General features: G+C 46.3%; 1 protein-coding gene across 1 annotated transcript; it reads left to right on the top strand.

Moving 5' to 3' along the window:
* Positions 1-39,332: 39,332 nt before the first annotated feature.
* Positions 39,333-127,382, top strand: LOC115078317 (vomeronasal type-2 receptor 26-like). The gene is made up of 5 exons (XM_029581193.1): positions 39,333-39,939; positions 63,709-64,521; positions 96,739-96,966; positions 105,322-105,448; positions 122,897-127,382. Exons 1-5 carry the CDS (start codon positions 39,634-39,636, stop codon positions 123,790-123,792), a joined length of 2,370 nt encoding a protein of 789 aa, XP_029437053.1. The 5' UTR covers positions 39,333-39,633; the 3' UTR covers positions 123,793-127,382.
* Positions 127,383-144,179: the final 16,797 nt, after the last annotated feature.

Genomic DNA, 144,179 nt, shown 5'->3' with positions numbered 1-144,179 from the left:
TTTTTAGCTGAGTAGACCATTAGCCAGCTGAAAATTTCCCAGATAAAAATGAGGCAGCATTGGAGAAGTCTGGGGATGGCTTACATTTCACCAGCTAGAGCTGATAGTCAGTGCTGTCCCAGATAAAGTCATCCAGGTAAGTCTGATCATGTCCTAGGGCTGTTCTAACATTAGATGCATCACTTTACTAGGGTAAGTTTGACTGTAGCCAGGTGAATTCAGCAGAATGCAGATGAAGCTATGTTCAACTTAATATCTGAGTAAAATTGGTCAGTTAACATTTCATGGATAAGAACCCTGCTCCCCAAAATCTTATTCTATGAATTCTTAGTGATTACAAGCAGCTGTTTGAGCTCTTTATTGTTTGCTTGTTTTGTTTTTTATTTATTTAAAATATTTTTATATTTTGTTTCTTCCATCAATGTGGATTTGAAAGGGCACATTCATAAAATCAACAAAAAATACATTAAAATGTATAACTTGTATATAAAACAGACACATACATTTGACAACAGAACATCATCAATATGAACATAATACACAATATAATTACTTAAGAGCCTCCTTAAAATATAGCGCCTTCGGTTGTTTCTTAAAATATTTTACATCCTTCTCCTACCTCATATGAACTACAACTCATTCCAAAAAACCGGGGCAACATGTCAGAATGTTCATATTTATTTTAATGTTTAATTTGATTTATATTCCGTTTTTTGGCATTGTACGATTACTCTACAACCAGTAGCTGCTTACTTAAGGAACTGTTGTTAGGCTTTTTCTGATGATGTCAACTGGCTTCTATCAATGCAGCTCATGTGCTACAATGCATGACTCCTCTGGATAGAGCAGCTGATGGGTAATCTGTTGCGATGCGGCTATGGTCGCAGCCATGAGCCGCCTCTTACCTCTGCCGCCGTTCCAACCAGGCCGCAGCCTGACTTCCTCATGGCCCAGAGGCCGCTATCTCACCGCTCCCATGGCCAGCCTGGAGACACCGATGCCACGGACCTCTGTGGCCCACCCGCCATCTTGCCGGCATGGCAGTAGTCATGCCGGGCTGTGTTTCGCAGCCTGAGAGCCGCCGACGCTGCCATCTACCTCCGCGACGTGGAGGCCGCATCCTCGAGGTTTCCTGTGGCATTGGAGCCGCTCCTGGAAGCTGCCTGCAGCTTGGACGCCGCTACTCCCTCGTCGGGCTGCCCTGAGGCCTGCTCTGTCTCCTCTCTGGCTCAGTGTACAGAGGCAGCATGGCCACTGTCCTGGGTCCTGCCCCTTCCTTCCTAAGGGATGGGCTCGTGGCTACTTGCTTGATTTAAAGGGCCAGCCAGGTGGGGCCCATCTGAACTCCTCCCAGGGAGTTGCCTGCTTCCTGCCCTATAAAAGGGCTTCTATGTCAGTCAGTCCTTGCTTCAGCAAGGAGCTAGTCCTCCTTGGCTAGTCCTCTTAAGGACTTCTTGTTTGCAGCTCCTGCCTTGCATCTTGACCTTCTTCCATGGATCTTCGTTCTTCCTGGTCTCTGTCCTGATGTTCCTTGCTTGATGTCCTGATGTCCCAAGTTCCACCATGTTCCTGCTCCTAATGCACCAGGAGGTTGGACCTGTGCCTCCGGAGATTTACTGCTTTTACTCCGAGTTTCCATACTCCAAGCTGTTATCTGGTTCCCTAATTTCGACTCCGGAGGATCTTAGTGGTTTCCTCTATCCTGCGCTATGAGACTGTCTGAGGCTGTCCCGATCTCCTCGTGGTCCGCGACCAGGCAGCCGGCTGTGTAGGGCGCGAAGGAGACAGTGTGGTTCGTGACCAGCCCCACGTGCTGTGTAGGGCACCTGAGGGTCTTGCTCATCCCTCTTGTTTCCTGTCTTCGACCCAAGCTCCACTCCATGTTCCAGCCTTCATTCAAAGCTCCAATGCTTACGAACTTCTTCCACCGTGACCTCTGTCCGGCCTACAGCATCTACTATACCCTGTGGCAGGTCCAAAAGGGTTTGGAATGGTCGGAGGACCACTCAGAGACCACCATTGCGTTGGAGGTCTCATGGGCATGCAGGTCGGCAGAGGGTTCGAGACTTGGACTGTCCTCACCACAAGGGCACACATTCTCCTGTCCCATCCTGGAGAGCTTTCAGTTGTGCCCCATCCCATCATCAGCACAACAGGCTTGCCAAGCCTTGAGTGTCCCGAGCTTGAGGCCGACACAAGCTCCAACATAATCACCAGTATTTTAATGTGTGATCTGTATTTCATTGTGTGACAATGTCGTTTTCGCAGTACTGGAGTAATATGCTCAAGACAGGAAAATTAGGGCCTACCTCCGATAATTTTCGTTCCTGTAGTACGAAGGATCAGTCCAGACTCCTGGGTTGTGCCTCCGCACCAGCAGATGGAGACAGAGCCAAACTTGTCAGGCTCCCCCTATATATACCAGGGTGCCACCCACAGCCTGTCAGTATAACGCAATGTCAAAGCAGAACTCTGACAACTAAACACTAACTAAACCCCACGGCATAGTAACCGGAGGAACCCCAGGCCCACAGTCCCCAACGAGAGACTAGCCCCGGAAAGAAAAAATAGCATATAGCTACTCAAATAAGAAAACCACGCAACCTTCGCATAACAGAACAAAACACAGCGGAATCTCCGAAACTGAGAAAACAGAGAGGGCGGGACTCTGGACTGATCCTTGGTACTACAGGAACGAAAATTATCGGAGGTAGGCCCTAATATTCCTTTCCCTGTACGTACCGGATCAGTCTAGACTCCTGGGATGTACCAGAGCTGATATTACTTGGGATGGGATCCGGAGAGGCCTGCTCTTAAAACACCTGCTCCGAAGTTGCCATCCCTTGAACTCCGAACATCCAAAATATAATGAAGTGCACAAGTATACCAGGATTCTAAGAAGCAGCCCAGTAGATCCCCTGTGTAGAGATCCGCATACACTATCCCAGGAAGCCGCCTGGGACCTCGTCGAACGGCCCCTGAGCCCTCGCGGAACCAATTTACCGCAAAGGGAATTATGCGGACCCTAAAATCTCCTTCACCCAGCAAGCCATGGTAGCCTTGGAGGCCCTATTACTCCTCCTTTGGCCCTGACAAACCAGAAAGAGGTGAGTAGAAATTCAATATCATTTGACACCCCCAACTACCACCGGAAAGATCCACGCACGTCCACCTTCCTCAGATCGCTTGCCAATGGCTCCGACCCCCGGAGATCCTGAAGGAAGGAAGTTCCACATCCCGGTGCAAGGAGAATACCACCTGTGGGAGAAATAAGGGAACCATGCGTAGCGTCCCCCCGCAGCGTCTCCCCGGCTTCCAGTATTCGCAAGAAAGCTCCCTGCAAAATAGGGCCTAAAAACCCCTGACACTCCTCTGGCAGACGCAACCGCCACCCAGACCACTATCTTCAACTTAAGGTCCTTAAAGGTTGCCTGTTTGAAATAGCGCGAAGGGAGGAGCACATAGGGCTTCGAGGACCACACTCCGATACCAGGAAGTACACTGAACCTTCAAGGTGTCCGCAACTGATCTGCCCCTCCGGGACCCGGGTCCAAACCGGACGTGCCGCTAAAATCTTTCTTCAATAAACTCCCGAACGCCACCGAGAACCACTATCTGACCCCTTAGGTAACCACAGGATAGCCACAGGATAGACCAAGTGCCAAACCATCCTGTAGAAGTCAAATAGCTGAAAACGGAAGCCCGAGTAACGGGGATTGACCGTTAAACGTACCATGAATCGAACTCCTTCTGTGATCTCAGCAAGGCGGCACCATCGCGTCAAAGTAGCCTTTGCCCCTTAGCCAACGCCTTTCAAAACCATGCCGCCTGCCCAAGCGATCTACCTGATCGAAACACATAGGATTCTGGTGGAGGAAATTTATTTATTTATTTATTTATTTAGAGTTTTTATATACCGGCAATCATGAAAACATATCTTGCTGGTTTACATAGAACGGGAGTGCATTAAATACATAAAAACTAGAACTGTGGTGACCGAAGGTACAGTTACATTTAACAGGGGTAGCCGAACTTCCTTAGCTGTTTTCAATTTACTGCAGTCTTCCAGAAGACACTTGTGATTTACAAGCTGAATTTTACGGTCTACACTCCTTTAGAAGTGGAGTGGCCAGTACTGCAGTGACATAAGGCCTTCCGTTTCATGCCAGTGCTTGGGCAGATGGGGTTCTGTGGTCTACGTTTCCTACATATAGCATGCGGATGGCACCCTGGGAAGTGCTTGCATTTAACCTGCGGTTACTTTTATTAGTCATCATAGGTGTACCTGAGAGGCCCAAGATGGTATAGTTCCTAGGTCACTCGTTCGTTTCCTGGACTGAAAACGCCATGCATAGGCAGAAACCCCTCAGTTGGTGGCAGTCCGACGCGCAACACTGGAAAGCACAATGGTTTGGCAAACCAGGCATGTGCTAGTCAGAGCTGGTTCCCTTCATATGGTGGCTGTTACCTGACCTTCTGGAGCCCGGTGATCATCCAACGACATTGGTAGATACCCCTCATGCTACATTCTGCTTAAGACTATAATCTGTGACCTAGCCCTCATTGCTTTGTGGCTATCATGGGTTACTTTGCTATGGTCGGAGATCATTCCCCATTTTAAGTTTGCACATAAGACAATTGTGGTCAAGGAGGGTAGCCACAGTTAACAGACAGATAGACAAGGCAGTTTCCCTACTGGTAGGTGGGGAGGCTCACATTCACTTTGACTGGGTGGTTGTCTCTTGTGCCAACCTGTATGAGGATGGGGTTAACCTGTCCAAATTTGGCATGAGATTGTTTCTATACTCGCTTTCAAAGCTTTATTAGCTATATACCTGTACTCATGTAATCTGGTTATATTCTAAAAAAATAAAAGAGGTGGAGGAGGTGGGAGGATTTTAGAATTGTGGCCGCGGTTGGGTTGAGGGTTGTGCCTTCCTTGCAGACACAGGCACTTGTGATCTGGTGAGCAAGGATTAACTTTAGCCAGTGTCTGAGCCTCTGAGGAGGAGGAACATGCTGCTGGGAAAGAAGTGGTTCCAAACAGACCACCTTTGCAAGACGTATGAGATGGAGCTACAACTTGGCATTCCACTTGCAAGACCTAGCAAGACAAGGCAGTCCTTGGAAATACTGCCCAGGGGCAGGATTGACCAGATCACTCAACATGGGGCCAATGATGGATCGGCAAGTGGTAGCTCAGGGCTCATGCCCCTGGTAGTGATTCTGTGGGACCGGGCGATGGTCTTGGCTTTGCTGCGGTTCATTATTGGCGGGGAGGGGAAGAAGGGAGGGTAAAGTGGTATATATGTTGAGGCTCCGCACCTTAGGTTTGTAGTTGTGTATAAAGTATAAAGTCAATAAAGCTGCAGCCATACTTTTCCAAATGTGAATCGAGATGTTTCCCCTTGTTGTAAACTGAGTGTATATGTCGGGGTTGAGGCTGGGGGGTTGGGGGGTATGGAAAGGTGACAGATGGGGGAGACAATGCTCCTGGTGCTCTGGTTAATGGGCAGCTGCTGCCCCAACTGGCTTTACCTGCATTGAGTGGGCTGGCACTGCTAGTAATGGGATGACTAGGGCCTTCTCACCATAGGTAGCATGTGCTGCCACATCACTCACCAGGTGGGTTGGAGGGCATCAAGAGTCTGGTGGCATGATTTATTTATTTAGTTAGTTGTTTGTTTGTTTGTTTTTCTATACCGATGTTCAACTAGTGTTATCACACCGGTTTACATAGTAACAAGGAATCCAGGAGCTCAGGCCTTGCTATGCAGCATGGATTAGAGGTGGTGGGGAGTGGAAGGAGAGGCTCAATGCAACATCATGTTTCCCCTACTGTCTCAGCATAGGTATGGCAACCACCATGAGGTAGCTGTGTTGCATGCTGCAAACTCTCAGCAGCATGTGTGGCTGCATTCTGATGTCGGTGCTGACAGGGATCTGAGGATTGGTCAGCTGGTGATGTCAGGGACAGGGACTGCAAGGGGTTTTAAATCTTGGTTGCAGCGATCTCCCTTTTGAAATCACTGCCACCAGCCGACTGTTCATGTCCTCCCCTCCCTGTCCAATTCAAACAGCCAGGGGTTATCCTTCTGTGTAGGTATCTGGTTTTATATTCATATTAGATAATGCCTGTATTAGATAGCATTGTCACAGCGAGTGTCTGAACCTCTGGGGAGGAGAAAATACTGCTGGGCCAGTGTTGGTTCCAAACAGACCACCTTTGCAAGGAGCATGAGTTGGCGCTACGGCTCGGCTTTCTCCTTGCAAGACCTTGCAAGACATGGCAAGCCTTGGATGCACTGCCAGGGGCAGGTTCAACATCACTCGATATGGGGCCAATGATGGATCACAAAGTGGTGGCTTGTGGCCCTTGTTGTAGGACCAGGCAATGGGCTTGGCCTGAAACTGGTCCATTATTGGAAGAGTAGAGTGTGGGTGGTAAGGCAGTACATATGTTGAGATTCAGCACCTGAGGTTCACAGCTGTGTTATTGTTAAGGTTAATAAAGCTGTGGCAATACATTTCCAAAGGTGAATCAAGGTGTTGTTCCTTCTTGTTGACTGTATATCTAGGGAGGAGCGGAGTAGGGGAGGAAGCAAGTGCCAGAGGTGTCAATGGTCCTGCTGTTCAGTTGTTATCCATGTGAAGTTTTGTTAACCACTTTAATTGTCTTTGGACAAATTATGCAGTATATAATTGTTTTTTAAATAAATACATACATATATACTTTATGCCTTGTGGGTTTCAATGCTTCTACATTCTGTATGATAGCCTGTACTATTTGTCTCTGTGCTTTATATCATAACCTACACTCTGTCTCGGGGGGCTTTGCTACATCCATGATGTTTGGTACAGCAAACGCATTACCTTTTGATGTTGCTGATGTGTTCAAGCTGTTTGGGCTACCCCACACTGTATGGCTTGGGGGGTTTTAATGCTTCCACACAGTTTTTTATAGTCCCCACTATTTGCCTTGGTGGGTTTGGATGCCTCTGTGCTGTTTTGAATACCACACATTCTACCTCTTGGGGGTTCTGATGCCTCCTTGGCATTTGCAATACCACAGACTCTATGCCTTCAGGGTTATGACATCTCTATGCTGTTTGCTATAACATGCACTGTACTTATTGCAGCTTTTGAAGTGTCCATGCTGTTTGTGATTGGTATCACTCTATGTCTTGAGAGTTGAGATACATCTATTCTTTTTCTATACCATACAATCTACCTCTTTTGGATGTCATTACTTCTGTGCATATTGTTGCATCTGTGCTGCTTGTGAGGTTATTTTGCCTCCATGTTATTTGGTATAAAACGTGCTCAGATTCTTGGTGGTTTTGATGGCTCCTTGCAGCTTGTGATACCCCACACTTTACACTTTGGGGGTAGAGATGCATCTGTGCTGTTTTTATACACACGCTCCACCTCTTCGGTGCTTTAACATGTCTGGCTATTTGTGATACCCCACACTAAATGCCTAGGATGTTATGTTGCTATATGGTCTTTAAACCTTACAGTGCTAACACTCCTCTATTCCCATATCACAATGCTTGAGATGAGCATAGAGGACATGTTAGCTCCATCAGGGTTGAAGACCACAGGGCCATTATAAGAGGGGGAGGTGAAGAATGGACAAGTATAGGTTTCAGCTTTAGAACTCTTGCTCTCTTTCCCCAGCAAATGAGGTATAAAGTGGCAGCAGCAGTGGAGGAGGAGTAAAAGGCCCTGTGGATCCTGCCTGCGGGAGTTGCACGAGTGTGTGAATGGGAGCCTGCTTGGGATGGGGATGTGTGTCTGTGTCTGTGTCTGTGTGTGTGGTAGAGAACCAAATAGGCAAAAACAAATGCTAAAGTGTTCCAAGAAAATTACATATACATGTTGACCTGAAGTAGCAATAATGTATATCTATATAAATAAAAATGTAAAATAGTTTGGACGTAATCGATAATCTCAGAAACTACTGCACCAATTGCTTTCAAATTTGGACACAACCTTGCTTTCACTTTCGGCAAGGCTCTTCTCTATCTAGATTACATAGATGTCACACGGTTACAGATAAAAACATGTTTTTACATGTGTGTGGGGAAAACAGCAACATCTGTTGGACAGACATGCAACACACGCTATCTACCTTGGGAAATGAAGCTGCTGTACTGCGCATGCGTGGGCGGGAGTGCACATCGGGCACAGCGGGACCAACATGGTGCTGGGAGGAGCAGCAGCGGCGGACCGGCGGCGATATCAGGTGTGGTGGTGTTGGCCGGCCGAACTTCGACACCTGGGAGGAGATGCGGCTGTGATCTGGTACAGCTCACGTGCACGACAGGGAGGCATCCTCGCTGACCTCGCGTCTTTGGGAGCGGGCCATTCAGAACCGCACAAGAGGGAGAGGGATTGGGGGAGAGGGATCAGCTGGGAGGGCATTGTGAGCGGGAGGGGATCAGAGTCAGGGAAGGAGATTCAGAGAGGGTGGGCTGTCACTGACGAAAGGGTAGGGAGTAGGCGGGGAGAGGTGACAGAGGAGAGAGAATGAAGGGGGCGGTGAGTGTCAGGGGAGAGACACAGAGGGGAGAGGTGAGTGTGAGGGATGAGAGTTGGAGTGGGGACAGGGGAGTGAAGGGGGGAGGTTAGTGACCAAAGGGGGAGGGGTGAGTGTGAGGGGAGAGAGTTGGAGTGGGGACAGGGGAGTGAAGGGGGGTGAGTGACCAAGGGGGAGGAGGATGTGTGACTGAGGTATATGAGCGAGGGGAAGGGTGAGGGGGGGAAAAGAACCTGACTCTGCCACTGCAACGCATGGCCAGGTACCACTAGTATTGTATATAGATGCTTTTTTTTTTACAAAACCATTTTTTTATTTGCATAAACATATGAAAACCAAATACAAAAATACCATACAACTACATGTGTAAGTTATACCTAATAAAAGGAGACTATCATAGCGTCTTATATACAATAAACATTTTATGTGATAGTGAAAAACTTACAAAATGTCAATAGCCACAATGTATCTTGCATCAACCAATACTTATATAATTGAAGGAGGGTATGCTGTGTTTAAGCCAGCATTCAGTCATATTTTTTGACATGTGAGTTCTTCATTACTCCGTTCATAATATAATAGCAAATCCTCTTGCCCTTTTTGTTTCGCCATGACTGCTTTCTTCAGGGGGAAGATCGTTGCTGCATCGAGGACCTTTATTGCTAAAAAGGCAATAAGACAATGTGTATACAACCAATATGATATTTTAATGTTATTTAAAAAACATTCTTTATGAATTTTAAAACAGGACTTACACTCCCTGACATCTTATGTGCTGCAATAGTCTAGTAAGAACAATTTGCAAAGAGATGTTGCTATAGAAGAAGCATCGTTCACATAGACAATCTCCAGGAAGTTGAAATAATCTACAACCAAGTTTTACAATTAGAGCTTAGAAAAGCTCAAATTAAGACACAGACTGTGTCATGGTTCATAATGCTAGACCATTAGAAACAATAACATAACAAAAGGTAAAAGCTATCTGAACGGAGCCTACCTCAGTCTTCCTGCCACTATTGTTTGCAGCAGTGGAAGATCATATGGGATGCCAGTAAAGGAATGCTGCCTGCACGAAAAGGGTGAAAGCACAGTGACATAGTATTGACGGCAGAAAAAGACCAAATGATCCATCTAGTCTGCCCAGCAAGTTTCCTATGATAGCAACTGCTGCTCTGTGCAGGTTACCCCCATGTTTCTGTTATGTTTCAGTTAAGGGTAGTAACTGCTGTTACTAGCAACAGTAACATGGAATAGACTTAGTTTTTGGGTACTTGCCAGGTTCTTGTGGCTTGGATTGGCCACTGTTGGAAACAGGATGCTGGGCTTGATGGACCCTTGGTCTGACCCAGTATGGCACGTTCTTATGTTCTTATGTTCTTAAAACAAGGCCTTGTGACCCATTTAAATACACCTGAGACGTTGTCAAGAAACTGCTGAGTCACTTACTAGTAGCTTAATGTAAACCATAAAAATAGAATGAGAGACAACAAGAGCTTCCACAATAAAAATCTATAAAAAGGCTTCCATTCAATAAATGCGTTAAGACCATCTGGAGCAGAGGTCTTCCTCTTAACAATAATTTCTTGCTTACGACGTTGCAGCTGCATAGATATAGTCCCACCTCTGGCAGAGTGTAAACATTGTATGCCAAAAAAGCTGAGTTCTCTTAGTGAATGGTTACATGCTAGCCAGTGTTTTACAATAGGATGGCTGGACCCAAACAGCATGGATTTACCAGGGGAAGGTCCTGTCAGAAAAATCTGATTGATTTTTTTTGATTGGGTGACTAAAGAATTCAATAGAGGAAGAGTGCTCGATGTGATCTACTTGGATTTCAGCAAAGCTTATGATACGGTCCCACATAGGAGGCTTGTGATTAAAATGAGAAGCTTGGGAGTGCGCGCCAAGGTGGTGGCGTGTCTTACAAACTGGTTGACCACTGTACTGCAATCCCTCATTTTTTTGAAAGTTGATTAATGTAATGCCCTTCTCCTAGGCCTACCCAAAACTACCATTCTACCACTACAAATGCTTCAGAATGCAGCAGCACGCATTCTCACCAACACCAGAAAATAGGAACATATTACTCCCATACTCAGAGATCTGCACTGGCTCCCCATTGCGCAGAGAATCATGTTCAAAATCTTATCTCTAATACACAAGACCCTACACAATGAAAACATGGCATGGTTCAATAATGAACTTTACTTCCACAAACACTCCAGATCCCCTAGAACACAACATGCAGCCACCCTACACACCCCCACACATAAAACCACCACTCTTGAGTCAACTAGGAAGCGTGCGATAACCATAGCCGGACCGAACTATTGGAACAATATGACACCGGAGTTACGGCAAGAAACATGCCCAATAAAATTTAAGCAAAAACTGAAAACATGGCTTTTCCTACAGGCTTATACTTAACCCTTACGCTCTCCTCTCTCCCTTACTCCTACAGCCTTGCCCACTAATGTACTTAAATGTACATCCCCTATTTCTTTCTCACCACACTTAACTTTTTGTTGGCAATTATTCATATTGATTGTATATCGATTGTATATAAGACTTCTATCCCATTTCTTTCTCTCATACCCAGCTTTTCTCTTTTCCAATTGTGTTTTATAAAATTCATTCTATTTATAGACTTATAAATTCAGTGAGATAACAATTTGCTTTGTACCACTATATTATTTTTCCCTTTCATTGTTCCACTGTTCTCTCCCCTCCCCCCCCAGTTAACAAGTTTATTGTAAAGCACTATTGCATATGTTTGTTAACAAGTTTATTGTAAAGTTTATTGTTTATTGTTTTTTGTAAAGCACTGTTGCACATGTTCGTTCTATTTGGCACAGCTGCAGTGTTTCTGTTAATTGTGAACCGATGTGAGGTTACTAAACAAATGTCGGTATATAAAAACTGCAAATAAAATAAATAAAAATAATAAGACAGCATGAAATGGTAAATGGTACCTACTCTGAAGACGAAGTGATGTTAAGTGGAGTGCTGCAAGGATTGGTCTTGGGACCGGTCCTGTCCAATATCTTTGTGAGCAACATTTCGGAAGGGATAGAAAGTAAACTTTGTCTATTTGCGGATGATACTAAGATCTGCAACAGAGTGGACATGCCGGACTGGAGTAGAGAGAATGAGATGTGATTTAAGGAAGCTTGAACAGTGGTCAAAGATATGCCAGCTGGGTTCAATGCCAAGAAGTGCAGAGTCCTGCATCTGCGGTGTGGTAATCCAAAAGAGCTGAATGTCTTTGGAGGTGAAGGGCTGTTGTGCACGGAGCAAGAGAGGGACTTTGATGTAATAGTGTCAAGTGATCTGAAGACCGTGAAGCAATATGAAAAGGCGATAGCTAAAGCCAGAAGAATGCTGAACTGCACAGAGAGAGGAATAACCATTAAGAAAAAGGAAGTGATAATCCCTTTTTACTGGTCCTTGGTGAGGCCTCACCTGGAGTACTGTGTTCAGTACTGGAGACTGTATCTCATAAAGGACAGAGACAGGATGGAGGCGTCCAGAGAAGGGCGAAAAAATAGTGGGGGGTCTCCATCACATGATTTATGAAGAGAGGTTGAAGCACCTAAATATGTATATCCTGGAAGAGAGGAGGTGCAGGGGGGGATATGATACTTTTTTTCCATTGAAATATGAAACTTTTTTCCATTGATAAGAAATCAGTAGATCTAGGAGTCACATAATGAAACTCCAGGGAGGATGATTCAGAACAAACATCAGGGAATATTTCTTCACAGAGAGGGTGGTGGATGCCTGGAATGCCCTTCCAGAGGAGGTGGTGAAGACAAAAATGGTGAAAGATTTCAAAGGGGCATGGGATAAGCACTGTGGATCCCTAAAGGCTAGAGGATGGAAGTGAGGAAAAGAATGCATGGGGGTAAGTTGCTGGTGTGGCGATTATTTATTTATTTATTTCAATCTATATGTTTCAGTCGGACACTGCAGGCGAGGTGGTGGACCCTTGGGCCGGCCTAGTTAGAGAGATGGGATAGGCCGGGAGGCAGAGCCACAGGTAGACAGTGTTCACCCGGGAACAAGGAACCCCCCAGGAGGAGCCCGTAGGGCACTGGGACCACGGGACTTGGCGAATAGACAGAGAGTCCAGAGGCAGGGGTGGCCTTAGGCCGGGACCAGAGTGAGCAGGAAAGACAGGAAGTCCAAAGTACTCTGGAAGCAGGGAACCGGCTGTAAAGGGCCGAGGGCCAGCTGAAGACAGGGCAGCGGGTGGCAGCGGAACTGTGGCAAATCAGAGCTGAAGCGGAGTTTGTAGCAAACCGGAGCTGAAGCAGGCTGTAGGCTGAAGCGGAGTCTGTAGCAAACCGGAGCTGAAGCAGGCTGTAGGCTGAAGCGGAGTCTGTAGCAAACCGGAGCTGAAGCAGGCTGTAGGCTGAAGCGGAGTCTGTAGCAAACCAGGGTCAGAGGCAGGCAGTGGGCTGAAGCGGAGTCGGAAGCAAACCAGGGTCAGAGGCAGGCAGCAGGCTGAAGCGGAGTCGGAAGCAAACCAAAGTCAGAAGCAGGAGACGTGGAATCACCAGGAACGCAACTAAGACCATCCATGCAGTTGTGAACCTCGTTGCAAGGCAATGAGAGAGAGTCTGGGCGCCGGTTATATCGGAACTTGGGCGTGGTGTCAGCAGCATGGGCGGGGCCAGGCTTCTGGGCGATGAGCGCTCAAGACGGGCGTCCGTGCGTGCGAGACGGAGGAGAAACAGGCACGTAATGGCAGCCGCTACGTGGAGTGAGAGAAGCCCCCGGGGTCCAACGCAGGCGAAACGCAGCGATTCCTGAAGCGGAGGTAGGCAGGGTTGAGCCCTGAGCGGAGGGAAGCGGTGGAGACCGCAACAGTAACCCCCCCCCCCCCTTTACGACCCCTCTTGAGAGGCCCGGGTTTCTCTGGGTGATCCTGATGGAACTGCTGCAACAAAGATTTGTCCAAAATGTTGCGGCTGGCCTCCCAAGTGTTGTCCTCATTAACGCAACCTTCCCAAGCGAGTAGGTACTCCCACCTACGATTGTGGAAGCGAACGTCCAGGACCTCGCGTACCTGGTAGGTGGGATCATTGTCGATGGAGTTTGATGAAGAATCTGGCGGTTTGCGGAGACAGCGGGAGAGGACTACGGGCTTAAGCAAGGACACGTGGAAGACATTGTGGATTCGAAGTGAGGATGGCAGTCTCAGCCGATACGAAACTATCCCCACTCTCTCAGCTACCTGGAATGGCCCACAAAATCTGGGCGCAAATTTTCGTGAGGGGAGGCGGAGACATATGTTCTTGGTGCTAAGCCAGACCCGGTCCCCTGGCTGGTAGGTAGGAGCTGGTCGTCGGTGGCGGTCGGTCGCCTGTTTGGCGGAAGAGGCTGAGCGGAGTAGCTTGTTCTGGGTTCATTGCCACAATGTCTGTAGCTGGCGTGCTGTCAATTGGGCGGCTGGTGAGGTGCTAGGGACAGTGTATAATTTTTTGGACTCAAAGCCAGGGCAATCAGAACACTTCGATTCAGAAAAAGATTTTAAAATATAATTTATTCAGCTGTTTATAAGAAAGTCCAAGACAAGTGTTCTGGGAGATGCAATATGACTGCCCTCTATTAGTAATAACTTGCATCTCATCTAATACAGGAAGAGAGCCTTCTTTTATAATTAAAACATACAGTATTGCCGAAACTTCCAGAAAGGTGTAACCGCCCACAAACACATGATGCTGTTGTCATGACAATCTATCCTGTATAGGAAATGCTTGTGAGGACCTCCCTCAACTAAGAATTCTTCTAACCCTGTTCCTCTTCCCACCATAAAAAAGTTCCTTTATCAATCATGACTTTGCTGGCTTTGTTCTTCTGTTCTTCTCTTGATATTCTTTGTTGTATAAACAGGTAACAAGTCTGGTGTTTGATTAGAAGCTCAGCATGAATTCCATTTCTTGGCACCAGGGTTTACTTGAAAACTGTAACCTCACAGGATCTTCTTTTCAACTGATTTCTGTTCGTTGAAAGAGGCATCTGCAAGACAAAAGCCTGCAGCCTGGACAGTATCTCTGTATTGTGGTGCAAATGTTGCCATTAAATAGGCCTCTTTCCTGTTGTTGCCAGCAAATCTGTCTCAGAGATTTTCTGCAAGTCATGCTCAGAAAAACACTCAAAGTTCATTCACCTTTGACAGGCTACAATACAGCAGAGGCATCTGGGAATTCTTGGTTGTCTGCTCGGCCTATTCTTCATTTCCCTCTATGGGACACCTTTAATGGACAGGTGTCACATCAACCAGTCTTCGATGCTAAGCCATGACAAAGGAACTTAAAATGTGTCCTAACCACTAACCTTGGTATTTATCAGATGTAGTGCATAGGTGTATGTCCCTCTAGATTCCTAATTAATATGAATGATACTCCCACAAGCATTCACTAGTTAATCAAACAATAACAGCAAAACTAATTTTCACTAGGTAGCTATTAGCTCTATAATGGAGCTATACAGATACCTGCATTATAAAAAGGACCTACTTCATAATAACATAATCACATATGTTATCTGTCAGAATCAAGTAAGTACATAATAGTGGTATAACATGTAAAGATATGTAAAGATAAGTACACAGAGAGACTAGTATGAAAATACTATGTTTCTCATATAATACTAGGTATACTGGGCAAATCTTTTCAATGAATACTGTTGTTGTGAACAACTACCCAGGATAATATTCATTAAAATGGCAAGCAGGGATTTAATCAATGCACCTTACCAGAAAAGTAAAAAAACCAATAGAATAGAAGAAACAAGAATCAATAGAAGAACTCATACAGTGTTGTGCATACATGTTATAAAGGTGTTGCAAAGCATAAGACATATTCTAGTCATATGCTGTAGTGATGGAAGATCAAATACAAAGGCATATGCATGATAGGCAAAGGCATAGCAAAAGTCTGAAACATCATACTAATTCTGTAGGGTATGTATAGTGCTATCCAGTATTAGGACAACAACCTGTAGCAGTGAAAGCACTCACTGTATGGACAGTCCTAATTCACTTATGACAGTCATATGTCCAAGAGATAATACATCTGTGTATGGCAAGTATTAATTATTAAGGTAGATGATGGCTAGTAATACTGCTTCGTCTTCAAATACTTCTAGGGGAAATGGGGCTAATACCCTTCTCAAATGATGGTAAGTCTAAATATATTGGGGATAATCATAAAAATAAATGAAAGCTGACTCTGTGAGAAAGTCTTTAACATATTATGTGAACTACTTTGCAGAATTGATAAACCATCAGTGTAAGACTTTACACAGGGAAGGAAGGAATGTCATATAAATAAAAGACAGAAATAAGGAAAATTATATCTTCCCCTTTGGAATCCTAAATAGAAACCAACTAGCTTATAAGTCACAGATAGAGTTTATAGTGAAAGGGCCAAGATAAGAAGAAAAGAACAATGAACAATTAATATGCCGAAAGATATAGTAATAGAATGTTACAAATCCCTATAGCAGATCTCCTCATGTGTAAAGTATGTATTTGTTTCAAGGAGAACAATCTCATAATAAATATCACAAGCTACACTAGTAAAAACTCTTTGTGAAAGAAAGTGAAACAGTCATTAGGTAAAATCTAGTAAATAGTGTCATAGGAAAAGATATTCAAAGAAGGGTTCAGCGAAACATTAGAATAAGAAATAGAATATGGAGATATTAAAGATCAGCAAAGGGATTACCCTAAATGCAAGCTGCAAAACAAAAGAATAGGAATAGCTTATAACTTAGGCTGGTGTGGAAGAGAAATATAAAGAGATCTCCCTCTTGAACCCTGAATTATCATATTTGAATCACAATGAAACACATCACCCTCTATGTGATCAAAGCAGCTTCCATAGATAAAGATAGAAAAACCTAGTACATATGCATTTAACTGATTCAGCATATAAGTATTATAAAGTCTACGACTGGAAAATACTACTTAACTTGGAACATACAAACTAATAAAAACAGCATCACTTCAAATAATATTATTAACTTGAACACCTAAGTGCTGACAGAGAATGAAAGAACCTAAATTCTGCATAAAGTCATTCCCACAAAACATAGAAAAAAGCAAAAATCAGGTATAAATTGTACGCCTTGCAGTCCATATAATATGTAAGAACGTCTGTGACCAAGAATAATTTCTGCATTCAGTGCGTATATAGTTCTTTTAGTAGGATTCAGTGATGATGTCAGGACAGAATCTCTTAGCTCCTTAGATTAGGTGCATGTATATGAAGTCAAACCTAAATAAAAGTGCAACAAATCCGATTAAGTAGTAAGAAAATACTTTTATGTCACGTACTCCCTATATTTAATTTGCCAAATAATCCCCACATTATTTCAAAACATCATGCAATGGTCCAGACCACAAACATAAATACTCAGACTTTACATTAAAACATATATGTCACAGCACTGACCACATAATGCATGCATTCATTCATTCCTCCTTGTACACATGTAACATAGAACAGACAACATGACAAACTTTTGAGCTCAAAAAGAAAAACGTATTTTAAAATATAAAAGAATTGGATCGATCCACAAAAGAAAACAAAAACTCAGGATTAAAAATAGAATAGATCTATTAAAAATGAAAAAGGAATCAAACTGGAATAAACTGCATTCTTCATCTCCCATAAAACAGAGACAGATGTGCTTTGTGCTTTGGTACCCTGGAAAGAAATCTAATATATAACAGTTAATATAATGATTAAAATGAAATTTAAAAATGACATTACAGGTTCCTTAAAAGTCAAACTGCTATTATACCTTAATTCAGCAAAAAGCAGTCATAAAGCTACTTTCCTTTCTATGATGGTCCACCTCTAGGAGGCGCTGTCCCTTGTGATAAGAGCTACTTCCTTTTACAAATCTAAAATCTTTTCTTTTTTTTTTTTTTTCTATGCTTGTAAACTCCTAACTCGCCTTCTAAAAGAGAAACTTAAAACAAACAACTTTGCACTTAATTAGAAGTCATTTATTTCCATCCCATATGCATATGTTCCACAAAGTTCTTACTACCAAATCCTGTAAATACCCTAAATAGAAATACGAATCATTTCCAAAAGTACAGACATATCAGCTAGGAGTCTGGAAGTCTGCAAAATAAAAGGATGGCACATACTAATATGCATTAAACATTTTTTCTTACTGGCACATAAATAGATAATAGGCATTGCTGCTTAACTCTCTGCTGTTCACCGTCTCACAATCTTACTCCTTTACATATCATCTAACCAGTCCACAATACAACGTCCAATACCTGAACTCCCATCAACACAGTGCCGTCCGTTTATTTCTGACCTGTGTTTAATTTAAAATAAATCATATCTTCACACAATTAAATGCAACTGACTTACATCTTTTCTCTACTTTTACCCAAAACATTCTAAATTTCCCACCTCACAACCTTCTGCATATGCATTCTGTCATTGTGACGCACAGTTAACATACTGCCATAGCACGTTACCTACCTACATCAACATAAAAGAATTCTCTTCCCTCTTTAACATTACATCATCTCTCATCCCTAATATTCACTTTCCCCATACTTTCAACACAAATTTCTGTTTTCACATTAAACAGATCAATTCATTAGTCCCTCTTCTATCCCCTTTGCACTTCGTCCTATAACATACTTAACCATATCAAACCTCTTACCTCAGCAGAATTGTACAATTCATTTTAAAAGTGACTCACTCCCAGGTTTTTTTTTTTTTTCTTTCTTCTCAAACACATTCCTAAGGGGGGGTTCACCTCCTCTCCCCCCAAACAACTGTTACACTCAATGAATCGGTTTGTTAAGTGATAAAAACACTTAAACAGATCATTTCATTAAAATGGAGTCGCTCTCTTGTGGTATTTCTATAGATTGTTTTCCTTTCTTTCTCTCTGCCTATACCCCTGACCAAAGAAAAAACGATACATCCCTCTTCAATGATAAATCAAATCTAATTATGAATGGCTTTAAATAAACACAGGTTCATGCTTTCGTTCTTACCAAATGAAATAAAACACACTGCACATAGTGCTAAAATCTCTTCACAATAAACTCTCGTTAATCACACAATTCTAAAAGCATCTCTGCATTAATGATGGGAAATAAATCCAAAAACTAAGAGAAACAGATAAGTAGAAGAAAAAATGTGTGAAGCTTGCTGGGCTGATTATTCTTCTTCTACGTTTACAGTAAACATAAGAATCCTTGTGGCCAGCCATGGCTACATCATTCAGCCCTGTACCTTGAGGGGGAGGGGGGAGAAGCCAAACACCATAAAACTGAAAAAAATTCATTTCTCTGGTTATGATACCCTAACAGCAATCAAGCATTAACTCCAAAGCAAACTTAAATATGAACTGATAAAAATAAATCTCATAAACTAAAATAAACTGGATGCATTTATGTACCTCTGGTCACAGTCAGCTGTAAACTATAATATCCAGCCATGCAGTTTCTAGTTTTAAAAGCACCGCATTTGTTTGTGTTTAACAACTAAACTTTGGTAAAAAATCCACTAACTAAAAACTCCTTATCATACTAATTATAACTTTCAACTTACCAATTGTAACTTATTCCCTCCTTCTCCTTCTGAATCTACACACTCACAACTGCTCTACTCAGCCGCTCCCCAGGTGTAAAGTGAAACTGCTGCCGAGCCTAAAAGCCATGCGGTCTGAGGACAAAAGACCCCAGACTAACTAGTGCTGGCTACCCCTCTCTTTTTCAACTGTTCAATCTGAAAATAGCATAACTTAGTTTAGATTTTAATCAAATCATCAACTCATGTCCTGTCTCCCTAACATACATTAAAAAACATTTTGCAAAAAGTATTCTGAACCCGATGCAACACACAATCTATATACACTGTACAACAAATAAAATAAAAACATTGATACTTACAGATTTTTCCTTTTTTTTTTTTTTTTTCTTGGTACATACGCACAAAATGGATCCTACTTCATTCCACATCTGCTCCGAACTCATAATATTTCGGGATAACCTCCAGTCTACCTGGGCAACTCAATCTTTGAATGACCAGCCAATGAACCATTCAAGAACCTAGTGCTAGTTTGTCCACCAAACATAACACTACAGCTTATTAATAATTAATAATTATAATAACAACAGCTATTAGAGTCCCATCTGGGGTGCCAAAATGTATAATTTTTTGGACTCAAAGCCAGGGCAATCAGAACACTTCGATTCAGAAAAAGATTTTAAAATATAATTTATTCAGCTGTTTATAAGAAAGTCCAAGACAAGTGTTCTGGGAGATGCAATATGACTGCCCTCTATTAGTAATAACTTGCATCTCATCTAATACAGGAAGAGAGCCTTCTTTTATAATTAAAACATACAGTATTGCCGAAACTTCCAGAAAGGTGTAACCGCCCACAAACACATGATGCTGTTGTCATGACAATCTATCCTGTATAGGAAATGCTTGTGAGGACCTCCCTCAACTAAGAATTCTTCTAACCCTGTTCCTCCTCCCACCATAAAAAAGTTCCTTTATCATTCATGACTTTGCTGGCTTTGTTCTTCTGTTCTTCTCTTGATATTCTTTGTTGTATAAACAGGTAACAAGTCTGGTGTTTGAATAGAAGCTCAGCATGAATTCCATTTCTTGGCACCAGGGTTTACTTGAAAACTGTAACCTCACAGGATCTTCTTTTCAACTGATTTCTGTTCGTTGAAAGAGGCATCTGCAAGACAAAAGCCTGCAGCCTGGACAGTATCTCTGTATTGTGGTGCAAATGTTGCCATTAAATAGGCCTCTTTCCTGTTGTTGCCAGCAAATCTGTCTCAGAGATTTTCTGCAAGTCATGCTCAGAAAAACACTCAAAGTTCATTCACCTTTGACAGGCTACAATACAGCAGAGGCATCTGGGAATTCTTGGTAGTCTGCTCGGCCTATTCTTCAACAGCGAGTGGCAGTGGAGGTCTCAGCTGTTTTCCGTAAACTAGCTGGAATGGTGATAGCCCGGTGGCTGCGTGTGCTTGATTGTTATAGGCAAACTCGGCCCAGGGCAGTAGCTCTGACCAGTTGTCTTGTCTTTCATTGGTGAAGGCTCGAAGGTAGGTTTTCAGGGTCCGATTCATCCTTTCAGACTGTCCGTTACTCTGTGGGTGGAAAGCTGTAGAGAAGCTGAGTTTTACCTTGAAGCTCTTGCAGAGAGCCCTCCAATAGCGTGCAACAAACTGGGGTCACCGGTCAGACACAATATCCTGTGGAAGGCCGTGTAGCCTAAAAATATGCTGGGCAAAGAGGAGAGCCAGCTCGGGCGCCGAAGGCAGCTTGGGCAGCGGGACTAGGTGCACCATTTTCGAGAAACGGTCGACGGTAACCCAGATAACCGTTTGACCGCGAGACATGGGTAAGTCCACCATGAAGTCTGTAGCGAGGTGGGTCCAGGGCTCTGTGGGAACTGGCAGCGGTTGTAAGAGACCACATGGGGCACCAGGACTGGGTTTTTGACGGGCGCAGGTGGGAAAGGAACTCACGTAGGTGCGTACATCTCGTCGGATGTTGGACCACCAGTAGAAACGGTTGATGAGTTCCAGGGTTCTCTCGTGCCCTGCATGTCCTCCAGTGAGGGAGTCATGAGCCCAGCTTAGTGTCTTTAAACGATCTCGTCGAGGAACCACAGTCCTATCTTGGGAGAGGACTATCAAAGCAGACAGGCGAACCTTACTAGGGTCGAGGATATACTGAGGAGGTTCTTGATCCTCCTCAGAAAAGGAAGTCCGGGAGAGAGCATCAGCTCGGAGATTCTTGGCCGCCGGTTGGTATTGTAAGATAAAATCAAAGCGGCTGAAAAACAAGGCCCAGCGGGCTTGGCGAGGGTTTAGTCATTGAGCCTGAGATAAGAATTCTAAGTTTTTGTGGTCCGTATACACGGTGGTCGTGTGTCGAGCCCCCTCGAGCCATTGCCTCCACTCTTGAAAAGCAAGCTTGATTGCTAGCAGCTCCTTATCATCAATGGATTAATTAATCTCGGCAGGGGAAAACTTCCTGGAGAAGTAGGAACAGGGGAGGAGCTGTCCAGAGTTGGAGTGTTGACTGAGGACTGCCCCGACGGCAATGCTGGAAGTGTTGACTTCTACAATAAATGGTCTGGTGGGATCTGGGTGACGGAGACAGCTGTCCGAGAGGAAAGCTTCTTTCAAGTCGGTAAAGGCTGCGACTGCAGTGTCAGGCCAATTCTTGGCGTCGGCTCCCTTGCGGGTCAGGGCCATAAGAGGAGCCACTCGGTGAGAGTACTGAGGAATAAAATGTCTGTAGAAGTTGGCAAAGCCTAGGAACCTCTGGAGAGCCTTGAGCCCCTTGGGTTGTGGCCACCTAGTTATGGCAGCAACTTTTTCAGGGTCCATTCGAAAGCCAGTGGAGGAGATGATGTATCCGAGGAAGGGCAGAGTCTCAGCCTCAAAAATGCATTTTTCGAGCTTGGCGTACAAGTGGTTATCTCAGAGGGCCTGCAGAACTTGTGCAACGTGGGGACGATGGGTCTCCAGATCCTTGGAGAAGATGAGCACGTCATCTAGGTAGACGATGACATGTGAGTGGAGCATGTCGCGTAGGACTTCATTCATGAGGTTCTGGAAGATGGCTGGGGCGTTGCAGAGACCAAGGGGCATTACTAGGTACTCGTAATGCCCGTCCCTGGTTTTAAAGGCCGTCTTCCACTCGTCTCCGGGGAGAATGCGAACCAGGTTATAGGCCCCCTCGGAGGTCTAGCTTGGTAAAGATGCGTGCTCCCTGAAGGCGGTCCAAGAGCTCAGGGATCAGAGGTAGCGGATGCCGATCTCGCTTGGTAATGGCATTCAAGCCACGATAGTCTATACATGGCCGGAGGGAGCCATCCTTCTTGGCCACAAAGAAGAAACCGGCTCCGGCAGGCGAGCGAGAAGAGCGGATAAAGCCCTTGGCTAGGTTCTCAGTCACATATTGGGACATGGCAGTGGTCTCTGGTAAAGACAAAGGATACACCCGGCCACGGGGAGGCGTGGTGCCTGACAGCAAGTCAATCGGGCAATCAAAAGGCCGGTGTTGAGGGAGTATCTCAGCCATCTCTTTGGAAAAAACGTCAGCAAAGCCCTGATATGGTTCGGGCAGCAGAAGCGAGGAGCAGAGGTACAAGGGTTTGGGTGGTCGAGGGAGATGTAAGCAATGTTCAAAACAAAAGGGACTCCATCGGACCAGCTGAAAGTTATCCCACTGTATTAGGGGCGAGTGTTGACGCAACCAGGGTAGTCCAAGAACCAAGGAATGCACAGCTCGTTCCAGGACTAGCAGTGAGATCTTATCCGAATGGAATAGTCCTGTTTGGAGAGTCAAGGGGGCCGTGGAGCAGGTGATGAGTCCAGGGAGTAGGGTGCCCTGGATTGAAGAAATCCGCAGAGGAGGAACCTTCTGTAGCGTGGGTAGAGATAGCTGATTCACCAGGTCGGCCACAATGAAATTCCCCTCGGCACCAGAATCGATGAAAGCACGGATCTGGAGTTCCCCACCGGGGTATTTCAGAGTTACTGGCAAGGTACATAGAGGAGCTGATCCTGTAGCGCCTAGGTGTAGCTCCTCGGTATAACCTAGGCATGGTCGTTTCCCGGACGTTCCGGGCAATTGGCGAGGAAGTGACCCTTGCCTCCGCAATAGAGACAAAGGCCTAGCGAGCGACATCTCCTCCTTTCCTCCGGGGTCAGTGGGGATCTACCCAATTGCATGGGTTCCCCACTGCTGACAGGAGCCGGGAGGACCTTAGGAGCCAGAGCTCTGGAGGCAGTGGATGTCTGTGGAAATGCCTTCCAATAGGCGCGGGTCTCTTTATCCCGCTGCTGAAGGCGGCGATCGACCCTGCCAGCGATATCAATCAAGTCATTTAGGTCTTCCGGGAGGTCCCGACCTGCTAACTCATCCTTGATTCGACTAGCAAGTCCCTCGAGGAAGATTCCCCTGAGGCAGTCATCTCGTCAGCCAACTTCCATGGCCAGCGTGCGAAAGTCTATGGTGTATTCGGCCACCGGGCGATTCCCTTGCCTGAGGTGCAAGAGTTCCGAGGCCGCTGTGGTCTGGCGTACAGGGTCATCGAAAGCGAGTCGAAAGTTAAGGACAAATTCCTATAGATTCTGTAGCAAGGGATCCTGACGCTCCCATGGGTGAAGCCCAGTCGAGGGCCTTACCATCCAGTAGAGAGAATATAAAGGCTACTTTAACAGCGTCTGAGGGGAAATGCGCAGGTAAGAGAGCAAAACGCACATAGCACTGATTTATAAAACCACGGCATGTCTTGATATGTCCGGCATACCGGGTAGGCGTGGGTAACTGAGTCACTGAAGCTGAACTGGGTGCCGGTGCCGGCGGAAGGACTAGAGGCGGTTCCGGAGGAGAGGCCTCCAGACGAGAGACCAGTTGTTCCACAGTAGCAGCGAGTGTGTCGATATAGTGCTGTTGCTGTTGTAGGCGCTGTGCCATCCCTGGAATAGCCTGCAGGCTTGGGGCCTCCGCCGAGTCCATGGCCTTGCAAACTGTTGCAGTCGGACACTGCAGGCGAGGTGGTGGACCCTTGGGCAGGCCTAGTTAGAGAGATGGGATAGGCCGGGAGGCGGAGCCACAGGTAGAGAGTGTTCACCCGGGAACCAGGAACCCCCCAGGAGGAGCCCGTAGGGCACTGGAACCACGGGACTAGGTGAATAGACAGAGAGTCCAGAGGCAGAGGTGGCCTTAGGCCAGGACCAGAGTGAGCAGGAAAGACAGGAAGTCCAAAGTACTCTGGAAGCAGGGAACCGGCTGTACAGGGCCGAGGGCCAGCTGAAGACAGGGCAGCGGGCGGCAGCGGAACTGTGGCAAACCGGAGCTGAAGCAGGCTGTAGGCTGAAGCGGAGTCTGTAGCAAACCGGAGCTGAAGCAGGCTGTAGGCTGAAGCGGAGTCTGTAGCAAACCGGAGCTGAAGCAGGCTGTAGGCTGAAGCGGAGTCTGTAGCAAACCGGAGCTGAAGCAGGCTGTAGGCTGAAGTGGAGTTTGTAGCAAACCAGGGTCAGAGGCAGGCAGCAAGCTGAAGCGGAGTCGGAAGCAAACCAGGGTCAGAGGCAGGCAGCAAGCTGAAGCGGAGTCGGAAGCAAACCAGGGTCAGAGGCAGGCAGCAGGCTGAAACGGAGTCGGAAGCAAACCAAAGTCAGAAGCAGGAAACGTGGAATCACCAGGAACGCAACTAAGACCAACTATGCAGTTGTGAACCTCATTGCAAGGCAATGAGAGAGAGTCTGGGCGCCGGTTATATCGGAACTTGGGCGTGACGTCAGCAGCACGGGCGGGGCCAGGCTTCCGGGCGATGAGCGCTCAAGACGGGCGTCCTCGCGCACGCGCGAGACGGAGGAGAAGCAGGCACGTAATGGCGGCCGCCACGTGGAGTGAGAGAAGCCCCCGAGGTCCAGTGCAGGCGAAACGCGGCGATTCCTGAAGCGGAAGTAGGCAGGGTTGAGCCCTGAGCGGAGGGAAGCGGTGGAGACCGCAACACTATATACCAGTATTAAAAGATATCATACTGGTTTACAATCTAAAACAATAAATTGCATTCTAAAACAATAAGATACATAAAAAATTAAAACAATAAAATATTCAAATCCAATATTAATTAATAAAAAAAATAAATAAACAGCATATGTGAGCATACTATCAACAGTGGTACTACCCTTAACCAATAAGTCTTCATATATTGATGAAACTCATTATTGCTCTCTGCTTTAACGGCAGGGGGAAAAGAAGAAAAGGGGAATTAGATTCAGGCAGCAACCAACAAGGACATTGAATTTTATGGTCTTGGCAAACAAATAAGCATGGGGGTAACTTGCTGATGCAGCTGTTACTACCCTTAACCACTGAGCCTGATACTTTGGAGGTAACTCCAACATTGCTCTCTGCTTCAACGGCAAGAGGTAATGGGGAATTGGACTCGGACAGCCACCAATAAGGGCCCTGACTTGGCTGGTTTGGGAAGCTAAGAATGGGGGTGACCTGTATGGCGCGGCAGATGCTACCATAAGCTTGCTGGACAGACTGGATGGACCATTTGGTCCTTTTCTGCCTTCATTTTCTTTGTTCTATGTTTCTAATAGGAGAATCAAGTTTCCTAGTCCGTATGCAGCTCTTGTGCTGCATACTCCGTGCCTTTCTGGCCGATTTTGTGTGGCCTGTGAACAATTTTAAACATGGGCATTGAATATCATTTATCACCGGAGTGGTGTTGCAGTCAAAATGCTGAGAAAGTCAAAATTGAATATTTAAAGTTGGATGTTGGGATGTTTGAATATGAAGAACACTTTCACAAACAATACACTTCTGGAAAGGAACAGTCCGACGGCTGAGTGGCTCAATAGTTTTGAATCCGTCATCACCAATCTCTCACGCAGGTTTGAGCCCCATGCACTTTTTATAAGTTTATTTAAATTTAAAAAAAGCTTTTTGTGAATAAAGCATCTATATATAATATATACATTAATGCTCCTACATGTGGATGTGTGTGCGTGTATGTATAAATATATATATATATATATACTAGCTGTACCCGGCCACGTGTTGCTGAGGCAGAGCCTGGTTAAGTGGAAAAGAAATAAAAGAGAAAGCGACGTTTCGAATATGTTTAATTTCACAATGCTTGTGGGTATACAATATTTTTAGTTGTTCCATTGTTTGTGCAGATATAGAGATTGTAAGGTTTGCCGACTCTTGAACACGCAACATATAATTGTCCATGTGAGAAGCAATTGGTTTCTAGATCTAAACCGCAGAGTTGTAAAGATTGCCCTTGAGCTTTGTTGATGGTTATTGCAAACGCCAATCGAATTGGGAATTGCAATCTCTTACATTGAAATGGCAGATCTGTTGGAATGATAGGGATGTGAGGAATGAGTACATCTTCACCTTTGAAAGGTTCTGTCAAGATTGTTGCTTCTATGACGTTGCTCATCAAATTTTTGACAGCAAATCGTGTGCCGTTAAAAGCGTTGGCTGGTTGATATTTCGTAACATGATAATTGGAACGCCGATTTTCAATTGTAGTATGTCAGGTGGCATGCCTGGGAGGTCGAGTGAATTAAAAAATTCTGTGGGATAATTAACTGCTTCATAAAGTTTGATCTTCAGCGAGGCATTATTTGGCTGAAGTAAAGCAGATGGCTGAAAGGTCTGTTAAATGACTGAGGTGAATGGGACCACAATGTCCCAAGAAAGAGTGAAATGCAAATGAAAGTAATGTAATTTTTCCTAGCTAAGACGCCCCAGACCATAAGATGCACCTAGGATGCAGAGTGTGAAAAGAAAAAAAATGAAAATAGTTGGTGGTAAATGTGGTCTGTCCCTGGGCATCTGTGCATGTTATGTAGTAAAATAGGGGAGTGGCTAACCAATTTTTTACTCCCCATGTTGTTTTGTGGTCTGGGGAGGGCTATTTCAGAGCCTTCCCCAGATCGTGCAACTTTTGTCTTTCTGTTTGTGTGTGAACCCCCCTCCCCCCAACCCCCCCCCCATCACAACCGTTCTCTGTAAATAACCACCCCACACCCTCCTGCCCCCCCCCAGCCCAGCAAAATAAAGGATTTGACCTCCCACCGGCGACATGTCAAGCAAGTACTCCAAATCCTCCGAGACAACCACCTGTATGCGAAGCTTGAGAAGTGCCTTTTTGAACAAGAGTCACTGCCGTTCCTGGGATATATTATCTCTGCAATGGGGTTCTACATGGACCCGAAAAAGGTATCTGCGATCAAGAAGTGGCCCTGGCCGGTGGGCCTAAAAGCATTGCAGCGCTTCTTAGGGTTCGCTAACTTCTACAGGCACTTCATACCTCAATACTCCCAACTGGTGGCCCCATTAACCGCGCTAAGAAGGGTGCAGACGCTCGAGCCTGGTCCACCGAGGCCTGTAGAGCGTTCGACAAACTAAAAGAGGCCTTCCTACTGGATACCTGCTTACGCCATCCGGACCCACAACAGCCCTTCTTTGTTGAAGTGGATGCCTCTAGCGTAGCCGTAGGGGGCGTCCTTTCTCAGAGCTCCAGTACTGGACATCTTCTACCATGCTCCTATTTTTCCAAGAAATTCACCCCAGCCGAAAGCAACTATGGAATAGGAGATAAGGAACTACTAGCGATCAAATTAGCCTTTGAGGAATGGAGGCAGTGGCTGGAGGGGGCCAAACATCCGATCACTGTCTATACCGATCACAAAAACTTGGAATTCCTCAGCCAGGCCAAACGCCTCAACCCCAGACAGTCTCGATGGGCCTTATTCTTCAGTCGATTCGACTTCTTACTCAAATACCATCCAGCATCGAAGAACGTGCGAGCGGATGCCTTGTCCCGCAATGCCATTCTGGAAGAAAGGGAGGACCCCCGCAATACATCATTGATCCAGCCAAAATCAGCCTAGCCAGCACCACAGTCTCCACGCAGGGGAGAGTGGTTGTTCCACGAAGAGACCAAAGAAGAGTTCTTGAGTGGGCTCATGACTCTCTCACAGGCGGCCACGCTGGCAGAGAAAGGACCCTTGACCTACTTAACCGATACTATTGGTGGCCCAAGGTGCGGCAAGATGTACAACTTTATGTAGACTCATGCCCAGTGTGTGCCAGGCAAAAGCCTATCAACGGTCAGCCATGGGGTCTCTTACAACCTCTGCCAATACCCACAGAACCGTGGACCCACATCGCCATGGACTTTGTGGTGGACCTACCACCCTCGGAGGGAAACACTGTAATCTGGGTCACCGTTGACCGTTTCTCTAAAATGGTCCACTTAGTACTTCTGCCCAAACTTCCGTCGGCCCCTGAGCTGGCCCTTCTGTTCACTCAACACATCTTTTGGGTTCACGGCCTCCCACAGAGCATAGTATCTGACCGGGGCCCGCAGTTCACAGCTCGATATTGGCGGGCTCTCTGCAGAAAGTTTGGGGTGCAGTTAAACCTGTCAACAGCCTTTCACCCACAGAGTAACGGACAGACCGAACGAATTAACCACTCCCTAAAGACCTTCCTCCATAGCTTCATCTCCGAGAGACGGGACAATTGAACAGCTCTCCTCCCACGGGTCGAATTTTCTTATAATAACCATACCCACTCGGTTACCGGACTATCGCCCTTCCAGATCGTTTTCGGCCATCACCTCAGGCCGCCTGTACAAGTTCCTGCCGCCGTTCCACCAGCGGCACAATCATCAGCTCTCCAACTCCACTGCCTCTGGAAGGCTATCCAGTGACAACTCTCAACAGCAGCTGATAAGGCTCGAAGAGTCACGGATCGACATCGACGCCCGGCACCAGTCTTCTTGCCTGGCACCAAGGTCTGGTTGAGCACCAAGAATCTCCATCTGCTCGCATCTTCTCGAAAGTTGGCACCCAGATACTGTGGCCCCTTCCAAGTGGCAGAACGGATATGCCTGGTGTCCTATAGACTCCGTCTCCCTTCCTCGTTACGCGTTCACAAAGTGTTTCACGTATCTCTTTTGAAGCCAGTGGTACTCTCTCGTTTCCATCACCCGACACCAGACCTCGCCTCATCCTCGATGGCCAAGGACATCACTTACCAAGTACGGGAGGTACTGGACATACGTTTCCACAAACGTCGTTGGGAATATCTCCTGGCTTGGGAGGGGTGCGGATCCGAAGAAGACAATTGGGAGCCCGCTCGAAATATTCTGGACAAATCCTTGCTGGCCCAATTCCACTGGGATAATCCCGGGAAACCTGGACCCCTAAGGAGGGGGCGTAAAAGGGGGGGTACTGTTGCGGTCGTGCTCCTCACGACCGGCCCCTTACCTGGCTCCGGTCCCGGGGGCCGGCACGGCTCCCAACCACCCCGCACCTGCTCCGGCCTAGTTCGCGGCGCTCCCACAAGGGAGACGCCGTCAGAAGCTGTCGGCCCCGCCCCTAGGACTCGCGCGCACGCGCGCAAAGGGAACCCTTTTAAAGGGCCTCTGGTGCGAAGAGCCGGGTCCACCCCCGGAGTGACGTCAGATGCCGAGGGGGATTTAACTTGGAGTCTGACTCCCTTTCAGTGCCTTGCAACACGGTCGCTCCTGGGAGTAAAGAGTTGCTGATCCTGCCAGCTTGTTCCTGTGTTCCAGATCCTGCCAGCCCGTTCCGGTAATCCTGATCCTGGTCCGTCTCATTGTCTTCGACTTCTGCTGCCTGCCCTGATCCTGGTCCGTGCCTTCGGTCATCGCTCGCTCCATAGCCGCTCACCTAAGTCCCAGGGGCCTGGGTCCCTACAGGCTCCTCCTGGGGGGACCACGGGCTTCCAGGGCAAAGCCACCTAAGTCCCAGCGGTCCGGGCCTCTACAGCTCCTCTGGAGGGGTCACGGACTTCCAGGGTGAAGATCTTGCTTCGGCTGCAGGAGTCTGCCTTCCGACCGTCTCTCATCGCCGGTCGGACAAAGGATCCACTTCCGGATCACAACACTGTGTGATGTAAATCTCTAAAGTAAACATCTGCTGGACGTGCACAGGATGTGCATGGAGGTAAAAGGTCAATCTTTGAGAAGCATAGGAACTTTCCAGAAGCCCTGGATCATCTTTGTGACAGAGGATGTTACTTCCTGAAGGGCATTCCCTGAGGGGTTTAATGATTATCAGAGATAATAAAAGGCCTTGACCTTCCTGGGTCAGGGGCTGCTTCAGATTTGCACTGAAAGAAATTGGTTGGAGCTGTGATCCTCTCCCAGGACTGACAGAAGGGAGCAGCAAGGAGAGAGACAAGGATTTTCTACTAAAATCCCTAGGAGGCTAAGAAGGGGAAGCAAGGCTGCAATATCACCCAGGATTCACAAGACGGACCCAGTGTCTGACCAGGACAGGAGCTCTTCTGGACCAGGAAGACAAACTGGGTCAGTGGGTCTTGTGCTGGGCTTGGAGGACTCTGAAGTTACCTCTGAAGGGTTTTTCCTTGAGCTGGAACAGGACATTCGAGTGAGTAACAATCCATCCACATCTAAGGACTGAAGGAAGCGAGGGGGCAGAGGTTACACAGAGGGATAAGAGGGGGGAAAGTAAGAGAGTTACAGGGGACCCTGTGTGCTACTAAGAGGCCATCTCTAAAGGTGGGAGTTGTGTAAAGAGGAGAAAAGATTTCCTGGACGGCGCCTTCTTTCCTGAGTTACATATCTGCCTGCTTCCACCCGACTGTCATTATGAACTCCCCTGAAGAAATGGAATTAAACTATATTTACCTTGTAGCACATTTAGAGACTGGAGAGTGACTTATTTACTTAGAGTATTCTCGGGCCGGCACTGGCCCTGCAGGGAGACCTGGCCCTAGCCCTCGATCCCTGGAGAACTGATCCCCTACCTCAAGGGTGTGAGTACCAAGCGCCCCGAGACTGGGAAGGTGACCCCCACGCAAGGGGAGGGGTTACAACAGCAAAACCTGTCAATATAATATAAAGTGACATTTTTATCTCAGCAGACTGAACTTGGTTCTTTCCCATGTAAAATCTATTATAAATACATAATTCTTCCCTGTGTGTGCGTGTATGTGCGCTCCTAGGGCACCCGATACCCTGGCACCACCATGGGATCTGGGGGAGGTGCTGAAGAGTCGGGCAGTGGGGGTGTCACTTTTTAGAGTTTGGATTGCTGGAGGGAGCTGGGGGGTTTTGGTGGGCCTGGGAGATGGACTGAATACATGGGGAGGGGGGCAGCACAGTCATTTTGCATACAGGGCAGCAAAAAAGCAAGCACCAGCCCCGACACAGGGCTGAATAGCAGCACTTCATTTAAGGTTTATTTTTATTTATATACCGTCATCTCAGCGGTAGCCTTCACGACGGTTTACATTACAATAAAAACATAATAAGAAAGTTACAATCGTATATTTCTCTCCAGCTCTGGGGTCTTTTGATTTATTCTGTCCCTACATGAGAAAAAAATGAATTCTCACCCCTCCCTATAGTTCGGAGATTGTGTGACGATGCCATTAATAAGCATTTGGGATGGAGCATGAAACCTTTGAATATCAGAACTGAGTTCTATGTACATTTGGAGAAGAAATGCAATGTGTTTATAGCAGCACTGAGTCTGTCCCTCCATCCATCAGTCTGTCTCTGTCTGTGTGCATCTATCAGGGCAGAAGCCTATGGATGGGCAGAGTCCAGGAGTTAGTGCTGAGTGCACGAGGGGAGAAAGTCCATTTGGCTGCTTTGGTTTGGAAGCAGGGCGAGTACATGTTGGGCTATTAAAGACCACGGAGGCAGAGGACAGTGAGAAAAATACATTTACCTACTTTGTGCTAAACTTACTGCGTGCACTTTCACAATTCTGTCTGATCATTTCACAAAGCACGTAAAGGCTCCATCCATTTCACTCACGTTTACAACCAATGGCTGTGATCCAGGTCAGATGTCACTCGACCAGGGCCAGATTTAAGTTGCCACTGTCTATAGGCAAAGGGTACAGGGGAGGGTTTTGTCTGCATCCACTGCCCACACTCGCCACGAAGGCAGAGTACAATTTATCCCCCTGTTCCCCCTGCTGAAATGATCCCCTCTTATGCATCCCTCCTCACTTTTATGTTGGGACTAGTGATCCGCAGTCCCTCCTGACCCACTGATGCTCTGTTTCTGAGATTCCAAGCCAGGGGTTCTGTATCTTTCAGTTGGGTATAGATTTCATATTATCTGACAGTGAGGGGTCATTTTTGGAAAGGTTTACATGGGGGCTGTGTGTGTGAAATCATGATATACCTGTGCATGCAGTCCCTGTGTGTTATCTGTGAATTTTCAGGTTACTTGTACTTCTTTGTGAATAAAAATGAGGGTGTTTGAGGGATTCTGGGTGGGGTTGGAAGTCCATGCACAAGTGAATATTTTGTCAGTGTTGAACGTGCAACTTCCCCGCATGTTGTTACCCCTGCTAGTCAAGTCACGGAGATGAAATCACACTTTTATTTTGACTGCAGTTTTTACATGGAAGGTCAGGGGACCTTGATGGGGGTCTCAGGGGGAAGTGAGGGAAGTCTGAGTGAATTGGAGGAGGTGTCAGTGAGCTGGTGATTAAAGAGTGTGCAGAAGTGAGTATTTTCATAAGTGGAGAGCACTTGTACATTATATAGTTCCTGCCTCTGCACATAAACAATGGGGTTATTGCATGCACAGGTTACAATTATTTCCTGTTTAAAATATATAGGGGCACTTTTATACAATAGGTACAGAAAGTATGTGGATTCCCTTAGTAAACCAATGTCCATGCTCAGACTCAGACGTGCATGCTTTCTGGGTGGAGATACGGGGTATTTGATAAACTCTACATTTCCCACCATACTATAAGAAAATTATTACTTACCTGCTAATTTTTGTTCCTGTAGTACCATGGATCAGTCCAGACAGTGGGTTATGTCCCCAATCCAGCAGATGGAGTCAGCACAAGCTTCGAGGGGGCGTCACCATATATACTACTACCCCCTCTGCAGGAGTTCAGTATCGAGTATATCAAAGCCCGAGTAGAAAACAAAACCCCCGTATTGGATCAAGTTTATATAAACCGGCAACAATAGGCCTTGTAACTTTAGTAACTAACTGCAAACGCCCTACAAACTTGTAGGGAGCTGCGGAAACAGCCTGCCAACTTGTAGGGAGCTGTGAAAAACAGTGAAAACTGAGAAGTCGTGAAAGACATATAACACTACAGTACCTTAGAGAAGAGCGGAGCAGGATGAGAACCCAAACGCGGTGGGCGTCTGGACTGATCCATGGTACTACAGGAACGAAAATTAGCAGGTAAGTAATAATTTTCTTTTCCTTGTACGTACCTGGATCAGTCCAGACAGTGGGATGTACCCAAGCTTCCCTACATCGGGTGGGGTCCTGCGAGGCCTGCTCGAAGAACCTGCTCGCCAAAGTGTCCAGAGACTGAAGAGGCGAGGTGCAGGCGATAGTGCCTCGAGAACGTGTGTAACGATTTCCAGGTGGCTGCTCTACAAATTTCTTGAGAGGAGACCGAGCGAGCCTCCGCCCAGGAGGCCGCCTGAGAACGTGTAGAATGCGCACAATGCCGGGTGGGGGAGTCCGTCCCGCCCCAATGTAGGAAGCAGCAATGCCAGCCTTCAGCCATCTGGCAATGGTCGTCTTCGAGGCCTGAGACCCCTCCTTAGGACCAGATCAAAGTACGAAGAGATGGTCAGAGGTCCGGAACTCATTTGTAGCCTCCAGATAGAGGCGCAGAGTGCGCTTGACATCCAAGAGTCGGAGAGACTTCGGCTCTGAGGAAGAGAAGGACGGCAATTCCACCGTCTGGTTCACATGGAATGCAGAAACCACCTTCGGAAGGAAGGAGGGAACGGTGCGAAGCGAAACTCCAGAGTCGGAGAAACGGAGATAAGGCTCTCTACACGACAGAGCTTGCAGCTCCGAAATGCGTCGAGCGGAACAGATGGCCACAAGAAATACAGTCTTGAGGGTGAGATCCTTTATCGTTGCACTGCGCAGTGGCTCGAACGGTGGTCCCGACAGGGAGCGAAGCACAAAGTTAAAACTCCAGGAGGGACAAGGGTCCCGTAACGGAGGCCGCATATGCTTGACACCCTTGAGGAAGCGAGCAATGTCCGGGTGCTGTAGAAGAGAGCCCCCCATCGCTCAGCAGCGAACCAAGGGCGGCCACCTGAACCTGTAGTGAATTATAGGCGAGCCCTTTTTCCACCCCCGCTTGTAGAAACTGAAGGATCTGAGGTACAGAAGCCTTTGTGGGTCTCGTGGCCTGGCTGGTACACCACAGCTCGAACACCTTCCAGACTCGAACATAGGCCGCCGACGTCGATGTCTTTCGTGCCCGCAACAGCGTTGATACTACCGCCTCCGGGTAGCCCCGGCGCCGGAAGTGGCGCCTCTCAAAAGCAAGGCCGCAAGACAGAAGAGTTCTGCCTGCTCGAAAAATACCGGGCCCTGATGTTGGAGCCGGGGGAGGTGCCCCAGCCTGATTGGCCCGTCGATCACCAGCTGTAGCAGATCCGCAAACCAGGGTCGCCTGGGCCATTCTGGGGTGACAAAAATCACTTTCCCCTGATGGCTTTCTATTCTGCGGAGCATCCTGCCCACCAGGGGCCATGGTGGGAAAGCGTAGAGTAGAAGATGTGGCGGCCACGGGAGGACCAGGGCATCCACTCCCTCCGTGCCGTGCTCTCTCCGGCGACTGAAGAAGCGTGGAGCCTTGGCGTTGAGAGCGGACGCCATCAGATCCAAGTGGGGGGCCCCCCACCGATGGACGAGAAGTTGCATCACTTCGTCAGAGAGAGACCACTCTCCGGGGTCCAGCAGTTGGCGACTGAGGAAGTCCGCCTGGACGTTGTCCACCCCGGCGATGTGCGAGGCCTCTAGCCGGACGAGATGACGCTCTGCCCATTGCATCAGCAGCGCCGCCTCGAGCGCGACCTGCGGGCTGCGCGTGCCTCCTTGTCGGTTGATGTAGGCTACGGTGGTAGCGTTGTCCGATAGGATTCTGACCTCCCGGTTCCGAAGAAGCGGCAGGAAATGTCATAGAGCTAGCCGGACCGCTCTGGTTTCCAGACGGTTGATTGACCACTTCGCCTCCACCGCGGACCACGTCCCCTGCATTGCGCTTCGATCGCAGACTGCACCCCAGCCTACTAGACTGGCATCGGTGGTCACCACCACCTAATTTGGCAAATCGAGGGACACGCCGCGGGCCAGGTTCGACGGATCCAACCACCAGTCCAGACTGTCCCTGGCATTCTGTGGGAGCGGGAGGATCATCTGGTAGTCCTGCGACACTGGTTTCCAATGGGAGAGGAGCGCCCACTGTAAGGGCCTGAGGTGCACGAACGCCCAAGGTACAAGGTCGATGGTGGAACCCATCACTCCCAGGAGTTGCAGGTAGTCCCAGGTGGTGGGCTCTGGTAACGCAGAGAACTGTCGTGTGTGATCCCGCAAGGATTGAGCCTTGTCCTGGTGCAGAAAAACTTTGCCCAGTCGGGTGTCAAAGGTCGCCCCCAAAAAGTCCAAGCGTTGCGAGGGCACGAGGGAGCTCTTGGAGAAGTTCACTACCCATCCCAGGGAATGTAGAAACCGTACTACTCGAGTCACCACTGAGCGTCCATGGTCGAATGACTTCGCCTGGATGAGCCAATCGTCCAGATAGGGATGAACCAGAATGCCCTCCCTCCGGAGAGCTGCAGCCACGACTACCATGATCTTGGTGAAGGTGTGTGGCGCCGTCGCCAAACCGAACGGGAGAGCCGTGAACTGAAAATGCTGGTCCAGAATTTTGAAACGAAGGAAACGGTGGTGTTCCGGGCGGATGGGAATGTGCAGGTAGGCCTCCTTTAAGTCCAGGAAGGCGAGGAACTCCCCCTGATGCACCGCTGCAATCACTGATCGGAGCGTTTCCATGCGGAACCGAATGACTCGGAGAGACTTGTTGACTTCCTTCAGGTCTAAGATGGGCCGGAAGGATCCGTCCTTCTTGGGTATGACGAAGTAGATGGAATAGTGGTCCCAGCCCACCTCTCCGAAGGGCACGGGCGCAATAGCGCCTATCTCTCGGAGTCTGTCCAGCGTCAACTGTACCGCTCTTCTCTTGAGGGCCGAACCACAGGGGGAGAAGATGAACCTTCCCTTCGGAGGGCGGACAAACTCCAAGGCGTAGCCGTGTTTTATGGTGTCCAAGACTCACTGGTCTGAGGTGATCCGCACCCACTCCTCGTAGAAATTCGCCAGCCGGCCCCCAATCCTGGGGACGGAGGAGTGGGTGAGACTGGCATCATTGGGTGGCCTTGGGTGAGGGATTCCCAGGTCCGGAGGTGGCGCGCGCGGGCCTACGACCGCGAAAGGAGCGCGACCAGGGCTGAGACCTGGAAGCGGAGGGTCGGGACCCCGTCTGTCTGTAGCTCCTGTAGCGTCGCTGCGCCCTGGCTCTGGTCCGAGAGGAGGCAAAGGCCCTAGAAGGACGGTATCTGTCCTCCTTGAGTCGATGGACAGCATTTTCCCCTAGGGACTTGATAATTTGATCCAAGTCCTCACCGAAGAGGAACTTACCCCTGAACGGGAGAGAGCCCAGACTCGACTTGGAGGAAGTATCCACTGCCCAATTGCGAACCTACAGCAGTTGTCTTGCCGCCACTACCGAGACCATGGATCTAGCCAGGACCCGAAAAAGGTCGTACGAGGCATCCGCCCTGTACGCCACTGCAGCTTCTAGCCGGTCCGCCTGAGCGGCCTCCTCGGGTGGCAGTTCTTGAGACATGAGAAGTTGTTGTACCCAGAGAAGGCTAGCTCGCTGGGCAAGGGAACTGCACATCACCGCCCGCATACCCAGTGCGGAGACTTCGAAAACCCTCTTGAGAAAAACTTCCAACTTGCGATCTTGCGTGTCGCGTAAGGCCGCTCCTCCCGTCACTGGTATAGTCGTCCTCTTCGTGACTGCCGACACCGCGGAGTCCACTTTCGGGACCTTGATGAGGTCCAGGAAGTCCTCAGGGAGTGGATACAGCTTCTCCATGGCATGGCTGACCTTCAGGGAAGCCTCCGGGGTATCCCATTCCCTAGTGAGAAGTTGGAGAAACGATTCGTGAATGGGAAAAGCCCGTGCTCTCGGCCGAAGCGCCGCCAGGACCGGATCTCCCTTCTTTGAAGAAGTGACGACAGCGGGGGCTACTGGAGCGGGTGGGTCCGGCGGCGGGTCCAGATCCAATTCCTGAATAATCTGTGGGATAAGGTCATCCAGCTCTTCCCTCTGAAAAAGGCGGAGGGTACGCGGGTCGTCCCCCTCAGGCGTGCCGTCCCCTTGTCCTACGTCCGGGAGGTCCGAGCCGCGTCCCAACTGGCCTGAAGCCGCCCCCACCGCCGCGGGAGGCAGCCATACCCGGGTGGGAGGCTGGCCGGGCCCCGCCCCCGCCGGGCCGGAGGGGGCCTGGGTGGAAGGCGACATCCATGGAGCCTTGGCAGGTGGAGGTCCCGCAGGAGCTTCCAGGCCCTGCAGGTAGGCCGTATGCATCAGGAGAATAAACTCCGGTGAGAACCCCGGCCTGCTCGGGGGGGCTCCGGATGCAGCCGAGTCCGCTGTTCCCTGTCCCTGAGGGCCTGGTTCCGGCATCAAAATCGGAGGGGAAACCCCCAAAAATCCAGTGTCCTCCCGCGCTGCCAGAGTCTCCTCAGGGCGCTGTGAGGGTAAAATGGCCGCCGTTCCCGCCAAAAATGGCGGAGTGGCCGGCCCGCACCGCCCGGGCAACGAGGAAACAAACGAAAACTCGCTGAGGGACTGCGAGGTGCCTTCCCCCCTTGGGAGGCACCGTGCGCAGATGCCCTCACGTGAGATCCGGGACCCCGGGTCGCTGCAGGCCGAGCAACGTGACGGCCGTGGCATCGGGATCGCTCTCTGAGACAGGCAAAAAAACCCGGCAAAAAGCAAGAAAAGCTTCGGGGGGGGGGGCCAGGCGCGAGGAGCGCCGCTGCGGGGGGGCCCCGTTCGGCCTGCACTGCCGTCCTTCGGAACCGCAACAAAGTGCCGCGGGGGGGCCTTCCCGGCCACTCAACCCACCCAAAAAATCCCTCCCCGTCTGCCTCAGCAGCCCACGAGGAGCTGCAAAATGGCCGCGGGGAGAGAGCAGAGACGCGGAGAGGCCGGCCCCACCGGCTTCCGCAAGGCACCGAAGGTGACCTGCAAATAAAATCAAGAACACTGCAAGGAAATTGAAAACCCTCTGAACTTACCCCCGGCCGAAATCGACGGGTCACAGCACGGCGCAAGACAGAGGAACAAGAGAGAGAGAGAGAGGGGAAGCCACGCCTCCCCAAAAATTGCAAGGTTTTTTTTTTTTGTTTTTTTTTAAACTAAATTGGAAAAACTTGATCCAAATCGAAAAGCAGCAAAGTCCCAAGAAAAGAACCAAAGGACAAGAGATAGCCTAACAAATTGTGGGAAACCCTGATTCCCCTACTCGCATCTGCTGGAGTCAGAAGATACTGAACTCCTGCAGAGGGGGTAGTAGTATATATGGTGATGCCCCCTCGAAGCTTGTGCTGATTCCATCTGCTGGATTGGGGACATAACCCACTGTCTGGACTGATCCAGGTACGTACAGGGAATTGCAAAATACAGCTTTAACTTTAAATGTACCACTTGTGTGTGTATGTGCTGACTTATGCACACCATTGAATATTATCCCCTTAATATTCTTACAGGTTAACCTTAAATAATTACTACAACTTCCTGGCCTTGGTTTTTGCAGTGGAGGAGATTAACGAGAACTCAGAGCTCCTCCCCAACCTCACACTGGGGTTCCACATTATCGATTCTCACAACTATCTGGCTCATATGCTTATGGCTGCCTTGAAAATATTTTCAGGAAGGAGGTTCTGGATCCTCAACTACAGCTGCCAAACATCTGGCACCCTGGCTGCAATAATTGAAGGCGTTCCCTCTGAGGAATCAAGTGAGCTGTCCCATATGTTGAGGACGTACCACTTCCCACAGGTCAGGGGGTGCTCTTCCCAATTTTACTTTATATTCTGCTGCATAATCCTCCCCTCCTGAATGTTGTATTCCATGGAAATGAATCCAGCTTGTTGTGCACAATCCCTGAAACGTGACACAGTGCAAAGTATTTCTCTGTCTCCAGTAGATGGTGTTTAAAAAAAAAAAAAAAAAAAGAAGAAGAAAAGAAAAAAGACATCAGAATTTATTCCAATCTGGCTAAATCAGACATATTTATTTACAAAAAAAAAAAAAAATAGAGCACTTTGCCTACCAAGGAGAAGTTTCTTCTGAGCTTCCTTCCTTGGTTGCGGGCTTGCGGGGGTTAAGCTTTTAGCAGCCCTCATTCCCAGAGCATTTCTACACCGGCGAGTGACTGGGGGGATTTACCGGTGTGCCGGTCCCCCCCTCCACCCCCCCCCCGGCCCAGAGAAAATAGTCACTTATTCCTCTGCTGAGGCCTGAGCTTTCGCTAACTGCCTTGTTTAAAAAAAAAAAAAAAGAAGATTTCAGCAGCATTTACGGTCTCTCGGGCTCTGGAGGTTATTTTTAGACTTCCCTTCTCTGCACCGCGGCAATGCCGTGCACATCGTGTTGTGCTGCCTGTGGGGAGCCGGCAATGCGGCTCTCCCACGAAAACCTCTGCTCCCGTTGTATCCCCGGGGGAGAGGGCCCGTCGGTGGCAGCGGCCGGCGGGAGGGGGAAGTCTTCGGCACAGTCCCGTGGCGCGGATAAACCGATGATGTCTCATAGTCCTAGGCCTGCCCTCATCCTGTGGAGCATGGGAACGGCGGCCATTTTGCGTTCTTTAGATGCTTCTGCAGATTTCTCTGCAGGAGGAGGGGATCTCCCTCCGCAGTTGTCTCCACACGATCAGAGCCAGGTAAGAACCAATTTTCCTTTAATATTCCATCACAGTTATCAGATTCCTTTTAATTAAAGAAGAATTTAACTGATAAAAATAGGGCAAAGTGTGAAGAGCACTGTCTTTTCCTGTGCTGAAAATATGTGAGAGAATATATCCCTAATAAACTGAATAACTTATTCTCCTGTAATTACCACCTTCTGCTCTCCAAGATTACACTGGATCTCAGAATACGACTCCTTTTACATATCTTTTTACATATCTCATCCAGGATTAACTTTAATTTTAGGATCAATTCCCATGAAAAACCTGAAGATTTTTCTAAAGAACTAAATAAAAGCATCATGAGGTTTATATGGAGAGGGGACAGGCCAGGGCAGCAGGGAGCACTTTGTCACATATCACAGCACAATGATGATTTGCACTCCTGCACTTTAAAATGAGTTCCTGGCAGTCTTCTCCATGGTGTAAATGGAAAATAAAGAGAAGCATTGGGCAGATCTGGAAAGGGATCTTCCTCCTAATGATGATTTTACATTTTGTCTATGGAATCCCAGCTATTTAGGAAAATTATTGACCCTAGAACTTCTCCTAATTGTAGTTGGGTTACAGACCTGGATACTGATGGCTACAGATCGCAGGCTCATTTCCTCTGTTCTCTCTCTGCTTCCCGTTTCCTATCAGCAGATTAAACAGAGATCGTAACTTGGTCTTTACTGACAGAGGAGGCAGCTTCAGCAACTTCCAATTTTATGTAAGAGCTAAACAAATAAAGAAAGCCTTACTGCCCCCAAACTGGAGATGACAGAAACAGAAATGCTGCTGGGGAAGCAGGAATTGTGTCCTCAGCTCCCGATGTCCTCACTTGGGAGACTGTACAGAAAATGTGTTTGTTTGTTTGTTTGTTTGTTTATTTATTTATTTATTTATTTAGTGTTTTTCTATACCGACATTCAAGATAAGGATCACATCATGCTGGTTTACATTTAACAGGGGGTGTAAAGTGCAAATAAACTAAAACTGTAACATGTGAAGAGAAACACTGAAGTTACAATGAAACAGGGATGTTCAAAACTGGGAAAAGAAGGAAAGGCTAGAGGAATTTAACGGAAAGAACAATTGTTTACAATGTTCAAAGAATGTCCGACTGTGGTTTTGGTGAATTAAGGTTCAGTTGGGATCTGGAAAGCTTGCTTAAACAACCACGTCTTAAGCCGTTTTCTGAAAGTTAGAAGGAACGTTTCCTGTCGAAGATCTGGTGGAATGGAATTCCATAGCGATGGTCCTGCTGTAGAGAAGGCCCGGTCTCTAAATGTTATATGTTGAGAGGTTTTGGTGTGTGGAACATGTAGTGAATCTCTGATGGGTCTGGAGGAGGTATGTTTTCTGAATGGGATTTGTAGGTTGAGTGGAGCGTGGTGATGAATGGCTTTATAGATAATGGTATTGGACTTATGAATGATTCTGAAGTGAATTGGCAGCCAGTGTAGGTCTTTGAAAATGGGAGATATGTGGTCTTTTCTCCTCGTGTTTGTCAATATTCTGGCTGCCGTGTTTTGGACCATCTGAAGAGGTTTGGTGTGGGACAAGTGGAGACCTAATAAGATAGAGTTACAATAGTCTATCTTAGAGAAGATTATTGCTTGCAGAACCGTTCTGTGATCATGAAAGTGAAAGAGTGGTCTTCTTCTTTTCAGGACATGTACTTTATGAAAGCAGTCTTTAGTTGTTTGGTTAATAAAAGATTTTAGGTTTAGACGATTATCAATAATAACTCCTAAGTCTCTTGCTTTGGAGATGTGAAGGTTGGCTGGTGGATTTATCGTGATGTTACTGTTTTCTGAGGATATGAGAAGGAGTTCACTTTTTCTAGAATTTAGTATTAAGTTTAAGCTGGTGAGGAGGCAGTTGATTTCTTGAAGGCAATTTTCCCAAAATTCCAGAGTTTTTGTGATGGATTCTTTAAGGGGGATCACGATCTGGACATAGTCGCATATAAGAAGTGTTTTAAGTTTAATTTGGTTAACAACTGGCATAGTGAAAGAAGGTAAATATTGAAAAGCATGGGGGACAGGGAGGAACCCTAGGGAACTCCTATGGAGGAAGGATAATGAAGGGATTCTTTATTGTGGATTTTAACCTTGTAGCCTCTGTTCCCAAGGAATGTTTTGAATCAGGCCAGTGCAATTCCTATTATGCCGATGTTCGCCAGCTGGTTGAGGAGAATGGAGTGGTTAACAGTGTCAAATGCTGCCGAGAGATCCAGGAGAATCAGTAAGAAGGCATGACCTTTATTGAGGCCCATGATGAGGTAGTCTGTCAGGGAAATGAGTAGGGATTCTGTACTTAATGCTTTTCGGAATCCATATTGGGTAGGGAACAAGATATTGTGGTCTTCGATGTAATCTGATAGTTGTGTATTAACTAATTTTTCCATGACCTTGGCTATAGTTAAACATAGTTAAACATCTTCCTTAAAGATCTCTTCCTGTTGAGTGTTGTGAACTGTATCACTGGAGAGGTGGACCCTTGGGCCAGCCGTGAAGATGATGGAATGGCAGTGGGCGGACTACCGCCGTGAGGACTGGCCAGGAGGTGGTTCGAGACCGGCAGACCGGTCAAGAGCTTCACCCTGGGAAGCCCGTGGTCCCCCAGGAGGAGCCTGTGAGGACCCGGGCTGCTGGGGATTAGGAAAGGTCTCTCGGAGCAGACGTAGTCCATAGAACAGTCCGAGGTCGAGACAGGCAGCAGAACAGCAGAATGAAGATGTACCGAAGACGAAGCCAGGAAGACAGTCCGAAGATCAGGAACCAGATACTGAAGCTGAAGAACAGACCCAGAATCAGGAGCACTGGAACTGGAGCTAGAACACAGGAACTGAAGCAGGAACTCAGGAATTGAAACAAGGAGACAGGAACTGAAGCAGGAACACAGGAACTGAAGCAGGAACACAGGAATCAAGGCAGGAACTAAGGAACGCGAGGCAACTAGTGATTCAAAGGAGTGAACCCTGTTGCAAGGCGATTTCCCTAGTCAGACACCGGGTTTAAATACCCTGCGGGCGTCTGACGTCATCTAGGGGGCCGGCCAGGACTCCATGCAGCTGTGCCTTTAAAAGGCTTCCCCCTGCACGCGTGCGTGCCTAAGGGGGTCAGAGTCAGGATCGGAGCTCGGCAGCATCTCCCTCGTGGAGATGCTGCCTTTGACCTGTCATATGACAGGGCAAAGGTAGCGCCGGCGCCATTTTGGTTCCTGTCATCTGACGTCACGAGCGTAGGAGATCGCTCCCGGACCCTCGCTGGACCCCCAGGGACTTTTGGCCAGCTTGGAGGGGCCTCCTGACCCCCACAAGACTTGTCAAAAGTCCAGCAGGGGTCCGGGAACAACCTCCTGCACTCGAATCATGTTGCCGTATTGCAAAATGGCGCCGGCCATACGGCCATACGGCCGGCGCCATTTTGCAATATGGCAATATGGCCATACGGCCGGCGCCATTTTGCAATACTCCCGCCTTTGTGTCCTCTTTATGTTCCTAATGTGCCCTTGGTGTACACCCGCCACACCTTGCATGCTGCATCACACGTTGGACCAATGCAGAGTTTCCCAACTGCCCCCTGTCTGAGGTTCAGTATAGCAACATCTGCACCTGCCATTGACATACCTTACAGTTAGCTTCATGTACTAGGAGGGTGCTAAGGGGGACCTGCTGAGTAAATATTAGGGGAGTACATGACATGTCCCTGACAGTAGAAGAGGTACTGTTCCTCAGTACAGTCAGGGAATGCACAGTAAGGGAGCATTGTAATGTATGCCTGCTCTTATGATCTGTGTGGAAAGGGGAAGGGGTGGGTAGCAGTCTATTGCAATTGTATTGCTCATGTCAGGCACTGTTGGCGTTGTGGGGTCCAGACACGTATTTCTTACCAGTGTTCAGTATTATAGCTATCTCTGCTGACAAACACCACGTATGTGAGGCTAACCGATGCTAAGGAACTAACTGAGTTTGCTGCCTAGATTGGTCTGTCACATGTGCTGGTAAACGGAAGATGCCTTCCACCAACGCTGGGTGACTGACAGACAGGTTGCCAACCTCTGGTGCCATGCAGGACACCCATTATAGTGGTGGCTCATGCATACGCTTAATTTCCAGGCTCCATTGGCATACAATAGTGTGTAGCTATCCTCATCTGCACATGCTAAGCATGTACCCTGTGCATACTGATATATCAGTGTACATCGCCACCATGGTAGCATGTGTGGCAGGGATGGGTTTCCTATAGTTACTGTCTTAGCCTTAAGGTTGTGGGCCACTGAAAGGTGAGGTATGGGAAGGGTTATGTTGCTATCTGCATGCCGTGTATTAAAGGAGTTGCACAGACTGTCAGCGGCCAGGTAACTAGGCTGTTGCTAGTCGTACGGAGAGGTGAATATATTAATGCTAATGTGTCATACCCGTTTACATGGTGCAACTGGTGTAAGGTATGCTCAACAGGCCTTAAGTGTGTTGATCTGGTGTCCAGGTGCACAAAGATGTGGTGACTAGGGATGTGAATCGTTTTTTGACGATTTAAAATATCGTCCGATATATTTTAAATCATCAAAAATCGTTAGAGCCGCGATACAATAACAATTCCCCCGATTTATCGTCAAAAAATCGTAAATCGGGGGAAGGGGGAGGGGAAGGGGGAGGGCGGGAAAACTGGCACACTAAAACAACCCTAAAACCCACCCCAACCCTTTAAAATAAATCCCCCACCCTCCCGAACCCCCCCAAAATGCCTTAAATTACCTGGGGTCCAGAGGAAGGGTCCCGGTGTGATCTTTTCGGCTGGGAGGGGGAGGGAATCGAATTGTCGCAGTTTGGGTTTTTAAATATCGTGTAAATCGTGTAAATCGTGTAAATCGAAAACCGGCACACTAAAACATCCCTAAAACCCACCCCGACCCTTTAAAATAAATCCCCCACCTTCCCGAACCCCCCCAAAATGCCTTAAATTACCTGGGGTCCAGTGGGGGGGGAGGGGAAGGGGGAGGGCGGGAAAACCGGCACACTAAAACAACCCTAAAACCCACCCCGACCCTTTAAAATAAATCCCCCACCCTCCCGAACCCCCCCAAAATGCCTTAAATTATCTGGGGTCCAGAGGAAGGGTCCCGGTGTGATCTTTTACTCTCGGACCTCCGGTGCGTTGTAGAAATGGCGCCGGCACTACCTTTGCCTTGTCATATGACAGGTCAAAGGTAGCACCGGCGGAATTTTGTTTTTTGTCCCCCGATGTCAGGAGCGTAGGAGATCGCTCCCGGACCCCCGCTGGACCCCCAGGAACTTTTGGCCAGCTTGGGGGGCCTCCTGACCCCCACAAGGCTTGCCAAAAGTCCAGCGGGGATCCGGGAATGACTTCCTGCATGCGAATCGTTTTTCCGTACGTAAAAACGATTCGCGGCAGGAGATCGCTCCCGGACCCCTGCTGGACCCCCAGGGACTTTTGGCCAGCTTGGGGGGGGCCTCCTGACCCCCACAAGACTTGCCAAAAGTCCAGCGGGGGTCCGGAACGACCTCCTGCAGTCGAATTGTGTTGCAAAATGGCGCCGGCCATATGGCAACACGATTCGACTGCAGGAGGTCATTCAGGACCCCCGCTGGACTTTTGGCAAGTCTTGTGGGGGTTAGGAGGCCCCCCCAAGCTGGCCAAAAGTCCCTGGGGGTCCAGCGGGGGTCCGGGAGCGATCTCCTACGCTCCTGCCGTTGGGGGACAAAAAAACAAAATGGCGCCGGCGCTACCTTTGCCCTGTCATATGACAGGGCAAAGGTAGCGCCGGTGCCATTTCTACAACGCACCGGAGGTCCGAGAGTAAAAGATCACACCGGGACCCTTCCTCTGGACCCCAGGTAATTTAAGGCATTTTGGGGGGGTTCGGGAGGGTGGGGGATTTATTTTAAAGGGTCGGGGTGGGTTTTAGGGTTGTAGTAGTACACAAAAAATTACCAAAATGGAGATATTATATGATAAAAGGCTTGAAGCCATTGAAAATTCGTTAAAGTATTTAAATTTGAGGATATTAAATTTTCCTCAACACGATTTAATTGTGCCACTTGAGATGTTCAAGGAATATCTTGTTAATATACTCCAAATGCCACAAAAATCTATTCCTCCTGTTGCCAAGATTTATTATGTGGGAATTAAGAGGGGTAAAGAGGAGATAGAGAGTAAAGCTGAGAAGCCACAATTAAATATATCTGAAATTCTTGAAGCATCAGCAGATACTAAAATTGAAACCAGAGCTACCTTTTGTCTTTTCTGCAGATAGAGATGCAGTGTTTCGCATTTTATATGAGGAAGAGGCTAGAAATGTTTTATGGTGCCCCTGTTTGGATTTATCCTGACCTGTCTTGTCATACACAGGTTAGGAGAAAGCAATTTCTTGCAATGAAAAATATAGTTGAAACTAAAGGAGGGAAAATGCTAGTGAGATTTCCCTGTAAATGCGAAATAACCCGTCTAAATCAAAAATATATCTTTTACGATATTTCACAACTGAAAGTTTATTTGGACTCATTGACCTAAAAAGCCTTAGTTTTGGTTAGGAGATATGATGGATAGAAAGCGCTACCTTATTTTTTCAGTTGTAGATTGAGTTGATTCTCATTTCCTTAAACCGCTTGTTTAGCTTATCACCACTAGAGGATTACCAAATTACTTTAAGGTTGATACATATAAATGTTGCCAAAGAAAAATGTTTCTTTTTGTTAGATGTGTGTGATTACTGTATCTAAGATTTAATTTTCTATGTATTATTTGAAACGCATAAATAAAAAATTAAAAAAAAAATAAATAATGTTGGCCACATCCACCATGTGAACACTGTCTGACAGCCAACACTGTGTGGTCCACAGTCCTACAGTGTCTTCACATATTTCACCTCGCCACACACACACATACAAGCCACTCTCCAAGGTTAACTGTCATTGTTGATAGCGGATGTAGTTTGGACAACCAGTACAGTCCACTGACAGGTATCTGTCAGTGTTGACAAATATTTGGTATACTTTACTGACTATTAACAGAACAACAATCATTTACATGCTGCAGAACCCCAGTGGACTTTCCTCCCTACAGGTGTGCTGTTCAAAAAGTTACAGGTAACGAATGTTGCTCACACATCAGTATCAGCAGAATATTAGTGTTTGCACATACTGTATGACCTGTGTCACCATCACGTAATATACCCACCTCACCCCTGTTCTTCTCCATACTCTGTCTTGAAGCCCCTGTACCTGCAAGCCTTTCTTGAGGGACATCATGTGAATGGGACATATACCCTCCCAACGGAGTGATATGGGTGCATCTATGTCAATTGGAGGGACATGTAGGCCCATGTCTGGCCCATATTCCCTCTATTGTTGCACACAGCTCAGTTAGCAGTGACTGTGAAAACCACTGTCCGCCAGCTCCTGTGGAATACATAGTTGGCCAGTGAGCTAAAGGGGTATTCTAAACATATAGGCTGTCAGGCATTGCCATAGTCCCAACGTGTGGGGCTATATGTATCACCGGGTGTCACACATTTCTGTACTCAATTATGAGTAGGTTTGTGCGTCCGTGGAGGACACAATCCCTGACAGATGGTCTGCCACTCTAAGTGGACATCCGGAAGCTCTGAGCCATCTACCTCTTGCCATACATGCTGTAAGGTGTTGCCTAGATGTCCAGCCCACTGTGTGGCCTGTATATGTAGTGGTTCACAGTCCAGGTGCAACACTGAACACTGCAATGCTGTTTGTCAGTGCCCTTAGGCACATCTTGCTTCCCTGGCACATTCCACCTCATGAAGGACAGGTTGCCATCTTTGAGGATACAGCATGTAGCGTTCAGCCTGTTTAACATCTGCGCATTCAGCTAATGGAGCTCCTGGACCACATAACTGTGGCGCTGCATGGAGCACAATTGCTAAGGATGCACATGTGTTTGGCCAAGTGTCAGGTATTACCACGCTGTAGCCGGGCATGGCAGGGGCTCATGGCAACGTTGGCCCTCCTGATATCCCCTTGTGGAGGACATCTCCGGATGCAGCCAGGTGGTGTGCTGCCAGAAGGGTGCACCCTTATAAGGTACAGTAAATGGAGGCTCTATGTGTAAATCTGCATGGTATCATGGTTGAGGGGCAAACCTGAGAGTGGTTGGTGCAGAGGAAGGGTGTGTTACGCTGAGGCTAGGTACCAACTGTACCCTGAGATGCCATCCTGGTATGGGCTGGTGCTGTGGCCAGCAACATCGTTGTCATAATGGCTGAGACACACACCAACCCATGGCATTTACACAAGCTGGGTGGGATGGGCTTGCATATATTGTGGGCAGACTGGGTGGAGATAGGGGTCTGGTCAGCATGCAGACCTTACATCATCCCAACTGTTCACCTTCCTGGCCAGCCTACCATTGTACTGTACAGTATGAGGGCGACAGTGCAGTGAATCCTACATACCTTATCACCCACAAATGGTTCCAATATTGTGATAGAGCGAGACATTAGTTTATCACCCTGTCTGAACCCCTGTCATCCTCATCACTGCAAGTAGCAAGCGTGGAAACAGCTGTTGCTGTACAGTAATGTGTGTTAGCTAGTGGATAGTCACTGACACCCATCCACGTGCAGGTGTTCCAAACAGCTCTGGAATATGATGTCCATAGGTTGTGTGCTGAAAGGCTGGTCGACTCTATCCGGACACCTAGCACCCATTCATTGTTCCCGCTCATTGATCACCGATTCTTCCTATACCACCCCTGGTTTGTTGCCGCACAGGAGTACTACACATGTTAGGAAAGGGGAGTGGGCTGCCGCTGTACATCAATATACCTCATCACCTGCCTAGCCATATATCTGACCCCCTTCATGCATACATTCCACCCTGTGCAGCCTCCTTTTGTATTCTGCCACCTCCATATGGACGACACATGGGTAATACAGGATCAGCCAAAGGCTTAGGCTCCAGGGACACATTCACATATGAGTACTGATGTCCTTTATTTGGACATCAGGACCTATGCTGGAGGGCTGTGTGATCATCTGTCAATAGTGACATTAGTGAGTCATCATACTCAGCAGTAAGGCTGCTATGATGAGGGCGTTGGTAGAGCCAACACGGTTATGATGGGCTCTGTTTGCACGAGCGTCAATGACTGTGTGTCTGCTGTAGGGGTACAAATGCCTGGTCGGAGGTGTTTCCACAGTACACAGCATGCCTTCTGTGCTATTGAACCAACTGCAGGGGGTTACGTGGCACCAACTACACCCAGATCTGTGCCTTGTGCCGCACTGACCCATTTGTGGGCGGTTGTGCATCCCATCTGTTGAGGCCCTGGGCGAGGAGGCACTCTGTTACAGTCCTGAGAGCCTCATTAGCAATTTGCACAGATCTCCCTGTTTGAATACATTGCAGCCAGCTACTTTCTGCACCTTATAGACATTCGAAGGGCACCTGACACCACATTGTAGGGGATTGCATCCTTGTCACATCCACCTGTCAGTCCTCTTGTGAGGGCTCACTCCTCAGTAATGGCCATCTATCACTCAATAGAGCAGTGTTCACATGCATGCATCCTCCCTTTGCCAGCCTGGCCGATCAGCTGTGCTGCTGGTGACAGCCTGTCTGCGAGGTGGCTGCCAACAGTCAGGACATCACCTTTGTGGCGGAGTATGTGACACATGGGTGGGTACCCCCATGTGGCAGCTCAGTGCAGACAGCACTGCTGACACTTTCTACAAGTGACATGTTATGACAGGAGCATTTACGGCCTGCATTAAATGGTGGTTGTGTGTCCCAACAGAGGACATCTATATCATGAAGAGTCTGACGGCCTGTGTGTGTGCTCGTTCCATGACCATGCATGGCCAGGTAGTTATTTCCTTGCTTCTCATGCACACTGTGTTGATCACTAACGCCATCAGATAATGTGTCCCATATCTGGCATGAAATGGGTGTGTGGTACGCCTTGGATGGCAGGTGTGCACTGGACACCAACCCTGAGCTCTGCTGCTATTCCATCAGTAGTTGTACTGTGACTAAACAGTTCATACTGTTACTGGGGACATGATGGCCAAGGTGTTACATACTGTACTAATATTCACATACCATATACATGTACGGTACAGAATGTGCACATGAGTACCTCAGGATTGACATTCCTACACAAGATACACAGTGGCTGCACCCTTTGCAGCCACAACTACCTGGTTGTGACAGCTATACCAGGCTGCCCATTGGGCCCCACATCACTAGTTTCACAGTCACAGCCAGATACGTGATGTGAGCAGCCATAGTTTTCAAGTGGTACTGCATGGATATGTAGGCCGGAACAAATGTACATGCATAGTCAGTTACAGGGAGCCCAGTGGAGGGTGTGTGTGAAACCGAACCACCGACTCATGGGAGCTGGCAGTGTACAAACCGTGACTGATGTTTCATGTCTGTACGACATGAGTTTATGGAGGCTGATACACAATATTAGTGGGCCCATGAAAGCAAAGTGGCCTACATACTGCCATAGCTGTGTGTGTGTGTGTGTGTGGGGGGGGGGGGCGAACTGTACATGCATCTCCTTTCCTTCGCAGCGATTCCTTGTAGCAGCATACAGCCGCCACAACCATGTGCATGCAACAAGATAGCTGGCTCTCCTTTCGGCCAGCTGCAATGACCGCAGAGGTGTGTTGATGTGGGATGCTACAGTGATAAGGGACCTTCAGATAGGTGTGGGCAGCGCCAGATGTGCTTTTTTCTCACGCACCCATTCATGAGGCATTAGGAGGTTGTAGGGCTGGTATGTGTTCCCTGCTGTGTATTGAGGCTCTGCTGCCTAGGCCCTCACTGATAACACTTGCATACTGAAGGGATGTTAGTGTTGCTGCAAGACGCACATGACAATAATATTGAGGTTTGGGAAATAAGGTAAGAGTGACGTAGGTAGGGTTCATTAGTCCTAATGGGCGTCAATGACGCACCGATATGCATGCCACCGTGATAGCATTAGGAACTGACAGAGGTGTGGGCCATTACAGGTACAATTGTTGTAAGGTGTTAGCAAATATGGCGAGGCGTGTGAGTGTGTTGTGTCTCATGAGGACAAGTGTGCACTGTACCGTCATCCTTGCTGGGATGTCATTATGTAGCAAGTGCTTAATCCAATGGCACCAAATAAGTAACACACATAGAGCACCTCAGCAGTGCTTGAGCCAGCCCTTAGCCACCCTATTATGAGCTATACCGTCAGATGTAGGGAACCACCCCCAAACAATTGTTGGGTGGACAGACTTAGCAGGTCAGGCACGTAGCAGACTGAAAAAGAGGTCTGCACATTAAACTATGTCCTAACCCATCAGTGGCCAAACTGCCCTGCTGGGGCATGGTTCTGTCCCATGCCTACCTTAAAAGTGTGTCTGTATAAGGTGTTGGCGAAACTGCCTGCCACTGACTGTGTTTTCATGCAGTCGTGCATGCGCGCATGGGGGATCAGGTCTGAGGTCTGGATCTATAGCCATAGGTATTCAATGCTGAAGAGCCACATTATGGAACACACAGCAAAGCAGGATTATCCTAGCAACCTTGGGGGGAGCATACAGTAACGCTCCCCCAGTCTTGTCCAAACACCGGAAGCGGCTCTTCAGAAGGCCGAAGGTATGTTCGTTGACTGAGCGTGTAGCACGTAAGGCCTCATTATAGGCCATCTGTCGCGCCGTGGCAGGCTGGAGGATTGGGGTCATAAGCCAGGGCCTGTATCCATAGGCTGAGTCCCCTGTAGCAATGAAATAGGCAAGCCATTACAAATACTGATGTTGATGTCACATGTGTGTAGGTGCTCTCTACATGCAGTAGAACCGGATGGCACGAGGCAGGCCATTCCTGTTTCCTAACACCCTATGTGTGGGGCTCCATGATTGCTTTGGGCCACAGCAGGTGTGCTGCTATTAGGAGGTATAGCACGTGAAGGGCCCCTAGACAGTGAGATTTATGTCAGCAGTGTGTATGCGGTAGGTCCGTAACATCACTGTCCTTAGAGATTACATTCCTGTGTTCGGATCATATGCATCATGCACTCTAGTCATTGTGTACAGACATATCTGCTCAACTTGACCTTTTAGGTAGGTATGCATTCCCAATAACGGACATGGTGTAAACTGGCTGCCTCTGAATGTGCACAACTGACTAGAAGTGATCATGCGAAGTATCATGAACGTCAGGACCTCAGGAACACCTGTGGATGTAAGCTGCCCTTACATCACAATTCTAGAATCACCTTGGACAATGCCATTAGCCATGGCTAGACCAAATAAGTGTAGGCTGTCCACTAGTGCAGTGAGGTGAACAAGCCATGTCACATACAGGCCATACTGGGGCTGCTGTGTACCTCGTGCTTGGCAGCCCATAGCAACTGGTTGGGTGCATGAGCCATTCCACCACTTAAGGTAACACTATGAGCCACTGAGGCCTGTTGTGATGGGGACATATGACTTCATCCGGACAGGCGTATACATCACATTTGTGTGCCATAACACAGATGAACATTGCAAATATGTTAGATGTATGGAAACGTATATCTTACCATACAGGCCATACGCCATACAGGCCAGTTTCGAATTTGCGAAACAGAGATGATTGCCTGAGTATGAAGGAATCGTGCGCTGATCCCGGAAAGCTGGACATCACTGAGAGGATCCGCATTCCAGCATCACACACCACTTACACGTTGAGGGAGTGGAACTGCTTTCTGTTGCGGTAGGCTGCCTCCGTCTGATGGGGTGGAATGATGGCCACATGAGTGCAGTCAATAGCTCCAATGACATTCGGAAAGTGGGCAATGGCATAAAAACCACGCTTGAGGTCCATCAGGTAATGTCTGTCACGCGGAAAAGCTATGTATTGAGGCATGTGGGCCATGACTACTTCAGTGACCTGGTGCAGACACCGTGAAAAGGTGCTCTGTGACATCCCACCCACAACAGCTACTGTGGATTAGAAGGAGCCACTTGCTGTGAAGTGCAGGGCGGCCAAGAGTTTGGTCAGGCTGGGGACGGCATGGCTCTTTCGGGTTCGAGGCCCAAGGGCACCTCGTATGTCTTCATATATTTCCAGGATGGCACGAGAGCTGAGGCAATACCTGCTCATCACAACATCCTCTGGCATACCCAGCAATGAAGTTCGTGGAAGATAGATCCGCTGCCTGAACCTGTGGCGACGTCGACCAACGTCCTGGCGTCTGCGTCGAACCTGCTCAGCCATGGCGTGCGCCTGCCCCATACACTGTGAATGTGTAGATGGTATTGGGAAGATAGACCTACTAAGAACAGGCCTTTTTATTGGGTAGCACTACCTTTGTAGGTCTGTGGGGATTGGTTTTCTACATTTTCGTGCAACGCGATATTATCGCGGTGCGAGCTATATGCAGCGATACAGTCTATTGCAATTGAAAGAGGTGTAGTTATTGGCCACATTAGGAGCCGCGCTAACAACGCAGTTGTTTCGCGGTTCGCGGTAAGTCCTCCCTACTTTACATTTGCCCCGCCGCAAGCCCGCCCCCTGAATATTTAATTCAAAATTTGCATTCGCATACCGCGGTAACTGCTGTTAGCGTGGTTTGCGAACTTTTCGCGCACACTACGGCCGTACGGCGTGCAAAAAGTCCTTAGAAAATAAAGCCCTATATCTTGTGGCAGGCCATACACCCCAAAGATATGCTGCGTGAAGAGTTGGCCTAACTCCGGTGCTGATGGTAGATTGGGCAGTGGAACGAAATGAGCCATTTTGGAGAAACGTCCACTGTAACCCAAATGACCGACTTCCCCTCTAAAGATGGCAGATCGACCACAAAGTCTGTGGCTATATGTGCCCCCAAGGTTCTATGGGAATCGGTAGAGGTTGCAGGAGACCCCATGGCTGCCCGGGCAGGGGTTTCTGTTTAGCTCAGGAAAGACAGGAACTAACATAAACACAGACATCATGCCTCATTCGAGGCCACTAGTAATAACGATTCAGAAGTTCCAAGGTTCGCTCCCGACCTGCGTGTCCACCAGTGAGAGAGTCATGAGCCCAGAGTAACACCTCCTTTCGTAATCGCCGTGGGACTATAGTCTTGCCCAAGGGATTCACAGTCTTACTTGCTATACTGACTCTTGCTGGATCCAGGATGTACTGAGGAGAATCCTCCTTCCCCTCTGGCTCGGAGGTTCTAGACAACGCATCCGCTCGAATATTCTTGCTCGCTGGCCTGTAGCGAAGAGTGAAGTTAAAGCGGTTGAAGAAGAGAGACCACCGGGCTTGTCTGGGATTTAGTCGCTGGGCTCTACATAGAAACTCTAAGTTCTTATGATCCGTGTAAACCATGATGGGATGGATCGCCCCCTCTAGCTACTATCTCCACTCTTCAAAAGCTAGCTTGATTGCTAGGAGTTCCTTGTCTCCTATGCTGTAGTTACACTCCGCCGCTGAGAATTTCTTTGAAAAATAAGAGCATGGGAGTAACTTGCCCTTGCTGGAAGTCTGGCTGAGAATTGCCCCTATGGCTATGTTGGAGGCTTCTACCTCCACTATAAAGGGATGTAGCTGGTCTGGATGATGTAAGCAAGTGTCTAGCAAGAAAGCCTTTTTTAGACCTTCAACTGCTTGACAGGAGGCTTCTGGCCATACTTTGGTATAAGCTCCTCTCTTGGTAAGAACGGTAAGAGGAGCCACTCTAAGAGAATAGTGGGGAATGAACTGTCTGTAGAAGTTCGCAAATCCTAGGAAACACTGTAGCACCTTCACTCCCATAGGACGAGGCCACTCCTTAATGGCTGAAACTTTCTTGGGATCCATACGAAATCCAGTAGACGAGACGATGTATCCCAAGAATGGAAGGGATTCCTGCTCAAACAAGCATTTCTCCAGCTTTGCTTAGAGGTGATTGTCCTTAAGGATTTGTAATACTTGTCTTACGTGTTGCCGATGAGAGTCCAAATCTTGGGAGTAAATTAGCAGATCGTCTAAGTAAACGATTACAGAGGAGTGCAGCATCTCATGGAGAACCTCATTCATTAAGTTTTGGAAGACTGTCGGGGCATTGCACAATCCGAATGGCATTACTAGGTTCTCGTAATGCCCATCCCTGGTGTTGAAGGCAGTCTTCCATTCGTCTCCAGGGCAGATTCAGATGAGATTGTATGCACTTCAAAGATCGAGTTTGGTAAAGATCTTCGCCCCCTGCAGTCTGCCCAGGAGCTCAGGGAGTAGTGGCAGAGGATAACGATCCCGATGAGTAATGGCATTCAAGCCCCGGTAGTCAATGCAAGGTCTTAATGTGCCATCTTTATTCCCAACGAAAAAGAATCCTGCCCTCGCAGGTGAATTGGAGGGTCTAATGAACCCCTTCACAATATTTTCGGAAATGTATTTTGACATTGCTTGTGTCTCAGGAAGCGACAGAGGGCCCTTCCACAAGGGGGTGTAGTCCCAGGCAGCAGTTCAATCGCACAATCAAAGGAGTGGTGCTGTGGCAGAACCTCTGCCTTCTCTTTGGAGAACACTTCCGCGAATTCTGCGTATGGAGTTGGAGGTTGAATGGAAGTATTCAGTAAGGCTAGTCTATGGGAAAACAGGGTCTCAAGACAATTAGAGAAACAGAAGGGACTCCATTTTACCACTTGTAGCATGTCCCAATGTATTACAGGAGAGTGTCTTTGTAGCCACGGTAATCCTAGGACTATCGGGTAGGGATGTGAATCGTTTTTTGACGATTTAAAATATCGTCCGATATATTTTAAATCGTCAAAAATCGTTAGGGCCACGATACAATACCAATTCTCCCGATTTATCGTCAAAAAATCGTAAATTGGGGGAAGGGGAAGGGCAGGAAAACCGGCACACTAAAACACCCTAAAACCCACCCCCGACCCTTTAAATTAAATCCCCCCCCTCCCGAACCCCCCCCCCCCCAAATGCCTTAACTTACCTGGGGGTCCAGCGGCACACTAAAACCCCCTAAAACCCACCCCGACCCTTTAAATTAAATCCCCCCCCAAATGCCTTAAATTACCTGGGGGTCCGTAGCGGTGGTACATAGCTTAAATTACCTCCGTAGCGGTGGTCCGTAGCTAAATCGGGGGAAGGGGGAGAGCAGGAAAACCGGCACACTAAATCGTGTAGTCTTCAGCCGGCGCCATTTTGCAAAATGGCGGCGGCCATAGACCAAAACGATTTGACGCAGGAGGTCGTTCCGGACCCCCGCTGGACTTTTGGCAAGTCTTGTGGGGGTCAGGAGGCCCCCCCCAAGCTGGCCAAAAGTTCCTGGGGGTCCAGCGGGGGTCAAGGAGCGATTTCCTGCCGCGAATCGTTTTCCGTACGGAAAATGGCGCCGGCAGGAGATCGACTGCAGGAGGTCGTTCAGCAGGGGTCAGGCGCAAAATGGCGCCGGCTGAAGACTACACGATTTAGTGTGCCGGTTTTCCTGCTCTCCCCCTTCCCCCGATTTAGCTACGGACCGCCGCTACAGAGGTAATTTAAGTTTTGGACCGCTGCTACGGACCCCCAGGTAATTTAAGGCATTTGGGGGGGGATTTAATTTAAAGGGTCGGGGTGGGTTTTAGGGGGTTTTAGTTGCCGTGTTTTAGTGTGCCGCTGGACCCCCAGGAAATTTAAGGCATTTGGGGGGGGGGGGTTCGGGAGGGTGGGGGATTTAATTTAAAGGGTCGGGGGTGGGTTTTAGGGGGTTTTAGTGTGCCGGCTCACGATTTTAACGATTTTCACGATGCTTTACACACCCAAACGGCAACAATACGATTCCCTCCCCCTCACAGCCGAAATCGATCGTTAAGACGATCGAGGACACGATTCACATCTCTACTATCGGGTGCACTGCCTTCTTCAGGACCAAGAAGGATATTCACTCAGAATGTAGTACCCCAGTCTGTAAGGTGATGGGAGTGGTGGAGACAGAGATACTCCCAGGCAGAACTGTCCCTTAGATAGGGGTGATCCATACGGATGGATTACGAGGGCGAGTGGGTAGCTGAAGCTGTTGCACCAGTTGGACAGGATAAAGTTCCCTCCTGCCCCGGAGTCAATGAATGCTAGAGTGGAAAACGATCCCCCTGGGTATTCAAGAGTCACAAGGACCGTACATTGAGGAGCAGAATTAACACAGCCTAGGAGTAGCTCCTCAGTTGCACCTAGGCTTTGGTGTTTTCCGAGCACTCCTTACATTGAGCCAGGAAATGGCCCTTGTTCCCGCAGTACAAGCATAACCCCAAAACTCGACGTTGGTGCCTCTCCTCAGCGGACAGTGGGGTGCGTCCCAGCTGCATGGGCTCCTCCGCCGACAAGTCGGAAGAAGACGCAGGATGACCTGGAGGTGACATCATGGGTCTCAAGAAGGCCAGAGCCAAGGATACCGACCTACACGGGGGCCGTCCCTTCTTGGCCCTTTGCTGAAGATGGCGGTCCATTCGCCCAGCCAGGTCAATAATGCTGTTTACGTCGTCAAGGATGTCCCTGGCAGCCAACTCAACCTTAATGCGAGCAGACAGCCCTTCCAGGAAGACTCCCCGCAAACAGTCATCACGCCACCCGACCTCTGTGGCGAGGGTGCAAAACTCGATCCCATAATCTGCCAATGATTGAGACCCATGTCGAAGTTGCAGTAGCTTGGACGTGGCCGTAGATAGCCATGCTGGCTCATCAAACACCTGCTTGAAGTTACTTATGAACTGTTGCAGATTACTCAACAGCGGGTCGTTACGGTCCCACATGGGTGAGGCCCAGCTTAGTGCTTTTCCATCCAGCAGGGACAGTATGTAAGCGACTTTCACAGAATCGGAGGGGAACTGGCCTGGGAGTAGTGAAAATCTGATGTAGTACTGATTCAAAAACCCTCGACAGGTCTTGGCGTCACCGAAGTAGGGTCGTGGATAGAATGTGCAACCAAAACGTTTTCGTTGCATTCATGATTCAGATTCGTCGGGGCACAAATGCGTTACATTCGACCATATGGCACCCCGATGCGTTAATACGGCGAGTTAAATTCGTGTCCCAGCTAAAATTGAAATTAACTACAACCCCCCACCCTCCTGACCCCCCCAAGACTTACCAAAACTCCCTGGTGGTCCAACGGAGAGTCCAGGAGCCATCCCTGCACTCATTTGCCGGTTTCATCATGGCGCCGATAGCCTGTGTCACAGGGGCTACCGGTGCCATTGGTCAGCCCCTGTCACATGGTCACCGGCGCCATATTGTGCTCCTACCATGTGACAGGGGCTGACCAATGGCACCGGTAGCCCCTGTGACATAGTATGGGCAAAGGCTATCGGCGCCATTTTGAGTATTGGCATCGGACGGACGGCGTGCAGGAGGTTGCTCCCGGACCCCCGCTGGACTTTTGGCAAGTCTTGTGGGGGTCAGGAGGCCCCCCCCAAGCTGGCCAAAAGTCCCCGTGGGTCCAACGGGGGTCCCAGAGCGACCTCCTGCACGCCGGCCGTCCGATGCCAGGACTCAAAATGGCGCCGATAGCCTTTGCCCATACTATGTCACAGGGGCTACCGGTGCCATTGGTCAGCCCCTGTCACATGGTAGGAGCACAAGATGGTGCCGGTGACCATGTGACAGGGGCTGACCAATGGGACACAGGCTATCGGCGCCATGATGAAACTGGCAAACAAGTGCAGGGATGGCTTCTGGACTCCACGCTGGACCACCAGGGAGTTTTGGTAAGTCTTGGGGGGGGAGGGGTCAGGAGTGTGGGGGGTTTAAAGTTTTATTTAGGAGGCCGAATAAAACAGAAATCTGTTAAATACGTGGGGAGTCACGATGCGTTTCGCCTCCCCACGTATTTAACAGATAGGACAAAATAAGTTGCGGATTACAAATACGTGGAAAACGGATGCACACCTCTAGTGGTGGAGCAGGTAGCTAGGTTGGTGCGGGCATTCCCATGGCAGGTACCTGCGGGAGTGTTGGTGGTGTCTTGTAGGGATGTGCAGAGCAAAATTTTATGTTCATATTTTTTATGTCCGAAAAGGGGTCCCACTTGCGGCCAATATGGACATAAAAAAAATCCAATGAGTTGGGTATATGTACATATGTGCAAAAAAAAAATTTAAACCCCCTCACCCTCCTTAATCCCCCCCCCAGACTTACCACAACTCCCTGGTGATCGAGCGAGGAGTGAGGACGTCATTTCTGCAATCCTTGGCGAGAAGCATGTGACGTCGGTGGCACGTCGAGTGACGCGGCGTCACGTGATTCCCGGCTCGTTCGCGCCGGACGGCTCGTTCGGCCCAAAAATAACTTTTGGCCAGCTTGGGGGGGTCAGGAGGCCCCCCCAAGCTGGCCAAAAGTTATTTTTGGGCCGAACGAGCCGTCCGGCGCGAACGAGCCGGGAATCACGTGACGCCGGCGTCACTCGACGTGCCGCCGACGTCACATGCTTCTCGCCAAGGATTGCAGAAATGGCGTCCTCACTCCTCCCTCCATCACCAGGGAGGTGTGGTAAGTCGGGGGGGGGGGGATTAAGGAGGGTGAGGGGGTTTATATTTTTATTTTGGCTCAACAATCGCGATTTCCCACATATCGAACATATCTATGTTCGATATGTGGGAAATCCGATCGTTTATGTCGAATCAATTTTTTAAGTAAAAAAAAAATATGAGTTACGTTTTACTAATGCGGTCAATCCGAATGCACACCCCTAGTGCCTTGGGGGGCACCGCATCCAGGCGGTTAGCCAGCCGCTCAACGGTTGCAGCCTGTATGTCCAGGCAGTGCTGCTGTTGTTGTAAACATTGAGATAGATATAGGCTGCAAGAAAATAATGAATTAATCTCTAAATATAACTAATATTAGAACTGAATGGTGTTGTTTTATTTGAACGTGAATGTTGTTATAGAGATAAGACCTCAGTTTTGGCAAGAGATCTGAATTAACAGAAACTTCTGATGGCCAATTGGTCCAATCATCGGTCTTATAATCTCTAATTTTAATTTTGTTGATTTTGATAAAACATTCTTTTATTATTAAATATTACTGTAGTAACAAACTTACAAATTATTTTATTAATTTAAACTTTTTACTAAAATTAATGTCTATTGGCACTAGTAAAGCAACATTGTGAATTTCAATAAATTGAATATTATTGATTTGCTTGATGTTAAGCTTGGTTCATGGATTCTTAAACACTATTTCCTGAATGTTAATAAAGTTGATGTTTGTCACTCTTAATTGATGTCATTTATGCTTTGTTGCCTCTTAATTGAGGTTCTTGATGCTTTGTTATGGTTAATTTTGGTGAAATAGAGTGACAAAACATTCACTCAGCTCAACAACTAGCTGGGTAGTGCTGAGTAAATGGACTAACACGTCTCAAAAAGGTAATATAGTGTTGCCGTTCAGCAACTTTGTAGCATTGATGAACCAATGTGACAAATCATTCACTCAGCCAAACAATTAGCTATGTTATGCTGATGGACCCGATCGTCTCAAAAAGGTAACATAGTGATAATGTTCAGCAACTTTGTAGCAATTTTTTTTTTTTTAATACTTTATTTATAGTTTTTTTTCAAATGCTTACAAACGAAATTTTGTTACATTAATTTTAAGGCTTCCATAGCTTCCAACAAAATAAAAACAAGAATCAAGTAACTTCAATTGACTTCAATTACAAAATAACCTATTTCTTATACATGCTAAGGAAATAGGTCAGCTTCATAGTTACCTATGTGACTTATTAAAGCGAAGCATTACAATTATTATCTCTTAAAAGAAAAAACATTGAGGCTCTTAAAGGAACTTAAGGAATCAGAAGGAGATAATCCTAAGAAGGAAAAAAAATGACATATCGATAGCTTTACATATTACCGACTGGTATACATTTTTGCTTAAAGCCTATGGTATCTACTCACTTATAGGTGTAACCACATTAGTTGACAAATCATTAGGCAATGGGGTAGAAGCAGTGGGTTGTTGAGCGTCCACAAACTGTTGGAGTTGTTCAATTTGATAAAAGACATAATCAGAATCCCCTTTCTTTAGCTCGCATCTACAGGGATATCGTAGGAAAAAAGTAAAACCCAATGAAATCACACTTTGTCTTAATTTTAAAAATTCTCTACAACGTATCCTAGTGATGGGAGCCAAATCGGGGTACAGTTTAACTTGGAAATTTTTGAAAGTATTTCTTCATAAGAATACTTATGTCTTTTGTAGCTATAAAAGAAACAATCAAGGTATTCCTATGTAACACATCTAAAGATGAGTCTTCGAGAAAGTTTGTTAAATTAGATGGTATAGGGGACTTTTTTAGTAAAAAATAACATGAATTTATCGAAGGCATTTCTTCATCCACTTATAGGAGTACTTCTTTAAGGTATTTTTTAAAGGAAATATATGGTAACTCACCCAAAACTTGTGGGAAATTAACCACCCTAATATTTAAATGCCTAGCCCTGTTTTCTATTAGCTCCAAACGATGAGAAGTAGCAATATGATCTTTAATTAACATTACATTCAGCTTTTGCATCGTTTGGATGGATTCATTATTTTTTATAACTTTCTTCGATAACTCTGAGAAATTAGTCTGAACTGATTGCAATTTCCCTTGATGTTCTAAAAATATAGTTTAAATCATTCAAATTAAGGATAGGTGAACACAAAAGCTGTTTGAAGAATAAAAAGACATCTGCTCCAATAGCGATGCACTGCATGCAGGAAAACCACGATATCAAAGAGCTGAGATGGTTTGTCTTAGAACACATTAAACGTGACATAAGAGGAGGCGACAGAGAGAGATTATTATACAAAAAAGAGCAAGAATGGATTTTTAAATATCATTCTATATGTCAGGTGTTTTAATAAATTTATTCTTTTTATTAGTATAGTTTTACTATTATAATTTTATATTTCTTGATTTTATTGTTTGATCTTTTGTGAAGCATTGCGATGTTTCTGTTTTTCCACTGATACACTGCAGCCAGATTTCAGTTTTTGGCTGCATTTTGCTGGTTCTAATTTGTGATCCTTTATTCTGGATTTGGGGAGGGTCTGTCTCTGTTCTGTGTGTGTGTGACCAAGGTGAGGGATTCTGCTAGCGTGTAGCGTCTGTGTAGGGATCTACAGCAATCGGGTTTGTCTCGTTTCCCCAGTAGGTGGTGTCTTGGAAGTGGAGACCTGGGGTCTCTACATGAGAAATGAAAGGAAATTAATAAAAATGAAAAGATATCAAACAGAGAAAATGAATGAGGAAATAAACTGGAAAATGAAAGAAAGCACATTGTCTTTGCGTGCACCTCCCTCACCTAACCTGAGTGGCTGTTCCACACTGGTGTACGATGCCAGCTCTCACTCAGAGCTCAGCATAGCGGCCCTGCCGCTGCCTGTGTAACCCACTTTAATGAAAAAGACAATGACACTGAAGGGTGCTCTCTAAGGGCTGTGCAACCAGACCACTGCTTCCTGAGCAAAACCCAGGAAGTTCTCTGCTGTGCCCTGAAACTAAAGAAATGTGTTTGTTTAAATTATGGATCCAGGCTGTGAAGGATCAGTAACTTGAATTGCCAGAGAGTGAGGGTTCAGCAGTTAGGATTCAAAGCAGCGCTGATGTCATCTCCCGCCCTTCAGCATTCAAAGGGCTTCACAGTAGGACACAAGCTGGGACTTTGAAATAAATGCAAAGACTGAGTAAAGATTGGAGATAGCTGCTGAAGTATCACCAGTTGAAATCTTTGAGCAGTATTTCATGTCTGAGCTACTGCACTTTGCATGTGTTTCAGAGTGAGCAGAATGATTGTCTGCTACTTATTATTCAGTAACGTTTAATGCTGTTATATGTTAATGTGCTGTGTAACTTCATTATTGGTGCTGGGCTATCAGTTGAGCTGCAGGGCTCTACAGCCTTAACCTTGTATAGTCTGGTTAACCCTGAAGTAAGAAAGTACAAGAAACCAGTGCCATACATATATTACAAGGTTACACGTGCAAGTTGGCTTTATCTCCCATTTTCCGTCCTTTACTTTTCCAGGTATAATTATGTTTTGAATACACAATGAGGGGTAGATTTTCAGAGCCCTGCTCGCGTAAATCCGCCCAAAACCGGGCGGATTTACGCGAGCAGGGCCCTGCGCGCCGGGAAGCCTATTTTACATAGGCCTACCGGCGCGCGCAGACCCCGGGACTCGCGTACGTCCCGGGGTTTTCAGAGGGGGGCGTGTCGGGGGCGTATCGGGGGGCGGGCCCGAACAGCGCGGCGTTTTCGGGGCGTGTCGGGAGCGTTCCGGGGGCGGGCCCGGGGGCGTGGCCGCGCCCTCCGGACCCGCCCCCAGATCGCGTCCCGGCGCGCTAGCGGCCCGCTGGCGCGCAGGGATTTACGTCTCCCTCCGGGAGGCATAAATCCCCCAACAAAGGTAAGGGGGGGGTTTAGACAGGGCCGGGCGGGTGGGTTAGGTAGGGGAAGGGAGGGGAAGGTGAGGGGAGGGCAAAAGAAAGTTCCCTCCAAGGCCGCTCCGATTTCGGAGCGGCCTTGGAGGGAACGGGGGTAGGCAGCGCGGCTCGGCGCGCGCCGGCTATACAAAATCGATAGCCTTGCGCGCGCCGATCCAGGATTTTAGTGGATACGCGCGGCTCCGCGCGTATCTACTAAAATCCAGCGTACTTTTGCTTGAGTCTGATGCGCAAGAAAAGTAGGCTGTTCGCGCTCCTTTTAAAATCCGCCCCTATGTGAATGAAAACGTAATCTCACAATGACATAAAATGTGAAGAATTCAATACATTTATTTCAACAGATCAGCTACGCCTCCCAGAATCTTCTTATGAGTGACGCTGCTAAGTTCCCTTATTTCTACCGCACTGTTCCCAGCGAATTGTCCCTCTGCGCCGGGATACTCAAGCTACTGAAACATTTTGACTGGACCTGGGTTAGTATCATGGCACCTGATGATGAAAGCAGCACGAGGGCAGTCCAGATCCTAAAAGAAGGGATTGAGCAGAATGGAGGCTGCGTCGCAGTCACAGAAACCTTCAGTCACAACTATCCCATGACCCAAGAGCAGATGGGTAAAATGATCAGGCGCATGCTGGTGACTAAAGTGCTCATTCTCTACTGTACCTCACAATATGGAAGGAGCGTATTTTCGGAGATAAATACTGTTATTGTACCTGGCATTGTCTGGATCATCACAGCTGAAGTGGACATTTTCTCCTCCTTTGACATAAACCTCCATGAGCAGAACCAAACCTGGCAGCGAAGAAACAACCTCCTGGCATTCACAGTGGCAAAAAAGAATATTCCAAGCTTTTCTAAATTTATCCGTGAGGTGAATAATACCTTGTTTCCACGTGCTATGAACCTTGTGCTGTGGTGGGAAATGCTGTGTGACAGCCGATGCCCCAAGAGCATCCGAAGGTCCTGCAGCACTAATAAGACACCATACGAAGGCCTGCCTTGTTCGCGCAAATACCTTGGGAGCAGCTACAGCGTATACAATGCGGTGTACGCCCTGGCACACGCACTGCATGACAGGGCCACGTCTGGCTCTGGAAGCAACGCTGTGTCACAAGGAGACAGTGAGAGATTTCTGGATTTCAGGCCATGGCAGGTAGTAACATGCTTTGTCAGCGTAATGAAATAATCAGAAATAAAGTGAGGGACATACTATAATGGCAGAGTGTGAAAGGGAAGCAGGACGCAGTGCAGACCCTAGGCTTATGCAGATGTTCACAGAGTGCTCTGCATCTCTACATTAGAAGGCAAGCCGAGGTCAGCAGATAAGGAGAGGGGGGATGGGAGAGAAATTAAAGTTCCTGGGAAGCGGGCGCTGAAATGTCAGCGCCTACTTTCCAAACGCACACATGGCACCTGCAAGGGGGGGTGCCATGAAATACCCAAATTAGGGGGTCGCGCAAGCAAAGGAGGTGCTAGGGTCGCTTGCGCGACCTTAGAGTCTCCTTGCTAATGCGACCCCCACCGTGGCAGCCGGTTCTGAAGACTGACGTCGGTAAACTCGGCGTCGGTCTTCATAACTCGGCGGTCTCCCGAGGTATTTTTTTTACTTAAGAAAAGAAGTACAGAAAAGCAGTTTTTTTTCTGCTTTTCTGTACTTCTTTTACCTGCGCTCAGATATTAACGCCTGCTCCAGGCAGCCGTTAATATCTGAGAGCAAAATGTGTGTCTTTTTTTTTGCATGAGGAGTGAATGAGTAATTGCCTCATTCACATGCATTTGCATGTGATGAGCACTATTGCATTCACTCCGCGACCGTTGCGGGTTAAATAGGCGTTAATCCCCCTATAGGCTGAGCACACTGTATTGCATCAGCCCCCCTGTTTGCTGACAGAATTGAAAAACAATGAAGGTGTGGTACAGAGCGGTCAGAGGGCAGCCAGAGAACAGACTCAGGCTGGACTCTGGCAAAATCTTTTATAAATCTCATTTTTTTGTAGAAAATAGAGATGTGAATCGTGTGCCCGATCGTCTTAACGATCGGGTTTGGCTGGAGGGAGAAAAAAATCTGATCGCTGGAGATGTGAATCGGAATCGGTTCTGATTCACATCGTAAATGTTTTTTTAGTGAGGCCCGACACTTTAAAATTAACCCTTTACCTTCTTCCCCCCCCCGAACCCCCCAAAACATTGTACGAGTACCTGGTGGTCCAGTGGGGGCGCAGGGACCGATCTCCTGCTCTCGGGCCATCGGCGCCATTTTGACTGCCACTCAAAAATGGCGCCGATGGCCCGATTAAAAAAACCCCACCCGACCCTTTAAAGATGACCCCTTAACTTCTCCCACCCTCCCGATCCCCCCAAAACATTTTTAAATTACCTGGTGCTCTAGTGGTGGTCCCGGGAGCGATCTCCCATTCTCGGGCCGTCAGCTGCCACTCATAAAGATGGCGCTGATGGCCCTTTGCCCTTACCATGTGACAGGGTATCCGTGCCATTGGCCGGCCCCTGTCACATGGTAGGAGCACTGGATGGCCGGCGCCATCTTTACAATGGCGGCGGCCATCTTTATGAGTGTATTTGGATTTTCAGAAGGTGTTTGACAAAGTCCCTCATGAGAGGCTTCTAAGAAAACTAAAAAGTCAAAAGATGGGAGGCGTTGTCCTTTCATGGATTACAAACTGGTTAAAAGACAGGAAACAGAAAGTAGGATTAAATGGTCGATTTTCTCAGTGGAAAAGAGTAAACAGTGGAGGTCCTCAGGGATCAGTACTTGGACCGGTGCTTTTCAATATATATATAAATGATCTAGAAAGGAATACGACGAGTGAGGTTACCAAATTTGCAGATGATCAAAATTATTCAGAGTAGTTAAATCACAAGCAGACTGTGATACATTACAGGAGGACCTTGCAAGACTGGAAGATTGGGCATCCAAATGGTAGTTGAAATTTAATGTGGACAAGTGCAAGGTGTTGCATATAGGGAAAAATAACCCTTGCTGTAGTTACACGATGTTAGGTTCCATATTAGGAGCTATTAGGGATGTGTAGAAGGAAAAAATTCATTTCATTTTGTTTTTTGTTTCGCAGGGACCCAAATTTGTTTCATAGGGGGAAAAAAACAATTCATTTATTAGTTTCATTCGTTTTTTGTTTCCCATTAAATTCAATGGGGGAAGAATTTCCAGCCTATTATTGGCTGCAGAATTGGGGTTTTCTTATCAATTCTCATGAAACTTCTGGGGAGCAATCATCAGAACGAGAAAAGAGCTCCAAGGTACTTAGACTGTGGCAAAGTGGCACCAAAGTGGCATGAATAACCTAAGGTGCTTTAAAGGGGCAAAGGGGTACCAGGAGAGGATACAGTGCTTTAACAGAGGCACAAAGCAGCAGTGAGAGTGTAAAAAACACACCACAGCTGCAAATCAGAGCACCGATAGCAGATGCATGAACCCTCGAAGGCAGCACGACAGGCAAAGCGGAAAGACAAGTGGCATCAACATCCTACAGCACAATAAAGGGGAACATAGCAAGCAGATAGACTAGCACCAACACACTGAGGAACCATGAGAGTGGCAAGGACACCACAAGGAGTTGAGTGAGTCATCTGGTGTATGGCAGCAAAGCAGAGTGGCAGAAAGTTGATAGGGGCAAGACAGGCTGGCAGAGTGGAGGTCGTCTGGTCTGGTCCCTATGGTTTTGATAGGGGCAAGGCAGGCTGGCAGAGTGGAGGTAGTCAGGTTGCTGAGGTTTTGATAGGGAAACTACCAATCCACACACACTGGGGGTAATTATTGAAAATAACACTACATAAACCCACACTGATAAACCCTTTTGGGGATTAATGAATCATAAATATTTATCCTTTGTTGTATTCAAAACCAACTAGTTCAAAACTTCAAAATTTACTTAAAACAACGCTTTTCACATTAAGCGAAAAGTACCCAATTGGATACCAAGAAAAAAAGTTTATGAAGAGTGTGATGCTTCATAAACTTTTTAGGGCACCATCCCGGTGTACCTTGTTTAACTTTTTAATCATAAGCACCACCGTCCACCCTAAAATACCTTTTTTTATTTCTCAAAAATATTTTTTTTATTAATTTTTTATATATATTGTTTTTCTAAAATGTTGTTTCAAAAACTTCATGAAAAAATGTGAAAAGCAGCACAGAGGATCACAGTTCACTAAGATTGTTCAAAAATCCAAGCAGGTAAATCTGAAATCACTTAACTTAAGCACGAGTCACAAAACTTTGTTGTGACCATTGGCACGAATAACCCCAACCAGGCCAAGTTTCGAGTTTCTTCTTCGTCAGGGAACGCCACTTAGCCGCTGCACTGTACTCAAATCCATTAGAGAGGCTCGCAAAAGCACTGCCCGATGTTCCTTCAAAACATGGCGAACCTGCCTTCCTCTGTTTAGCGTCCCATTTTAAAGGGACTCTATCACGTGACTCAAACTCATGGCGGTAAAGAAATTCAAATTGGAGGGCACGAGAGAGGAGGAGAGACGATTGTAGCCTTACCATATGTTGCTGAGCATGGAGGAAGCTCGTTCGGCGCTCAGCTGAGCTGATCGGAGCCACCGGAGGGTGAGGCAGGAGGCGGGACCGGAAGCAGCAAATAAGAACAGCCACTCTGCTTCCCTGCAACCCGAGGGTGAGAGAGAGGAGGAGAGACGATTGCAGCCTTACCATCTGTTGCTGAGCGCGGAGGAAGCTCGTTCGGCACTCAGCTGAGCTGATCAGAGCCACGGGAGAGCGAGGCAGGAGGTGGGACCGGAAGCGGCAAATAATAACAGCCGCTCTGCGGCACGCAGCTGAAGCCTCGCGTGCTAAAGGGGCGCGCGCAATCAGCAGGCTTTGCCGGGCTTCGCCGGATTTGCCAGAAGTTAACATCATTCAAGTAAGATCATTTTAACCACTTCTCTCTTACTCGGGACCATCAGTCTGTTTAAAAGATTTTAGCATTTTAGAGGAGAAGTTGAAAATCTCCTGATTTTTGGAAATAATACATTATGCCTCCTAAACGTAAAAGGTAGAGTTAGAGTTTTCCCTGCTCTCCCTACATCGTCCCTTTTATAACAGGAGATTGTCAACTTCATGGTCTCACCTATACCACTAGATAAAGGCACCAAGGAATCTGATGTGTCAGGGGCTCAGGGAGGATCCCCTGTACCAGCAGAAGAGGCTTCCTTAAGCCCCAACACCGAGCTTCCACCAGTTCAAAGGTTGAGGGAAAGTATTCCTGGACAAACTGTGGATGGCAACGTGGATTCTGAACTAATTGTGGGTAGTTCTCAAACCCTCATCAATAGTTCAGAAGAAAGTAATGACAATTTACTCACCCCCTTAAGTGTAAAAGGGGAAGAAGGAAAATTGTCCTTGCCTCCCCCAGTTTCTGGAAGGGGAAAATCTCTGCCTAATAGCCAGTTAACAGGAATTCCATCTCGCCCTGCAGTGATAACTATGGACACTTTGTGGGATATGATGGCAGGCATGACGTTAAATATAAAGAATTTGGAAAAGAAATTGGACACACTATATGAAAAAAGTCAACAAAAATTTCTTACTAATCAAAGTCAGATAAAAGAAACCAATGACAGAATAGTTTATTTAGAGAATCAGGAAAGGAAGTCCTTAGAATTTCACGCAGCAGTGGTAAAAGACAGGGAAGCAATGAATAGAAGAATAGAAATGCTTGAAAATAATACCAAAAGGTTCAACTTTAGGTTTTTGAATTTTCCTAGAATAATAGGGGAAGAACCCCTAATTACTGTTAAAAAGTTTATGGTTGAACAATTGGGTTTTACTTTGGAGCAGACCCCAACTATAAATAACTGTTATTTTCTTCCTATTAGAAATGAAAATATCAGAACTGATATGTTTCAGGGAGATCTGTCCAATTTTTTGGAAGACTCCTTCGCAAATGTAATAAGTTGTGGAACATTGTTAGTTACCTTTTACTTTACTGCTGATGTAAACAAAATAATGAAAAAAATATTTCAATAGATATCCAATTTCCTTTTATGAGAAGTCTATAAAAATCTTTCCAGATTTGGCATCTACTATGCAATTGCGGCGAAAAGCTTTTTTAGCGTATCGCCAGGAGGTAATATCATTGGGGTTTCGTACTTCGTTTTCCTTGCAAATGTATGTTAAGAAGACAAGAAGATATGTTTATTTTTTTTTTGTTCCTGACCAATTAAAAATTTTCTTAGATCAGATAAGATTGCCCTCTTCTTCCCCGGTTTCCAGTTAGAACTAAGAAAGGTATAGATGTATGCTAAAAAGTTTACCAATTATATTTATTTATTTCTTCTGAAATCTCCCAAATGTTGAAGACTAAAAACCCCCTCCATTTTGATTGATATATATATGGGTAGGTGATTGTATCTAATAGGTTGGCTTTTTTCTTTTGATTGAATGGATCTTGAGAATTGTTATGGAAACCACTCATAGTGATTTCAATATATGCAATACATTAGTAATTGTATATTATGAAAATTGATAAATAAAGAATTTAAAAAAAAAAAAGAAATTCAAATTTCCCTTTAAATGAGTGAGAACCAATCAATTTGATCGTTCAACCCAAACAGCGATACAGCCTTCAACTTGTAGCTCCAATATTGCTCCCTGTAGTTTAATAATGACCCCATGTCATCGAACTGTGAATTGCTTATTACTTTTTCAATGATTGTCCATCTGAGATCCTCAAAACTATGACCATGCTCAATGCAATGGCTTACAAGGGGGACTGATATGACGCTATTGTTAATTTGTGATTTGTGTTCCAACAAGCAGGTCTTAATCGCCCTGCTTGTCCGACCCACATACACCTTAGAACAATCACATATAATCGCATACACCACCGGTGCAGTCAGTAAACTGTCGCCGTTTAACTGTATACCCTGTATTAATATCAGTCCAACAAATGCCCTCAATAGTGTTCACACACAATGCGCATTTACCACACTTCTTATGTTAACCCAAGTTTGCCAGCTGATAGGGGTGTGCATTCGTTTTGAACTTAAATGTAAAACGCTACTTTTTTTTTTTTTTAACTTAAAAAAGTGATGAGGCGAAAACGATTGGATTTCCAACTTATTCAACATAGCTATTTTGAATACGTTGGAAATCGCGATTGTTGATCCAAAATAAAAATTTAAACCCCTCACCTTCCTTAATCCCCCCCCAAAGACTTACCACAACTCCCTGGTGGTCCAGCGAGGAGTCAGGACGCCATTTCTGAATTCCTTTGCGAGGAGCACGTGACGTCGGCGCCACGTCGGAGTGACACGGCGTCACGTGATTCCCCGCGGGGTCGCTCCGGGATCCTCGTTCGGCCCAAAAGGAACTTTTGGCCAGCTTGGGGGTGTCAGGAGGCCCCCCCAAGCTGGCCAAAAGTTCCTTTTGGGCCGAACGAGGATCCCAGAGCGACCCCGCAGGGAATCACGTGACGCCGCGTCACTCCGACGTGGCGCCGACGTCATGTGATTCCCCGCGGGTTCGCTCCGGGATCCTCGTTCGACCCAAAAGGAACTTTTGGCCAGCTTGGGGGTGTCAGGAGGCAGTAGCAAATATTCAAACAAGAGCCCCGGGGAGAGTTACCTTTCCTTTGCGCAGGAAAGGGCTCCCTGGAATGGGTTCTCCCCTATAGTGTAGTGGTTCCGTTGGCATCTAGTGAGCTCTCGATGGTCTTTTAAAATCTGGTGGAGTTAGCAGGTATTCAAACGAGAATTTTCAAGGCTGAGGCGGAGGAGGATTCCATGTAAACAGCAGTTCAACATGGGTCAGAGGGTAGATACAGGCTGGCTACACCTGGGGAGAGTCCCCTTTCCTTTGAGCCGGGAAAGGCTCCCTAGAAATGGATTTGCCCCGAGAGTGGGGCACGAGCCTTCAAAGTGTGGTGAAGTGGAGGAGGTTTCCATGTGAACAGCAGTTCAACATGTGTCAGAGGGTGTTAAGAGATAGGCAACCACAAATCTCACCCCAATGTCACTGTACTCCAGTCACCCTAATCTATGTATCTACAATACAAAACACAAATGGTTCAACTGGTGAACCTTCTTATCTTAAACTGCCAACATCAAAGTTTCATATGTGGGCCCCTTACTCTCAGAGTCTGTAATCACTTCAGACTCTAAACTGGTGTAGGGACACTTTTACTTTATTATTTTAACAACAGGTTCTCTCATTTCTTTATGTCCATTTTTTTATGTCCATTTTTCTATATCCATTTTTTTAAAAAAGACCATTTTCCACTGCATACTGAATTATTAGTTCCCCTTTCACAAGGGGATCACAGACTGTGGTGAGCATGTATCTGTGGTTTTTTGTTAAAGGTCTTAATCTCTCTTGCACCTGTTTCTTCAAAATGTCCAGACAATGCAGCACCTCTGCTTCCTTTCCCTCTTCCTGTTTAAAGCCCTCCAAACTTTCCTCCAGAAAATTAACTATAGGGATGATGTCAGTCAAAGTGGCACTTCTGGAACTTAGCTCCTCCATGACATCCTTGAAGGGCTGCAGGATTTTTACCAGCTGACTCATGACTCATGACTAACCAATTCATCTTTACTACTCAACTATCTTACTCTAATTCTCTCCCCAGTTTTATGACCCTGTTGTAATGTAACTTTTATTTCTTTGCACTTGTTTATGTTCTGTTTTTTGTGCACACCCTCTTGTTATTTGTAAACCGGCATGATGGGGTTCCTAATCTCGAATGCCGGTATAGAAAAATCTATAAATAAATAAATAAATAAATGATGACTTAGGGGACTCTGCACATCTATCTCCATTTCCAAAGAAAGGTCATGAAGGGGTGTCTGCTGCTTCACTAACCTCTGCAGCATCATAAAGGTGGAATTCCACTGGGTGCCAAAGTCTTGAATGAGACGCTTGTGAGGCATTCTCAAATCAGTCTGCTTTTCACAGAGAACCTGCCCCGCCTTCACACTTCTGTGGAAGTGCGCTGCTATGTTCCTGCACTTGTGAATTAACGTATGCAGGTATTCGTTCTCTTGGTGATTGGACTCCAACCCCAGAGCTCACTTTACTACCAGGTGCAGAGTGTGTGCAAAACATCACATGATCTGAAAGCGCCCATTGGATATTGCCTTTCCCATGTTTGCACCATTGTCTGTGACAAAGAACCCTGCCTGAAGATTCCTGTCTCACTGGTGTAGTTTCCAGCCCGCCAGCATCTGTCTGATGCCTGCTAGAATATTGGCTGAGGTGTGGGCCTGGTCCATCAGGTGGGTGTGCAGTAAAGCCCACCTCCACCCTGATACTTGTTCACTAATAGAACTGCTGCCTGCCCCTACCTCAGCCAGGCCTCACCAGTTTGCTTCAACCTCTGTGCCTCACCTTTCTTTCTGCTTTATCTGCTAGCCTTGGGAAGATGGCTATCACTGCGTCTTCATGGCGCTCTCTCTGGCGTCCCCAGAATGGCTATGGCAAGGCTATCCGCCATGTTTCTCCTGAGGGCCTCCTAGGGTGCGTGTGCGCACGCCACCCACGACTTTATCCATGTCATGGCGGGAACCTCGGAGGCAGCCCCTCCGAGTGACATCATTCCATCTGGGTATTTATCCTGCCCTTCATTTGCTAACAAATCGAGTTAGCAAGGATTTGGATTGCCTCTGGTCTGAGCTACTCTGCCGCTTCCGTGCTGCCGCTGGAAGCTCTCTCTGCCCTTCGGGGTATTCACCTAACCATGAGCTCCTCGGGAACCCTGTGCTTTCTTTCAGGTGCCTATCTGGGATCAGGTACTTGCTCCTTGAGGGCTTGCTCTCCCTGCCTTGGTGCCTGCATACAACTACATCTGCCTGCTGGGATCTCCATCTATATAGCTACCAACTTATATGCCGATACAGTAAAGTCTGCGGGAGAGCGGGCGCCACTCGCCGGTGCGCATGATTCTGTATTTAAATTAGGTCCGGCGGTAAATCCGGGCAAAAGGAGGCGCTAGGGACACTAGCGCGTCCCTAGCGCCTCCTTTTTGATAGGAGCGGCGGCTGTCAGCGGGTTTGACAGCCGACGCTCAATTTTGCCGGCGTCAGTTCTCGAGCCCGCTGACAGCCACGGGCTCGGAAACCAGACGCCGGCAAAACTGAGCATCCGGCTTTCGGCCTGACAGCCGCGGGCCGAATTCAAACTTTTTTTTTTTTTACTTTTTTTGCTCTTCGGGACCTCCAACTTAATATCACTATGATATTAAGTCGGAGGGTGCACAGAAAAGTAGTTTTTACTGCTTTTTTGTGCGCTTTCCCGGTGCCTGAAGAAATTAGCGCCGACCTTTGGGTTGGCGCTAATTTCTGAAAGTAAAATGTGTGGCTTGGCTGCACATTTTACTTTCTGTATCCTGCTCACATACCTAATAGGGCCATCAACATGCATTTGCATGTTGAGGGCGCTATTAGGTGCCACGAGTTGGACGCGCGTTTTCCTCCCCTTACTGAATAAGGGGTAAGGGAAAACGCAAGTCCAATAGCAGGCTAACAGTGCGCTCCATTGGAGCGCACTGTACTTTATCGGCCTGTTAGTGAGTAGTCTAATCTTTGTCAGTCTGTCTCATCTACAGCTCAGCACTGGGAACCTGCACCCGGAACTCCCTATACTATCGTGTGCTGCTAACATCTACCATTGTGGGATGGGTCTCCTCTGCCGAGAGCTCCTGGACTGCTACTACTGGATCACCTCACTACTGCCAGCTCTGGTGGTATCATTCAGCTGTATAATAAAGACAATATATTCTGTGTTTGCGTGTCCCAAGTCTAGCCTAATACTGTGGTTCTTCACGGGGCTCCTCCCATTGGGAGTGGCCATCACCGCAGTGCCCAAGAATCCACTCCAACACCTTGAACCATAACAGATTGCTAACTCCATGGATTCGGCTCAGCTTACCGCATTGCAGGCCATTCCAGGCCCGGCCCAGCGAATCTCCGAACAACAGAACTCGCTGGATAACTTGACTACTGCCTTTAACCAGTTGCACGCACAGATGAATACACCGACCACCACAGGTAAAGAAGTGACACCACCAGAAGTGACGGTCAAGACTATGGTACCTCTATCGGCTCCAACACGCTTCTCTGGTGAAGGTTGGAAAAGTAGAGGATTTATCAACCAATGTTGCATGCACTTTTCTCTGCAACCTAATCATTTCCCTACAGCTTATGCCAAGACCATTTATATCCTGTCTGATCTAGATGGAAGAGCGTTGGCTTGGGCCTCTCTGCTGTGGGATCACAATAACCCTATCCTGAATGATCTTGCCGGATTCCTTGATCTGTTCAGATCAGTATTCGATGATCCTGCCCGGTACATGACAGCACGATCTACCTTGATTCATCTAAAACAAGGAAATAAACATTTTCCAGACTTCGCCATAGAATTTATTTATTTATTTATAACTTTTATATACCGAGGTTCAATTAACAGAATTAATTATCACTTCGGTTTACATTACAACCAGTAAATGACAAGCAAATTGTCTTACATTGAACAAGGTGGAGAAACCTGGATAAACATAACTTGGGATAAAACAGTGAAAGTGTTTTGAATTACATTGAACAGAGTGGAGATAAAACTTGTAAAAACAACATATGGGAGAAGGTGAAGTGAAAGCGTGGTGAGATGTACTCGAAGGGTGAAAAAAACGGTATGGCAGGGTTGGTTAAAGGGGTGAGAAGGGGATGAAAATGGCGGCTTTGTTACAAATACTTAGGATACTTGAGGGAACGCTTAGGTCAGGACAGACAGGTGGGGCTGAGGAGGAAAAGAGTGGTTATGGGAAAGCTTGGCCAAACAGAGGTGTCTTAAGTCTCTTCTTGAAGGTGATTGGACATTGTTCAAGCCTTAGGTCAGGTGGGAGCAGGTTCCATTGCTTGGGGCCGGAAGCAGACAAAGCTCTTTTGCTTAAGGACGTTTTGATAGTAGATGCTTGAAGAGTACCTCTCTGGGCTAGTCTTAGAGGACGGGAGGAGGAGTGGAGTTGCAAAGGAATTGTGAGGTCCAATGGAGTGATGTTGTGAATGGCCTTGTGAGTAACAGTTAATAGTTTATAAAGGATTCTGAACTTTATTGGGAGCCAATGTAACTTCTTTAAAATCGGGGTTATATGGTCCCTTTTATTGGATTTTGTGAGAATCCTTGTGGTTGTGTTCTGTAACAACTGGAGCAGCTTAAGTGAGATATCTGGCAGGCCGTGAAGAAGTGCATTGCAATAGTCAATTTTTGAGAAAATGATAGATTGTAAGATTGACCTGAAATCCTGGAAATGGAGGAGGGGTCTTAGCCTTTTTAGAACTTGGAGTTTGAAGTAACACTCCTTTACCGTGTTGTTGATAAAGCCTGTGTAGCTCATTTGGCTGTCCATGATTACCCCGAGGTTTCTGACTTTGGGGGAAAAGGAAAGAAACACTGACGGTTGTAGGTTGTTTAGCGGTATGCTGCCATCTTGTGTGATTAGTAGGAACTCTGTCTTGTTGGCGTTGAGTATCAAATTGAGGTTCGAGAGGAGGTTATTAATGGAGAGTAGACAGGCGTTCCAACGGAGAATGGTTTTTTTGCAGAGAGTCGGTAATCGGTATCAGGATTTGGACGTCGTCTTCATATAGGTAATGGGTTAGCTTAAGCTCAAAAAGAAGTTTGCAAAGCGGGAGAAGATAGATGTTGAATAATGTGGGGGATAACGATGATCCTTGTGGAACTCAAAGGGTGGAGATGAAAGGGGGGGATTCTTTGCTGTTGATCTTGACTTTATATTGCCTATTCTGAAGGAAGGATTTGAACCAATTTAGGACAAGGGTTTTTGATGCCGATCTCCGTTAGTCTTTCAATGAGACACTGATGGTTCACTGTGTCGAATGCGGCCGATAAGTCTAGGAGAATGAGCAGGCAGGGCTGTTTCCTTTCTAGGTTCATGAGGATGTTGTCTGAAAGAGATATAAGGAGGGATTCCGTATTTCTAGCTTTACAAAATCCAAGTTGTGCTGGAGAAAGGATGTTGTTATTGTCCAGGAATTTGGAGAGTTGTTTATTGACTATTCTTTCCAGGATCTTAGCGATGATTGGAAGGTTTGAAATCGGGCGAAAGTTTGCTGGGTTGTCTGTGGAGAGGTTTGTTTTTTTTAGTATGGGTTTTAAGATGGCAAGTTTGAGTGGGTCAGGGACATGACCCTGGGCTAAGGAGGCATTGATGATTTGTGAGATGGGCTTGGAGACTTCACTGGCAATCGCTATGAGAAGATTGGTTGGAATCACATCAAATGGGTGGGAGGTTGGCTTTAGTTTCCTTAGTAGAGTTTCTATTTCTAGAGAGGAAGTAGATTCAAATTCCTCAAGGCATGCCGTATGAGGCGATGAGGCAGTGGGTAATTGCTTAGACTTGGAGATGAGAGGCAGAACTACGAGGAGAGGATGTGGTTGACCAGGAGATGTTTTCACTATGCGGGAGGCAAGTAAGTTAGCTATTTTATCCTTGAAATAGTTGGCAAGTTCAATGGATTTGAGTGCTGCTTTGTCATCTGGAATTGCTGGAACTGGTGGTTTGATGAGTGAAGAAACCAGGGAGAAAAGGGCTTTTGGATCAAAGATGAAGTTGTGGATTTTCTGGGAGTAGAAATCTCTTTTTGTCAGAAGAATAGCGATCCTGTATTGGTGCATGAGAGATTTAAAAGACGATAGGTTTGAGGATGAAGGATTCCTGCGCCAGTTCTGTTCCCTTTTTCTGAGTTCACGCTTCATGGATTTTAATTCTGGAGTGAACCAAGGTTTTTTCTTGTCCTTGTTAGAGAGAATAACTTTGGTTTTTAGGGGGCAGGTCGAGTCCGCCACTTTGTTTGTGATTTTGGTCCAAGAAGATAAGGCCGTGTCTGCATCAGTGAGGTCAATTAGGTTTAACTCCGGGGTGAGGTGAGAGATTAGGGTTTCCTGGTTGCATAATTTTCTGAATTGTATTGTGGCTTTCTTTGTGGCTGAAGGAGTAGGATGTTGGTTAATGAAGGAAGTGGAGATAATCTTGTGGTCCGACCAGGGAATTGGTTGACAGACAATATGTGATGCTTGGGTTAGGTTTTGGTTAATGAAGATTAAATCCAAGGTGTGCCCTGCTTTGTGAGTGGGTTCATTTATGAGTTGATTGAAACCCAAGCAGGAAAGAGTGTTGAGGAAGGATTCACAGTTGGGGGAACGCGGGGTGGCGTCCACATGAAGATTGAAATCGCCTAACAGGATGGCTGGGGCGTCTGAGTTGATGTTTTTAGCTATGTATTCTATTAAAGTAGATGGGTCAGAGTCTAGGCATCCTGGTGAGGCATAGGTGAGTCCAATTTGAAGTTGAGACGATTTGAAGACTGCAAATTCAATGGAACGGGATGAAATAGACGAATGAAGTGTCAGCCCCAGATTTTTGTTGGCAGCGAGGAGCAGACCACCTCCTCTTTTCTTCAGTCTGGGGATGGAGAATATGTTGAATGTGTGAAGAGGGAGTTGATTCAGAAGGACCATGTCTTCAGGTTTAAACCAAGTTTATGTGACCGCACATAGGTCTGGAAGATCATCCATGAGGTAGTCATATAAGAGGTGGGGTTTTTTTCGAGAGTGATTGGGCATTTAAAAGAGTTAAGGAGAAAAGGGTAAGACCCAGTAATTGGTTCAGTGGTGAAAGCATGATGGGGATAAGTCTTTTTTGTTGTTGATGATGTTTGGAAGGTGTTTGTCCAGGAATGGTTGCTGAGAGTCTTCTGTGATAAGGAATGATGGGTATAGTGGAGAGGGGCATGGTGGTTATTAATGCAACGGTAGATTTCCGGGGCAGCTAGGACTCAAAGTCAGCGGGGTCTGACTTCAGGGGCTGTACGAAGGGGCATACAAAGGGGCAGGCCCCTTTGTTGCGCTCCTTAGGTGCGCGACGCAGGCGTGCAACGCCTGTGTGAGAGGGAGATTTAAAGGTGAATTTGTTTAGTTTCTGTGCGTCTTCCAGCTGGGGGAGGGGTTAACAGCCACGAGGTGGAGGAGGAGGAGAGGGTCCAATGGAGGGCTGGGTACAGCAGAAATCTCAATCCAAGCCCTGGATCCTGGCTTGGAGAGCAGTTGCACAAACAGAAGCAAGCAGAAATTAAGTTACCTGCACAAAAGGGAGATTTAAAAGTACATTCGTTTAGTTTCTGGGACGTCTTCCAGCTGGGGGAGGGGTTAACAGCCACGAGGTGGAGGAGGAGGAGAGGGTCCAGTGGAGGCTGGGTACAGCAGAAATCTCAATCCAAGCCCTGGATCCTGGCTTGGAGAGCAGTTGCACAAACAGAAGCAAGCAGAAATTAAGTTACCTGCACTAAAGGGAGATTTAAAAGTACATTTGTTTAGTTTCTGGGACGTCTTCCAGCTGGGGGAGGGGTTAACAGCCAGAATTCAAGACGTTAGCCTCAGAATTACATTGGGACCCTATAGCCTGAAGACCCTCTTCTTTGAAGGCCTGAACTCCCGGTTAAAAGATGAGCTGGCTGCTCGAGAGATGCCTGAGACCTTAGCTGAACTGATGAAGTTGGCAACAAGGATTGATCACCGACTTCGTGACAGGGTTCAAGAGGCCAAGAGTCCCAGAAGACCACTTCAGAGAGATACTCGAGTCAAGTCTGTACCCTGGCTTATACCCTCTGGTCATGTTGCTGGCGAAGAAGAACCAATGCAACTAGGCCGCAGTCATCTGACTTCAAAAGAGAGAAGAATGCGAAAGAGGTTGGGACTATGCATGTATTATGGACAAGATGGTCATGCTGTACAAACATGCCCTATATGTCCGGGAAACTGGCATACCTAAGTCCTGTGGGAGGACTCTTCTTAGGTCTAACTGCACCCTCTCCTCCACTCTCTCTTCCTGCATCCTTAATATGTGGACCTCTAGAATACCAGACCATTGCCTTAGTGGATTCTGTTGCAGGGGGAAACTTCATTTTAAAACGTCTAGTGGATCATTTGCGGATCCCCACCACTACCATGACGTCTCCATTAATTTTGTCTTCTATTCATGGGGAGCCCTTTACCGGGTGAAGTAACTCTGCTCACAGAACCAGTGAACGTAATCACCGGTGCTCTTCATACAGAGACTATCTTCTTCTTTGTGCTAGAGAAGGCCATGCACCCCTTAGTACTTGGGCTACTGTGGTAGCAGAAACATACGCCACAATTCAGCTGGGCCACTTTAGAGCTTTCACGTTGGGGTCCAGATTGCTATGGCAATTGCCTGATGGAAGTTTTTCCAATACCCTGCATGCCAACTACCCCGTTGTTACCTGGTTGCCGCCTCAATATGCATCTTTTCAAGATGTATTTTCCAAAGAAGCTGCTGATGTATTGCCTCCACACAGATCGTATGACTGCGCCATCAATTTGAAGCCTAACACAGAACCACCCAAAGGAAGGGTTTACCCTCTCTCCGTAGTAGAAAATAAAGCGATGTCAGAGTACATCCAGGAGAATCTTCAGAAAGGCTTCATAAGGCCATCCAAGTCTCCTGCCGGTGCAAGCGTCTTCTTCGTGGGGAAGAAAGTTGGAACATTACATCCATGCATTGACTATAGAGGTCTAAACGAGATCACTGTAAAGGATCGCTATACCTTACCACTCATCTCAGAGCTATTCCATAGACTACAAGGAGCCAAGATATTCTCCAAGCTTGATCTCAAAGAAGCCAATTATCTTGTTCACATCCTCTCTGGCGATGATTGGAAGACAGCTTTTAATACCCGGGATGGGCACTTTGAATACCTGGTGATGCCCTTCAGCCTGTGCAGCACCCCAGCTGTCTTCCAAAACATAATGAAAGACATTCTGCGTGATCTGCTCTACCAATGTGTCGTTGTGTACTTAGATGACATCTTGATATTTTCCCAGGACCTGAATACCCATCTGGAAGATGTCAAAAGAGTGCTGCAGAGACTTTGCGAGAACCATTTATACTCCAAGCTGTCTAAATGCAAATTCCACAAGGAATCTGTGCTCTTCCTAGGGTACATTGTTTCGAACAAAGGTTTCCAGATGGAACCTCAGAAACTTGAGAGTATTAAAAAATGGACACAACCCACTGGTCTAAAAGCTCTTAGATGATTTCTGGGATTTACCAACTACTACAAAACCTTCATCAAGAATTACTCTTCACTAACTATTCCTTTAACAGCGATGACTAAGAAAGGTGCCAATGTCGCCAATTGGTCTACGGAAGCTGTGACAGCATTTCAGAATCTAAAAGACGCCTTCTCTAGTAAGCCATGTCTCCACCATCCGGATCCTACACGGCCCATCGTTGTGGAAGTCAATGGCTCAGATGTAGGTGTAGGAGCCATGCTAAGCCAGACCAGTGACTCTAAAATCTTGCATCTATGTTCTTTCTTCTCCTGACGTTTCTCACCAGCGGAAAAGAGCTATGGCATTGGGGATAAAGAACTACTGGCAATAAAGATGGCATTTGAGGAGTGGCACCCCTGGCTTGAAGGTACACAACAGCAGATCACTGTTAACACTGATCACAAAAATCTGGAGTACCTCAGTCACACCCAGCGCCTTAACCATAGACAGGCGAGGTGGTCCCTGTTCTTCAACAGATTTGACTTTGTGCTGAAATATCGCCCTGGAGATAAGATCGTGAGAGCAATGCATTATCTCGCTCTTTTCTCTCTGAAGATGTACCTGATGAACCCCAGAATATCATTGACCCGAGAAGAGTTCTTCTGATAGCTACACATCTGGTACCTCCGGGAAAGGCCATTTTACCCTGAAAACTAAGAAAGAAACTGTTAACATGGGCTCACAATTCGAAACTGGCTGGACGTCCTGGTCAACGAAGAACTCTGGCTAAGCTACAAAAATACTACTGGTGGCCCACCATGAAGGAAGACACTTTTGCGTATGTAGCTTCTTGTTCCAATTGTGCCAGACAGAAACCTCCACCTGGACATCCTTGGGGGCCTGCTTCTTCCCTTACCAGTACCAGATGAGCCCTGGACCCACATTGTTACAGACTTTGTGGTGGACTTACCATTTTCTGGAGGTAACAATACCATCTGGGTTACAGTTTATCGAAGATGGCTCACTTCGTGGCTCTCCCTGGCTTGCCTTCAGCCATGGAGCTTGCTAAACTATTTGTCAGCCACATCTTTCGCCTACACGGCATGCCTAAACACATTGTCTCTGACAGAGGAGCTCAATTCACAGCAAAGTTTTGGAAAGCTCTGGGTAAGAAGTTCGACATCACACTTGACTTCACCGCTTCATGCCATCCTCAGTTGAATGGCCAAACTGAGAGAATGAATAGAACCCTCAAGCAGTTCCTACGTGTCTACGTTGGTTCATACCAGAATGACTGGGCTGAACTGTTGCCCTGGGCTGAGTTCACCATCAACTCACATCCAGCATCATCTACTGGATCTACACCTTTTGAAGTAGTTTACGGACGACAACCCTTACCATCTTTGCCACTTCCACTTTCAGTGTCATCCCCGGCAGCTCAATCTACTGCCAAATATATTCTACAACTCTAGAAAAAGACTAAAGAAATGCTCCAAAAAGCTGGACAAAGAGCTAAGAAGACCTATGTCGCTCACCATGGCAAGGCTCCTGAATTCCAGCTTGGTGACAAGGTCTGGCTGTCTGTCAAACATCTGAGATTCAAGCTACCATCAGCTTGCTTTTCTCCACACTTTGTCGGGCTTTTTCCTATTCTCCGACGTCTGGGTACTCTCACTTACAGTCTGAAACTTCCATCAGCAATGAAGATTCATAATGCGTTCTAGTGTCTCTCTATTGAAACCACTTGTTCGTAGCGAGTTTTCCAACAAGACACCTGAACCTACTCCTGTTGATGCAGAAGAAGACATTGAGTACAAGGTTGATGACATCCTTGATGTAAGAAAGAGAGGCAGAGTATGGGAATACCTCCTGTAATGGGAGGGTTACGGACCTGAAGAAAACTCTTGGGAACCTTTGGCTAATATCATGGACAAGGAGATGCTTCGTCACTTCCACCGACTGCATCCTCATGAACCAAGACCAGGTAGGGGGTCTGGAGGGGGCCCTTTGAAGGGGGGGTACTGTTGTGTCTGTCGGTCTCAGATGGCTTTGACCTCTGTGCCTCAACTTTCTTTCTGCTCTCTCTGCTAGCCTTGGGAAGATGGCTACCGCCGCATCTTCATGCTGCTCTCTCCGGCATCCTCGGAACAGCTATGGCAAGGCTATCCACCATGCTTCTCCTGAGGGCCTTCTAGAGTGCGCGTGCACATGCCACTCACATCTTTATCCACGTCATGGCGGGAACCTTGGAGTTGGCCTCTCTGATGGCATGACATCACTCTCTGAGTGACGTCATGCCATCCAGGTATTTAGCCTGCCCTTCGTTTGCTAACAAATCGAGCTAGCAAGGATTAAGATTGCCTCCAGTCTGAGCTACTCTGCCGCTTCTGTGCTGCTGCTGGAAGCTATCTCTGCCCTTCGTGGTATTCATCTAACCTGGGTACCCACTCCTCGGGGGCCCTGTGCTTTCTTTCAGGTGCCTATCTGGGATCTCTTCGAGGGCCTACTCTCCCTGCCTTGGTGCCTGCATCCAACTACTGCCTGCTGGGATCTCCATCTATACAGCTACAGACTTAGTGAGTAGTCTAACCTTTGTCAGTCTGTCTCATCTGCAGCTCATCACTGGGAACCTGCACCCGAAACTCCCTATACTATCGTGTGCTGCTAACATCTACCATTGTGGGCCGGGTGTCCTCTGCCGAAGGCCCCTGGACTGCTACTACTGGAACACCTCACTACTGCCACCTCTGTGGTATCATTCAGTTGTATAATAAAGACAATATATTCTGTGTTTGCATGTCCCAAGTGTAGCCTAGTACTGCGGTTCCTCACGGGGCTTCTCACCGTGGGAGTGGCCATCACCGCAGTGCCCAAGAATCCACTCCAACACCTCAAAACCATAACAAAAGAGTGTGCAGTATTCATGGCAGTCCAGATATCGCAGGTGAAATGCAAACTCCCCGGTACCTTAGCCAGCAGCGCTTGGATGCGACTTCACCACTGTTTGTACAGACTGGGGATGACCTTTCTGCTAAATGTGGTTCTGGAGGGGACTGTAATTTGGAACTAAGACCTTCAGCAAATGCTTGAAACCCACATTCTCCACTATCTGCAAGGGCTGGTCATCAAGGGCAATCATTGCCCTGATGCTCCTGGTTACAACTTTTGAGGCTGCCTGCCTCCTACCCTGGGATAGCGTTACCGAACACCACCCCATTTCCTCCATGGTGGGTTGTCACTTCTGCCACATGGCAGGGGGCTGCTGGCCTGCCATCTGACTGCTAGAAGGGGCTGAGAGCATGGGATGATTCTGCTCCTTTTCAACCACTTTACGCTGCCTGAAAAAAGGGGTCCCCTGACTGGTACTGCCACCATCCCCAGATGTCAGTACTGTTGGGTGTTGCTTCTGCATATGATGCATATTGCCAAAATTAGCTAGATGCCCCATTTGCTTGCCTCTGCTAATAGCCCTGGCACAGTAATTACTCCATCACTTTTGGCTCCAAATCACAGAATTCTTTTGTGATCCCTACTCTATAGCCTTCGGGGTGGATGCTGGCACTGGAGTTGAAGTAGTGGGTGCACCCTGAGAAGAAATGCCAGGGGCAATAGTCACACTCTGTGCCTGCCCTTCCTCCTCATCATAATCAGTTTCATCTCTCCCCTCCAGCACTGAAGTGGAAGCTAAGACAGAACTAACTAATCATCCTAAACCTTCTTCAGCTATTACTTCTTCCCTTCCTGATGATGAGAATCTCACACAAGATGATTCTTCATTGGAATCTGAAGCAAACAGTGTCTGCGCTACATTGTCTGCTCTTACTATTGTCTGCTGTCGCACTGCTGCTTTTCGGTTTCGCCCTTTGGTTTTGCATGACTCAGCCTCCCCTTCCCTCACCTCCAAAACAACAGGGTCAGAAACAGGTGGTGGCGGTGCATCATCTTTAAATTTCAGTTTTATCTGGATGGAACTACCTTCACCTCCAGAGATTTTAGATTGGAACAGCTCCCTTTTAAACTTTAATGGGGGACTGGCACCACCTTTTGAAGTGCCTCCTCTGCCAGTCCCAATCAGATGACCATGTCTACCTTTCCCTGACATCATGGATTTAATGTCACTGCTTACTAGGGATTTCAATTAAAAGGATTATTTCTTTATTGGTGACTGAACACCTCTGTACCAATATATGTGAGTGTGGAAAACTACACACACACACACACAGTATAGTGCCTTGCTGTACACTACAACTGAGACTGCTGTATGTGCACAAAAAAAAAATTAAACTCCAGATGCCTACTGGGGATGTGGATTAAAAGAACACCTCTGTACCAATATATGTGAGTGTGGAAAACTACACACAGACACACTGTGCAGTGCCTTGCTGTACACTACAACTGAGACTGCTCTGTGTGCACAAAAAATGAAACTCCAGAGAAAAGTCTGGAAGCCTGAGCAAGCATAATTCCTAGTGATGTTACTTCTTGTTTGAAAATACCAACTCCCAGACAGCCACTGGAACTTTCACACTATTTCCCACCCACATCACCCATACCCTGCCTGCAACCTACACCAGGGGGAGTAAGATCAGCAGCAAAATGCCACTGCTGGCAGCTTGTCTCAGTGAGAGAGACAGAGAGTCTGAGTTCAATAATAAAAAAAGTGTGGTAAAAAAAAGCCTGGCTGGCACAGCAGCAAGAACGAACACATATCTTTTTCAATGGAAAATTCTATCAAATTAGCAAGCAATAGCAATTGAATACAGATTTGAGACACTCAGGGAGAGCTCAAAACCAATGACCTTCTCAGACTAAAGCCAAGAAGAAACTGCATGTGCGCCGCATGTTTAATGTAGAAATACAGCAGGAACATCATCACAGAACACTGAGAGCAGCGATTGGCTGAATTAGAAAAATGCTTCACTCTGATATGTTGGCATTCTGGTCTCCTTGCCAACCTGTCTGACCCACTCTATGACAGGCCTGTGAGATCACTTATGACTCACAGGAAAGGGCTGGTAGTTGCTATGGATACTCCCACATGGCCTTCTCCTATTTCAAATGGCTGCTAAGAAAGCACTGCGAACCTAAAGAATGAAACTAATATGATATGTATCATTCGTGGGGGATTGCCATGCATTTCGCAAACCCATGAATCAAACAAACAGGGACTTATTCATTGCGGATTGCACATTCATTGAAAACAAATGCACATCCCTAGGAGCTATCACTCAGGAAAAATATCTAGACATCATAGTGGATAATTCTTAGAAATTATCGTCTCAGTGTGTTGCAGCAGTAAAAAAAAAAGCAAACAGGGGTTATGCATTATTAGGAAGGGAATGGTTAATAAAACGGAAAATGTCATAATGCCTCTGTATTGCTCCATGGTGAGCCCGCACCATGAATACTGTGTACAATTCTGATCGCCACATTTCTAAAAAGATACAGCTGTGATGGAGAAGATACAGAGAAGGGCAACCAAAATGATAAAGGGGATGGAACAGGAGCCCTACTGGGAAAGGCTGAAGAGGTTTGGGCTGTTCAGCTTGGAGAAAAGAGGGCTGAGGGGGGGATATGATAGAGATTTTTAAAATCATGATAGGTCTTGAACGATTAGATGTGAATTAGTTATTTACACTTTCAGATAATAGAAGGACTAGGGGGCATTCCATGAAGTTAGCAAGTAGCACATTTAAGCCAGAGAGGTGCCTGGGTGCGCATCGGGAGAGTAGATGTTCAACTCAGAGCACTGGCTCTCCTGCACCTTTTACAGAATAACTGTTTGAAGTAAAACAAATGCTAGGAAAGAACAGTAAAGGAAAATGGTGATGTGAATTACTTGGCAGTACCTTTGTTTTTTGAGACAGAGAGGGACCAATACAAATTCTTTCCTTTAAAGACTACAGAAGTCCTTCTCACCTATGCAAGTGTTAAATTACCCTCTGGCTCCTCTGCAATGGGGGTGGGGTAGGGCCATGGGTGGAAGCCAATGGTATTATTCCCTGAACTGCAGTGACACCAAATGGACCAGACTACAATTTCTAGGATTAAATGGATATTTCCACAGAATGAAAAAATTGAGTTGAATGGAGCTATGGCAGTTCTTGGAATCAGAGCTTGGGGAATAATCTCAGACCAGAGCCAATGAATAGCAGGAGATCTTCTGGAAACAGGATGCTGGGCTTGATGGACCCTTGGCTTGAGCCAGTATTTCAATTTATTATGTTCTTATGCTAACAAAGGTTTTCTGTTGTCAGACAGGCAGAGTAAGGAAAAGACAGAAGGACATAGCAATGAGGTGAGGGTTGTACCCCAGCCACATGGCTGCTACCACAAAGGAAAGAGGAATTGCAGATAGTTGGGAATATTCCTCAAGTCCATAGTTTATAGAATAGTAATTACATAGCAGTGTTGAGAAAGCAGTGGTTTGCTATTTTGAGTTAGGGAAAAGAGTGTGAGCTTCAGGTATTTTCTGACCTTTTTTTTCATTTATAGCTAGAAGGACAGTATTTAGAATAGTATCTGCATACATTCAGTATCAGGCTGAATTAGTTGCAGGGAAATTCAGAAGATTTGTCATGAGTTTATATAGATTAGGGAGGGAATTTATATAAATTTTGTGAGAACCGGGACTTTCAATCTACTGAAGCAAGTGGACCCTGCAGTTGAGCTCAAGCATCATCATTGGCTTCATGAAGCACACAGTGGAGCAGCTTGTCTAAAAACAAGGAAAACAGAACTCATGTGAAACTTAACTGAGAACTTATGTTATTATTCTGGCCAGAATGTAGGTGGGAGTTTGCAAGAGAACTGAACTGAGATACAGAGCAGGGCTAGTGATTTTCTTTTATATCTTGTAACCTAATTTACCTCATTTTATCATGTTAATATCATCTTCTTTCTTTTTTTATTATAATCCCATTTGTCTGTGTTTGCTATAGAGTATAAGAATCCTAATGCGCTGTGTAACTGTGCATGCACTGATTTTATATGCAATACTTGCTGTAGCTACATAAGGTGGCTTTTCTCTGCTCCAGCCTCTCCTCCGCATCCCTGGGAGAACCTTTAGTCGTGTGGGCACATTACATGTGTCTGTCCCTAAACACACAGCTGAGAGGCGGAGTTATGTTTGTGGTCCCTCCCACAATAGGGGTGAGGTTTACATAAACATTAAAGTTTCTCCATGTGGGGGGAGGTGGGCAGACAGGGAGGAGAAGAAATGATCTAAGAGATCATGAGGAGTTCTCAAGCACTTGATTGCTATGTTTCCATATTAATAAATTCAGATTTATGCATAAGAAGTGCTGAAAGGGAAGCAGAGTTATGTATACTGAGAGCAGAAATCCAAAGGGGTGGAATACACAGAGAGTTATAGTTTGATGTCCACAAATCAGGAAAGTGACCTCAGGGTGATAATATCTGATGATTTTAAAGTATGGAAACAGTGAGACAAGATTATTGCCAGAGCTGGAGGGATGCTAGGGTGCGTGGAAGGCAACAGAACTAATAGAGAATAGGGAGTGAGTTTGCCATCGGACAGGCCGCTGGTGAGAACTCAATGGGAGTATTGTAGAGATGTGCATGCATGAAATTTTGTTTTATTCATTCATTTCATTTTCATGGGGATCAATATGCTTTAGATTGTTTCATATGTGTGAGTGTGTGTGTGTGTGTGTATGGGGGGGGGGGGGGGGTGTTCCCTGGTCATTTTGCTTCATTTTGTTTCTTTCTTTTTGGTAAATAGTTCTCCTCTTTACAAATAGGTGCACTATTGGCCAATTATTAAATGACCCCACTGATCAAGCAAATCCCCCACCATCCCACAATCCCAGTAACAATCCCTGGGTCTAGTGATAAACCCAGTACAAAAAACTTCTAATGCCCTCCAACAACTCAGAACAAAATATTCCTGGGGCTAGGCCTTCTAAGTGAGTCTAACCCTAGTCAATGTATCGCTGAGGCCTAGTGGTGGAAGGAGCGGGCCTCAGTTGCTCTTGTTGCCATTTTTCAACCTGTGTGCAGTGATTGCTGGAGGGGGACCGCACCCTGCTGATTTGTTTTGGTCTTACTCTGAGGTCATATACATTTCCAAGTGCTAAAACCAGTCACATTGGTTAAAAGTTTGGGAAGCCCTGAAATAGAGAATGGCAACCAAAATGATAAAGGGGATGGAATGGCTCCCCTATGAGGAAAGGCTAAAGCGGTTAGGGCTGAGGGGGGATAGGATAGAGGTCTATAAAATCATGAGTGGAATAAAATGGATAAATGTGAACTGGTTATTTAGTAAGTAGCACATTTAAAACAAATCAAAGAAACTACTTCTTCACTTAACATACAATTAAGCTCTGTAATTCAATGCTGGAGGATGTGCTAAAGACAGTTAGCAGAGTTGGGTTTAAATAAAAATTGGAGAAGTTCCTGGAGGAGAAGACCATAAAATGTTATTAATCAGATAGACTTGGGGAAATAAATTACTTATCATTGGGCTTTATTTATTTAGATTTTTATATTCTGCTTTTTGCACTTTAAAGTGGATTACATTCAGGTACTGTAGGGATTTCCCTAGCCCCGAGGGCTCATGATCTAAGTTTGTACCTGAGGAAATGGAGGGTAAAGTGACTTGCCCAAGGTCACCAAGAATGACAGTGGGATTGAACGCTGGTCTCTCTTGTTCATCTCCCACTGTTCTGATCACTCATTAGCAGCTATAGTATCTATCTGCTCTTTGGGATCTTGCCAGGTGCTTGTGACCTGCATTGGCCACTGTTGGAGATAGGATGCTGGGCTTGATGGACTCTTGGTCTGATCCAGCAGGGCAATTCTCATGTTCTTATCTAGTCTGCCCATCCACCCAACCAATTTAGCTTTACAGTTCCCATCACTCTCTCAGAGATCTCCTATATTTATTCAATGCTTTCTTGAATTCAAATACTGTTTTTTTCTCTACCAAATCCACTGGGAGGTAGCTCCATGCATCCTGTTATGAATCCTGCCCGCAGTGCCATTCCACGAGCAGACCTCTCACGTTTTTCCCTGCGCTGCCTCTCCCGACACGGCTGGAAGCCACCACCGAGCACTCCTCGGACCGCCAACCTTCCACCATGGGGCTAGGAGGCTGCGTTGCTGCCACTCCCTAGATCACAGCCACGCTGCCGATGTTTCCTTCGTCCTGCGGCAGGGAGCCGCTGAGCCTGCCGCTCCTTCACGGCTTAAATCGCCGCCGAGACTCGTGGCATGCCGCTGCCGGAACTCCACCCTTGCGGCCTGGTGCCGCCGCAGAGTTCCCTTTGGACCGCTCCCGTGGCCCGGCCGCCAGTGTTGCTGTCCTGCCTGACGCCGCCGAGATCTTCTTTGAGCAGAAGGGGAAACTGCTGTTGCCCCGACGTCATCTTGTGGCCTGGAGGCCTCCCCGAAGCCTGCCTGCTCTTTTGCCTCTGCGTGCAAGGAGAACTCCACTGTCCTGTGCTCTTTTCCTGGCCCTGTTCTTAGGTGCTGTGCGCGCCTCTTCAGTGTATTTAAAGGGCAAGTAGCAAGAAGTGCTCCTGGCCCATCAGAACACAGCAGATCATCATTTCCTGGTTTAGCCCTATTTGTTGGCTGTGTCTTTTTCTTCTCCTGCTTTGACGGCTTCATTTTAATGTTCCTGATGTCCTTCGTCCATGCCTTCAGATGTCTTCATGTTCCTGATGTCCTTCATCCGTGCCTCTAGATGTCTCCATATTCCTGATGTCCTTCGTCCGTGCTTCCTGATGCCTTTGTCTTCACCTCTGCCTGCAGTTCCTTGGTTCCTGAAGGTCCATGACCAGCCCACGGGCAGGCTGTGTAGGGCGCCTCATGGCACATTGCCATCTTCACCTTCACAGTGCAAACCTCCGGAAGACTTCTGCTTGTCTCTTGAGTTTTGAACCCCGAGTTGTCTGAGAATCCTGTAGTTGTATTTGGAGCTTGAATCTTGTCTCAGTCTTTTGAGCCCCTTGCATTGTGTCCATCCATGCCAAAGACTCTGTTTGAACCTGCTCCATTCAGCGTGGTCCACGACCAGCCACAGGCGGCTGTGTAGGGCATGCCCTGGTGCAGGCCTCTTTGGGATCTTCACCATGTTCCAGTCTCATCTATTTCACACCTCGTCTAGAGCCTGCTTCGAGCCCAGCATGGTCTGCGACCAGCCCCGCGGGTGGGCTTTGTAGGGTGCGCTGCGTCGCAGTCTCAACCCAGTACTTGCTCTTGCTCCTGTATACTTTTGTCTGCTGTACCTTGTTCCTGAACCTTCATCCAAAAGTCTTTCAAAAGTCTTTGCCTATGTCTAGGTCCAAGAGTCTTTGCCTATGTCTACGTCCAAGAGTCTTCCATGTTCTAAGGCCTCTGTTTGCCCTTGTCCTCTGCTGGCCTGTCACCTATTGCCGTTACCCAGCAGCAGGTCTGAAAGGGCTTGGAACGGTCAGAGGACTGTTCATTGACCAACATTGCGTTGCTGGTCTTCTTGGGGCTTGCAGGTCCGGTAGAGGGTCAGACCTTCAGTCTCCTTGTCTCCGCTCCAGCCTTCTTCGGTTTCTTTTTTGCCCGTGCTTGCATTGGCTTACCTCTCGCTGCACTCTCGGAGCTCCTCCCTCAGTGGCATGGCGATCCAAGGACTCACATTTCCCGTCAGAAGCAACCACGCCTCCGCGCTTGCAACACATCCACTCCTCTCTTTGTAAAGAAATATTTCCTAAAATTATTCCTGAGTCTACCTCCTTTCCCTCTAACCCTAGAGCAGCAGCATGAGCAGCTTCCTGTCAGATACCACTTCCTCCCCCACCAAAGTCATGTTACCTCGAAAGAAGCATCTCTCTTGATAGAAGTCATAGCCAAAGCAGCTGGCAGGAGAGACTCTGCCCACCATCCCAGCACAACTATCTGTGACATGCTATCTCGCACAACCCATCAAGGATATGGGTACCGATGCCCTAGCATATAGTGCAGACCTAGCCAATGAGGCTCAGCACTATCTTTGTTTCCCAACAACCAGTGTTCCCAGTGAAGTGCTCACTGCAGACATAGAAAGGTTCACTTTCAGGAAGTTCTGGCAGGGGCAAGTTTCTATCAGGGCAGCAGATACATGAAGATGATGAGGAGGAAGGGCCACATAGCAAAGCAGGATGAGTGATGGGTGAGCACATGCAGGCAACTCCGGGGTTCTGGCTGCAGTTCTGGCTCCTGGCCCGATCCTGGTCTGGGCTATCACTGCTTCCATCTCCATTTGTTGGGCCTGGGCTTCCCGTGAGCCACTTCTTTGCCTGAATCACTGCTGGCGGGGCCTGGGCTCACTGTTATCCAGGGTTTCACTTCCAGCTCTGCTCTTCTCAAGCAAATAATTTTAGTAGCTTCTGTGTGACATCATGCGTTGGCATGCACAGACATATCATGATATGTACCTGGAACCTCTGATATTTAATTATAGAGAGAGGTAGCAAACATACAGTTGTGACATCATACGTACATATATGGATATAGATAGATATAGATATAGCTGCAGTCTGTATGTAGATAGATATAGATAGATAAATAGAACTAGATATATAGATGTATTTTTCTTTAACTGTAACTGGATGTTGAGTGAAGCACTGCATGTATTTTGATAGTACAGCTTAATCCTATGGCCTATGGAGATGGAGATGAGACTGACAAAGTTGAGGGCCAGGAAGGGGATGAGAAGTATGCCTGAACAGAAAACCAACATGGAGAAAGGAAAATGTGTCCCAGAATCCCCTGGTTTTCTTAGCCTGCCTTGGCTATATGAACTCTAAGTGACTCATTGAGAATGATTTGCAGAATTTCCAGAACAGGCAGTCAAGCTAAGGTGAGGCCTATTCATAGGGTCAAACAAAGCAGAAACCAATGGCGGGAACTTAACAAAGGAGAAACCACTGGCGGGACCTTCAGGCTATATGAACACTACAGAGGCACCATTCTCAGGGGTTTCTATAAACACAGCCACAGATGTGTCAATTACCTTGACCAGCAAGATTCCAACAGAACAAAAGACTATCCAAAGAGTGATGGTAAATGGGCTCCATCTTGGAGAAATATTCAGGGTTAGCTAGGGATGATCGTATCATGCTGTTGACATGACAACCTGTGTAAATGATTCTTTGGGCAGTCACGCAATGCCGTCTATAAAAGAAGGATCACTTCCTGTATACGATGAGATGCTGGTGGTCTGTTTGTCAGAAGGCACAGCACCAGCATCTACCAAGAATACTTATATTGTTCAATAAAAAAGTATGCTTTCAATAAAAATCTAAGTGTTCTTGTCTCCCTGGCCATAAACGTCATAAAAAATGGCGTGGCGCTTAACAGGGAAAAATGAAATTGTATTTCTATATAAATAAAAATGTAAAGTAGTTTGGACGTAATCGATAATCTCAGAAACTACTGCACCAATTGCTTTCAAATTTGGACACAACCTTGCTTTCACTTTCGGCAAGGTTCTTCTATATCTAGATTACATAGATGTCACACGGTTACAGATAAAAACATGTTTTTACATGTGTGTGGGGAAAACAGTGACATCTGATGGACAGACATGCAACTCACGCTATCTACCTGGGGAAATGAAGCTGCTGTACTGCGCATGCGCGGGCGGGAGCACACGTTGGGCACAGTGGGACCAACATGGTGCTGGGAGGCGCAGCAGTGGTGCATGTCAGGCACAGTGGGACCAACATGGCAGTGGGAGGAGCAGCAATGGTGCATGTCAGGCACAGCGGGACCAACATGGCGCTGGGAGGAGCAGCAGCGGTGGACCGGCGGCGATATCAGGTGTGGTGGTGTCGGCCAGCCGAACTTCGACACCTGGGAGGAGCTGCGGCGGCGATCTGGTACGGCTCACGTGCACGACAGGGAGGCATCCTCGCTGACCTCGCGTCTTTGGGAGCGGGCCATGCAGAACCGTACAAGAGGGAGAGGGATGGGGGGAGAGGGATCAGCTGGGAGGGCATTGTGAGCGGGAGGGAATCATAGTCAGGGAAGGAGATTCAGAGAGGGTGGGCTGTCACTGACGAAAGGGTAGGGAGTAGGCGGGAAGAGGTAACAGTGAGGGGAGGGAGAATGAACGGGCAGTGAGTGTCAGGGGAGAGACACAGAGGGGAGAGGTGAGTGTGAGGGGTGAGAGTTGGAGTGAGGACAGGGGAGTGAAGGGGGGGTTAGTGACCAAAGGTTAGTGAGGGGACAGAGTTGGAGTGGGGACAGGGGGAGGAAAGGGGGGTGAGTGACCAAGGGGGAGGAGGATGTGTGACTGAGGTATATGAGCAAGGGGAAGGGGGAAGGGGGGGGGGGGAAGAACCTGACTCTGCCACTGCAACGTGTGGCTGGCCACCGCTAGTTGATTATATAAAGAAGAGTTTTGTACAATAATCTTCTACAGGCCACAAGATGTCCCCTGCTCTCCTTGAAGACAGGGATAGGTAATGCATTTCAGCATTAACCAGTTAAGTCCCTTTGATTCTCTCCTTCCACCTGAACCCCCCATATTTTGGTGCTAAATAGAGCTGCTTGGTAACCCTGCATGACAATGTGCAGCCACTCTGCACGGGCCAATCTCCCCCTGAGGGCTCTGGGCAGCTACATACATAATAGGTAAATGCATACATTTCATTTCTCTGCCTGTGTGAATTGTGTGCACACCTAAGGGTATATGAATGTGCATAAAAATGGAAACATCGGACATTACATTTTTATTTATTTATTAACTTTTTTATGCCGACATTCGTGGGGCACATCATGCCAGTTTACAATATAACTGAAGGAGGAAAATAAAAAAAAAAACAGGGTGGGGGGAGGGGAGAAGCTGAGAAGAACGAGCAAAGGGGAGAAAAAAGGATACATGCAGAAAAGTGCTTTTGCATGCTTAAAGTAATCAAAAGAAATACAACAGCATGAAAAAATAAATAACGCTATAAATAAAGGGAAGACAAAACAAGATGAACTCACTTTTCTGAGCTTACCCTGGTACTAAATAAGGTGTTTTTGTGAAAATGAGTCACTCTATTTCAGCATTTCACCTTCTAGGACTTTCTCCACCAACTGCTGGTGTTTTTTAATTTTCTCATTGTCTTCCTTTCTTTTTACAACTATGCACAGTTTTAAAATGAATGATATTTTACTTCTATAATCCTGTCTAAACTTTTTCAAATCTAAACTTAATCATTTTAAAAAACTTTAGGGAAACAGGTTCTGGGTTTGCAGGAAAGAATTCTTTATTATTCATCTTTTCTTCTTTTGTTTTATTTTGTTTTTTTCCTACTAAATTTCATTTTTTCGTTATTTTTGTATATGCTTTAGCATGCATAAAACTATTTATAAGAACATAAGAACATGTCATACTGGGTCAGACCAAGGGTCCATCAAGCCCAGCATCCTGTTTCCAACAGTGGCCAATCCAGGCCATAAGAACCTGGCAATTACCCAAACACTAAGTCTATTCCATGTAACCATTGCTAATGGCAGTGGCTATTCTCTCAGGGGCAGATTTTAAAAACTTGCACGAGCGCGTACTTTTGTTTGCGCAGCAGGCGCGAACAAAAGTACGCTGGATTTTATAAGATACGCGCGTAGCCGCGCATATCTTATAAAATCCGGGGTTGGCGCGCACAAGGGAGTGCACATTTGTGCAACCTGCGCGCGCTGAGCCCAGCGCGCGCTGCCTGTTCCCTCCGAGGCCGCTCCGATTTCGGAGCGGCCTCGGAGGGAACTTTCTTTCGCCCTCCCTTCCCCTACCTAACCCACCCCCCCGGCCCTATCTAACCCCCCCCCCCCCTTACCTTTGTCGGGTTACCTTTTGCGCGCGTCGTCCGGCTGCCCCGCTGCATGGTCCGGTCCCGGGGGCTGTTCCGGAGGCCGCGGCCATGCCCCCGGAACGCCCCCGGGCCGAAACCACGCCCACGTTGCCGCCCCGAAACGCTGTGCCCCGCCCCCTAAATGTCGCGTTATCTCGACACGCCCCCAGACACGTCCCCGACATGCCCCCGACAGGAAGCCCCGGGACTTACGCACGTCCCGGGGCTTTATGCGCGCCGGCGGCCTATGCAAAATAGGCCGCCGGCGCACGCGGGCCTTTGAAAATCCGCCCCTCAGTGAACTTAATAGCAGGTAATGGACTTCTCCTACAAGAACTTATCCAATCCTTTTTTAAACACCGCTATACTAACTGCACTAACCACATCCTCTGGCAACAAATTCCTGAGTTTAATTGTGCGTTGAGTAAAAAAGAACTTTCTCCGATTAGTTTTAAATGTGCCCCATGCTAACTTCATGGAGTGCCCCCTAGTCTTTCTACTATCTGAAAGAGTAAATAACCGATTCACATCTACCCGTTTATCCAGTGCTGACTTTAGTGCATGATAAAATACTAGAAAAGGTTCTAAATTAATTCCTGTAGTAGCTTTTCTTGAATTTTCTTTTCTAAATTACATTAAGGGGTAGATTTACAAAAATGGCGCGTTCGTGTACTTTTGTTGGCGCTCCAGGCGCCAACAAAAGTATGCGGGATTTTAGTAGATACACGCGTAGCCGCGCGTATCCGCTAAAATCCGGGATCGGCGCGCGCAAGGCTATCGATTCCGTATAGCCGGCGCGCGCCGAGCCGCGCAGCCTACCTCCGTTCCCTCCGAGGCCGCTCCGAAATCGGAGCGGCCTCGGAGGGAACTTTCTTTTGCCCTCCCCTCACCTTCCCCTCCCTTCCCCTACCTAACCCACCCGCCCGGCCCTGTCTAAACTCCCCCCTTACCTTTGTCGGGGGATTTACGCCTCCCGGAGGGAGACGTAAATCCCCGCGCACCAGCGGGCCGCCAGCGCGCCGGGATGCAACCTGGGGGCGGGTCCGGAGGGCGCGGCCACGCCCCCGGGCCACCTCGGGCCGTAACCACGCCCCCGGGCCCGCCCCCAAAACACTCCTGACACGCCCCGAAAACGCCGCGCGGATCGGGCCCGCCCCCCGACATGCCCCCGACACGCCCCCCTCTGAAAACCCCAGGACTTACGCGAGTCCCGGGGCTCTGCGCGCGCCGGTAGGCCTATGTAAATTAGGCGCACCGGCGCGCAGGGCCCTGCTCGCCTAAATCCGCCCGGATTCAGGCGGATTTAGGCGAGCAGGGCTCTTAAAATCCGCCCCTAATTGAATCACCAAATGCTAAGGAAGTTTTCATGTCATTTCAAAACAAAGCTGAGTAGTAAAATCAGGTTCACTCTGCGTGTGCTTTAAGCTATGGGTGTAGCCCTGCTGTTAGGGGAATTACTGAAAACATCTCCCTCCTTCTTTTTCAGCTTCATCGTTATCTGAAGAACGTCCACTTTAAGAACAGTCTGGGTGACGAGATGTTTTTTGATGAGAATGGAGACCCCCCCATTGGTTACTATATAATAAATATGGCCAGTCTACGCAATGGGACACGAATGTCTGAGATTGTTGGGAGTTATAACCCTTATGCTCCTCAGGGGAGGGATTTCACCATAGATGAGAAGGCGATTGCGTGGGATGGCGAGTTACTCCAGGTTAGATTTAAGTGACATTATTTATTTATTTATTTGACAGATTTTCTATACCGACATTAAAGTACACATCATGTCGGTTTACATAATAACAAAAAGGTGGAAATTACAAATAACAGGGGGGGGGGGGGACAACTGAAAAGGAGGTTCAAAACAGCGAACCTAAAAACTAAGTGAAGGAGAGAAGCAGGATAGACATTAGAACATGATGGAAGGAACTGTTTCCTTGTGATTAGAAATGTATAAACACAATGACCAAAGAAGAGCATATGATCCATCTAATCTGCCTTCTGTCCAATTTATCCAGTCCTACATTTCCCATCTCTCCCTCAGAGATCCAATAGAAACATAGAAACGCTGCCCCAAATTCTGGTGCTTGATAAAATGACAGAGAAACAGAATTTCTGAATCTGGATGGGAAGAATAATGCAGGTAATATGTTCAAAGGAACCTGCCATGCAGGGCTCATTCCCTCATCCTGCAGGCTGTCTGTGGACTGATGATCGGAGGCTTCCAGCTCATTCTCATCTACCACTGGTTTACATCATCTCCTACACTCAGTGCACACAGTGCAATGTTTGGGCTGAGTTCTTTCTACATCTGATACCATTAACCAAGTTCAGAAAGGATATTGCAACTAAGAGTACATGAGCAGTGAGTGCGCGTTAATATAATCTGAACATGGGGGATGGGGGTGACTCACAAAATGGAAGGTGATAACAATTCTGAGAAAATTTCCATTTATAATTTTCAGGTGCTCTAATCACCCAGTGGTAAACTGTTCAATCCCTGGTTATCCTGTTTGGCATTTCTCTCCTGATACCAGGTGTAGGTCACCGATAGAGGGGCCGATGCAATACGAACGTGTAGAAATTAGGCGCTGTTATTGAGCGTCCGTTTTCCTAATGCATGCATATCCACTTTTCCTGGGCACGTGATTCAATATGTTAATGAGGTGCCGTGCATTAAAGGACACGCTAGGGATCAATTGTGCGTCGCTAGCACCTCCTTGTCATCGGGTGCCCAGGAGATGTGGCTGTGATCAGTTTAGGAAAACAGACTCTCAATTTACGAGCATCCATTTTCCTAACCTGACCACTGTCAAGACTTTTTTTTAACTAATGCTGACTTCTCTGGTCAAAAAAACAGTATTTTCTGCTTTTTTGTGGTAGCCTGGGGTGCGTCAAGATGAAACGCCAGCTCCGAGTTAAAAGGTGAGCATCAGGCGTACAGTAATTTTTTGCATAGGGAGTGATAGCTAATAGCCTCATCTACATGGCATTTACATATGATAAGCGCTATCAGCTAAGCGCTTGTTTGGATGCGCTAATCCCATTATTACATCAGAAGTTATTCTAGTACCTCCAAAACACGCGTCCAACTGCACGTCAAGCTGTGCACTGCACTGAGCATACTATATTGCATCAGTCTCAGAGAGATGGAGTGAGTTCAGTGTTCATAACTAGACCTTTATCAGGAATGACAGCAGAATGCCTCCTCTCTCCTCCACGCCACCCGATATCTCTGTCTCTCAGCCCCTCTTACTAGTGCATCCTCTGTGATCCTGAATCTGTGTGTGCTGCCTCCTGCCTCCCTGTATGCTGTCCTGCATAACATTGGAGATCCACCACACGTTACCCATGATCTGCCTAGCAGTGAGGAACAGGACTCTGTCTCACATCCTGCATGGCCCAACACAACCCCTACACATTCTGTTGTCCTGTGTTGGGCTGTGAAAGTGGATCTTTGTGATCCATCACATGAGGCATGCTGGCTCCATGGTCTTTTCCTTCTCGGCATGGTGCCACATTTGGGTGTTCTCTCAGGCCAGCAGTCCCCATTTTGATGAGGAAAGTGTGAGATACTGCAGCTGCAGCATCTTCTTTCCCTCACTACAGTGCCCAATAAGGCTGCTATCCTGAGCTGGCCAGGCCTGCCTTGTGCTCTCTTTGCTCCAGTGCTTTGGTTCCCATCTGGTGATTTCACACCGCAGCGCCCCCATGTGGCGGATCCCAAAGCAGTAGAAGAAACAGGTCACAGACAGATGGACAGGACATGGAAATGAGGCTTTATTAATTCATTTTTAGAAAGAAAACCTAAAAGGAAACTCTGAAAGATAAAAGTAGGCTACAAAAGCATCAAAGGCTGCTGTTTTTATACCCTGACTCTTAGCACCAGAGAAACTATTTACATGTAATGGAAAGATCAAAGGTTTATTCTCTTACTGCTGATTCAATTTATTAATTTTAAGTGTAACCTGTATAATAACTAGAAACATTGCCTAAGATATTGCCAGATCAACCATATTGTCTGATTCCAGATTTTAAAAACTTTTCTTTTAATCAAAAAAGGGCTCCTAGCTCTCCACAAATATAACAGGATATGTTTTTGAAATGAAGTTGGCCATAGAGGCAAAAACTCATAATAAAAACTTTTTAAAATATATCCAAAGAAAGAAACCTGTGAGGGAGTCGGTTGGACCATTAGATGACCAAGGGGTTAAAGGGGCTCTTAGGGAAGAAAAGGCCATTGCAGAAAGACTAAGAGGTAGATCTTCAAAACATATGCGCGCGCGAACAAAAGTACACCAGATTTTATAAGATCCGCACGTGGCCAAGCGTATCTTATAAAATCTGGGGTCGGCGCGCGCAAGGCTGCGCAAAATCGGCAGCTTGCGCGCGCCAAGCCGCGCAGCCTGCCTCCGTTCCCTCCACATCCCCCCACCTTCCCCTCCCTTCCCCTATCTACCCCACCCCCAGCCCTACCTAAATCCCCCCCCCTACTTTTGTTGGGCAAGTTACGCCTGCTTGAAGCAGGCGTAAATTGCGTGCGCCGCCCCGGCATCCCCTGGCAGAGGCCACAGTGCCGGGGGACTCAGGACCGCCTTCCCGGCCCACCCCTGAACCTTCGCCATGCCCCCAGACCTGCCCCGGACCACCCCCTCCCGCCCCTTTAACGAAGCCCCGGGACTTACGCGAGTCCCGGGGCTTTGCGCTCGCCGGCAGCCTATGCAAAATAGATGCGCTGGCGTGCGAGTGCGGTTTTAAAATCTACCCCTAAATGAATTCTTTGCTTCCGTGTTTACTAATGAGGATGTTGGGGAGATACTAGTTCCGGAGATGGTTTTGAGGGGTAATGAGTCAGACGAACTGAACAAAATCACTGTGAACCTGGAAGATGTAGTAGGCCAGATTGACAAACTAAAGAGTATCAATCACCTGGACCAGATGGTATGCATCCTAGGGTACTGAAGGAACTCAAAAATGAAATTTCTGATCTATTAGTTAAAATTTGTAACCTTTCATTAAAATCATCCATTGTACCTGAAGACTGGAGGATGGCCAATGTAACCCCAATATTTAAAAAAGGCTCTAGGGGCGATCCTGGTAACTATAGACCAGTGAGCCTGACTTCAGTGCCAGGAAAAATAGTGGAAACTGTTCTCAAGATCAAAATCATAGAGCATATAGAAAGAAATTGTTTAATGCAACACAGTCAACATGGATATATCCAAGGGAAGTCTTGCCTAACAAATCTGCTTCATTTTTTTTGAAGGGGTTAATAAACATGTGGATAAAGGTGAACCGGTAGATGTAGTGTATTTGGATTTTCAGAAGGTGTTTGACAAAGTCCCTCATGAGAGGCATCCAAGAAAACTAAAAAGTCATGGGATAGGAGTCAATGTCCTTTTGTTGATTACAAACTGGTTAAAAGACAGGAATCAGAGAGTAGAATTAAATGGTCAATTTTCTCAGGGATCTGTACTTGGACCGGTGCTTGGACTGGTGCTTTTCAATATATATATAAATGATCTGGAAAGGAATACAATGAGTGAGGTTATCAAATTTGCAGATGATACAAAATTATTCAGAGTAGTTAAATCACAAATGGATTGTGATTAGAGATGTGGTTCGTTTTTCGCCCTATTTAGGAAATTTAACGAAATTTCCTAATTCGTTTCTGTTTCGGAGTATCCGAAACACGACATAAACGCCGTTATTTCGGAGCCCCCGAAACCGGAAACGAAATTTTCCCCGCAATTCGGGGGAAAATTCGTTTTCGGGTTTGCCTGGGGAGAGGGGCAAAAATTATTTTTTTTTATTAAAAACCACCCCAAATTTAAATTAATTATAATACACCACCCCCCGATCCCTCCCCAAGACTTACGAAGATCCCTGGTGGTCCAGCGGAGTCCCGGCTTCCATTTGCCATGCCCTCCGTGCCCTAGTTCGTGCCAGTGCAAGCCGCGCGCCAAAATGGTGCCGAATAGCCCGAACGACCATGTCACAGGGGCTTTCGGCGCTATTGGTCAGCCCCTGTCACATGGCCATCGGCGCCATCTTGTGCTCCTATCATGTGACAGGAGCTGACCAATGGCGCCGAAAGCCTCTGTGACATAGTATGGGCAAAGGCTATCGGCGCCATTTTGGTTACTGGCAGCCGAAAACGAAATCGCTTTCGGACCCTTGCTGGACCCCCAGGGATTATTGGCAAGCCTTGGGGGGGTCAGGAGGGGGCTCCTGACCCCCCCAAGGCTTGCCAATAATCCCTGGGGGTCCAGCAAGGGTCCGAAAGCGATTTCGTTTTCGGCTGCCAGTAACCAAAATGGCGCCGATAGCCTTTGCCCATACTATGTCACAGAGGCTTTCGGCGCCATTGGTCAGCTCCTGTCACATGATAGGAGCACAAGATGGCGCCGATGGCCATGTGACAGGGGCTGACCAATAGCGCCGAAAGCCCCTGTGACATGGTCGTTCGGGCTATTCGGCACCATTTTGGCGCGCGGCTTGCACTGGCACGAACTAGGGCACGGAGGGCATGGCAAATGGAAGCCGGGACTCCGCTGGACCACCAGGGATCTTCGTAAGTCTTGGGGAGGGATCGGGATGGGGGGGGGTTGTTATATATGTACGAAAATGCTTTAAATTGTTTTTAAATGCTTGGGGTGGTTTTTTTTTTTTTCGCTTCGTTACCGATTCGTTTTTCGGTCCGGTTTCGGGTTTCTCGTTTCGTTTTCGGGCAAACGACCCGAAAACGAAACGAGAAGACCCGAATTATACCACGAAGTATTCGAACCGAAAAACGACCCGGTAGAAAAAAACGAAGCACATCTCTAATTGTGATACATTACAGGAGGACCTTGCAAGACTGGAAGATTGGGCATCTATTGGCAGATTAAATTTAATGTGGACAAGTGCAAGGTGTTGCATATAGGGAAAAATAATCCTTGCTGTAGTTACACAAGTTAGAGTTAGCAATCTGCTAGCATTTGAGGTAGTAGTGGGTGGATCCTTGTGCTGGTGGCAGATGACCACGTCCCCGGGGGAAGATCCCGAGTGGGACCACCGGTCAGGCTCAGAGTATGGAGACAGACACACATTAGTTCTTTTATTAAACAGAGGTGGCAGTAGTGAGCTGGAAGTGCCCGGCTGGGCTGTAGTCCCTCAGAGAATGGAACAGCGATCCTGGATAGCTGGGCTGGAGAGAAACTGAATATTGTGAGCAGGCAAGGTATGCAGATTTCATGAACAGAACCTTGATAGTAACACTCACACAATGGTCTCATAGAAGCCCAGGAGCAGGTAAGCAGTAGGCCCTCGAGGAGTGAGTACCTGGTTCCAGGGAAAGCTCTGAGAGAGAGATGGTAACTCACAGGTGTTGTAGGCAGCGATGATTTCCTGGCAGAAGTGGTATTCAGAAGTAAGACAGGGAACGAGGGCCCTCGAGGAGCGAGTACCGGTTCCAGTCTGATCTGAAAAGAAAAAGAGAAACGAGGCCCCCGAGGAGCAGGTACCCCTGGTAAGTCCGTGGAGGCAGAGTAGCTTAGAGCATATGAAGCTGAACAACTCCTTGTCTGTGAGAACTCCTTGCTAACTCGATCTGTTAGCAAAATCTGAGACCTTAAATATCTGGAGCGGATGATGTCACCTCAGGGAAACGCCCCTGAGGTTCGCACCACTGCTGGTAGATCAGTCGGGGCCATGCCGCGCGTGTGCCCTTAGGCTCTTGTGAATCATGTCAGATTGCATCATCAAGCCGCTCCAGGGACGCCGGAGGAAGACGGCAGAGAGACGCAGCGGCAGCCAACCTTCCACTTGAGAAAGAGGGAGCCTCCAAAGAGGTAAGGAGGGCGGGATGGAGACGTCAAGCAGCGACAGTCACAACAGTTAGGTTCTATATTACGAGCTACCACCCAGGAAAAAGATCTAGGCATCATAATGGATAACACATTGAAATAGTCAGCTCATTGTGCTGCAGCAGTCAAAAAAGCAACTCAAAAAAGATATAGTTGCGATGGAGAAGGTACAGAGAAGGGCAGCCAAAATGATAAAGGGGATGGAACAGCTCCCCTATGAGGAAAGGCTGAAGAGGTTAGGGCTGTTCAGCTTGGAGAAGAGACGGCTGAGGGGGGATATGATAGAGGTCTTTAGGATCATGAGAGGTCTTGAATGAGTAGATGTGAATCAGTTATTTACACTTTCGAATAATAGAAGGACTAAGGGGCATTCCATGAAGTTAGCAAGTAGCACATTTAAGACTAATTGGAGAAAAAAAATTTTCACTCAACGCACAATAAAGCTCTGGAATTTGTTGCCAGAGGATGTGGTTAGTGCAGTTAGTGTAGCTGGGTTCAAAAAAGGTTTGGATAAGTTCTTGGAGGAGAAGTCCATTAATTGCTATTAATCAAGTTTACTTAGGGAATAGCCATTGTTATTAATTGTATCAGTAGAATCTTCTAGGGATGTGAATCGTTTTTCAACGATTAAAATTATCGTCCGATAATTTTAAAATCGTCTTAAATCGTTAAAGAACACGATACAATAGGAATTCTAACGATTTATCGTTAAAAATCGTTAATCGGGTTAGTGCGCACTAACGGGAGTTAGTGCGCACTAACAGAAAATGATACAAATTGACACTTTTCAGGTCAGTTAGGAATGAATATGTATTCCTATTGGCTGGCTGCCCTCTTATTTATTGATGTTACCAAGGTTCCCACTGAGGTGATGGTTGGGGGGAATGGGAAATGGAAACGGTTGGTAGCTTGACAAAAAAAGTAATGTGATCAGTCAATGTCACTAGAACTTGTGCCTATCCCTGATACCAGGAGTGTTGTGATCTTCCTGCACACAGTTCCCTAACCCTGATACCGGGAGTGTTGTGATCTTCCTGCACGCAGTGCCCTAACCCTGATACCAGGGATGTTGTGATCTTCCTGCACTGAGCATGGATACTTCACTGCGTGCAGGAAGATCACAACACTCCTGGTATCAGGGATACGGCACTGCGTGCAGGAATATCACAACACTCCTGGTATCAGGGATAGGGCACTGAGTGCAGGAAGATCACAACACCCCCGGTATCAGGGATAGGGCACTGCATGCAGGAAGATCACAACACTCCCGGTATCAGGGTTAGGGCACTAGTGTGTGCAGGAAGATCACAACACCCCTGGTATCAGGGATAGGGCACTGCGTGCAGGAAGATCACAACACTCCCGGTATCAGGGATAGGGCACTGTGTGCAGGAAGATCACAACACCCCTGGTATCAGGGTTAGGGCACTGTGTGCAAGAAGATGAAAACACTCCCAGTATCAGGGATAGGGCACTGAGTGCAGGAAGATCACAACACCCCTGGTATCAGGGATAGGGCACTGATTGCAGGAAGATCACAACACCCCTGGTATCAGGGATAGGGCACTGCGTGCAGGAAGATCACAACACTCCCAGTATCAGGGATACGGCACTGTATGCAGGAAGATCAAAACACTCCCGGTATCAGGGATAGGGCACAAGTTCTAGTCACATTGACTGATCACATTACTTTTTTAGTCAAGCTACCAACTGTTTCCATTTCCCATCCCCCATATATTGTCAGTGGGAACCTTGGTAACATGAATAAATAAGAGGGCAGCCAATAGGAATACATATTCACTGACCTCAACTGACCTGAAAAGTGTCAAATTGAATCATTTTCTGTTAGTGCGCACTAATCGGAAAAAACAATTTTTTAACTAAAAAATCGTGCCAAACACGATTTTCTTCTCCTGCCAGACGATTTCGATCGTTAAGATGATCAGGCACACGATTCACATCCTTAGTATCTTCTTATTGTTTGGGTAATTGCCAGGTTCTTGTGGCCTGGTTTGGCCTCTGTTGGAAACAGCCACAGGATGCTGGGCTTGATGGACCCTTGGTCTGACCCAGCATGGCAATTTCTTATGTTCTTATGTTGGTTGGTAATATAAAACTTATTTGAAATGGCTCCTATCTAGACAATAGAGTAACAGTGCATTTAAAAAGTGACAGCCTAGTATTATGTCAAGTCATCCAGATTTTATTTTCTCAATGTTTAGTTACCAATACGTTCCAAATGCAGTGATAGCTGCCTTCCTGGCTTCAGAAAATTACACATGAGAGGAGAACCCGTCTGCTGCTATGAATGCATTCCCTGTCCAGAGGGAGAGATCTCTAACCAAACCGGTGGGTGATATCATCTTATCATGTGGCTTGACCTATCTCCACGGCTGTTTGAAATTATGATGCCGTCCAAAGATTATGCAGATGAATACATTTTCAGGGGGGCACAGCCAATTATTTCCCAGGCAGGCCTGGCTGTCTGTCTTTATTTGAAGAGTGAGGGAAAAAATGTCCAGATCCAAATATTCTTGTTTTTCATCTATTTTCATTGTGCAGGAAGTTTGTAGTATTATGGCTTAGCTGCCTTCAAACTGCAAGTGTGCTTGTGCTATGGGAATATCCAGCTTGTGTTTTGAAAATTCTAATTCTAATTTGATTGGGTCCTGATGTTCAGCAGATAATAAGTCTTACAATGCATTAAAAATACAATACATATGCAGGATAGATTTCCAAGGGACTTCTTTGAGTAAAGTACTGTGTTATTTGCAGAAATGTTCCTTTAGAAAATTCTGTATAGTTTATGCACAGGGAGCCTAACTTCCAGAAATGTCTGCATGGGCCCATATATTTATCTATAGGGGTCTGCGGAGACTTCATCAAGTATTTCAGAACCTGCAGTGGCCATCAAACACCACCACTACTCCCTGCATTAGCACACCAGCCCATGCTTACCCCACAGGTCAGCAGGGACCTCTTCAGGATTAGCCTCCCCTGCCTGCTCTCCCAGGATCAGCGCCTCTCAGCAACCTTCCCTTCCTGCCTCTTCAACACGTTTTAAAGGGAAGTAATTTGCTATGAAGCTGCTTTTACTTGCAACAAAAAATTACTTAAAAAATAAGTTCCATGATTATGCATGACCCGTATTTGATAGCTGAGGAGTGAACTGGAATATCTCCCTGCCTCATGGCTGTTATGATGGAGCACATACACTGCACAATTTATGTAGCAATGATGATAATTATTGGATGCTTTTGGTACTTTGTGTTGTACACCTGTTTCAGTACCAGAAGCCAAGCCTCTCTAAGCTCTGGGTTCCACTGTTCAGAAGATGGGAGAAGCTGTCAATGACCTGTGACCATTGCCCATGTTCAAGAGGATCTCACAGCTGCTTTTGAGCTAATGGGCATGTGCCAAATGTCACTGCCCACAGCCTCCTCACCCCTAGGCCTATCAGGTTCCTGGGGATTTTTTTTGATATGTAAATTTCTATTTCCCTTTTCCTACTTTTTGGAAAATGTTCAAATAAATCTCTCTCTCTATGTATATATATATATATTTGTTTTAGAAAATATTTAGATAACCATTTATATTTGTTACCTTTTGTGTATTATCTCATGTATAAATAACAGCACATGGGTAATTTACGGGTATTGTTTGTACATGAATAATCATACAATATATACCTGTCTATTTTCAACAGTATTTATTCTTTTATTACAAACATATAATTAAAAAACATTTATATAATTTGTACTCACTCATACCACATTCATCCAAAAATAACAATAGAATACAATATTGCACATATCCCTTAAAATACAATATTCATTACATTTTTATTTACTCTTCAACATTTCTCATAGATGCTAATCTGTTATGTCAAAATCTTCCCTATAGCTAAATTTATTTAATTTTTCTACATATACCCGTTATACAAAGTTCCCACCAAAAATTATTTCCTCATACTCCCGACAAGAGACTCCTGTTTCACCCACTGGTTTCTTCAGGGGATCACTACAAAATGATTATTTTTTCTTTCCACTTTAGGGAACATCCAATCAATTGATAAACTTCTGTTGTTCTTATTTCATACAGGGAATGTGTTCATTTTCTATTAGATAGGGCAGGTTAGAGTGGATTAGGATTTCGAGGGACTTGCGGTCATTAACGCAGCATTTAGATACTAATGTGTGGTTTGCACGGGTGACGTATGAAATGGGAGGTACCGTGGGGAGATTTAAAAAGAGAAAGGAAGTATTGAATGCACAGCCGCGGCGTTGTGGAAAGGTGAAGCAGTTGAGCTGGGTTGGAAATTCGTGTAGAAATTATTAAGGTTAGTATATATACTTTGAAAAGAAAAGAGAGAGTAATGGAGAGATGAAAGTATTTCTTGATGATATATAATTTTTTTTTAATGGTTATAGTATTGGTGTGGAAAATCATTATAACTGACAGAACCGCAGGGGGATTCAAAGAGAGAAAGGAAACACTGAGAGTGCGGTTGTGGAAAAGTAAAATAGTCCAGCTGGGTTGGAAACCGGTGTAGAAATGATCAAGGTTAGTATATACATCTTGAAAAAAGAAATGAGAGCAATGGTGATATAGAGGTATTTATTGATGGTAAATGTGGTTGTACATAATGTCCTTTGAATAGTTATAGTGTTGGTGGGGAAAACCATTATTACTGACGGGACCGTGGTATGTTGATGGAAGAATTCAGGAGGTGAACTCCTGTTTGTTAAAATTGTACAAAGAAAAAGCTGAAATGGATGTAATAAAAGATATTAGAAGGTAAAAGAGGCGAATGTGATCTGTTATATGAAATATACTGTAGGAACATCATAAATAAATTAGGTTTTTGATAAATGAACATTAATATAAGTATGAATTGTTAAATGTTTTAAAGACTATAATAATGATTAGTTTATGTGTATGTTTATGTTGAAAAGAATAGGCTGATGAAGATCGTTAATTTGCACAAGAAGTAGAGTTGGATATTCCCTGTATGAATATTAGTAAAAATTTGTAACTTATCATTAAAATCATCCATTGTACCTGAAGACTGGAGGATAGTAAATGTAACCCCAATATTTAAAAAGGGCTCCAAGGGTGATCCGGGAAACTACAGACCAGTTAGCCTGACTTCAGTGCCAGGAAAAATAGTGGAAAGTGTTCTAAACATCAAAATCACAGAACATATAGAAAGACATGGTTTAATGGAACAAAGTCAGCATGGCTTTACCCAGGGCAAGTCTTGCCTCACAAATCTGCTTTACTTTTTCGAAGGAGTTAAAAAACATGTGGATAAAGGTGAAGTGGTAGATGTAGTATACTTGGATTTTCAGAAGGCGTTTGACAAAGTTCCTCATGAGAGGCTTCTAGGAAAAGTAAAAAGTCATGGGATAGGTGGTGATGTCCTTTTGTGGATTGCAAACTGGCTAAAAGACAGGAAACAGAGAGTAGGATTAAATGGACAATTTTCTCAGTGGAAGGGAGTGGACAGTGGAGTGCCTCCGGGATCTGTATTGGGACTCTTACTTTTCAATATATTTATAAATGATCTGGAAAGAAATACGACGAGTGAGATAATCAAATTTGCAGATGACACAAAATTGTTCAGAGTAGTTAAATCACAAGCAGATTGTGATAAATTGCAGGATGACCTTGTGAGACTGGAAAATTGGGCATCCAAATGGCAGATGAAATTTAATGTGGATAAGTGCAAGGTGATGCATATAGGGAAAAATAACCCATGCTATAATTACACAATGTTGGGTTCCATATTAGGTGCTACAACCCAAGAAAGAGATCTAGGTGTCATAGTGGATAACACATTGAAATCGTCGGTTCAGTGTGCTGCGGCAGTCAAAAAAGAAAACAGAATGTTGGGATATATTAGAAAGGGAATGGTGAATAAAACGGAAAATGTCATAATGCCTCTGTATCGCTCCATGGTGAGACCACACCTTGAATACTGTGTACAATTCTGGTCGCCGCATCTCAAAAAAGATATAATTGCGATGGAGAAGGTACAGAGAAGGGCTACCAAAATGATAAGGGGAATGGAACAACTCCCTTATGAGGAAAGACTAAAGAGGTTAGGACTTTTCAGCTTGGAGAAGAGACGACTGAGGGGGGGATATGATAGAGGTGTTTAAAATCATGAGAGGTCTAGAATGGGTAGATGTGAATCGGTTATTTACTCTTTCGGATAGTAGGACTAGGGGGCACTCCATGAAGTTAGCATGGGGCACATTTAAAACTAATCTGAGAAAGTTCTTTTTTACTCAACGCACAATTAAACTCTGGAATTTGTTGCCAGAGGATGTGGTTAGTGCAGTTAGTATAGCTGTGTTTAAAAAAGGATTGGATAAGTTCTTGGAGGAGAAGTCCATTACCTGCTATTAAGTTCACTTAGAGAATAGCCACTGCCATTAGCAATGGTTACATGGAATAGAATTAGTTTTTGGGTACTTGCCAGGTTCTTGTGGCCTGGATTAACCACTGTTGGAAGCAGGATGCTGGGCTTGCTCAGACCCTTGGTCTGACCCAGTATGGCATTTTCTTATGTTCTTATATTCTTATGAAATAAGAACAACAGAAGTTTATTAATTGATTGGATGTTCCCTAAAGTGGAAAGAAAAAATAATCGTTTTGTAGTGATCCCCTGAGGAAACCTCTTGTCGGGAGTATGAGGAAATAATTTTTGGTGGGAACTTTGTATAACAGGGTATAGGTAGAAAAATTAAATAAATTTAGCTATAGGGAAGATTTTGACATAACAGATTAGCATCTATAAGAAATGTTGAAGAGTAAATAAAAATGTAATGAATATTGTATTTTAAGGGATATGTGCAATATTGTATTGTATTGTTATTGTTGGATGAATGTGGTATGAGTGAGTACAAATTATATAAATGTTTTTTAATTATATGTTTGTAATAAAAGAATAAATACTGTTGAAAATAGACAAGTATATATTGTATGATTATTCGTGTATTATCTCATACCAGTTTCAAACCTCTTACAAGGCAGCCTAACACACTCACTCTCACACCCGCTCACTGACCTGCACGTACCTATAGCGCCAGCTCATTCCAATAGCCTCCACCCTCCACTCTCTCATCCTGACAGCAGTTTCAGCTTCGCTCCTGTATACTAGGGTGACAGTTCTAGACCAAGCCCTCCTGAGTGTCCTTGCTGTGGTGGCTATAACACTAGAATTATATGTCATTTCTTAGTTCTTATCTCCTGGTGAGATCTCATTTGGCTACTAGAATGGTCAGTGGTCTTCGTTCCAAAGCATGTGGGGATAGACTTAAAGATTTAAACATGAATACCCTAGAGGAAAGGGGAGAAAGGAGATTTATGATAGAAATATTAAAATATCTCAAAGGTTTCCATGCATAGAAGATGAGCCTCTATGAACAGAAAAAGAGGGTCATGAGATGAGAGTGAAAGGGGGTAGACTCAGGAGTAATCTTTGGAAATATTTCTTTGCAGAGGGGGTAATGGAGGTGGTGAAGACAAAAATGGAATCTGAGTTCAAGAAAGCATGAGAAGAATACCAGGGGTCTCTAAGGGGAGGGATGGGAAACGTAAAGCTAAATTAGTTAGGTAGATGGGCAGACTAGATGAGCCATGCGGTCTTTTTCAGTCCTCATGTTTCTATGTTTACATTAGGGATGTGAATCGTTTTAGGACGATTAAAATTATCGTCCGATAATTTTAATATCGTCTTAAACCGTTATGGAACACAATACAATACAGATTCTAACGATTTATCGTTATAAATCGTTAGAATCGTGAGCCGGCACACTAAAAACCCCCTAAAACCCACCCCCGACCCTTTAAATTAAATCCCCCACCCTCCCGAACCCCCCCCAAATAACTTAAATAACCTGCGGGTCCAGCGGCGGTCCGGAACGGCAGCGGTCCGGAACGGGCTCCTGCTCCTGCATCTTGTCGTCTTCGGCCGGCGCCATTTTCCAAAATGGCGCCGAAAATGGCGGCGGCCATAGACGAAAAAGATTGGACGGCAGGAGGTCCTTCCGGACCCCCGCTGGACTTTTGGCAAGTCTCGTGGGGGTCAGGAGGCCCCCCACAAGCTGGCCAAAAGTTCCTGGAGGTCCAGCGGGGGTCAGGGAGCGATTTCCCGCCGCGAATCGTTTTCGTACGGAAAATGGCGCCGGCAGGAGATCGACTGCAGGAGGTCGTTCAGCGAGGGTTCCGGCGCCTCGCTGAACGACCTCCTGCAGTCGATCTCCTGCCGGCGCCATTTTCCGTACGGAAAATGGCGCCGGCCATACGCGTATGGCCGGCGCCATTTTCCGTACGAAAACGATTCGCGGCGGGAAATCGCTCCCTGACCCCCGCTGGACCTCCAGGAACTTTTGGCCAGCTTGTGGGGGGCCTCCTGACCCCCACGAGACTTGCCAAAAGTCCAGCGGGGGTCCGGAAGGACCTCCTGCCGTCCAATCTTTTTCGTCTATGGCCGCCGCCATTTTTCGGCGCCATTTTGGAAAATGGCGCCGGCCGAAGACGACAAGATGCAGGAGCAGGAGCCCGTTCCGGACCGCTGCCGTTCCGGACCGCCGCTGGACCCGCAGGTTATTTAAGTTATTTGGGGGTGGGGGATTTAATTTAAAGGGTCGGGGGTGGGTTTTAGGGGGTTTTAATGTGCCGGTTTTTCGATTTTTCGATTTTTTAACGATTTTCACGATTTTTCACGATATTTTACCCCCCCAAACGGCAACAATATGATTCCCTCCCCCTCCCAGCCGAAATCGATCGTTAAGACGATCGAGGACACGATTCACATCCCTAGTTTACATGAAGCTAGTAAAGTCTAATTTTCCCTTTATTTCTGCAAACACCACCTCTCCTCCCAGGAAGGGCCTTCTTTCCATTACAAGGAATCCTTTCGTTATCTTTCCAACACTAACGTCCCCATGCTATGGAAATCTGCTTGCCCTTACAGCATTTCCCCAGTGCCACTGCCTTCTACCTGACACAATGGCACAAGGAGTATGGAAAGGTTTTCTTATAAAAGCAGACAGCTGTGAACTATCACGGACTATAGATGTAACCATCAGCTCATCACCTCACCAACCTGAACCCCTTATAATGGAGAAGGAACCACACAAAGCTTTCCTTTATTGTTTGAGTAAAAGCACCTGGTGAGAAATGTCTGCCAACAGCAGCTTCCTGTCCAGACATACACATTAAAAAAAAAAACATGGAGTACGATGGTTACACAGAGCTAAGGTAACCCTTTGGAGCACAACACTCTGAAGTCTTGTAATACAAAGCGGACAAACGATGATTCAGATGAGTGTATAGTGGTGAAAGAAGAGCTGCTCCCTCTTCTCTAGAAGGTGAAGTGCTTAGGCCATGGTCATAATGGAAAAGGCTTCAGAAAATGAGGTCATCATCCACATGTGCCTTGGAGCTCTGTTGGAAACAGGATGATTGGCTTGATGGACCCTTGGTCTGACCCAGCATGGCAATTTCTTATGTTCTTATATAAGAAAGTATTATGCATATACCACAAAAAAGTGACCTTATACATGCAGTATATACGTCTGATAAAATGTACATATATACAGGTTCCATGCTAAATATTACCGTACTTTATTTTTAATATATTAATAATATAAATAAATATAAAATATATTATAAAATAAATATAATATATATTAATAATATAAATAAATATAAAATATTTAATATTTTTAATAAAACTGGGTAACTATTTACAGGGAACCTTCGTTCCCTGTAAATAGTTACCCAGTTACTGTTTGTTGATGTTTATTTCTTGTATGCAAAGTTTACTGTTCTATGTAATGGCAGTGCCAAAAGTTCTGTATAATGACACTGTCAAAAAGTTTTAGTTATCTGTAAACCGATACAATGTGCAAACGGCTATCGGTATATAAAAACCTATAAATAAATAAATAAATAAATAATAAAAGAATACATGCTAATTTTCTGTGCATTTAAACAGACTCATATTGCCTGTAATTACATTCCCATTAGGATATTTAACTTCAGCACAATAGTTGGAGGCAAAGGACCCCTACTTAGGAAGCCTAACTTCCAGCTACAGCAGGTGGACCTACCTTTCAGGGAGGTAATGAAGGTTCAAAACATCCTCTATGGGAAGGAGTCAAGGAAAGCTGGATTGTATAGAAAGGAGCAGATGTGGGAGGAGATCTGCCAGAAACTGAATGAAGCCTTCCACAAGAACAACAATGCACAGGACTTCAGCTACAAGCGGTGAGACCTTAAGCACAAGGTCAAGGAAAACCAGGCAGGAATGAAGTTCTCAGGGGCCTTTCAGACAGATAACATTCATCTCTGCAGAAGATATAGTCCTGGGCAGCAAAGGGGAGGCTGCAGTGCCAGAGGCTGGAGAGCAAGATCACCTCACGGTCAGAACAGAGAGAAAGTGAACCCTTATTGTAAGAAAGGCATTAAGGTACTTGCATTTAGGACCTACTGTAACCTACCTAACTATATATATACACTGTATATATGTACTGTATATATATGGAAAACAGAATCAGGAGAATAGCCATATATTTTCAAATTTATGTTTCAAGTGTTTATCACACATTTTTATTACAGCTTACAAAAATATAAAGCTTAATTATTACAGTAAATACCACTCACCAAAAAATGTTAAAACCACACATCGATCATATGCATTCATCCATCTCAATCATAGAAACATAGAAAATGATGCTAGAAAAGGACATAATTGCCCATCCCGTCTGCCCAGTAAGCTCACATCCAATTTGGTTCACAGACCGTCACGGTCTGGGCCTTGTAGGTTACTAGTTTGAGATCAATTTGTTCTTGGCTGTTGTGACAGAGAACTCTGCTGGGATTATCCCACTTGTGTCATGGTTAATTGTTGAAGGGTAATATGTGTCCCGCAGCTGGGATTCCCAACATTTGCCATGTGTCTAATCCTTTTCCTTAGATTTTGGAAATCTTTCTGTACTTTATGGGTATCGTTTCCCCAGATGGATGATATCATTGATATCAGAGTTCCTACTTTCTGTTATAATTGTGTTCACCACCTGCTTGGAATTTCTGTTAGCTGAGGATCCTGGAAAGCATTTATCTGTTGTGTCCCCATCAAAATGAGTTCCCAAACTGCTCCTCTGATGATCCTGGGTGGTGAGCTCATCTTTAATCTTCCCAGAAAGGCCTTCCATGAATATGGCAACTAGGGTGTCTTTGTGTCACTTCAGCTCGAATGTCAGCATCGGGAGCACCACCGCATATTCGACTAGATTTCGGGAGCCTTCATGGAGGTAGAGCAGATCGGAGTCCATTGCTACTGCACAACCTGGCTCCTTGAAGACCGTACAAAACTGCTCCATAAACTGTTGTAGGTCAAGCAGGATGGGGTCCCCTTGCTCCCAGAGAGGAGACGCCCATGCTAGTGTGTTTCCATCAAGCAGAGAGAGGATATAAATGGTTTTAGTCTGATCGTCGGGAAATAGCAGAGCCTGTAATTGGAAGTGCATTCTGGTTAAAGAATCCCTGACATCACTTTGGGGCCCAGGCATTTATTTATTTTATTATATACCGACATTTGATCTAAAATATCACATCAGTTTACATTCAGGTACTGTAGGTATTTCTCTATCCCCAGAGGGCTTACAATCTAAGTTTGTACCTGAGGCAATGGAGGGTAAACTGACTTGCCAAAGGTCACAAGGAGCAACAGCAGGACTTGAACCCTGGTTTCCTGGTACATAGCCCACTGCTCTAACCACTAGGCTATTCCTCCTCCTCCTATACCATGGTGTAGCTGGAAGCTGAGAAACTGGCTGACTGGATATGACAGGAGGCAGCAGAGCTGGTGCGGGTGGAAGCAGCACAGGAAGAGTGGACAGTGCATTGAGGCAAATGGAGAGCCGGACCATAATAGTGGCCAAGAGTTCCAGTGTACCCTGTAAATCTTGTAGCCATGGGCTATGCCAGGGATGGCTTGCAGTGAATTCAAGTCCACCGAATCCATGGCCTCAGCAAACTGTTGTAACCGTGGACCCTTTCTCCGAGGCAGGATTGGCTCAACCTGCAGGGAGGAGCCCTGCAGGTTCCCACCATAAGCAGGCGGACCCAGGTGAGGCAAAGACCTATCTAGACCTTCACCTATACCAGCCCTTGTTCCCCTCAGGTTGAGCCTTTGGGTGCCAGGGCTGGAAGAACTTAGGTGAGGTCTCTGCTGATAGCAGGAGAGGTCCATAGTAAGCTGGGTCTTAGGCAGGTGGAGTCAAATGTATACAGGGTCCAGGCACTGGCCATAGGCAGGCTGCGGTCAATCATATCCAAGGTCCAGGCAGTGGTCAGAAGTAGGCAGCGGACTATCGTATCTGAGGTCCAGGCAGTGGTCAAAGCCAGGTACCTGTTTGAGGGGAGAGACAAGGGACAGATAGACAGGACAGGGAAGTAAGGTCAAGAACAGGTGATAAGACTGGGGACAAGCTGGACAAAGACTGGATAAGCTGGAACAAGACAGGAATGCTAGGAAGCAATATGCACTATAGAAGTGTGGCTAGACTTGTTGCTGTGGCAAATTGTGTTTGAAGAATTGAATCTTTATAAGCCCTGGTTACTAACATCATTAACAGGGGCCATGGGGGATTTCCCACCACGATCCCTTTAAATAGCAACGAGAGGCATGCATACCATCTGAGGGAGAGGTACAGCACTCAGAGGTATCCAGCCACGTGTGCTGATGGTGTCCATATGTAGGTATGACTGGTCTGGCCAGTGGTACTCTGCCATACCAAAGAGTGGTGACTCGCCACCTTGCGGGCTGCCAGAGTTGGCCGCATCCAAAGCCAGTGGGGGCTCAGCCAGGAAGGTGACTGTGGCAGTCTGTGGGAGCAGCACGCAGACTGTCAAACATAACAGCACATGTGATGCCACAGGGCCATTGAATGCTGCCTCCCCCTGAAATGCCAAGGCTTCAACCTCCACCAGCTTTTGATGCCACTTTCACCTATGGCTCCATCAGCATAGAGGATGCCTCCACCTATGGCTCCACCACCTGAGAGAATGCCTCATCTTCTTCTGGACACACAGGTGTCTCGATCAGTCTTTGCTATGAAAGGAATGTCATCTAGGTATGTGCAGAGTAAAAGATGTTTTGGGTTTATCCATTCAGTTTCATAGGTCACAGTTATTCATTCAGTTCATTTCAAATAAAAAAAATCATTTGTTCATTTTATTTGTTTATTTTGAATGGAGGAATAGCCTAGTGGTTAGAGTAGTGGGCTACCAACCAAGGAAGCCAGGATTCAAATCCCACTGCCACTTCTTATGAGCCTCCATTGCCACAGATACCAAGTTTGTTCTAAGATATTAAATTGCTCATAGTCTGAGTCTTCTGGGGCAGGGAAATAACCATAGTAGCTAAAGGTTAATCCACTTTGAAGTGTTGAAAAGTAGAACTAAAACTGTACAAAAAATAAATTGTCAACGGCAAAAACAATACTGTCTATTGTAAACTCCTAAATTGGGCTTTTCTAATCATTTTTAATGAAACTAGACATCATCATCAGAAGGGTGAAGGCATGCCAATGTACCAAAAGTGCTATGAAGAGCCCAAGGACTCACAATAAGGCAAAATGGAACAAAAAATGGTAGGAGCTTTCCAAGGCACAGTCAGAGGAGCAAAGCAGCAACAAGAGTGGCCATAACACCCCATGGCTCCAAAAGTGGAATAAACAACAGTGGAAATAACATCCCAATGCTCTACAAGTGGGACAAATAAGCACCAAGTGTGCCAGGGACAGCTCAAGACACCATGAAGGGGGAACAAAGTACAGAAAAAGGCAGAAAACCCACAAGACAGTAATAGAGGCTCAAAACAACTGAAAAAGAGGCATAAACACCCCAACATATCATAAGCGTAGCAAAATAGTCACCAAAAGGGGAAAGAACACCTTAAGACTCCAAAAGGCACCAGCCAAATTTGTTGAAAGCCCTAGGTAGTGAGAAGCCAGAGGACATCCCTAGAGGAAGCCTGATGTCTTTTCCATATGGCATTATTAGGTGAAGGAAATGGCTGTTCAGGCTTGGAGTTGATCTTCTCTAGATGCTAAGATGTTACTGACTAGACACACCAAATGCTCTTTAGCCACTAGCTGTCTAATAACATGTGATTCAGGGTATCCATGAAATAATTCTTCTTCTGAATCAGTTTTTCTAAATACTGCCTCCATCACCTGAGAAGCAGTAATAATGAAGGAGTGAGGTACTAGTTTTGGGAGCTTCACTAATTCTGCCTCTGGCTATGGTATAATCTGTCAAATAGGTAAATGATTCTTAAAGGTATACAATTAAAGGTGACTGAACCACTAAAATACTATAATATTATAAGGACCCACTTCTATTTAACAACTTTAAGTTGTAATAAACATGGATAGTGTCAAATGTTATCACACAATGTAATATCATAAGAACATAAGAACATGCCATACTGGGTCAGACCAAGGGTCCATCAAGCCCAACATCCTGTTTCCATGTGTTTCCAGCAGTGGCCAATCCAGGCCATAAGAACCTGGCAAGTACCCAAAAACTAAGTCTATTCCATGTTACTGTTGCTAGTAATAGCACTGGCTATTTTCTAAGTCAACTTAATTAATATAAGGTAATGGTCTTCTCCTCCAAGAACGTTTCCAATCCTTTCTTAAACACAGCTATACTAACTGCACTAACCACATCCTCTGGCAACAAATTCCAGAGTTTAATTGTGCGTTGAGTGAAAAAGAACGTTCTCCGATTAGTTTTAAATGTGCCACATGCTAACTTCAGTTCAAAGGCTTTATTATTTTTGCAAAATTAAAATTAAAAAGCTATCAAATTATATATCTAAAAATGCTACAGATTAGACTAGATTACAAGGGCATATGCAGACTTGTGTAGATTTATATGTAATATGTTTGGGAAGAACATATTTTTTGACAAAGGTGGATGCTCAAAAGTATTACTACACATGACGTGAGAGCTTATAGAACACTTCCCACATGGGAATTGGCCACATAATCCCAATGTATTTGATTGAGCAGGCACTACAGAGGAAGTAATAAATTGTCTCAGATAGCAGTTCTTTTTGGAAGTAATAATGGAAATTCTTTGACTATCTCATCAGTTTGTAGTATGTGCCAATGATTTCTGATGATAGCTTTGATCTTATCTGAATATTGTTAATACGGTATAGTGCATATAAATCGAGTAACTGGAGACTTGTGTGATCTTGCAAAAGAGTCTCACGTTTAGCATAGTTGGTGTTTTATAAACATGTTTAATACAGGATTGAGGATAAACCCGTTCTGTAAAGCATGAGGATAATTATTGAGTTTTCAAACTGTCCAATTGTAGTACATAATCTGGCTGTGTAGGGCACACCTCGGTGCAGGCCTCTCCTGAATCTTCGTAATATTTCCAGTTCCAAGTCTTCACCTTCTCGTCTGGAGTCTACCTTGCTTCCAGTGTGGTCTACGACCAGTCATGGGTGGCTGTATAGGGCATGCTGCGGTGCAGTACTCACCCTATACTAGTGCCTGAATCCCGAATCCTCGTCTGAGTCTTCCAAGTTCCTCGAGTACTTTTCTGAGTCTTCCAAGTTCCTCAGTTCCATCCAGTGGGTCCGGAAGGGCTACAAAGTGGCTGGAGGGCTACTCTTGAGACGAGCATTGTGTTGCTGGGTCTTACCTGTGGGTGTGTTTTGAAGTAAGGTGTATTACACCATTTCCGTGGCACCAAAAGTAGAGGACCAGCAGAGACATGGGATCCCATCTCCACAGAAGAAGTGGGCTGGCTGTGGCTGAGGAAGAGGCCCTGTATATATATGTGAGTGAAGGCATCTGTGTGTTTGTGTGAGAGAACTGGAGCCTGGGTGCATGTGAGAATGGGAGCCTGAATGTATGTGTGTTTGTGTGAGTGGGAGCCTGTGTGTAAGCGTGCATGTGAGAGTGGAAGCCTGGATGTGCATGTGTAATTGAGAGAGGTGAGAGAGTGGGAGCCTGGATGCCTGTGTATGTGAGAATGGGAGCCTGTGTTAGGAAGTGCTAGGAGAGCGGTTCCATTTTCTAGGGGATTGTGTGTTCTTGGACCACGGCTCAACCCCAGAGGAACTCCGAAGAGGTGCCGAGGCAGGCGAGGCATGCCTGAGCATGGGCTGGACAGGAGCAAGGCTGGACTGAAGACAAATGATGGAATCTGGAGCAGGAGCAAGGCTGGACGGAAGACTAGGATGACTGAAGGCACTGACCCTCCACCGGACCTGTACGCTTCGGGAAGACCAACAATGCAATGGTGGTCTTTGAACAGTCCTCCGACCATTCCAAGCCCTTTCAGACCTGCCGCTGGGTAACGGCAAAAAGCAGCAGGCTGGACAGAGGCCAGGGACATACAAAGGCCTTGGAACATAGAAGGCTCAGACGAAGACTCTGGTGAAGACGTGGATACTTGGACGAAAACTCAGGAGCATGGTACTGCAGACGAGGATTCAGGAGCAAGGTACTGCAGACGAGGATTCAGGAGCAAGGTTCAGGATCAAAGTCAAGTACTAGGTTGAGGCTGTGATGCAGCGCGCCCTACACAGCCCACCCGCGGGACTGGTCACGGACCATGCTGGATGCGGGGCAGACTCCAGACGAGATAGTGGAGCAAGAGAGAGGAACATGTCCCAGGAACTGTAGAGGCCTTCACCGGGGTGCGCCCTACACAGCCGACAGTGGCTGGTCGCAGACCATGCTGGAGCTGCACAGGATCAAACAGAGTCTGAAACATGGACAGAACAGGCACAAGGAGGTCCGAGGGTTGAGACAAGATTCAGGAGACCGGACCTAGATGGGACTAGGCTTCAAGCAAGGATGACCCTCCGGAGGCTTGTGCTGCAGGCGAGAAGGCAAGCCTTGTGAGACAAGGCGCCCTACACAGCGCACCTGTGGGGCTGGTAGCGGACTACGACATGGTATGACAGGAAGGGTGGCGACGAGGAACCAAGAATTCAGGACATCAAGGCTGGATCATGGAACATCAGGACTGGATCAAGGACATCAGGAACATCAAGAGTGGGTCACAGAACATCAGGACTGGATCACAGAACATCAGGAACTGGAAAACAGACATCAAGACTGACCATGGACATCAGGAACAGAAGATGGACATCTGGACTGTATCACAGATATCAGGACATGGTGCTCCAATGAAGAACAAGGAACACAGGACCTTGATGAAGCGATGGATCAGCGAAGACTCCTGGAGCGAAGGCAGGAACATCCAGGAGTGACTAACTCCTTGCGAAGGCAACAATGGACTGGCAAGGGGCCCTTTTTATAAGGCTGAAGCAGGAGTGGTCGATGACATCACTTTTCATGCCACTGGCCCTTTAAAAGATGAGCATAGGCGCGCGCCTGCACCTAAGGAGAACTTGGGGAAGGCAAACACGCTGGCGGCGTCCTGCCACGTGGAGGGCTCAAGAGAGCGGCTCCCAGCTACGAAGAAGGAGAAAGGAAGGCAGGCAGGCTGCAGGCACTGGCAGGGATGGCTTTCCTGCTGGCTGAGGATCCCTGGAGCGGCTCCAGCCGCAAAGAGACTCATCGGGGAGCAGGAGAAGCAGCAGTGGCATCGGCCGCAAAAGAAGGCTCCCAACGGAGCACAGCCCTGCCACGCAGAGCAGAAGACTGCCGCTGCCTCCGGACCACGGAGGACAGTGGCGGCGGTGGACTGCCATGCTGGAACACGTCTGCGGCCCGACTGGCTGCAAAAGGTAGGGGGACTGCCCACGCTGGTCGTGGGCAGGTTCACAACAGCCTGGATGTAGGTGTATCTGAGAAGGGGGATCCTTGGTGTGTGTGTGTGTGTGTGTTTGTGTGAGAGAGAGTAGAATCCTGGGAGTGTAAGTGAGAGAGAGTGGGAACCTGTGTTGGGGGGAAAGCATGTGAGAGTGAATGCTTTTGTGTGGGGGGAGCGCTTGTGAGAGTGAGAGATTGTATGTGTGGCGGGGACATCAAGTGACAGTGAGAGCCTTTGTGTGTGTGTGTGTGTGGCAGGGAAAAAATCTGAGACAGAGATCTTGTGTTGTGTGTGCATGTGTGGAAAGCATGTGAGAATGAGAGCTTGTGAGTGTGTTTGAAAGAGTAGATGAGAGTGAGAGCTTGTGTATGTGTGCATGTGGGAGAGCATGTAAGAACGAGAGCTTGTGTGTGTGTGTGTGAGAGAGAGAGCTTATGTGTTTGCGAGAGCGTGTGAGCATGAGAGCTTGTGGGGGGGTAGAGGATGTGAGAGTGAGAGCCTGTGTGTGTGAGGGAGTCTGCGAGATAAAGCATCAGTCTATCTGTGAGGGAGAAAGGGAAGAAGATAGGAGGAGAGAGAAAGAGACCCTGAAAAAAGAATTAGGAAAAGGCTGACAAGGGGAAAGTGAAAAGAAAGAGAACTGATTAGAGAAAATGAAAAGATCAGACTATAAAGGGAAAATACATACATAAATATATATATATATATTATTTATTTATTTTATTTAACATCTTTTATATACCGTCGCTCAGACTCTATCGAAACGGTTCACAACAAGTAACAATTAACATATATGTATATATGGGTTTTGGTTTTTTTTTAGTTTTTAGCAATTGGACCATGCCATCTTTGAGAACATGCATTTCTTATATTTTTGTATTTTTCTCTTTCTTTAGAGTTCTTCTGTTCAGAGTCTAGTTTCTCAGTCTATTTCAGTTTTGTCTGCATGTGGTTTTTTAATTATCGGGGGTGTTATGAAGGTCCCAAATACATAAATACATTGGGGCGGATTTTAAAAGCCCTGCTCGCGTAAATCCGCCCGGATTTACGCGAGCAGGGCCTTGCGCGCCGGCGCGCCTATTTTCCATAGGCCTGCTGGTGCGCGCAGAGCCCCAAGACTCGCGTAAGTCCCGGGGTTTTTTGTCGGGGGCGTGCCGGGGGCGGGGCCGATCGATGCGGCGTTTTGGGGGCGGGAAGCGGCGTTTCGGGGGTGGGCCCGGGGGCGTGGCCACGCCCTCCAGAACCGCCCCCGGGTCACGTCTCTCCTCCGGGAGACGTAAATCCGTGGATAAAGGTGGGGGGGGTTTTAGATAGGGCCGGGGGGGTGGGTTAGGTAGAGGAAGGGAGGGGAAGGTGAGGGGAGGGCGAAAGAGAGTTCCCTCCGAGGCCGCTCCGGTTTCGGAGCGGCCTCGGAGGGAACGGAGGCAGGCTGCGCGGCTCGGCGCGCGCCGGCTGCCCAAAATCGGCAGCCTTGCGTGCGCCGATCCAGGATTTTATAAGATATGCGCGGCTACGTGCATATCTTATAAAATCCAGCGTACTTTTGTTTGCGACTGGTGCGCCAACAAAAGTACGCGAACGCGCATTTTTTTAAAATCTACCCCATTGTGTGGAAATGTTGATATGATAAAACCATAGCACCAATACTATAAAAAACAAATATTCATGATACAAAACACCCCAAAATGACCACTCACTACATTCAATAAGTATTCTCTTGAGAGGAAATATGCACAACATTTTGGCTAAAATATCAGGCAAGTCAAGTGCAAACTTCCTTTTGCCAGCATTACATGTGACTAATCTTTTAATCATTGCTTCCAAAATACTACAGCACTGCAAATTCTGTAATATCCTAAGCTAAAGAATAAAAAAATCCCTAAATATTAATAAATGTATTTATTCATGGGCCTGAAATTGAAGCTGTCTGTGAGATACTGACTAAATATTCTCTCTTCTCAGATATGGACGCCTGTACAAAGTGCCCAGAGGACAAATGGTCCAATCAGAAGAGAGATGCCTGCATCCCAAAAGTGATAACCTTTCTCTCCTATGAAGAACCTTTAGGGATAGCTTTGAGTCTAATCAGCATTTGCTTTTTTCTCATCACTGCTGTCATTCTGCGAATCTTCATTAATTACGAAGATACTCCCATAGTGAAAGCCAACAACCGGGAACTCAGCTACATTCTCCTTGTTTCCCTCATGCTCTGCTTCCTCTGTTCCTTGATATTCATCGGCCGACCTAAGGACATAACCTGCATTCTCCGACAGACTGTCTTTGGGGTCACTTTCTCCATCTCTCTCTCCTCCATTCTGGCAAAAACCATTACTGTGGTCATGGCCTTCCAAGCCACCAAGCCTGGAAGCAAGTTCCGGAAATGGATGGGTTCCAGGGTCTCAAACTCTATTGTCCTTTCCTGTTCCCTTCCTCAAGCCTTTTTGTGTCTTGCCTGGTTATGCGCTGCTCCTCCTTTCTCATATCTTAACATGCAATCAGAAACTGGAAAAATACTAATTGAATGTAATGAAGGGTCAATAATTGCTTTTTACTGTGTTCTGGGTTATCTGGGACTTCTGGCTGGTGTCAGTTTCTTCATAGCTTTTCTAGCAAGAAATCTGCCTGACAGCTTCAATGAGGCCAAGTACATCACCTTCAGCATGCTGGTGTTCTGCAGTGTTTGGGTGTCCTTCATCCCAACGTACCTGAGCACCAGGGGCAAGTACATGGTGGTGGTGGAGATATTTGCTATCCTGGCCTCTAGTTCTGGACTGCTGGGCTGTATATTTATCCCCAAATGCTATATTATTCTGCTGAGGCCTGAAAGGAACAACAGAAAGTACCTAACAAAAAACTAGAATGATTAATATAAATATATTGAAAAGCACAGGTCCCAGTACAGATCCCTGAGGCAATCCACTGCCCACCCCCCTCCACTGAGAAAATTGTCCATTTAATCCTACTCTTTGTTTCTTGTTCCTCCATGAGGCAGAAAACCCACAAGACAGTCATAGAGGCTGAAAACAATTGTAAAAGAGGCATAAAGACCCCAACACATCATAAGAGTGGCAAAATAGTCACCCAGACGGGCAATGACACCTTAAGACTTCAAAGGGCACCAACCAAATTGGTAGAAATCCCTAAGCAGTGAGAAGTCTGAGGACATCCCTAGAGGAGGCCTGATGTCTTTTCCATATGGCTTCATTAGGTGAAGGAAATGGCTGTTCAGGGTTGGCGTTGATCTTCTCTGATGCGAAGATGCTACTGACTAGACCCACCAAATGCTCTTTAGCCACTAGCTGTTTAATATCCTGTGATTCAGGGTATCCATGAAATAATTCTTCTTCTGAATCAGTTTTTGTAAATACTGCCTCCATCACCAGAGAAACAGTAATAATGAAGGAGTGAGGTACTAGTTATGGGAGCTTCACTAATTCTGTCTCTGCCTTTTGCTATGATATAATCTGTCAAATAGGTAAATTATTCTTGAAGTATACAAATAAAAGTACCTTAACCACTAAAATACTATAATATTATAAGGACCCTCTTCTATTTAAACAACTTTAAGTTGTAATAAACACATGCATAATGTCAAATTTTATCACACAATGTAATATCAAAATAATATTTTTATTCACTACAAAGGCTTGTTTTTTTGCAAAATTAGAATTAAAAATCTATCAAATTATGTAGCTAAAATCACTACAGATTTGATCAGATTACAAGGGCATATTGTTGTGTAAATGACTTGTGTAGATTTGTATGTAAAATGTTTGGGAAGAACATATTGTTTTGACAAAGACGGATGCTCAAAAGTATGAAGACACATGACGTGGGAGCATATAGAACACTCCTCACATATGAATTGGCCACATAATCCCAATGTATTAGATTGAGCAAGCACCACAGAGGAAGTCAATAACTGTCTCAAATAGCGGTTCTTTTTGGAAGTAATAATGGGAAATTCTTTGAAGATCTCTTCAGTTTGTAATATGTGCCGATGATTTCTGATGATTGTTTTGATCTTATGTGAATATTGTTAATACAGTATAGTGCATATAAATCAAGTAACTGGAGACTTGTCTGATCGTAGTAAAATATTCTCACAATTAGTATAGTTGTCTCTTTTATAAACATGATTAATACAGGATTGAGGAAAATCCTATTCTGCAAAGTGTGAGGATAATTATTGAGTTTTCAAACAGTCCAATTGTAGTACATAATCTGTGCAATCTTAGAAATTGGTCAATTGGTATATTATCTTTTAACAATTTAGGATTGAAGGTATAAAAGTACAGTAATGTACTTTTGTGTTGTGATTTAACTGTTTAGTGGACCCTTGGGCCGGCCTGTCGGAGACTAGGGGAAGGAGGACTATTGTCTCCGTATGAGAGGGAGCAGGCCGGGAGGCGGACACCAGGCTGGGTGAAGGAGCTGGCCTTCACACAGGGAGCCTGTACTCCCCAGGAGGAGCCTGTGGGAGTCATGGGATTAGGGTTAGGAGAATAGAAGAGGTGTCTTCACCCTGGAAGCCGAGACTCCCCCGGGAGGAGCCCATAGGAGCCCGGCCACTGGGACTTAGGTGAGTGAGGATGCTGTGAAGGTGAACCAGGATCAAGCAGGTATCTTGGCTGGAACTGAGGCAAGACACAGAAGCAGGAACCAGGCTGGAACTGAAGCAAGACACAGAAGCAGGAACCAGGCTGGAACTGAAGCAGGACACAGTAGCAGGAACCAGGCTGGAATGGAAGCAGGCTACAGGCGAGAAGTTAGCGAACTCCGAGGTACACAGCAACTAGGAACCCATGGTAACCTCGTTGCAAGGCATCTGATAGAGGCAGGCGCCGACCTTACATACCCGCCGGCGTCTGACATCATGGGAGCGGGTGGAGCATTGAGTGGCGGGAAAGGGCCTATATCTTCGGCCTCTTTGCGCGCGCCTAGGAGGAGGGCGGCTGGCTTGGGCGTCCCGATGGCGTCGCCCCCACGGGGATGCCGCCGAACAGGCCCGGAACCCGGCAAAGCCCTCCAGCGAGACTGGACCCGATGCCATGAGCCAAGAGGTAAGGCCCCGATCGCGAGTGCCACAACCGGGTCTGCAACAGTACCTCCCCTCTTACGCCCCCTCTTAGCAGGTCTGGGTTTACCTGGGTGCTGATGATGAAATTGTCGTTGAAGCTCTTTATCCAGGATGTTGCGGGCTGGTTCCCATGTGTTGTCCTCGGGGCCAGAGCCCTCCCAGGCAAGCAGATATTCCCAGCGTCGGTGATGGAACCGTACATCTAGGAATTCCCGGACTTGATAGGTAGGCTCGTCCGGCACCGATGGATCTGTGGAATCAGGAACACGAGGATGATACCTGGAGAGGACAAGAGGTTTCAACAAAGAAACATGGAACACATTGTGTATATGCATGGAGGAGGGTAGGCATAACCGATAAGATACTGCCCCTATGCGCTCAGGAATACGGAAGGGCCCACAGTATCTTGGAGCTAGTCTTCGAGAAGGGATTTGAAGCTGAAAGTTCCTTGTGCTAAGCCAAACCCGGTCTCCAGGAAGGAAGATAGGTGCCGGCTGCCAGTGCTTATCTACCCATCTCTTAGTGGCCTTGGCCGCTTTAGCAAGTTTTCTCTGGACGGACGTCCATAGCGAAAGTAATTGTCGGATGGAGAGTTGCACAGCGGGTAACGCACTAGGAAGAGGCAGAGGTAGTGGCGGTCGCAACTGTTTCCCATAAACTATAAGGAAGGGCGAGCTTCCTGTAGCAGAATGCATATGGTTGTTATATGAGAATTCTGCCCATGGCATTAGCTTTGCCCAATTGTCCTGTCTCTCATTGACCAAAGAGCGAAGGAACGTCTTCAGGGTACGGTTGGTGCATTCCGTTTGCCCATTGTTTTGGGGGTGGAACGCTGACGAAAGGCTGAGTTGCACGTTGAATCTCTTACACAAGGCTCTCCAGTATCGGGCGGTGAACTGAGGACCTCGATCGGACACTATGTCCTGTGGTAGGCCGTGGATCCTAAAGATGTGTTGTACGAATAGGTTAGCCAGCTTCGGGGCTGATGGTAATTTTGGCAAGGGAACGAAGTGAGCCATTTTGGAGAACCAGTCCACAGTCACCCAGATGATTGTGTTCCCTTCGGAGACTGGGAGGTCCACCACGAAATCAGTGGAAATGTGAGTCCATGGTTCTACCGGGATGGGTAATGGCTGCAGTAGGCCCCAAGGTTTCCCTGTGCATGGCTTTTGCAAGGCGCAGATGGGACAGGAATCCACAAATGCGCGGACATCTTGTTTTATCGTAGGCCACCAGTTGAACTGGTTGACCAGGTCGAGAGTCCTTTCATGGCCAGTATGGCCCCCTGTGAGGGGCCATACTGGCCAAAGCAAGAAACCTGTGAGGGAGTTGGTTGGACCATTAGATGACAGAGGGGTTAAAGGGCCTCTTAGGGATGATAAGGCCATTGCAGAAAGACTAAATTAATTCTTTGCCTCCGTGTTTACTAATGAGGATGTTGGGGAGATACCAGTTCTGAAGATTGTTTTCAGGGGTGATGAGTAAGACGTACTGAATGAAATCACTGTGAACCTGGAAGATGTAGTAGGCCAGATTGACAAACTAAAGAGTAGCAAATCACCTGGACTGGATGGTATGCATCCTAGGGTTCTGAAGGAACTAAAAAATGAAATTTCTGATCTATTAGTTAAAATTTGTAACCTATCATTAAAATCATCCATTGTACCTGAAGACTGGAGGGTGGCCAATGTAACCCCAATATTTAAAAAAGGCTCCAGGGGCGATCCAGGTAACTATAGACCAGTGAGCCTGACTTCAGTGCCGCGAAAAACAGTGGAAACTATTCTCAAGAACAAAATTATAAAGCATATAGAAAGACGTGATTTAATGGAACATAGTCAACATGGATTTACCCAAGGGAAGTCTTGCCTAACAAATCTGCTTCATTTTTTTGAAGGGGTTAATAAACATGTGGATAAAGGTGAACCGGTAGATGTAGTGTATTTGGATTTTCAGAAGGCGTTTGACAAAGTCCCTCATGAGAGGCTTCTACGAAAACTAAAAAGTCATGGGATAGGAGACAATGTCCTTTCGTGGATTACAAACTGGTTAAAAGACAGGAAACAGAGTAGGAGTAAATAGTCAATTTTTTCAGTGGAAAAGGGTAAACAGTGGAGTGCCTCAGGGATCTGTACTTGGACCGGTGCTTTTCAATCTACCTTATAAATGGGCTCTGACCGACGGCACGCAAATGCGCAGTAGAGAGCAGCTCTACCGTGCATGTGCGGGCCAGCACGTCGGTCAGAGCCGTGCGTGCCCGAAACAAAAAACATGGCGGTGGGGCCGCAGGAGCGGCGGCGGCCACGAAGCAGGAGCGGGAGGAGGAGCAGAGGCACCTCCTGCTTCCCCCCCCCCGAGATCTGCTGGCAGGAGCGGCAGGAGAAGCAGCGCCGCGCGCGAGTGACCCCCCCCCTCCCGAGATCTGCCGGCAGGAGAGGCAGGAGAAGCAGCGCCGCGGTGCGCGAGTGACACCCCCACCCCCCCCCGAGATCTGCCGGCAGGAACGGGAGGAGAAGGTGGTGAGAGGGAAGGTGAGAGAGAGAGAGAGGGAGGGAGGTGAGAGAGAGAGAGGGAGGGAGGTGAGAGGGAGGGAGGGAATGTGAGAGAGAGGGAGGTGAGAGAGGGGGAGGGAGGTGAGAGAGAGGGGAAGGGAGGTGAGAGAGAGGAGAAGGGAGGTGAGAGAGGGAGGGAGGTGAGGGAGGGAGGTGAGAGGGGGATGAGAGGGGGGGTGAGAGGGAGGGGGGAGAGAGTGAAGGAGGAGGGAGAATGAGGGGGAGGGAGTGGGAAGGAAACGGACCGAGCCCGTTGTTACGGGCTTAACGGCTAGTATATATATAAATGATCTGGAAAGGAATACGACGAGTGAGGTTATCAAATTTGCAGATGATACAAAATTATTCAGAGTAGTTAAATCACAAGCAGAGTGTGATACTTTGCAGGAGGACCTTGCAAGACTTGAAGATTGGACATCCAAATGGCAGATGAAATTTAATGTGGACAAGTGCAAGGTGTTGCATATAGGGAAAAATAACCGTTGCTGTAGTTACACAATGTTAGGTTCCATATTAGGAGCTACCACCCAGGAAAAAGATCTAGGCATCATAGTGGATAATACTTTAAAATCGTCAGCTCAGTGTGCTGCAGCAGTCAAAAAAGCATATAGAATGTTAGGAATTATTAGGAAGGGAATGGTTAATAGAACGGAAAATGTCATAATGCCTCTATATCGCTCCATGGTGAGACCACACCTTGAATATTGTGTACAATTCTGGTTGCCGCATCTCAAAAAAGATATAGTTGCGATGGAGAAGGTACAGAGAAGGGCAACCAAAATGATAAAGGGGATGGAACAGCTTCCCTATGAGGAAAGGCTGAAGAGGTTAGGGCTGTTCAGCTTGGAGAAGAGATGGCTGAGGGGGGATATGATAGAGGTCTTTAAGATCATGAGAGGTCTTGAACGACTAGATGTGACTCGGTTATTTTCACTTTCGAATAATAGAAGGACTAGGGGGCATTCCATGAAGTTAGCAAGTAGCACATTTAAGACAAATCGGAGAAAATTCTTTTTCACTCAATGCACAATAAAGCTCTGGAATTTGTTGCCAGAGGATGTGGTTAGTGCAGTTAGTGTAGCTGGGTTCAAAAAAGGTTTGGATAAGTTCTTGGATGAGAAGTCCATTAATGGCTATTAATCAATTTTACTTAGGGAATAGCCACTGCTATTAATTGCATCAGTAGCATGGGATCTTCTTATTGTTTGTGTAATTGCCAGGCTCTTGTGGCCTGGTTTTGGCCTCTGTTGGAAACAGATGCTGGGCTTGATGGACCCTTGGTCTGACCCAGCATGGCAATTTCTTAAGAACATAAGAACATAAGAAAATGCCATACTGGGTCAGACCAAGGGTCCATCAAGCCCAGCATCCTGTTTCCAACAGTGGCCAATCCAGGCCATAAGAACCTGGCAAGTACCCAAAAACTAAGTCTATTCCATGTAACCATTGCTAATGGCAGTGGCTATTCTCTAAGTGAACTTAATAGCAGGTAATGGACTTCTCCTACAAGAACTTATCCAATCCTTTTTTAAACACAGCTATACTAACTGCACTAACCTCATCCTCTGGTAACAAATTCCAGAGTTTAATTGTGCGTTGAGTAAAAAAGAACTTTCTCCGATTAGTTTTAAATATGCACCATGCTAACTTCATGGAGTGCCCCCTAGTCTTTCTACTATCCGAAAGAGTAAATAACCGATTCACATCTACCCGTTCTAGACCTCTCATGATTTTAAACACCTCTATCATATCCCCCCTCAGTCGTCTCTTCTCCAAGCTGAAAAGTCCTAACCTCTTTAGTCTTTCCTCATAGGGAAGTTGTTCCACTCCCCTTATCACTTTGGTAGCCCTTCTCTGTACCTTCTCCATCGCAATTATCTTTTTTGAGATGTGGCGACCAGAATTGTACACAGTATTCAAGGTGCGGTCTCACCATGGAGCGATACAGAGGCATTATGACATTTTCCGTTTTATTCACCATTCCCTTTCTAATAATTCCCAACATTCTGTTTGCTTTTCTGACTTCCGCAGCACACTGAACCGACGATTTCAATGTGTTATCCACTATGACACCTAGATTTCTTTCTTGGGTTGTAGCACCTAATATGGAACCCAATATTCAGGCCAATACTGTAAAGTGGGGCCGCGGTTACCCCGCTCCTAACCCGCTTTCTACTCACTTTCCGACCGCGTTAGCCCTTCCTGCGTTACACTATCCCCTTTAACCCATCCTTACCGCCTCTTTAAATCCCCTGGTAACCCCTTCCGCACGCGGCATGTATATTAAATGTAAATGATCAAATTAGCTATTCCCTCCCATACAGTAACGCGCGCCCCGACTATCGCTATTTTACCATGCTGTTTTGCCGCGCGTTTAACCTGCTAACTTACCGCCTACCCTTACCCCTGCGTTAGAGGCAGGGGTAATGGTAGACGGCAAACTTTCCCCCAAAAGGAAACCTCTAAAAACCTAAAATCCCCTCCTCCCGAAGCGACTCAACATTTCTTTTTGTTGTTTTCTTACTTTTTGTTGCTTTCAGCTCCTTCCCTTCTCTGCCATCCTCCGAAGGGGCAGCCGGCGGCGAAAGCGGCTTGCAGCATTCCCTCGCGACCATGTGCAGCATCTTTTGGGAGGAACCGGAGTCCTAGCGCCTCCAGTGCCCTTGAGGAAAAATCCTCCCCCCCCCCCCCCCCGAGAACCCAGCTGGGGTTGAGAGGCGCGAGTACTGAGTGAATCCCCTTCCCCAGTGCAGTGCCCCTGACAGGGGCTGCAAGGTTGTGAGGGAAGCGAAGCATACTTTCATTGGCCTGAGCGCCCGTCAATTTGGGCGCTCCAGCCAATGAAAGCACATAGACGGGCGCGCGTGACGTCACGGCGTGCGTCACGCCCGTCTATGTGCTTTCATTGGCTGGAGTACCCAAATTGACGGGCGCTCAGCCAATGAAAGCACATAGACGGGCGTGCGTGACGCACGCCGTGACGTCACGAGTGCCCGTCTATGTGCTTTCATTGGCTGGAGCACCCACATTGACGGGCGCTCAGGCCAATGAAAGCATGCCCGTCTATGTGCTTTCATTGGCTGGAGCGCCCAAATTGACGGGCGCTCAGGCCAATGAAAGTACGCTTCGCTTCGCTCGCGCCGTGACTGGAGAGGGCACAGAACAGTCGGCTCTCACCTGACTTCTCAATTTGAGGGCCGAGCCAGGAGAACCGGGACCTGCTTGGGGGGGACCTCTGCGAGCCGTTTTCTCTGCCGGCTGCCCCCTCCGGAGGGCGGCAGAGAAGGGAAGGGGCTGAAAAGCAACAAAAATTAAGTTGGCACATGTCGAGCCGCTTCGGGAGGAGGGGATTTTTGGTTTTTAGGTTTTCATGGGTTAAAGTTGGGATCCATTTCCTGGTGCCTGTCATTTCAAATGTCATTTGAAATGACATTTGAAATGACAGGTACCAGCGCACCCAGGATACCTTATAGGTGCTGTATTTAGCGCCTATACAGTAAAATGGGTTGCACGGGCCTAACGCTTTGCCTAACGCTTTGCAGACGCGGCTTGCATTTGCAAGCAATTTAAATAGAGTATCGAGCGGTATGTGATCAGAACAGTGCGTGGGGCAAACGAGGGTGCGCCCGGCACTGCCGCACTCTTTCTAATGCAGCCTTACTGTATCGACCCGATTGAGTAATTATATCATGGGTTATTTTTCCCTATATGCATCACCTTGCACTTATCCACATTAAATTTCATCTGCCATTTGGATGCCCAATTTTCCAGTCTCACAAGGTTTTCCTGCAATTTATCACAATCTGCTTGAGATTTAACTACTCTGAACAATTTTGTGTCATCTGCAAATTTGATTATCTCACTTGTCGTATTTCTTTCCAGATCATTTATAAATATATTGAAAAGTAAGGGTCCCAATACAGATCCCTGAGGCACTCCACTGTCCACTCCCTTCCACTGAGAAAATTGTCCATTTAATCCTACTCTCTGTTTCCTGTCTTTTAGCCAGTTTGCAATCCATGAATTCCCCAGTCCCCTCCCAGGCCACTCAATTTAGGAGCAGACTGGGAGGGAACTTTCCTACCGCCTACCCTAACCACCCTTCCACTTCCCCTCTCCTCCCTACCCTCTTAACCCCATTTTAAAATGTTTTACCTTTTCTTTTGCAAGTTACTTCAGGGCCTGCCCTGAAGTAACTTGCACCAGCAACCGGGATAGCAAGGAATGTTGTTGTCCTGGCCAGCCCTGCTCTGCCTCCAGCCCTCCCCTTTACAGAGGCCTGGCTCTTGTACAAGTAATGGGCATTATGAGCATGGCCGGGATCAGGGGCGGATTGGCCTATCGGGGGATCGGGCTTCCCCCGGTGGTCCAGACTAGCTGGTCACATGGTCTCGAGCACATGGCTCTTCCTCAGCCCAGCCTCAGTGCCTCCAAGCCAGCCTCCACCGGATACCAAGCAAGCGGGGGCCGAAGAAATAAAAATCGAGGCCGGCAGAGGCTGAAGAAAAGCCAGCCCCTGCGGGAGACCAAGCCTGTGGGGATCGAAGAAATGAAGATGGGAGCCTCCCAGCCAGCCCCTGCCGGAGACTATGCCGGTGGGGGCCGAATAAATTAAAATCGAGGCTGGCGGCGGTGGAGGCCGAGGAAAAGAAGATGGGCACCTCCCAGCCAGCCTCACAAACACACAGAAGCACCCTTCCGATCTAAGGCCCCCAGCTGAATGGCTGGTCTCTGGCAGCGATTAGCAGCACCAGCGTTCACTTCTTTGGCCCCCGCCGGCCTCGATTTTAATTTCTTCGGCCCCCACCGATTCTGGTATAATATTTGTGGTATTGATATTTTAGATTCTGGTATAACATTTGTGGTATTCTTTCATAAGTGGGATTGTTATTCTTTGAGTTTTGGCAAATAGTACTATGTTGATACGGGAGGACCATGCCGAAATATAGGGGTGTATGTTCCTGGGTGGGGTATACCTCTGTCCTCAAATTCTGTGCCTGTCTGTCCAGGCCTTATGTTCCTACAAGTGTTTGACCTTGATTGCTTTGCCTGTTCGTCCAGGCCTTATGTTCCTACAAGTGTTTGACCTTGATTGCTGTGCCTGTCAGTCCAGGCCTTATGTTCCTACGTGGGCTTGACTCTGTCCTCTATTGTTGTGCCTGTCCATTCATGCCTTATATCCCTACATGGGATTCACCTCTGTCCTCAATTGCTGTACCTGTCTGTCCAGGCCTTATGTTCCTACAAGTGTTTGACCTTGATTGCTATGCCTGTCAGTCCAGGCCTTATGTTCCTACGTGGGCTTGACTCTGTCCTCTATTGTTGTGCCTGTCCATTCATGCCTTATATCCCTACATGGGATTCACCTCTGTCCTCAATTGCTGTACCTGTCTGCCCACGTAGGGACAAAAGACCTGGACACAGTCAAGGACAGAGGTGAATTCCACGTAGGGACATAAGGCCTGGACAGACAGGCACAGCAATTGAGGTCAAACGCTTGTAGGGACATAAGGCCTAGACGAACAGGCACAGCAGTCGAGGACAGAGGTCAAGCCCATGTAGGAACATAAGGCCTGGACGAACAGGCATAGCAGTCGAGGTCAAATACTTGTAGGAACATAAGGCCTGGACGAACAGGCAAAGCAATCAAGGTCAAACACTTGTAGGAACATAAGGCCTGGACTGTCAGGCACAGCATTTGAGGACAGAGGTCAAGCCCACTTAGGGACATAAAGCCTGGACTGACAGGCACAGCATTTGAGGACAGAGGTGTATCCCACCTAGGGACATAAGGCCTGGACTGACATATATAAATAATGTAAATAAATAAAGTTACCTGAAAGCAGGAAACAATGGGAACCAGTATTTTTGGTCAGCGATGAGATCTGAAGACAAGAAGAATAGTTGAGATAGAGGATGCTTACAGTCAGACATCTGTTTTGTTCTCTCTGTTGTGATAGCGCTGAGTCAGGTAGAGAGGCAGACAACAGAGTTGAGCCCTGAGCAAGATGCAATCAGGAAGTAAACATTGAGAGAAGAGCTGTGCTGTCTCGGGCAGTGCTGGAGGAGTTCAGAGTGGCATAGGAGTGAGGAAAGGAAAGCAGCATGTAAAGGATCAGCTGATTACAATCACAGTCACTGCTAACGGCTTGTCCACTTCCATGTGCTGAGCGCCAGAGCTGCTGAGGAGCAGAGCTTCTGGGTGAGTTTTTGATGAGGGAAACAGTTAGAGAGGGCTCTGGCCTGGTGAGGCTGGGCAGGGGTTCTGGTGCAGGCCTAGATTCTGACAGTTTAAATGAGGTCATCAATGACATAATCAGGAGCCTGTGTTTAAGTGGGGAAGGCTACCAATTTGTGATAAAATAAAGAAAATGATACACTTTTAAAAGTAAATGGCAGTAGTGTTTAAGAAAAGTGACCCTGACTTCCTGACTGGAAACAACTCCACAGTCCCAGGAACAGTTTTAAACATACAAATTGCCCAGTTAGAAGCACTATTCATTTGAGAATAAAATGACCTGTGAAACTCAGGGAAAAGTTTTTTTTAAATATAGGAAAACTTTATTGAAACTTTAGAGCTTAAGTTTAATTATTAAAAATAATTTTTGATTTGTAGTTTAACTGAGACACATATTCGTGCTGACTGCTCATATTGTGTAGGTATTTAAAGGGAGAGAAATATAGAGAAAGTGAAAAATAAATATAAATAATATATTTAGTAGGTTTAGAGAAAATTTGAAAGTTTGTAAAAGCTAAGAAAATTAATTAAAAGACTATTGGTATGATCCATACATCCCTGGTTGGGATGGTGCATTCCACAGCATAAAAAAAAAAACAGAAGGTAAACATGAAGCCTTGACAACGGCTTCCCTAGAAACCAGTGAACAGGTGAGTGCAGGTATACACAGTTAAGCCATAGCGCAAGTTTAAAAAGAGAAATAAAAGACAATTTGATTAGTAAAAGATGTACCAAAAATGTTATAAAGATGAAAATAATAAACCCAGCTAAAAATTCAATTGATAATACAAAATAGAAATAGCTAGTATATAATGTATAGTACTATTTAATAGAGTGACATCAGCAAAAGTAGGGATCTGCTGATCTCAGAAAAAGAAAAAGCAATTATAGAATGCAGACAGTTGAGAGCCAGAAGTCTAAGTAAGCAGAGGTGCTGTCGAGGTCCTCTGACTTCTAGGCCCATAAAAAGTAGTGTAAAGCATAAATAAGTAATGAAAGAACATTCACACTAGTAGAGATGATTGAGTGAATGAGTGCACATATAAGGGTAGGTTCCTGATAAAGGTAAGGTAATAGTAAGGGGAGATTAAATATAAAGTTAATGCTGTTTCGTGTATTAGTACAGCAATTAATAGGATTAATGATGGAATGTGAGTGTTGGTGATCTCTAACCCTGATGAACACTAAAAAAATTGAAAATTCAGACTGGTTCATCAAATGAAATAAAGGTCACATGATATACACTCTATGCTGAGAAGTTGTTAAAGATACTGTCAAATGACATAGAATCTGTTGATTGCAACAGTAATAATAATACTTGACAAAGCCAAGTATTATATGCACTGATATACAGAATAAGAGAAGCCAAAGTTCATACCGGATGCAAATAATATCTTAGTTTCATGGGACAGGAACCAAAGAATGAATGCTTGAGTCAACAAGGTAATTTTATTATTTTGTGAAGTTGTTCTTTCATATAAAAAGAAAAGTAGGGACATTGAAATTATCCTTTGGTTTATACTAGCTAGATGCACAAGTAACAATAAGCTGCAAATACATCCACATTGAGGGAACACACTGACCAGCTTACGGAAGATCTGGAGCGATTTTAGGGAGAAAGTTTCTTTTGTTGATTTCATTTAAAGAATAAGTTAGTAGGAAGAAGAAGAAAAAGGAGAAGAAGAAGTAAAGAAAAGAAAACTGGCCAGCACCGACAGATGAAGAAACAGATAAGTTTTCATACCTAAAGAACACTTTTGTACTTGAGCCAGGCCTGAGCACTTATAAACATCAACAGCGTATTTCTAAAGATAAAACACAGGAAAATACAGTGAACGAATAAAAACTGAGATAAAGAGAGAAAAGAAAAGACTATGTTGAAAGAATAATACTTAACTGAATGACAAGGAAAGAACTAAGAATACTGGACCTAAAATAAAAAGAAAATATACAGAATCAATTCTTTTTAGTCAAAAGAAACAATATATGTAATATAATAAGACCTGGACGGACAGGCACAGCAATCGAAGTCAAACACTTGTTTGGACATAAGGCGTAGATGAACAGGCACAGGAATTGAGGTCAAACACTTGTAGAAGGATAAGGCTTGGACGAACAGGCAAAACAGTAGAGGTCAGAGGTCAAGCCAACATAGGGACATAAGGTCTTGACTGACAGGCACAGCATTCGAGGACAGAGGTCAAGCTCACGAGGGTCATAAGGCCTGGACTGACAGGCACAGCATTTGAAATCAGAGGTGTATCCCACCTAGGCACATAAGGCCTGGATTGACAGGCACAGCATTCAAGGTCAAACACTTGTAGGAACATAAGGCCTGGACAGACAGGCACAGCAATCAAGGACAGAGGTGTATCCCTCCTAGTGACATAAGGCCTGGACGGACGGCAAGGCAATCGAGGTCAAACACTTGTTGGAACATAAGGCCTGGATGAACAGGCAAAGCAGTCGAGGACAGAGGACAAGCCCACATAGGGACATAAGGTCTTGACTGACAGGCACAGCATTCGAGGACAGAGGTCAAGCTCACGAGGGTCATAAGGCCTGGACTGACAGGCACAGCATTTGAAATCAGAGGTGTATCCCACCTAGGCACATAAGGCCTGGATTGACAGGCACAGCATTCAAGGTCAAACACTTGTAGGAACATAAGGCCTGGACAGACAGGCACAGCAATCAAGGACAGAGGTGTATCCCTCCTAGTGACATAAGGCCTGGACGGACGGCAAGGCAATCGAGGTCAAACACTTGTTGGAACAAAAGGCCTGGATGAACAGGCAAAGCAGTCGAGGACAGAGGACAATCCCACATAGGGACATAAGGCCTGGACAAACAGGGAAAGCAATTGAGGTCAATCCCACGTTTGGACATAAGGCATGGACGGACAGGCACAGCATTTGAGGACAGAGGTCAAGCCCACGTATTGACATAAGTAGTTGCCAGCCCTCCAGCATCTGTCTAATGCATGCTAGAATATTGGCTGCAGTATTGGCCTGGTCCATCAGGTGGGTGTGCAGTAAAGCCCACCTCCACACTGATACTTGTTCAGTAATAGAGCTGCTGGCTGCCCCTGCCTCAGCTAGGTCCCACCAGTGTGCTGTCAGGGAGAGGTAAGAGTGTGCAGTGGACGGTCAGGCACTGTGTTAGAGTTCAGGCCCTTGTAGGGATGTATGGCCTTGACAGTGGATGGATAGGCACAGCGTTAGAGGTAAGGCTCTTGTAGGGACGTATGGCCTGGACAGTGGATGGACAGGCACAGCATTAGAGGTCAGGCCCTTGTAGGGATGTATGGCCTGGACAGTGGACAGTCAGGCACAGCGTTAGAGTTCAGGCCCTTGTAGGGACGTACGGCCTGGACAGTGTACGGACATGCACAGCGTTAAAGGTCAGGCCCTTGTAGGGATGTACGGCCTGGACGGTGGACGTACAAGCACAGAGGTGAGGTCAGGTCCTTGTAGGCATGTTTGGCCTGTACAGTGGACAGTCAAGCACAGCGTTTCAGGTCAGGCCCTTGTTGGGACGTACAGCCTGGACAGTGGTCGGTTATGCACAGCGTTAGAGTTCAGGCACTTGTAGGGATGTACGGCCTGGACAGTGTACGGACATGCACAGCATTAGAGTTCAGGCCCTTGTAGGGACGTACGGCCTGGACAGTGTACGGACATGCGACAGCGTTATAGGTCAGGCCCTTGTAGGGATGTACGGCCTGGACAGTGGATGTACAGGCACAGCAGTGAGGTCAGACCCTCGTAGGTATGTATGGCCTATACAGTGGACGGTCAGGCACAGCGTTTCAGGTCAGGCCCTTGTAGGGACGTACGGCTTGGACAGTTGACGGTCATGCACAGCGTTAGAGGTCAGGCCCTTGTAGGGACATACGGCCTGGACAGTGGACGGACAGTACAGCATTAGAGGTCAGGCCCTTGTAGGGATGTACAGCTTGGACAGTGGATGGACAAGCACAGCATTTGAGGTCAGGCCCTTGTAGGAGTGTACAGCCTGGACAGTGGACGGTAAGGCACAGCGTTTCAGATCAGGTAGGTTTACTTTCAAAAACACTAGCATTTCCATCAACTTTGGTACCAGCCTTGAGCGGTGAGGGCTCATGATATCCCCTGTCATTGAAAAGACATGTTCACTGGGCACGCGCAGGGGCGCGTGCTGGGGCATTTTTTCGGGGGTACGCGCGTAAGTTACGTGTGTTAGTTACGCACATAAGTTACGCACGTAACCCTTTGAAAATCTACCCCAATATGTTTTTCCCATTGTTTTTTGTTTTTCCTGAAATATAATGCAATAGGAAATATCATCTGTATTTCCTAATTCATTGCAAATTACTTCCCATTGCTAGTATTTAATGCCCGAGAGACTACATGCTGCCCTCCCTCATATGGATGATAAGTGCTGAAGGGGTTATGGAAATGATGGGACATTTTACCATATCTGGTGGATGTGTCCTTATAAGATTTAAGTTTGACCAAACATTTCTATTTTGATAAAGGAAAGTATGGTTGTTGACTTAGCCCTTTCTCCTAATTGAGCTTTATTAAATATTCCAGTTTTGCATAATGACCAATATTTGCAACTATTGTCACAACACATATTTTTACAACACATATTTCTGGCTGCTAGGTGTGATATAGTATATCATTGGAAAAATCACACAGGCCTTTCTATGACAGATTTACTCAAGCGAGTAGAATGTGTTTTGGGACAATGCAAGATTACAACTTATAAGAGAAACTCTGTTTCTGAAAAGGTTTGGTTCTGCTATGTACATTGGAACAATCTACAAAAAGCAATCCAAGGTTCAATGGGCACTACATATTACAAATAATATCGTTCTATTATCGAAAGAAGTCTTTCATTCATTTTTTATGTTTGCAGCAATGTGGTATCTCATATTTCCTTTGATATTATAACTATTTGGTGTTGATGGTCTCTTTTATTGGCTTATATTAATTTTTATTATAATGGGTGAAGAAGTGTGAGGAGGGGTTGAGTGAGAAGGGGAAGTAAAGTTCTGTTTTGAGCTATACAATATATATGCAGTTTTTTCATTTGTATTTTGCTTCTATAACAATAAAATTGGAAAAAAAATAATACACAGTGAAGCATGGATTTTACTACATTTTCAGTAATTTTATTTTAGTTCTTCTTTTACAATGAAGATTATCAATAAACCATTTGAGGGTTTCCTCCAGGCTTAAATATAGAATTTCCAAAAGTGACTATAGAGATCTTGGTTCTCCTTTATTATTCCAAAATCTGAATATTTTCAAGGCATTTTTTACTTCTTGATTTCTCAGACTGTAAATTATGGGGTTCAGCATTGGAATTAAAACCGTGTAGAGTAAGGAGAACAGTTTGTCTAGCTCTGGTGAATACATTGAGCGTGGTCTCATGTACATACAGCTCAGAGACCCACAGAAGACACTAACCACAATGAGGTGGGAAGAACAGGTGGAGAAGGCTTTGCTTCTCCTGTCTGTAGATTGGATTTTCAGGATGGCTTTTATGATACAGATATATGATATCAGGATTAGTACAAAGAGCGGGAAAGCTACAATCATCCCTTCCACAAGTAGAAGGGTTTCAATGTCATGCAGATCATTACAGGAGAGTTTTATTAGAGCATTGGGATCACAGTAGAAATGGTTAATTAAATTGGAGCTACAGAAAGAAAAATTAGATATCAAAACTTCTACAGGAACAGCTTCAAGAGAGCCAGCTATCCAGGAAGCAACTACAAGCAAGGCACATATTCTCTTATTCATCATGAGCACATAATGCAAGGGGTGACAGATTGCCACATAGCGGTCATAGGCCATGGCAGTGAGAAGTAAGATTTCTGTACACAAGAACAACATAAAACCATAGAGCTGTGTCATACATAAAGAAAAGGAAATAAAAGCATTTCCTGTGAAGAGGTTGTTCAGTAACGTTGAGAGAGTGACTGAAGTGCTACAAATATCTATCAGGGACAAGTTGCTGAGGAAGAAGTACATGGGTGTGTGGAGATGATGATCTGTCCACATTAAAGTTAAGAAGCCAAAGTTTCCCAGTATAGACATAAGGAAGGCCAGTAAAACCGTTACTGAAATGAGAAATTGCTGGTGCAAATTTTCTGAGAATAACAGAAGAATGAATTCTGTGGTCAGAGCCGCATTTTCCATCTTCATGGTTTCATTCATCTTAGTCTGTTTGGATATTACAGAATAGAGACATAATCACTGAAATGAAATATAAAAAAGTATATTTCATAGTATACCAGTTGTGTTAAACATCAAAACTTTGTAAACTGTTGTGATGGCGAAACAGAATGACGGTATATTATACCCGATAAATACATACATACATAAATAAATAAATAAATAAATAAATAAGTGACAAAAAGTTGGGGAAAGTAGTCATATGCATTAGTTGAGGATATTTTGGTAACCATTACCCTGGGACAGGCAGGGTTCTCAATGCCTCTCCATCCACAGCAAAAATAGGGGCCACTGGTAGTAGAGGCAGCAGGATTGGCTGTGACTCTCAGGTCCTACCAACTGAAGAAGAAGTGCCTGAGACTGATTACCAGAGAAGGCATTTCCAGGCCCCACCAGCCAAAAATGAAGCAGATCTGACAGCCAAGTTGAGAGCTACAGGATCCTCAGGATTAAGGGAAAGGAAATGCATGTGGGGAGTGGTGTAGAAGAGGAGAAATGCTATTTTGTTGGAATGGCAGGGAGACATTCTCAGAGATGAAGGGTTGGGAGAAGTGGAAAGAGGAGGATGCATGTGAGAAAATGGGGTGGGAGAAAGTGACACAAGGGGGAGAGAGAGAAGAAGCAAGCTAAAAAGTGGGGAACAGGAGGGAGGTGAAAAGGTAGCATAGATGTAGATGAAAGAAGGAAGGAAGAGGGTTGAAGGAGAGAGTTTGAGTAAAAAGAGGAGAAAAGGTACAAGAGGGGAGGTAGAGAAGTTATAAGACTGTGGGGGAGAGAGCACTAGGGCAGGGGTGGGCACTTCCGGTCCTCGAGGGCCACAAACCAGTCTGGTTTTCGGGATATCCCTAATGAATATGCATGAGAGAGATTTGCATGCACTCTGCTTCAGTTGTATGCAAATCTATGTCATGCATATTCATTAGGGATATCCCAAAAACCAGACTGGTTTGTGGCCCTCGAGGATCGGAAGTGCCCACCCCTGCACTAGGGGATGGAGTGGGCAGGGTGTTAGACAGTCGAGGGGAAAGAATAAACAATAAAGACATAAGAAATTGCCATAGTGGGTCAGACCAAGGGTCTATCAAGTCCAGTATTCTGTTTCCAACAGGTTACAAGTACCTGGCAAGTATCCAAAAACTAAGTATATCCCATGTTACTGATGCTAGTAATAGCAATGACTATTTTCTAAGTCAATTTGATTAATAGCAGTTAATGGACTTCTCCTTCAAGAACGTATCCAAACCTTTTTTAAACCCAGCTACAGTAATTGCACTAACAACATCCCCTGGCAACAAATTCCAAAGTTTAATTGCACATTGAGTGAAAAATAAATTTCTCCATTTAGTTTTAAATGTGCTAAATGGTAACTTCATGAAGTGCCCCCTAGTCATCCTATTATCCGAAAGAGTAAATAACTGATTCTCATTTACTGGTTCTAGACCTCTCATGATTTTAAAGACCTCTATTATATCTCCCCTCAGCCGTCTCTTCTCCAAGCTGAAAAGTCCTAACCTCTTTAGTCTTTCCTCATAGAGGAGCAGTTCCATCCCCTTTATCATTTTGCTCACCCTTCTCTGTACCTTCTCCATCGCAACTATATCTTTCATGAGTTGCGGCAACCAGAATTGTACACAATATTCAAGGTGTAGTCTCACCATGGAGTGATATAGAGACATTATGACATCCTCCGTTTTATTCACCATTCCCTCCTAATAATTCCTAACATTCTGTTTGCTTTTTTGACTGCAACTACACACTGAACCGACAATTTCAAAGTATTTTCCACTATGGATGTGCATTCGTTCATAATGAATTATGCAATTTTAATGAAACTGCCTAATTATTCCTGTTTTGGGGGACAACGAATCGTGAACAAATTTTTCCTGAAATTTTGGGAAACAATTGTTTTTGGGTTAGTGCGCACTGAATTTCAAAGGCCCAAACCACAGGAAATGCAATATTTCCCATGGCGGGCCGAAAACAAAGCCCAGACTGATAGGTTCAGGCTTTGCACATCACTGTTATCCACTATGATCCCTAGGTCTCTTTCCTGGGCTATAGCTCCTAATATGGAACCTAACATTGTGTAATTATAGCATGGGTTATTTTTCCCTATATGCATCACCTTGCACTTATCCACATTAAATTTCATCTGCCATTTGGATGCCCAATTTTCCAGTCTCACAAGGTGGTCCTGCAATTTATCACAATCCACTTGTGATTTAACTAAACTGAATAATTTTGTATCATCTACAAATTTGATTACCTCACTCGTTGTATTCCTTTCCAGATTATTTATAAATATATTGAAAAGCACAGGTCCCAATACAGATCCCTGAGGCACTCCACTTATACTCTTTTCCATAACACACACCCACACTGGCATCACACAGACCAATACACACCCATACACACATCCACTCATCCAGGAATAGGCATCTCATCCTAAATACCATCCGGAGTGAAGGCCCCTACCAATACTTCGGTATATAAAAGACATATAAATAAATAAATAAATAAATAAATAAATAAAATATGCTTTAAAAACAGATCTTTCCTGTTCTGCCTTCCCTCACTTTCCTTACTTACCTGATATCTACATCCTGCCATCACTGAGAGAAATTGCAAGATTTACACTTTGTGGAACTGTAACCCATACATGAATTCACTGAACAAATTAGTGTCACAGTAGTTGATCTTTGCGTGGTGGTTGGTAGTAGTTGCAATATAATCCTCAAGAAAGAAACTAACATATCATAATTAATCAACAAAGATTTTTAGTGACCATCATATGTGGGCAAAATGTATTTGGTAGGTACACATCATTGAGTGTGCAACGCACATCTGATCATTGCCACAATGTTTAATCATCGGTCATTTTTTTCAATTTTGAGGTGATGTGTACCTACCAAACACATTTTGCCCACATATGATGGTCACTAACAATCTTTGTTGATTAATTATATGTTAGTTTCTTTCTTGAGGACCCATACATGAATGCCATTAGGGATCTGCTTCCATTAGAAGTGACATAGACAATGACAGCAACTTTGTCTACATCATTTCATGTTGCTTTTAAACCAAAATTTGGAAAAAACTGGGCATAAGTTTGTATTACCTATCACTTTTACCACAATATTTCTGA

Source organism: Rhinatrema bivittatum, chromosome 16 (genome assembly GCF_901001135.1).
Source record: "Rhinatrema bivittatum chromosome 16, aRhiBiv1.1, whole genome shotgun sequence".
NCBI lineage: Eukaryota > Metazoa > Chordata > Amphibia > Gymnophiona > Rhinatrematidae > Rhinatrema > Rhinatrema bivittatum.
The sequence above is the reverse complement of the archived record's forward strand: the minus strand, read 5'-3'. Positions and strand labels throughout refer to the sequence as shown.

Coding starts and splice junctions, on each gene's coding strand:
- LOC115078317 (XM_029581193.1), top strand. CDS start 39,634: ATGCCGTGCACATCGTGTTGTGCTGCCTGTGGGGAGCCGGCAATGCGG. Junction 64,522..96,738: donor TGGATTTCAGGCCATGGCAG/GTAGTAACATGC, acceptor CTTCTTTTTCAG/CTTCATCGTTATCTGAAGAA. Junction 105,449..122,896: donor AGAGATCTCTAACCAAACCG/GTGGGTGATATC, acceptor CTCTCTTCTCAG/ATATGGACGCCTGTACAAAG.